Source organism: Propithecus coquereli, unplaced genomic scaffold (assembly GCF_000956105.1).
Source record: "Propithecus coquereli isolate 6110/MARCELLA unplaced genomic scaffold, Pcoq_1.0 Scaffold75, whole genome shotgun sequence".
Classification (NCBI taxonomy): domain Eukaryota; kingdom Metazoa; phylum Chordata; class Mammalia; order Primates; family Indriidae; genus Propithecus; species Propithecus coquereli.
Genome location: NW_012153618.1, coordinates 2,018,103 through 2,136,429, shown reverse-complemented (window position 1 = coordinate 2,136,429; position 118,327 = coordinate 2,018,103). Strand labels below are relative to the sequence as shown.

The following is a 118,327-nucleotide window of genomic DNA, read 5'->3' as shown; positions in this document are numbered from 1 at the left end:
CTTTACTCAAAGTCCAACCATTTCAATGTTAATATCATCCAAAAATACCATCACATAAACATCCAGAATGATGTCTGGTTAAATATCCGGGCACCATGGCCTAGCCAAGTTGACATATGACATTAGCCATCAGTTGAGATGAAGAGTTCTGCAGATGGGTGGTGGTGACGGCTGCTTGGCAGTGTGGGTGCGCTCAACGCCGCTGAACTGTACGCTGAGAACGGTTAAGCTGGTAAATTTTATGTTGTGTGTATTTTACCACGGTTAAAAATAATGTAAGTTTTTCAAAGCATCAGCTCTAGAGTCGGACCACTAGGCTGCTTTTGTCACGTGTGGCTGTGTGACGGGGTGCAAGTGACTGAGGCTCTCTGAGCTTCCCTCACCTCATCAGAAACACTGGAACAAGGACAACGCTGCCTACGTCACAGGGTGGTGGTGGAATAAAGGAAGCGACGCTGGTAAGACCCTCGGTCTGTATGGCCCCAGCACCGAGTAGCTGTTCGATACATTTTAGTTTCTTACTGTTATTACTCCCAGCATCTAACAGTAGCAGACATACAGCAGGCACTCAGTGCGTGTTTGCTGAGCAAGCGAATGAATGAATGCCTCGTTCAAATGACTTGACTGCTCTGCACCTCAGCTTCCTCATCTGTGAAATGGGGATAATAGTGGTTATTGTGAAGATTGGCTGCGTGGGTACATATATGTATCTATATATTTGTAAAGCACTCAGGTTGGGGTCTGGCACAGCAAGTATTAGATTAATATCGGCTACCATTGTTATTAATGATAATAATGGCAAACGCTTTTCCCATTTCCCTGCCCCTCGGTAGTTGACGGGGGGAGATGTATAGTTCAGATATAAGACGAGCTTATGGGTCACTCCTAAGCCCTGAGTGCTGGGTGCTCTGGGAGACTCTGGAGAAGTCCACTGTCTCTGAGCCACAGACCGAGACCCTGGCTGGGAGAGAAGGCTGGTGTCTCATGACACACCTAGACTATCCACATGTGGTTGGATGGGCCCAGTATTGTGTCCTGCGCTGCAGGAGGTAGTGCACAAGGAGTTTGGAGGAGGACAGGGCGTGGGCTGGAGCAGTCAGAGGGGGCTTCTGGGGCAGGAGGGTCAGGGAAGTGCCATGGAAGAAGGAAGAGCTCTGACCGGTGGGTGCCGCAGTGGCAGAGGAGCTGGAGGGAGGCGCTGCAGAAGTGGGTTTTGCCTGCACCGACGCTGAGAAAGATGGCCCTGCTCACCTCTAAGTCAGCATCGCAAATAGCCGGCCTCCTGCAGCGCCAAGCAATCAGTCACACAGTTGAACACGTAATTACACATCTGTCATTGTCTTGCATTGATCTCTTGTTCCTCCACCTCCTCTTTGTCTGTCCCAGTCCTAGCTCTGGTCAAGACTCACCCAGGACCCCCTCCTCCCTCCAGAAATCATCCCTGACTGCTCCAGCCCACGCCCTCCCTTTCTCGGAACTCCTAGAGCACTTACATCCTAAAGAATAGGTTACAATCCTGGGTCGGGTTCTAGGCGTGTCATGAGCCTCCAGCCTTCTCTCCCAGCTAAGGTCACAGTCTGGGGGCAGGGGCCACGGCTTCTACTTCTCCAGAGTCTCCCAGAGCACACAGCACTCAGGGGCCCACGAGTGACCCATAAGCGGAACTATCAACTCCATGAGGTCAAGAGCTTTCATTCCATTCCCCGCAGTGTCTGCACAAGGCTGGGTCGATTTTAAAGCTCAGCCAGTCTTTACTGGTGGGGGATTAAATGCAGGAGCCTCCCTGCCTGCCGGAGTCAGGCGTCAGGCGAGCCTGGGGAACGCAGGACTCCTTTGACTTGAGATGCGCAGGCATCTCCGGCAGGTGCCTCTCCCCGGCAGCTCCTGTCCATCCCCGCAGCCAGAGAGGAAGGCACTGCAGGAGGCTGAGCCACACGGAAGATTCCTGCGTCTTAGCAATCGTGTGACGGGCAGATTTCACGAAAGCCTGAATGCAGTATCACTTACATCTACTTGCTCCACTTTGCTCTGGCTCCACCCTGCCAGAGCCCCTCTCAGTCACTAATTTAGTTCCCTAAGCATGCAAAAGAGGAGCAGTCTAAGCGCCTGAGTCTCTTCCAATACAAAGCGACACACTGCCGGTGTGGTTTATTTAAAACGCACCATACCGGCCCGTTGGACTAAACGAAAAAGGCTGCAGCAACTTGGGACCCGGATGTTAGTTGGTGTTCGTGTCCTAAGGCGCCAGCTGAGCTTCAGAGATAGGCTTACCATCCAGAAAGCCAGTGAGAAACATGCCCTCTCTGCTAACTGCCTACCCCTGCCCTCTGGGCTCCTGACCTCTCCTGCCGGCGGGCAGCACTGTTCTTTGTCTTTCTCCACCGCCCCCAGTGGGTCAGTGGGTCGGTGGTCACCAGAATGGCTGTGGGCTGGTTCCATTTGAGACCCCCCAGGTCTCAGGTATCTAGATCAGTTGGTGGTTAGAAGACTAACAGGTTAGCAGTGGGGGGAGGAGGTAGGAACCCAGGGAAAGGGCTCGGAGGACCATAAAGTGTTACCTGGACACAAGCAAGTCCTTTGCTCTTATGCATAAAGCTCATCTGAGTCTACAGCCACCAAAGATTCTGGAAAATGATAGCAATGCAATAACTGTCCCCCGGCGCACCCTTCTGAGCTGTGGTGGAGGTGGGGTACAGAGAACGGAGGAGTCTAATAAAGACCGAGCCGTGAAGAAAGACTCAGGCATCACGAGGTTGATGTCCGTGGGGTTCGGGTCTCTGTGATGTTTCTTCTATTAACTACCACAATCCAGGGAACTTGTTCAATATTATCATTCTGGTGATAAGTGGATTTACCCCCATCTTCCTCACAAGGGACCTTGGGTCTGTGGGATGGAACAGAGTGTTGTAACCTGTGGGGAGTCACAGGATGTGGAGATCACTCTCTCAGCCACCGGGACCGCGGCGAGACCCTAATATTATCCTGTCGAAATGCACCAGCACATTAAAAGATTGGGAACAGAATTTCTGTTTGGGATGATGAAAAAGTTCTGGAAATAGTGGTGATGGTGACACAACATTGTGAATGTGCTTAATGCCACTGAATTATACACTTCAAAATGGTTAAAATGGTAAATTTCGTGTTATGTATATTTTACCACAATAAGAAAAATTAGGCCATGTGTGGTGGCTCACGCTTGTAATCCTAGCACTCTGGGAGGCCAAGGCAGGAGGATCACTCAAGGTCAGAAGTTCAAGACCAGCCTGAGCAAGACTGAGACCCCATCTCTATTAAAAATAGAAAGAAATTTGCTGGACAACTAAAACTATATAGAAAAAATTAGCTGGGCCTGTTGGTGAGCTGTAGTCCCAGCTACTCGGGAGGCTGAGGCAGGAGGATCGCTTGAGCCCAGGAGTTTGAGGTTGCTGTCAGCTAGGCTGACGCCACGGCACTCTAGCCTGGGCAACAGAGCCAGACTTTGTCTCAAAAAAAAAAAAAAAAAAAAAAAGATTAGGAAGCCCAGGTTCCATGGAGATTAGGAAAGGCGGAGGGGGTCGCTGACCTGGGGGACAGATGAGTGTCAAAAGGACAGAGAACTGGGGAAGAAATGTGTGGGGAGAGGGGGAGGTTGGCGCCTCTCTCTCCCTCTCCCTCAGCCACCCTCAAATCCAAACCCTGGCTACGCAGCAGCGCCACCACATCCACAAAGCCTTCTCTGGCCTCTAGGGTCTTCGGAGCCCACAGAATATGCCACTCAGCACTCACATCCTCTGCTCGGTGGGCGCCAATAGCTCATCTCCGGTCAGACTGCACGTTCCTTACAGACAGACTGCGTGTTCTAAACCTCTCTGCTAGCCACCAGGGCTGGTGCACCAGGGCTGGTTCCGGGCACATACTGGGGGAGGCGCTCTATACACATTAGCTACAGTAAATCTTTCTTTGGAACAAGCTTGGGGGAACGTAAATAAATTTCAGCTAATTTATAAAACATTTCTTTTCTACATATAGAAAGAGTAAATCTGTGCTTTACTTCTCAGAGCATTTTCACTTACAGGGACATGGTTGTAAAGTGTCCCGCCTGGGAAGGTGTGCACACTGATCTCAGCGAGCCCGCTGCTGTTGAGTCTAGAGCTCCTCCTTGGGAGCCGCCTTGAGAAACCCCCGTCTTTCGCTGCAGACACATTGCATTGCTTGAGCAGGCGCCTTCTGAATTGGTTACCACCAGGCTGGATGCTAAATGACTTTTGACTATTTGCAAACAAGCTCAAAAATAAGGACAAAGATATGCCTTGTTGAGAATCTTCAAGAGAATGTGAAATGCTAAAAATGTCTGGCACATGGCAGGCCTCACCGAATATGCTACAGGATCTAAAAGCTGTTCTTACACAAGAGTTCCAGAATGTTTCGAGAAAAGAAAACATTGGTATAACCAACACAAACACTGTTTTCCTGTGTTTGATTTTAAAAGTGTGGGATTACTTTTCTGGCTGGAATCACACCCTCAGTGCCTAAGCCAGGTAGGCAACTTCAGAAGCCGAGACTGGCTCCAAGACAACGGGGCATAGTCAAGGATTCCCATCCCTTAGTCAAAGAGGCGCCAACGTCTGCTCCGCTCCAGCCACCAGCTTCCGACTTTTCCCAAAAGCAGCTGGACTTCTAGATATTTAAAATGCTGCAGGGGGTCTGGAGAGGGCAACCAAAACGGCTCCTGTTTTACGGCCACACCTGCTACATTAACCTGGAATCACCTCCTCATTCTTGGCCACAACACTTAAAAACTCTCCCGCAGTCAAGCCCCCCTGAGCGCACGGTGGAAGAGGCTTCCTGCCCGACGTCCATCCGCACCTGCGTCCATCGTCTGCCCTCTCTGGGACTTGCTTCCGTGATTCCATGTTGCCATCTGAGTTCTGCCCCAACCACCCCGCTGACTGCCTTGCTGCAGGATCCAAAGGACCTGGAAGTCCTCAGCTTCTGTCACCTCTCCAGCCTCAGCTGCCACCTCCCTCCTGAAGTACTGTCTGTCCTTAGCTTTCTTGTCACCTCCTCAGGGTTTCCCTGTCCATTCCCTGCACCCCCACTCTCCAATCTTCACAGACTTCTCTCTGTGGCTTCCCCAAATGCTGGGTTTCCAAAGCGTTCTGTCCCAGGCCCCTCTTTTCTCACTGCGCAGTCACTTCTTTGGGGATACCACCTACTGCCCCATAGCTTCCGAAACACGTATCCATGGTGCTCAGCTCTGTCTCCAGCCCAGCCCTCTCCTGAGCTCTGCCCCCACACAGCCTGCTTCTTACTGGTCACGCACTGGTCAGACCAACTCCACGTGTCCAGGACTGAGCCCCCAGCACAAAGCTGCTCCTCCTGTGTCACCCATCTTGGGGAACGCCACTATCATCTAGTCTGTACTCAGGCAGAAATCGGGCCAACCTCACCCATTCCCCCCACTCCCTCTCCACCCACCCCTCCACTAGTCAACAGGTCCTATTACGTGTCTCTTGAATCCATCACTTCTCCTCTCCTCCGACACTACCATGACACCAGGTCACCACCACCTGTCACCTGGACGGCTGAGGTGCAGGCCTCCAGTCTAACTCCTTCCAGCCAGACATCTTTCCAAAACGCGTGAATGTAAATGTGGCCCTGTCCCCCCTCCCTTGGATACAATCTAAACTCCTTCACAGGTGTGAAAGACCACGTCTCTGGCCTCTCATCTCCTCTCACTGGAAAATGAATGCTGTGCCCTGGGTCCCAACCGGGGCAGAGGACAGGTCACACCCAGGACGGCTCACTCCAAGCCCAGCATGCTTGCCATTACCTTACACCCTTCACTGCCAGCCAGCCCCAGCTCTCACACCTGCCTGGGCTGGGAAGTGCAATGACAGAGACTTCTAGACCAAGCAGCCCTCATCAAGGGAGAACTTGTTGGGAAGTATGATGTGAAAACAACCTTCACCAGCTGTTAACGTGCTACCTCCTTCCAGGCAGGTGGCAGGTGAGGCTGCCATTGCGAATCCCCTTGGGAGAGCTGCAAACAGAGGCAGGAGCACAGATCTCTGGAGCCCATGATGGCATGCCGATGGCATGCCATCTCCAGGGGAATGGCCAAAGGACAACCCGCCCCTGCTGCAGCTCCCGTCTTTGACACCTGGCACGAGAGAAATGCATACTCACATTTCTTCCTTGTCAAATTTCTGAGCTAGAAGCAGGAACTGGGGTAGCAGATTGGCAATTAAGAATATTAAATTTTGAGGCCAGGTGTGGTGACTCACGCCTGTAATCCTAGCACTCTTCGAGGCCCAGGTGGGAGGATTGCTTGGGTTCAGGGGTTCAAGACCAGCCTGAGCAAGAGCAAGACCTGTCTCTACTAAAAACAGAAAAATTATCACAGCATGCCTGTATGTCCAGCTACTCAGGAGGCTGAGGGAGGAGGATTGCTTGAGGTCAGGAGTCTGAGATTGCAGTGAGCTACAATGAAGTCACTGCACTCTAGCCAGGGCAACAGAGCGAGACTCCGTCTCAAAAAATAAAAAAGTATATTACATTTTGATTTGGAGAGTTAATTAACTCTCCAAATCTGCTGGCTAAATTTAACTCACCCAGGACTGAAAGGGAAGCGGGGGCTGTGTGTGTAGATGGAGGTGGGACAATGGCTACGGAGAGGCAGGGGTTCCCTCCCCAACTCATTTAATAGCCCCAGAACCTGCAGAGGTTAACTTTAATGAAACTTTAAGTATACAGATAACCACTCTTTCCCACCCGCTAGAGGTTCCTGGCCCAATCTGTCCTTGGTCACTCGAGGTCCAGGAAATGTCTGCTTTCCGAAGGGGCATCTGGGTGGGAGTCTTCCGAGGACTTCGGCCTAAACTGTCCCCAGCAAGGATTCACTCTGCGCATAGTCTTTGTCCTGTAACGTCAAAGCTGGGAACGCTTTTAGGACTTTTGAGGGAAGGAAAACGGCCGGCAGCAGCCCAGGCCTGGCGGCACGGGTCCCTCGGAACTGTGAGCAACGGGTCCTGGCGAGAGGGCTCAGAAGAAGAGCGCGCGCGGCGCCCCCTCGGCGGGAGTGGGCCAGGCTGGGGCCGAGAGGGCAGCGTCTGCGGCCGCATGGGCGCCTTCGCCGTGGACGCGCTGGTGCCGCACCAGGTGGGTCTTGCGGCTGAAGCTCTTGCCGCACTGCGGGCAGGAGAAGGGGCGGGAGCCAGTGTGGATGGCCTGGTGGCGGACCAGGTTGGTTTTGGAGCTGAAGCTACGGGCGCAGACGGCGCAGGCGTGGGGGCGGCTGCCCGTGTGCACCGCCTGGTGGCGGCCCAGATGAGACTTGCGGCTGAAGCGGCGGCCGCACTGCGCACAGGCGAAAGGCCTGGCGCCGCTGTGGGCGCGGGAGTGGGCGACCAGATTGGGCCGCGAGCCAAAGCGGCGGCCGCACTGAGCGCAGGCGAAGGGCCGTTCGCCCGTGTGCACGCGCCGGTGCCGCGCCAGGTGCTGCCCGTGGGCGAAGCCGCGCCCGCAGTCCGGGCAGAAGAAGGACCGCTCGCCCGAAGGGGTGCGCGGCGGCACCGCTGGCCCCGAGCCTGTCCCGCAGCCCGGCCCTCGGGGCGTGCAGGCCAAGGACTGTGCGGCGGCAGGGTCCACGATGGCGTCCAGTGCACACTCTTCGCACCCAAAGGGACGACCCTCACTGCGGTGCTCACGCTGGTGCGTGGCGAGGTTCTTTTTCCAGCCGAAGCTCAAGCCGCAGTCGGAGCAGGCGAACGGCTTCGGCCCAGGAGGGGACGGGGTGGGGGACGGGGCGGGGGAATGGGGCGAGGCGGGCGCGTCGGGGGAGGGCCGGGCCTGGCCGGCCGCCTCGTGCACCCTTTGGTGCCGCACCAAGTGCTGCTTGTGCGTGAAGGTGCGTGCGCACTGCGCGCACTGGTAGGGCCTCTCGCCCGTGTGGATGCGCTGGTGCCTGATCAAGTGCGTCTTCTTGCGAAAGCGCTTCTCGCACTCGGTGCAGGGGAAGGGCCGCTCGCCAGTGTGGGTCTTCTGGTGCGAGCCCAGATGTATCTTCTGGCTGAAGCGCTTGCCGCACTCTGCGCACGGGTAGGGCCGCTCGCCCGTGTGCGTGCGCAGGTGGCGGGTCAGGTGGGCCTTCTTGCTGAAGCGCTTGTCGCACTCGGAGCATGGGAAAGGCCGCTCTCCGCGGTGGCTGCGCTGGTGCAGCAGCATGTGCGTGCGCTGCGTGAAGCTGCGGCCACAGTCCGGACAGGCACAGGGGCCCTCGCCCCGGTGCAGCCTCTGGTGCAGCCGCAACGTCAGCTGGTCCCGGAAGCGCCGTTCGCACTCCCCGCAGCCATAGGGCTTCTCGGGGATCGGGGCCCACCCGGACAGCGAGAGTCCTCCCAGTGTCCCTGGGGCCCCGGGCTCAAGTTTGTAAGCGGCCAGATGCCCCAGGTCGGGAGCGGGAAAGGGGCTTGGAAGTAAGGATAGATGCTGGGGCCATTCGACCTCCTGTTCTGCCTCCTGATCCTCATCCTCCACTTTCACCTTCCGAATCATCCATTCGTCCCCTGAAAAGTCAAAACAAGAATTGTCTAGTAAGCCCCATGGGCCACAACGTTTATTTGCAATAGGACCGCCACCTCCTGGAGCCCTGTGGTCTGGCATCGGCTCTGTCCACTCTACCCAAAGGTTCCTGGGAATGACCAAATCCGAAACTCTTCTCTAGTCCTCCTCCTGCATTCTCTGCAGCCTGTGGACACCACCCTCTCCTGGGGGCTTCCTCACAGGCTTGCATGTCACTGAGGAGCCCTTCCCTGCCTCCTTGCCATGCAACGCTTCCTCTTGTGCACCCTGAATAGGAGCGTTGCCCAGGCTTCAGTCCTCATGCTTCACTCTGGGTTCACAGCCCTTTGGTGGCTGCCCCAGATCTCCCTCCTTTCCGGAAGCACAGTCACTCATCCCCAGTTGAGCAGCTCCCCTTCGATGTCCTGCACACTGGCTGCTACCCAGAAGGTTCATCACCAAACACCGGACCTTCCCAAACCTACCCTTGGCTAACTTTAACCTTAGGGCCACAGCCTCCTCCTCCCAACTAGACGGCCTTGAAAGCTTGACATCACTGCTCCTCTTGCTGTCTACGTCCCCTCCAGTGGCCAGAGTACCAGGGTGCTGTTTTGTTCCTGCTACTCCCTTCACTCCTGCTGCTGCAGCCCGGATGGAAATCCTCCTTTAGGAAGAGGAGGATGGAGTTTATGGGACTTGGGGAACTAGTGAACACTGCCTCTGGAGAAGCAGGGAGGGCCCTTGTGGGGAGCTTCGGCCCAGGGCAAGCCGGAGGGCGTTCTGCTGGAGCTCTGTCCCTCTCGGGCACTGCAGTGGCCCAGCCGAGAGGAAGAAGCCCAGAGCCCAGACAGGGAGTGTCCACCTTGGGTTCTCCTCTGCCACTAATCAGCAGTATGACCTTGGTTAAGTCATTTAAGCTTTTTGAGCTAAGTTTCGTAGTTTGCTTAAGTGTAAGGTTTGGACTACTTTATAGTTCCTAAACCTTGTGCCACATCATAATCTCCTGGGGAGCTTTCATAAAATGCATATATGGGGGCAGGGCCCATGAATCTATTCTCTTTCTTTAAAGCTCCCACAGTGATTCTTGTTTGAGAACCACTGAACCAAATGATATGAGTTCCTGTCTGGCCCTAAAAGTCTGTAATAGCCTCAGCCTTGATTATATTACACATGGACTGCTACAATCAGCTCTACTCCCAGTTTCTTCTATCAATCCACCAATTTCAAACAACTGTCTGTTTATCATACCGTGATTTTGCTTTCATTTTCATTGTGGCACTCTTCACTTGTCTACTCAAGAACCATCAGTAGCTCCCTATTATTTATAGGATAAAATAAGTTCTAGCTGCATCTAAGTCTCACCTCAACCTGGTCCAACTTTCTTATTCTCCCAGGCATGAACCCTTCGCTTCAGCCAAGCTGCTCCCCTCCAACCATGTCCCCTTTCCTGGTTCGTAAGGTCTTTTCCCAGCCTAGAATATTTTCCTATCCTCCACCCCACCTTTCAGAGCTGAAGTCTACACCTCTCTCGAAATGCAGCACAAATAAACATTTTTGACAAATCCAATGCATACAGATCTCTCAGTATAAACTCCTATAGCACTTACTGTTAACATTTTCACACTTACTTATAGGTTGCCTTTATACTGTTCTTTTAATTGTTTGTTCCAGTTCATACTAATGTCATCTCAACTAGATTTTAGCTTTTGAGGGGGCAGATATTGTATGTTCTATTTCTTGTGTCCAATAACAAATGTGTTTTTATGTGTCTAGTAAAAATGAGGACTGCCACCACTTATTGAGGGCCAACTACAGATGAAGCACTGTACATACACTGTCACAAACCTTCCCAACGACCATGAAGTTACTATTATCCCTGTTTACAGGTGAACAAACCGAAGTTCCTGGAGGCAAGGTAGCCTATCCAAGAGCACTGAGCTAGTAAATGCAGAGCAAGGATTCAAACCAGGTCTGTGTAACGCTAGAGCCCATCCCTTTCCATGACACCTAACACAGCCCATACACAGGAGGCACTAAATAAATTCTTATTGAATAAATGAAGTCACTCCGGCAAGAGGTGATAAGGATGGTGGCAGTGGAAGGAAGTGATGGATGGGTTGTGGAGAGAGAATCAACTGTTTGATCACCGGGTGTGGGGGGATGAGACGCAAACCACAGATTTGGAGCACCTGGATCAGTGGAGGTTTGGGAGGAGGGAGCATGTCTGGGAGACAGCGAAAAGGCTGATCAAAGCCATGGATCTTCATGGCAATTGTAACTGAGGTGATCAACAAGCACATACTTAGACTGGGGGAGATAAGGAGGGGAAGTTAGGACTTCTAGAAGGCGTCTGAGGTGAGGGTGTGTTTGTTTCTCTTTGGTGACCAGCCTTTCTGGTTCCCGCTGCCTACAGATCTGAAATTCTCTTTGGGCACTGAAGCTCTACAGCAGAAAGGTGCTGGTGCCTGAACTCATCTTGCTGGAAGGGCCTGGAGTGGCTGTCTCGGGGGATGACCCACCTCATCAGATAGCAGCTCTGGAGCTTGCTGGGCCCCTGTTCCCTTGGCCTGACCCCATGGTGGGATGAAGCACTGGGAAGACTTACCTGAGCAGGAGCCCACAGGCTCAGCCTTCTGTGGTGTGCACACCTGGCCGCCTCTGCAGGGAGCCTCAGCCTGCTCAGTGTGGGCACCTTCCTCCAGATTGGGGGCCTCATGCCCTGGCAGAGAACAGGATACCTCAAGGACTCCGGAGACATCACAGATGGGCAAAGGTCCCCACTGGTGCTAGGGAGCAGGGGCATTTGAAACCCTAGCGCCAGCCCAGCCCACAGGGTTCCTCCCACATCCTACCTGAATTCAGGGGCTGAATTCCCAGCTGCCCCAGGGCTGCCTCAGGCTCCTTCAAGCAGGGCAGCTGCTAAGGGTGTGCAGGTTGCAAGAGACACAACTGTGAGGAGTTTCTGGAACATGTGTATGTAAGGTAGTGGAAGAAAGGAAGGACCCCTGGCCTGAGGCTTACCCAAAGCTCCTAGGAGCAGGGATGGGGACTTCCCAGCCCCCAGATGGACCCCAGTTCCAAGGCAAATCACTGGAGACGATCGGGATGTCAAAAACCCAAACACGTTCCTGCCTTAGGTGCTCTGTGCCAGCTGTCCCCCTGCCTGAAAACTCCTCCCTGGTATTCACCCAGCTGCCTCCCTCACCTCTTTCAAATCTTGCTCAGATCTTACCTACCAATAAGGCCTAGTCTTAGCACCCTATTTAACCCACTAAGGCATCCGACCCCCACCTGCAGCAATCTCAGCTCCCCTCACCAGGCTCTATCCTCTACCCCAGAGCACTTCTCATCTTTGAACATAGTTTATAAATTTCCTTATTTTTATGTTTATTGTTTGCTGACTCTCTGCACTCACTGGGATTAAGTTTCTTGAAGGTAGGGGTCTTTGTCCGTTTGGTCACTGAGGAATTCCAAATGTCTAAAACAGCACCCGACACAAATACTTGATGGATGGATGTAAGGAAGGCGGGCTCCTCCCCGAGCCCTCTCCACGATCCCCATGTACTTACCTGGGCACGTGCCCAGCACGTTCTCCTCCCTGGAAGAGGCCATCTGCTCCTGGGCATTATGAGATCCTTCCCTGGGCTCACTTTGGGGGACCATCTCTGGCTGTCCCACAGAGAATCCTGTTACAGGCAGAAGGATGGGCCCACGTGAAGCATCCAGTAAAGAACAGGTGATCAGAGGTGGGGGCTCTTCCCCTTCCCAGCCTACCCAAGGAGCTTTTCCCAACCTGCTCAGGAAGGTAGGGTCTCTCGCCAGCAGGGACAAGGGACAGCCCAGGCTCCCCAGCAGCCTGGCCAGGAATCAACCTCAGCCCCTTGGAGTTGAGTCAAGAAGGACAGAAGAAGGAAGAGATAGAATGACGTAAATATCAGTGCTCTGTGAGTGCCTAGGTGTACATACGGTCTAGCACGGCCTCCACCACATCCCAGGCCGTCAAAGACATCCTGAAGAAATGGAAAAAGATGCTGCCCTGTGGGCTCCCCAGGGCCTCTGGGGTCTCAGAGTTGCAGCCTCGAGGGTGGCTCTGCTTACTTAGTTGTAGATGCCCTGAATCTTCCTACCCCTCTCCCCCCAGGTTCCTTCAGTGTGCCAGCTCACCCAGGGAGCTGAGGGCCTCCAAAGTCTCTCTCATGGCAACCCAGAGCAGCTCCTCCTGGGGATCGGCCACGGACCCTAGGGAGAGAAGGGAGCCTTGTTCAGATTCTTCCCAGTTTCCACCAGGGCCCTGGCTTTGCCTACCTGCCCTGCCCTATGGGCTGTCCCCAAGAGCTCCAAAGGTGACATCCCCAGGTATAGATGGGGGAAATGAAGGAAACTGGATTTCAGAAAGCAAAGAGATCTTTGAAGATAGATCCAGAAGAAGGCCTTGAAGCCATTTCTACAACCTCCCGTCAGTTCTGAAATTCAGCCACTGCCCCCTCACCTGGCAGGTCTCAGTGCCAGGGGTGCAGGACTATTGGGTTCTCTGGGGAGAGGGTGGGAGACCAGGGTGGGGAGTGGGAAACTTCTTCTCCTAGGCCCTCCAGCTGTCACTGCATGAGCTGGTGAAATAGGAGCCAGCCCAGGGGCGGGGTGAGTGTCACTTTAGCGCTACTGGTGGGGGAGGTCCTCAGAGAAGGGTCCTCCTTAAAGGTAGGAAATGACTTGCTTCCTCTCCCAAAACCCCTACCTCAAAACCATCCCCTTCCCCCCGGGGGATGCCCCAGACCCCTCCCTTGTGCCCCTCCCTGCTCCTCCTCCCGCGGGCTCCCCGCCCCTCCCCCAGCAGACTCCCCTCCCCCGATCTCCCAGGCAGCCTTCCCTCTGCCCCTCCCCTCCCCGCGCCCGCTGCCTTCCGCCCTCTCTCCCCGCGAATCGGGCTGGCTCCGGGCTCCTCTGCTGCCCCGCCCCTCCGGCTCCTCCCGCTGCCCGCGCCGCACCAGGCAGGGGCAGGGCCATCCTCTCGAGGCCCCTCAGGCCGGCCCTCCCCAGCCACCGCCTCCCTGACCCTCCGCACTGGGCAGTCTCGGCCGCTGCGCTCCCCTCCCCCCTACTCCCCAACCCCCTCCTCGATCTCAGGGCCGCCTCTCCCAGCCCTCCCGGTTCTCCCCCGCTCCATCCCCCTCCCTGGCTGCTCACCCTTTCCCTTCCTTTCCCCCTCCTCTTTTCCTTCCGCCCCAACACCAGCCCTCCTCCTCTGAGCTTTTCTCCCCCACCCTGCTCTCCCCTCCCCACCCCTCCCCCTCCTCTCCCACTGTGATTTCCCCTTCCTTCTCCTTTCCTTCCCGCACCTCGGTTCCCTCCCTCTCCCTCTCCTCCTCCTCAGCCCTCTCCCCCCCCGCCTCCTCCCTCCCTCCCTCCTGCAGCTCTCCTTCCCCTCCGAGGCCCCCGCCTCCCTTCCCCCTCTGCCCCCCCAGCCCGCTCGAGCTTCGCTTCCCTCCCGGTCCCTAGTCCTTCCCAATCCTCGGAACCGCTCTTCCCCTTCTTCCCCCCCTTCTCCCCGAACCCCGTCGCCCCCAGCTCCCTTGTCCTCCGGCCCGGAGCCGGGGATCCCCGCTCGCTTGGACCCTCCCAGCCGCACTGCCCCTTCCCACCCTCTCCTCCCCTCGGAGCACACCTTAGCATCCCGTCTCCTCCCTCAGTGGCCCCTTCCCCATTTCTGCTCCCCTCGGACTTGTTCTCACCCACTCCCAAGTTTTCCCCCAGACCAGGACACCCCCCCCACCCCCGCTCGGCCTCCCGCTTCTGTTAGTCCTCTCGAGCCTCCCAGCTCCCCGACGTCACTCCGTGTCCCGGCCCCCTCCCCTGCTCCCGGGCTCACCTGTCAGCGCCCGTCTCTCCCGCCCCTCCCAAACGGCCCATTCCCTCCCCACCGCCTCCTTTTCCCTTCCCCTCCCCCTCGGTCCCCACACTCCCTCTCCCCTCTCCCGAGACTTCCCACTCCCTCCCCTGGGGACCCTCCCGCCCCTTTCCCACCAGACTCCCACTCGGCCTCCTCCCCAGCCCCCGCCCTTCCCTTCAGATCCCCTATCCCCCTTTCTCCTCCACAGCCCTCCCCCAGCCGTGCCAGGCTCGCCCTCCCCCACCCCTCCCTCCTCCGACACTTGCTCCTCCCCCACCCCCAACGCTCTTCGCGCCCCTGCCCCGGGGCTGTCACCTGCACCTAGCTGGCGGTGACCATGAGTGTCGGCGCGGAGAGGGAAGCGGGCGGAGCCGCCTGCAGCCGGGAGCTCCTCCGCCCTTACCTGGAGGGCCGGCTGGTCTCCCCGCTACTACGGGGACCCCGGCGCCCGGGCGTCCTGTCCGGGCCCGCTGTGCTCACAATGGCGCCCGCTGCCTGCAGCTCGGGTGCGGGCCGCCCGAAAGACTGACAGACTGACAGCCCCGAAACTTCGCGAGGAGGAGAGGAAAAGAAGCCGAGGGAGCAGAAGCGGGAGCGGCGCTCGCGAGGCGGGAGGGACCGAGGAAGCGGGAGGGCTGCCCCGGGGCACGAGGCTGGGGGAAGTAGGGGGCGGGGGTCTCCCACAGTGGGGTCGCCGGGAGGGTGCGAAGCGGGGTTAGGCCGGCAGGTGACGGCCAGGAGGCACAGCGCCCAGAGTAGATGATGGAAAGTGGAAGCTTAGGACGGGGAAAGGGAGAGGGGGGAGGGAAAGGAGGGGTGTTGGGGGAGGGGTGGAGGAGGGAGAGGAGGCTAGGGAGGAAGGGCACTCGGGCTGTGAGGGACTGTGCTCGCAGCCACCGAGGGAGGAGCCGGGGAAAGGTGGAGCGCGGGCAGGGGTGGGGGGAGTGGGGGAAGAGGAGGGGGCGTCCTGGGGAGGAGAGCCAGTGAGTGTGCGCTGCCGTCTTTACGTCGCGAGTGCCGGCCGCGTGTGTGCAGCGCCGCGCTCAGCGGGAGGAGAGTCGGGGGGCCGGTCTGGGAAACTCCAGCCCCGCTCCCGCTCTCCGCCCGGATTCACCCAGACCCACAGCCCCCCAGGCCTGCGTCCCGGGGACTCGGTCCGATGCCCGCCGCTGGAGCCGTTGGAGGAGGGCCAGGGAGAGAGGGCTTGGCCTTTCGACGTAAAAACTGGGGTGGGGGCTCGAGCCAAGAGCCTGGGAGAACGCGGTCGGGACAGGAGGCACCAGGGGCGAGGCTGGGGCGGGGCTGGGCGGAGACTGAGGGCGGGGTCCGGGGGAGGGGTGGGGAGGAGGCTGCGGACAGGAGGGCTCTTGAGGCTGGGTAGTGGGGTTGCGGGGTCGAGGGTGGTTCCCCCTGCTGGGCTGGAAACCTCCAGTTAGCTGGGGAGGGCTGCCCTCAGCCCTCAGTCCGGCTCCTGGGGGGCTGCACTGGCCGTCCTTGGTCCCAGCTGTGACACCGGTGCACCTCCAGTCTGAAAACTCCGCATATCGCGTCCTTCTGGAGCTAAAATCTGGGCTGGTTGTTGCCGGACTCCTCTCCATAATCTTTCTCTAAACTCCCTTGGCTTCTAGCTTGCTCCTCCTGCCCGCTTAGGGGAAAGGATGGCTGTGACTCCTAATGGGTTGGATTGTTTCTTCCCAGTCCAAGTGCTGCCTTGTCAGCTATGGTCAGAACCCAGAGCGGGGCGGGAGTCTGGCAAGGGGGGGGCGAGGACGGCCCCTGGAGGCAGCGCTGCTGTGGGTGGGGGCGTGCCTAGTGTAAAACATGAAGAAGTGTCCCGTGTGAGTGTGACTCCTGAGAGGAGCTGGTCCTAGCCATCTGTGAGTCCCGAAGGACTCACATGGGATCCTCTTTTTGCCCCAAGACCAATTTCGGGACCAAGAGAAGGAACGCATAGCCCAGCTCCGGGTCCTGGCAGCCTCCTTCCTCCCTGCAGGTGGGATGACTCTGCAGGATGCTCAGGGGACATCAGGTTTAGGAGCTGGAAGGGCATGAAATCTGAGGTCCAGGCCACATTCCAGCCTGAGTGTCCTCAGAGTTCTGCTGGTAACCAGGATGTAACCAGGATTCCCCTGCGGAGCCAGCTGCTGCCCCCTCCCAACCGGACTCTCCATCCGGCTCAGCTCTGCCCCAGGGCTGGGGGAGCTCTCTGCAACCAGGCACTCCTTGCAGAGTCTTCCTCTCATTCTTCAGCCCAGGCTCCCTGGTTCTGGACCACGGGGACCCTTGTAGAAGAGACAGGGTGGGCCCAACCAGCCCCACATAATCACCCCCAGTAAGAGGCTGGGCCCCAAGCTGTGCACCTGTCTCCACACACTCAACTCAGCCACGCTGGAAACGTGGCCTCTGCTCGCTCCCGTGCCTGGCGGGAGAGGGGCTGGAGGAGGCAGGAGAAGAACAGGGCTGGGAGACCGCACCCGTCGTCAGCCAAGGAACTCTTAACCTTTTGGTGGGGTCATACTCCCTTGAGAATCTAGTAAAAGTTAAGGAACTGTCCTCAGAAAAATGTGCCCACGTATAATTTCAAAGAATTCACAGAGTCCCTCAGTCCCGTTTCTGCATCCCTGGGAAGTCCCTGAAGTTTTTACTGGTAAGGACACTGAAGCCCAGAAAGGGAGGGTGGCTTGCCTAGAGTCCCAACTTAATTTGTGGTAGTGCCTGAGTGTCGAAATACCAGAGGCTCAAGATGTCCGGCTGTGGTCCCCCGTTACACACACACACACACATACACACACGTACACCCACTAGGAGGGGTGGGAAGAGGACTGTTGCCCAGGAGAGCTGGCCTCCCAGGCGATGGTGTGGGAAGGTCCAATCCAGTTGTGGGCAGCTGGTGCCCCTGGGCATGAGGCTGGGATAAAGCCTCCCCAGCCCCAAGGACTGGCCGCAGGGCTGCAGCAGAGGCAGCGCAGGGCAGAGCAGCGCTCGCCTCCCTGCCCATCAGCCGCAGCATTGCCTCCCCAAGCCTCAGCCTCGGGTTCCTTCACCCAGAGGTGCCCTGGGAGTGGAGAGCACCATGCTGCTTCCCGCCCTCCTCTTTGGCTTGGCATGGGCATTGAGTAATGGGTGAGCAGCCCACCCTGGGACTGATCCCACTGAGGTCCTCCTCCCCCTCCCTCCTAACTTCAGTAATCTCTCCTGGGAGTGGGGTCCCAGGACAGAGCTACTTGGTGACAGAGGGGACGGTGGCAGCAACCGTGGTTCCCCATTGTGCGCAGGCGGTGGTGTGAGCGGACGGAGACCATCCGCGTGGAAGAGGAAGTAGCCCCTCGTCGGGAGGACCTGGTGCCCTGTGCCAGTCTCTACCATTACAGCCGCCTCGGCTGGCGGCTGGACCTGCCCGGGAGTGGCCGCACGGGGCTCACCAGGTCCCCAGCACCCGGGCTCTGTCCCATCTACAAGTGAGTGAGGGTCAGAGCCTGGGCTGTCTGCCGGGCAGGAAAGGAGGGACAGGCTGGACACCCTCAGAGTCGGGGAGGACTCGGAGCAGACCTGGTGGAAGCAGGTGTTGGGAAGTAGGTCCTGGGTGGGCTTGGAGATTAGGGTGGGTGGTGAGTGGGTGCTATGCTGGGCATAGCAGGGGGAGGCCCAGAGCCTGCTCCCTCTGCCCCCCACTCCCTGTCTGCCTTCCCAACATCAGTCTCACTTTGCACGTGGGGAAATTAAGGCCAGGAAGAAGAAGTTACATGATGAATCCCCTCAGAGAGTGATAGACCAGACCAAATGTTCCAGGCCCTTCCCTGTGATAGGAGTGAACTGAGCACTAACGTCTTTCCCCTCCTCCCCCACTTCCACCTGCTCGGTGGGCGCAGACCCCCAGAAACACGGCCTGCCACGTGGAACCGGACGGTGAGGGCATGCTGCCCAGGCTGGGGCGGCACCCACTGCACCGAGGGTGAGCGCCTGAGTGGGTGTGCGGTAGCGGTGCCTTGTGCCAGCCCTGGGCAGGGCAGGGTAGCCCAGACCTCAGTGTGGGGGAGGGAGCAGGCTGCCTGGGGAGGGAACTGGGCCAGGCTGAGGGCTGCAGGCTGCCCCCATGCCCACTGCCTGGGTCTGCCCCATTCTCTCCTCCACCACCACAGCCCTCGACGATGCTAGCCCTGAAGGCCACTGCTTTGCCACATGGCAGTGCCAGCCGTGGGCAGACTCAGTTAACGCTTCGGCAGGAAGCCTGGAAGACTGCTGTGCCCGGCCCTGGGGACGCAGCTGGTGGGACAGCAGCTCCCAGGCCTGCCTCAGCTGCTCCAGCACACACCTGCCAGGTGGGTTGGTAGCCCCCCGCCTGCCAAGTGGTCACAGTCCTGGCCAACACCCCCTCCCCAGGCATTCCCACATAGAGTTCCTGAGCTCTCGGCCTTTCTGCAGGGCCCGTGCCCGCGCCCCAGCCCACCACAGTGACCATGCCCTGTCCTCCTGCCTCCCGCTCTGCCGGGAGCCCTGTGTCCTCACCCTGGCCCTCTGTCCGAGGGTCACAATTGGTGTGTCTCTTGCCTAGTCAGCACCTCCTCTCCAGCCCTCCTGCAGCCTCTGGCAGGGGCTGTGGGCCAACTCTGGAGCCAGCACCAACGTCCCTCTGCCACCTGTGCCACCTGGTCGGGCTTCCACTACCGCACCTTTGATGGACGCCACTACCACTTCCTGGGCCGCTGCACCTACCTGCTGGCGGGCACTGCTGATTCCAGCTGGGCTGTCCACCTCGGGCCTGGGAACCACTGTCCCCAGCCTGGGCACTGTCAGCTGGTGAGGGAGGGAGACAGGGACCGCCACAGGGAGGAGGCTGGACACGGGAGGACAGCCGCTGATGCCCTTTCCACTATGTGTCTCACCCCAAGGTACGGGTGACAATGGGACCCGAGGAGGTGCTGATTCAGGGTGGAAACGTCTCTGTGAAGGGGCAGCTGGTACCTGAAGGGGAGCCGCGGCTGCTCCACGGTGAGGACACTGTGGGAGCAACCAACTGCCCTGGGCCCCTCTGCCCCCTGGGAAATCTGCGCAGCCCCAGGGCGGGGCGTCAAAAGAGCAGCAGGGGAGGTTTGGGACTCAGCCCACTGCCGCCTCCACTCCCCTCCCCTGGTGCTGCTGGGAGGCATTTGCAAATGCAGAGCCAGGAGGACATGGCCTGGTCCCTGACCCTCTGCAACCCACCGCCTCCAAGTATGACCTCGGCCAAGTGCCTCTGCTTAACCTCCCTGAGCCTCAGTTTCCCCACCTGCCTCACGGAGGGTGATGAGGAAGCACTTTGGTGCTAAGCCATGGGAAGCTCTCCTACTGGACCCTTTGTCCCAGCTGGGCTTCCCACATGCGTGTGTGTGCGTGTGTGTGTGCACATGCACGTGTGCTATGTAGTTTTCGCTCTCGAGAAGGCGTCCACAGCCTTCATGAGCGTGTCAGAGAGGGCTGTGATGGAAAACAATCGCTCTGCTTTAAAGCACGTACTTTCGGGACAAAGTGCGGAGCTCTGTAGAATTGAGAATTCCTTCCCTCCTGCACCCCTCCCTGGGCACTTGAAGCCCTGCTGTGGTGGTGGGCATGTGGCTGAGTGACCCCCTTCCCCACCCAGGGCTGAGTCTGCAGTGGCTGGGGGACTGGCTGGTGCTGTCGGGGGGCCTGGGGGTCGTGGTGCGGCTGGACAGGGCTGGTTCCGTCTCCATCTCTGTGGACCATGAGCTCTGGGGACAGACGCAAGGCCTCTGTGGGCTGTACAATGGCCGACCTGAGGGTGAGTAAGGTGTAGCTTGGCTGCTGGTGTAGGAGGGAAGGGGAGACAGGAGCCTCCCGCCCCGGCATCCTTGCCTCTGCCTTCCCCAGATGACTTTGTGGAGCCTGGTGGGGGGCTGGCCATGTTACCTGCCACCTTTGGGAACTCCTGGAGGCTTCCTGACTCGGAGGTGAGGCTGATGCCCGGGGTCCCTCCCTCCCCTGCCTGCCACTCCCAGCTTCTCAGCCCAGCCCCAGCTCCTGCCCCTCCAAGCCCTTGTCCTGGCTCCATCGCCTCCTGCCCCTAGGAGGGAGCCTGGCCCTCTCTCAGACCCTCGGGGGCAGAGGGCAAGGCTGCAGGGGCCCTGAGCAGCACTGGTGAACCAGTTAGTCATCTGGGCCTCAGCTCCTCTGCCTCCCCACGGGGGCTGCCACCTTGCCGCTGTCCACAGCCCCGGGTGTGGGCTGGTGGACATGATTGTGGGGCCTTGACGCAGCTGTGAGTGTGGTGGTCATTCACCTGGTGTCATGGTTCACGTCCCTCACCATGTCCCCACCTGGCCTGACTCTGTTTGTCCCCAGCCTGGGTGTCTGGATGCAGTGGAGGTGGCCCAGGGCTGTGAGGGCCCCCTGGGAAACACAGAGGCGGGCGTGGAACCTGGCCAGCTGCGGGGTGAAGCCCAGGACGTGTGCCATCAACTGCTGGGCAGTCCGTTCCAGCAATGCCATGCCCAGGTATGGGTGGGGATGAAAGTGGTGTCTGGTACCCAAGGGGGCTTAGAGGGGTGCTAGAGAGCTGTCACCAGGTGGTCTTGCCCTGCCACTAGGTTGCCTGGGGCCATGGGTCAACCCATGCCCTCCCTGTGCTCGGCTGTGTCTCTGGGGAACGAGAGGCTGCCCTGCAAGATCTCTGCGGCACTTCCAGACCGCAGTCTGTGTGGTTACAAACCAGGGCGTGATAGAAGCGAGAGGCCGGAGGTGCCGGCGAGGAGAGGCTTTGTTACTGAGGGGCTGTCCTTTCCCGACAGGTTCCCCCTGCTGAGTACCACGAGGCCTGCCTCTTTGCCTACTGCAGGGGGGCCGCGGTGGGCAGTGGGCGAGAGCGGCGGCGGGAGGCCGTGTGTGCCACCTTTGCCAGCTACGCCCAGGCCTGTGCGAGGCGGCGCGTCCACGTCAGCTGGAGGAAGCCCGGCTTCTGCGGTACTGCTTGGGCTCCCACCCTACCAAACTGACTGAGGGTGGCCACCACCCCGGGCGCGTTCCCCGCGGGCTCTTCAGGGTCTGGTGGGAGCCACGACCACTCATGGCCCGCCCCTCTGCCCGCAGAGCGCCCGTGCCCCGGGGGCCAGCTCTACTCCGACTGCGCCTCCCCCTGCCCGCCCAGCTGCCAGGCGGTGGGCCCGGGAGAGGAGGGGTCCTGCGGGGAGGAGTGTGTGAGCGGCTGTGAGTGCCCTCGAGGCCTCTTCTGGGACGGGGCCCTCTGTGTGCCTGCCGCCCGCTGCCCCTGCTACCACCGGCGCCAGCGCTACGCCCCAGGAGACACCGTGCGCCAGCTGTGTAACCTGTGGTGGGTCCTCACTGGGGTTGGCAGCTGTGTGGTGCCTGCCGCTCTCCTCAGCCTGCCTCCCCCCATCTCCAGCCTGCCCAGGGCCTTCCTCACAGTGGCCTGGGATGGCTCCTGGCATGACCGATGGTCCTGCTTGAAGACCTTGCCTGCTGACCACTACCCCTTCCAGTGCGGGAGTGCTGGGGAGGGAAGCCAGAGTGTTGGGGGGTCGTCTCCAGCTCTGTGCCCCATATGCCTACAGCGTATGCCGGGACGGCCACTGGCACTGCACACAGGCCCTGTGCCCGGCTGAGTGTGCGGTGGGTGGGGATGGGCACTACGTCACCTTCGACGGGCGGAGCTTCTCCTTCCGTGGCGGCCGAGGGTGCCGCTACAGCCTGGTGCAGGTGGGCAGAGGACCTGCTCCTGGAGGGGGGGTCTTGCCAGAGCAGAGGCCATCCTAAGGGATGTTGGTGGGGGGGCTACAAGATAACCACTAAATAAGTAAGTGAAACACACAGTCCTCCCAGAAAAGGCTGAGACAACCAACACTGGACGGAGGATGCCTGCGCGGGCCCAAAGCCTCCCCTCTGAGTTCTCACCTCCTCCCTAGAAAGTCCTGCCGTTGTGGCCCTGTAAAACCCATCCTCAGTCCTCTCCCACAGATGGGACAGGCTGGGCTTGTCACAGGCTACTTCATGCAGAGCAGCCCCCTGGGAGATAAGTGGCCTTCCTCCCCGCCCGCCCTTCCCCAGCACAGTTTGGGTGCAGCCACGTTCTTTCCCACACATCTAGGGGCCCTTCCGTGATCCCTCCATCTAACTATTGGAGCGTTCCCGCTCCTCTCATGAGTAGAAATGGGGCGACAAAATCGGGGGAGTGTAGAGTCCTCAGAGAGGCTGAAGGCCTGTCCGTCGGGAGGAAGAGGACAGCTCTCTCCCCCCAACACACACAGCCGAAGATGCACACACACAGGCCACACACCAGCACACAGACACACACATGCACCCATGTTCACACTTACACACAGAGACACAGACAGACGTGCACACGTGGCATACACTCATGCCCGTGCACATAGATTTAGCATGCATGTTTGTATGCACACATACAGATGAACATACATACCTGTGGGGAGGAAGGGGGCATCATCTCACCTCAACATGCAAACGTGCACATGCACACACTCATGCACACACAAACATACACAAACACGTGCCTTCACATGCCCACATACGTGGCCATGCACTCACATGCACACAGGCATCTGCACACGCTAACCCTTGGCAAGGGTTAAGCCCCTTACCTCACAGAGAGGCTGGCAGGCTGGAAGGTGGTGGGCTCAGGTGCTGGGTGGAGCTGCCTTCAGGTGTGTGCTGAGGGTATAGTGCAGAGAAGGTCCCCAGAAAGCTCCGCAGAGAGCCTGAGGTCTGCCCGCCCTGCCACACCCCCACGTGCCCCAGGACTATGTGAAGGGGCGGCTGCTGATCCAGCTGGAGCACGGGGCCTGCGACTCTGGGAGCTGCCTGCACGCCATCTCGGTCTCCCTGGGGGACACCCACGTCCAGCTCAGGGACTCAGGTAGCCTCAGCTCTGCCTCCTGGGGCACCCGGCAGGCTTCCTTTCACCACTGCCCCACACTGCCCGATGGCGCTGGAGCCCCGGGGTAAACTACAAGTAGTTATGAGAGTCCGAAAGGCCTCAAGGCGTGGCCGGACCAGGCAGGCCCTCTTGGGGACTGTCCCTCCAGCTCTCTCCCTGGTCTGCTCCTGGCTCTCTGCCCAGCTCTGTCTGCCCGCTGGCCACAGAGGGAAAGGAACAGGCAAAAATGTGTGCTGAGGGTGGTCCTTGGGCCTGGGTGTGAGGGCCCAGGCGGGAGAGGTGACCTCTGGGGGTCACTCCAATTGTCCCTGGCTGCCCACCCTGACAGGGACTCTCCACCCAAGGTTCTTCCCTTCTTGTGGCCCCACCCCTCCACGTGCTCCCCGCCCCATCAGGCCCCCATTCCAGGAGCTGTGCTGGCCGACGGGCAGGACGTGAGCTTGCCCTGGCACGGCGCTGGGGGCCTCAGAGTCCTCCGAGCCTCCTCTACCTTCCTGCTGCTGCGCTGGCCTGGGGCCCAGGTCCTCTGGGGAGTGTCGGACCCTGCTGCCTACATCACCCTGGACCCCCGTCATGCCCACCAGGTATGCCAGGGTGGCGGTGAGTGGCTGGGCAAGGCCACGGTGGGACTGGATGGGACCGACTCACGTGGACCCCCCCTGCGGCCCAGGTGCAGGGTCTGTGTGGCACCTTCACCTGGAACCAGCAGGACGACTTCTTGACACCGGCTGGGGATGTGGAGACCAGCATTGCTGCCTTCGCCAGCAAGTTCCAGGTGGCAGGCGAGGGAAGGTGCCCCTCTGGGGACAGCGCCCCGCTCTCCCCCTGCAGCACCCACTCCCAGCGCCACATTTTCGCAGAGGCAGCCTGTGCCGTCCTGCATGGCCCAGCCTTCCAGGTAGCCGGGTGGGCTCCTCCCACCCCTGTGAGATGGGCAACACTGCCCTGCCCTCCTCCTGGGCTCTTAGAAGGATCAGGGAGACCAGCCAAACCCAGGGAGGTGGCAGTGGGGACTGAGCGATGGAAACCCCGTGGAGGAGGAGCTGACCCATTTCCTCCTCTCCTCCCAAGGAGTGCCACGGGCTGGTGGACAGGGAGCCATTCCAGCTGCGCTGCTTGGCGGCCGTGTGTGGCTGTGCCCCTGGCAGGGACTGCCTGTGCCCGGTGCTCTCTGCCTATGCACGCCACTGTGCCCAGGAGGGTGCCCCGCCTACTTGGAGGAGCCAGACCCTCTGCCGTGAGGCTCCTCCCCTCCTCTCTTGTCCTCCCCGTTCTAGGAATGGCTGGGGGCAGGGCTGCACCTCTGACTTTGGCAGATTGCTGGGCTTTTCCTCCTGCAGAGGCCCAGGCGGTGCGGGGGGTGCGATTCGGAGGGGGGAGAGCAGAGCTGGCCGTGGCAATGCCCCTGACCTGCATGTGTCTGGTGCCCAGCTGTCCTGTGTCCTGCTGGCCAGGAGTACCAGGAGTGTGCCCCAGCGTGCGGTCGGCACTGTGGGGAGCTGGAGGACTGTGGGGAGCCGGGCAGCTGTGTGGCTGGTTGTACCTGCCCCCCAGGGCTGCTGTGGGACCCCGAGGGCCAGTGTGTGCCCCCCAGCTTGTGCGTCTGCCAGCTCGGAGCCCGTCGCTATGCCCCAGGCAGTGCCACCACGAAGGACTGCAACCGCTGGTGAGGGCGGCGAGAAGAAGAATGTGGGGGTGAAGATGTAGAGCTTGAGAGAGAATGGGTGGGCTGTGTGGCCTTATTGGTCACATGTTGGGGATGACAGCGTGCTGGTAACTTCCCTTCAGTCGCAGAGCACTTGAGGGTCTATAAAGCACTTTCATGTACACTATCTTACTTCAACTTACTTTCTTACAATGACCTAATAAAGTGAGAAGTGGAAGAATTGTTCCTGTTTTGCAGATGAGGAAACTGAGGCTCAGATAGGCTAAACGGCTTGCAGAGTCAGGGCTTGGCTTGTGAATGAGAGTAGAGGCGGCTCGGGTCTGCGCAGGCAGGGCCAGGATCCAGCACGGGGTGGGCGCAGTGCAGTCCCTCTCCTCCTGGGCTGGGAGCAGGTTCTTCAGTATCTCCGTCCCACCCCACAGCCTGGAGAATGGTGCCACCAGAGCTGGGGCAGGAAAGGGTGACAGTGTCTCTCCCAGGCATGTCAGGGTGCTGCAGACAGCCCAGCCCCCTGCGCTGGTGACTGGCTGTTGGGCGCTGAGATGCTCAGGTCTCTGGCATCAGAGCTGGGTCTTCACACTGGGCTCTCACTAGGTCAGACCCGGGGCCTGGAGGCCTGAACCTGGCTCTTCCTCCCTCCCAACCTACTGCAGTGTCTGCCAGGAAAGGGGCCTCTGGAATTGCACAGCCCGCCGCTGTCCCCCACGGCGGGCATTCTGCCCCCGGGGGCTTGTCTATGCCCCTGGTGCCTGCCTCCTCACCTGCGACAGCCCCCAGGCCAACCACTCTTGCCCCTCGGGCAGCGCTGATGGCTGTGTCTGTCCGCCGGGCATGGTGCTGCTGGTGAGTCCAGGAAGGGGCAGCGGCATGACCTCCCCTACGCCAGGGCACTGCCCTGCTCCCCTCACTGTCCATAGCAGCGGGCGGGGTCGTTGGGCAGCCCTCCACGGCGCGCTTTGTCCCTGCCCTCTGCCCAGGATGAGCGCTGTGTGCCTCCTGATCTGTGTCCCTGCCGTCACAGTGGGCAGTGGTACCCACCCAACGCCACCATCCAGGAAGACTGCAACGTCTGGTATGTCCAGCTGCTATGACCTTGTGGGCCCTGGCCCTCCAAATGTCATCCTTCCTTCCACCTGAAGAGGCTGGGGTGGTAGGCGAGGTGGGGCGTCCAGACTGCCTGGGCAATGGGAACCCGCAGGATCCCTCCACGCTGCCGGCCTGTCTGCACTTACCTGGCACCTGGACCAGCTGCGTCCCTGTCCTCAGCGACTCTGTTTCCCCCCATCTCACCCACAGCGTGTGCCAGGGCCGGAAGTGGCACTGCACAGGCCGGAAGTGCAGTGGGTGGTGCCAGGTGTCAGGCGCCCCCCACTACGTGACGTTTGATGGACTGGCCTTCACCTTCCCCGGGGCCTGCGAGTATCTGCTGGTGCGAGAGGCCAGCGGCCGGTTCACCGTCTCTGCCCAGAACCTGCCCTGCGGGGCCAGCGGTCTCACCTGCACCAAGGCGCTGGCCATGCGTCTGGAGAGCACTGTTGTGCACATGCTCAGAGGTGGCTGGGACATTGAAAGGGTGACATTGCCAGGGAGGGGCACACCAGCATGGCATCCCAGCTCCACAGGGTGTCCGGGGCCTGGGGTTCCCGTGCCTGTCCATTGTGGGACAGCTCCTCCATGGCTCGGCTGCCCTCAGTGCCTGGGGCTGGCGCCTTTCCTCTTGTTTGGGAATCATAATTCCAGAAGGCTCCAAGAAATTAAGGCCCAGAGAAATCTAATGACGTGCCCAAGGTCACATAGGTAGAGAGGCAAAGAAAGGATTGGAGGGGAGGCTGGAGAGCCTCTCGGGGGCCTGGGGGGCCCTTCCTCCAGGCTGGGCCTGAATGCCTCTCTTCCTGCACAGGCCGGGCAGTGACAGTGAACGGGGTGAGTGTGACACCACCCAAGGTCTACACAGGTCCCGGACTGAGCCTGCACCGTGCCGGCCTCTTCCTGCTGCTCACGACCCGCCTGGGCCTCACCCTGCTCTGGGACGGAGGTCAGCCCTGCCCTCGGCTTTCTGACCCGTGCCTGGCGCCTCCACACAGGGCTGGACTCCCCCAGACTCTCCTCCCGAGGCCAGACCTTCCCCTGACACCCCCACAGGGCACATTTCCAGTCTGACAGCCAGGCCAGGCCCCCAACTCTGGCTTTACCCGCCTCCTGGCCTCAGCCAGCACACCCCTGCCTCCTGGTTAATGCGAGTGGCCGGAGTTTCCAAATTACATTTTCATAATTATGTTTTTCTTCATTATGAAAGTGATACTTCTGCACCAAAGAAACATTTAAAAAATACCAAGTTTTTGAAACAAGAAATGAAAATAAATCTCCCGACATCCCACAACCCAAACACAAGCAGTTGGCGTGTTAGAAATGTAACCATTACTGAGAAACTGAGGGAAACCAAAACGACACCCACAAGGACTCGGCTCCGCGCTGCCGGCTGCCCTCCGAGCCCAGCCACCGAGGGCTCTGGTGCCAGCAGGTCCTGCAGGCCATCCTGGAGTCTGGCTTCCTGTCCAGAACGTGACCTGCCCCCAGCCTGGCGTTAGCAAAATAGACTCCAACTTCTCCTCCCCCTTACCCCCCAGTGCGGATCTCCTCACTTACCACCCACCATCCCCCCTCAAAAGAGGGTGGTGGTACCTCACAGCGCGTGAGATGGGCCAGTTATTCCCTGCCCTTGGTCTTCTCCGGGCCAGAAGAGGGCCGATGAGCTCATTTGTTCACAATGCTGCCGCCAGGCACGCGGGTCCTGGTGCAGCTGTCCCCCCAGTTCCGAGGTCGTGTGGCTGGGCTGTGTGGAGACTTTGATGGAGATGCCAGTAATGACCTGCGGAGCCGCCAGGCAGTCCTGGAGCCCACGGCTGAGCTGGCCGCCCACTCCTGGCGCCTCAGTCCCCTCTGCCCTGAGCCAGGAGACCTGCCGCACCCCTGCACCGTGAGCAAGGGCAGGAAAGGGGGAAGGGGATGGGGTCCAGAGGCCAGGGCTGGTCCAAGGTGCTGGAGCCGCCCTGTGCCTGCAGGTGAACGCCCACCGGGCTGGCTGGGCCCGGGCCCGCTGCGGGGTGATGCTGCAGCCACTCTTTGCCCCGTGCCACGCGGAGGTGCCCCCGCAGCAGCACTACAAGCGGTGTGTGTACGACGCCTGCGGGTAAGCAGGGGCAGGCCTGGGGCGGGTGGGAGTGGGGGTGCCAGGGGTGGGGAGGGGGTGCCGGGGCTGAACGCTCCCTCCCACAGCTGCGATTCAGGGGGCGACTGTGAGTGCCTCTGCTCAGCCATTGCCACCTATGCAGACGAGTGTGCCCGGCACGGGCACCATGTGCGCTGGCGCAGCCAGGAGCTCTGCCGTGAGTATGCCCCACGCTCAGGCCCTGTGCCCAGTCCTGCCACTTGCAGGATGCTTCTGCTGTACGAAGAGCCAGCCATCTGCTCATTCGAGGGCAACTACGTATTGCAAACTTACTACTGCCAGACACTCTTCTAGGTGAACCAGACAAGCAAGAATGGCCGCCCTGTAGAGCTGACACAGTACAAATGGCCCTGGGGGTGGTCTTGGCAAAGGTCTATGCCTGGCACCCCTCTGCCCTCTGTGGGTGTCACCTGGGCCATCTCGCCTGGTACTGTTGCATTCTGTTGCCCTGGTGCCTTGGTGACCCAATCCTCTCTCCTCTCCCCCAGCCCTGCAGTGCGAAGGGGGACAGGTGTATGAGGCCTGTGGCCCCACATGTCCCCCAACCTGCCATGACCATCGTCCTGAGCCCAGGTGGCACTGCCAGGCTGTGGCCTGCGTGGAGGGCTGCTTCTGCCCCGAGGGGACTCTGCTGCACGGTGTGTGGAGTCAGAAGGGGCAGAGGGGAGGGGGCACTGAGATTGGGAAGGGGCCACAGGTCATGGTGACAGGGCTGGGCCAGCGGCCACTGTGCCCTTTTGCTCTGAGCCCTGGGCTCTGCGACCTCAGGAGGAGCCTGCGTGGAGCCGGCCGCCTGCCCCTGCGAGTGGGAGGGCAGCTTCTTCCCGCCGGGGTCCCTGCTGCAGAAGGACTGCGGGAACTGGTGAGTGGCGGCCAGACCCCAGGAGGGGCCCTTGGGAGGAGCCCTGGGCCAAGCCCGGCCTGGACTGATCCCAGCACACCGTGTGCTCAGCACGTGCCAGGAAAGTCAGTGGCACTGTGGGGGTGACAGTGCCCGCTGCGAGGACCTGGTGCCTGTCTGTGCAGAGGGAGAGGCCCCGTGCCAGGGGAACGGACACTGTGTACCACTCTCGTGGCTTTGTGACAACCAGGACGACTGCGGCGATGGCTCAGACGAGGAGGGTGAGTCTGTGCCTGTTCATGACAGTGATGGGTTAGTCCTGGTACATGTCACTGAGCTTTCTGCAGCTGAGGTGGTTGTCCCCTGGGGTGTCTTCCTTAGCTGCTGCTCCCATTGCCAGGGACTATGGCTTTGGGGAGCGTGGGGCGGATGGGGCATCCCAGTCCTCCTAGGACCCTCCGGCGTCCTGAGCCTGCCTGCTCCCCCATGCCAGGCTGTGCCGCCCCAGGCTGTGGGGAGGGCCAGGTGTCCTGCAGCTCTGGCCACTGCCTGGCGCCAGCCCTGCTCTGCGATGGCAAGGACGACTGCGGAGATGGCTCGGATGAGCAGGGCTGCCCGTGCCCCCAGGGCTCGCTGGCCTGTGCCAACGGGAGCTGCCTGCCCCCGGCCCTGCTCTGCGATGGGCACCCCGACTGTCCACACGCTGCTGACGAGGAGTCCTGCCTGGGTGCGTTGTCCTTGCCCTGGACTCCTGCCCACCAGGCCACCCCTCCCCCAAGGCCCCTATCCTCGTGAGCCCCCTCCTTTGCCAGGTTCCCGCTGTGAAGTTGGCGCCTGTGAGTGTGTGAGTGGGGGCTCCCCAAGCCGTAAGAGTAGGGGGCAGTGCCCTGTGACCAGCTCCTCCTTTCTGGCTGCAGAGCAGGTGAACTGCATCCCTGGGGAGGTGTCCTGCATCGATGGCACCTGCGTGAGAGCCGTCCAGCTGTGTGACGGAGTTTGGGACTGCCCAGACGGAGCTGACGAGGGGCCTGGACACTGCCCCCTGCCCTCTCTGCCCACGCCACCTACTGGCACCTGGCCTGGCCCCTCCACTGGCTCCCTGGACACTGCGCCGGGTGCCCTGGCCAGCGCCAGCCCAGGTGAGTGTCCTGGAGGAAATGGGCGGAGAAAGCTGGTGGGACGTCCAGGGAGAGCGCGGGGAGAGCATCTGAGGGAGGCGTGGGCGGTGCTCAGGGTGGGAAGGGCAGGCATGGGGAGACAAGGGGAGATGCCCGCGTGAATGCCGTGGGGGGTGTTTGAGGGGGATCGAAGAGTCCAGACTTTGTTTCCTGGTGTTCAAGGCCTCCCTCTGAGCTGAGGGGAGTCTTCTGGAAATTCCTGGTGCAAGAGAGAGCTTTTGGAAAACCAATAGGGCAGCAGAATGCAGGAGGGATTGGACTTGGGGAGGGGCAGAAGGTGGGTACAGCCCGGCCCAGGAAAGGACGTGAAGGCCTGGAGCAGACGGGGAGCCGGTGGGGAGATGGCAGGGCAGAGCCGCCTGGAGGCCGCTGAGCCCGCGGGCGCCCTCCGCAGCGCCGCCCTGCGGCCCCTTCGAGTTTGCCTGCGGCAGCGGCGAGTGCACCCCGCGGGGCTGGCGCTGCGACCGGGAGGAGGACTGCGCCGACGGCAGCGACGAGCATGGCTGCGGCGGGCCCTGCGCGCCGTCCCACGCGCCCTGCGCCAGCGGCCCGCACTGCGTGTCCCCTGGGCAGCTGTGCGACGGCGTGCCCCAGTGCCCCGACGGCTCGGACGAGAGCCCCAACGCCTGCGGTGAGAGTCCCGCACCCCCACCCGCGCCCCGCTGGCCAAGCGGGCCAGACCCATCTCCCCGCGCGCCCCGCCGCACTGCCGACCAGCTGGGCGCGCAGCTAGAGTGACTCAGGACCCCGGGCTCAGAGTCTGAGCCACTTTTATGCTCCTGTGATCTTTTCATGAAACTCTTTTGAAAACTTTCTGCCCTCCCGCCCAGGCCCAGGGGAGAGAGGAAATGGGCTGTTGTCTTTGCCCAGAGGTTTCTTTGAGCCAGGCATGGTCCCATGTTGGCCTTGCCTCCTACCGCCTTCCCCTCCACTGCCTGTGGCACCCCTGCCAGCCCCTTTGCAGGGAGGCGGTGGGAGGGGACAGGCGCACAGCAGGACACTCCCTTGGTGGCCATAGGCTCCACCCAGCCACCAGCTTGCCATAGGCTCTCTCTCTGAGGTTTGCTCCCTGGCCTGCCTGCACCCCGAGCCGCTCTGCGGTGGGGTCCCGACTGTCCCCAGAGCAAGGATGAGCCGGACGGTGGTGAAATACTTGTTCCCCTGAGGGAGGCCATCCTGGCGTGGGCCAGGAAGGTGGCTGTCATGCCCTGCTAACTGTGTTTTCTCTCCTCTTCTCCCTCAGAGGAGCTGCCAGCCCCAGGAGGCCCCAACAGGACAGGGGCTCCCTGCCCAGAATACGCCTGCCCTGATGGCGTCTGCATTGGCTTCCAGCTGGTGAGAGCGGGCACGGGTGGAGGAGGCAGCGCCGCTGTGCACCCAGCACTGAGGAGCCCTGATCCCATCCCCTTCACAGGTGTGCAACGGGAAGCCCGACTGCCAAGGGCCGGAGGCGGCCGGGCCCTCCCCAGAAGAGCAGGGCTGTGGGGCCTGGGGCCCCTGGAGCCCGTGGGGGCCGTGCAGCCGCACCTGTGGGCCTGGGGTGCAGGCCCGGAGCCGCCGCTGCTCCCCACCTGGCCTCCGGGTGCTGCAGCACTGCCCGGGCCCCGAGCACCAGTCTCAGGCCTGCTTTAGCGTAGCCTGCCCAGGTGAGGCCTGGGGCTGGGGGGGTGGGGGGGCAGGGCCTGGAGAAAGGAGGCGAGAAGAAGGGCCCTGGGCCTCAGCCCTACCCCGTGGACCCCACCGCCCACCCTGTCCCTCCGCCTCACAGTGGACGGAGAGTGGAGCTCCTGGTCCCCCTGGTCTCCGTGCTCCGAGCCGTGCAGGGGCACCGTGATGCGGCAGAGGCAGTGCCACCCGCCCCAGAACGGGGGCCGCACCTGCGCTGCACTGCCCGGGGGCCCACACAGCACCCGCCAGACCAGTGAGTGGAAGGGAGGGGACCACAGTGGCGGTGGGGGGGCCGCCTGGGGAGGCTTGTTCCTGCTGCAATCCACCGTCCCCAACTTCTGGCCCTCGGTCCCGGCTTTCTGTCAGAGCCCTGCCCTCAGGATGGCTGCCCCAATGCCACCTGCTCCGGGGGGCTGGTGTTCTGGCCCTGTGCCCCCTGCCCTCTGACCTGCGATGACATCTCTGGCCAGGCCATGTGCCCACCTGACCGGCCCTGTAGCAGCCCAGGTAAGGGAACCCAGGGCCCAGGGTCTGGCTCTGGGCTGTGGGTCTGTGGAGGCCGAGCTCCCTGCATGGAAGCCTCACCCTGGGCCTGCCGTAGGCTGCTGGTGCCCAGAAGGGCAGGTGCTTGGCATCGAGGGGAGGTGTGTGTGGCCCCGGCAGTGCCCCTGCCTGGTGGACGGCGCCCGCTACTGGCCTGGGCAGCGCATCAAGGCTGACTGCCAGCTCTGCACCTGCCAAGACGGGCGGCCCCGGCGCTGCCGGCCCGACCCAGACTGCGCTGGTGAGGCCCCACCCTAGTTCCTTCCCTCGGGGTCCCTGGTCTCTTCCCTGGATCACCAGCTGGGCAGCCACCCCCTCCTCCTGGCCCCAGGCCCTGACTCTTGGCCCTCCCTCAGTGGACTGCGGCTGGTCCTCCTGGGCCCCCTGGGCCGAGTGCCTGGGCCCCTGTGGGAGCCAGAGCGTCCAGTGGTCCTTCCGGAGCCCCAACAACCCCCGGCCCTCTGGCCGAGGTCGCCAGTGCCGTGGCATCCACCACAAGGCCCGCAGGTACTCTGCACCCACCCTGGGGCCCTCGCCCGCACCTCCCACTCAGGAGGCTTCCTGCGTGTCCCTTCCCACGATAGGGGGACCGCAAATTAGGAACCCTGCTCATGCCCTTGCCAGCCTAAACCCCAGGACTTGGCCTTCTCCTACTTCAGTTTCATGCCCTCTAGGTCCAGAGGGGGTAGACAGAGCCCACAGATGCAGCCTGACAAATCCGGGGGCGGGAATGGGTCCTCCGATCTGGCCCCTTGCGCCTCTGGAGGTACCTGGGGTGAAGCTCGCCAGGGGAGGTGTCTGCCCGCCTGGCCCCCTTGGCTGCGGTGCCGGCACAGGTCGCTTCCCTGCCCCTCTTCTGGGCCAGGTGCAAGGTGGGGTGTGGTGACCAAACGTCCTAGTTTGCCCAGGACTTTCCTAGTTTTCCAGGGAAACCAGGAGGGCTAGTCACCCTGGGTGAGTCCCCTCCCTTCCCAGGTGCCTGACGGAGCCCTGCGAGGGCTGTGAGCACCAGGGCCGGGTCCGCCGCATCGGCGAGCGCTGGCGCGGGGGCCCCTGCAGGGTGTGCCAGTGTCTGCACAACCGCACCGCACACTGTTCCCCCTACTGCCCGCTGGGCCGCTGCCCCCAGGTGAGAGCCTGGAGGGGGCTGTGAGGAGGCCAGGGCAGGGGAGGCTGATGGGGTGGGTCGGGGGTAGCCAGGTGGCCTGACCTTTGCATCCCCACAGGGTTGGGTCCTGGTGGAGGGAACAGGTGAATCGTGTTGCCGCTGTGTCCTGCCTGGTGAGTGGGCCGGGGGATGGCAGAGGAGCCATGAGGGGAGGAGGATCGGTGGGGATGCTGAGGGGAGCCAGGCGGCTGGATACCCCAGCCTCAGGGTGGTGGGAAGCCGGAGTCCTGGATGCGGGGAAGGCAGGGGCCCTGTGGAGGGCTTGTCTCTACCCTCCCTCTCTGCCTGCCTCCCCTGTCCTTTTGAGGCTCTCCCTCCCCCCCGTCACCCCACGCCTGGTGCCGTCCTTGAGGGCACTCTCCTTTCTGCTGGGCCAGATCTGGTTGCTTTCCTGTCTCCCTTTTTTCCCGAAAAAGTTGGACTTTTTCAAGAGCATCTTTACCTTAAAATGAATTACAGATGAAACAGGAAAATCCAAAGGCTTATAACTGATGCATTTATGGGTCCAGCTTTCTTATTCTAAAATTGCATCCACAAGTTGCTGAGGTTAAGACAGAACCGGCATACACAGTTGTACACGTTGCTCACTGCACAAATTGGCTGATGAGTGGTGTCTACGTGCCAGCCCATAGGGCTGCTTCCATCCGGAGGCAGCCTCTTTGTAATGCCCACAAAGGAGCCCTATTAGTGACAGCATCCCTGGATTAGGAACTGTAGCTACTCGGTCCTGGGCCTAAAGCAGCTTTGGACTGGCGGTTTTATTCTATGTTTTCTAAATAGTCAGCGGAAGTGAAAGCCCCCAGTATACACCAAGGGAAGGAGGAGGGACCTTTCCCAGCTGAGGGAGTGTTCCTGGGGTTCCTGGGAAGTCATGGAGGGAAAGTGTTCGAAGAAGCGGGGAGAGGCCTGAGAGCTGGGCCAGCGACTGTTGTGAGCCTCTCTCAGTCTCGCCCTCCTGACCCGTGTCTCTCCACCCAGGAGAGGACCAGACAGTCCACCCCATGGCCACTCCCGCCCCAGCTCCAGCCCCCAGTTCCCAGGTCGGACCCCCTCTGGTCAGCTACATTCTGCCTCCGCCAGGAGGTGAGGACTGTCACAGTGTGGTGCTGAGGGGGTGCGCTCCGCCCAGGGCTTGCCAGACCCGGGGAAAACAGGACTCGGGGAGCTACCCCTCGCTTTGCACACAGAGAACCATTATCCTGAGGATCTGGGAGTTGTTCCATCTTAAGTTATCTCCCCGGACCAGCCTTCTGTCCCGTTGTCCTATCCCTGGACACCTGCGTGAGCCCTTCCAATCCCCCAGCTCCCCTTGTAGCTCCTGCCACCCTCTGTCCTCCCCCAGTCCAGCCTCTGTCTCTCCTCTGCACACAGACCCCTGCTATTCTCCCCTGGGGCTGGCCCGACTGCCACGGGGGAGCCTGCGAGCCTCGTCCCAGCAGCTGCAACACCCCACCTGGGGTGCCCTCCCGGGGGCCCCCACCGACGTGCCGGGCCCTCAGGGATGGAGCCCTGGAGAGGGTGTTTACACTGAGTGGCAGCCCTACATGCAGCTGGACCTGCTGCGGCCCCAGAACCTCACCGGTCAGTGCAGAGGCTGGGGGAGGGCAGTGGCGGGGGAGGGGAGTAGCTCCTTCGGCTCTGACCTCTGCTGTTGCCCCGGCCCCGCCCCAGGCATCATAGTGCAGGTGACTGGTTCCTCCAACGCTTACGTCTCCAGCTTCTTGCTCCAGCTCAGCAGCGATGGTCTACACTGGCACGACTACCATGATATCCTGCCTGGCATCTTGTCCCTGCCCAAGGTATCACCCTCCCAAGTCCCCTGGGCCAGTGACCCACCTTACCCATTTGTGGGTCCCAGAGTCTTTGTCCCCAAGGGCCTTTCAGCCTCCCTGAGGGACACTGCCTGCATTAGATGCTTGTTGAACACCTGGTAGGTAGCAGGGACTGTGCTCTGAGGAGCAGAGGCTTGGGTGCCACTGTCAGGTGGACACTGGAAGCCATCCAAGTGGCTCAGACTCAGGGCAGGTAGTCGAGCCTTACAGCAGCCTGCAGGGGAGAGGGGTGGGGAGACAGCAAGTTCAGTGAGGGCCTCGGGGAGCCCAGGCCCACGCAGGGCCTTGTGCAAAGCAGCCTGGGCACAGCCCTGCCCTCATGGGGTTTGCGTCACCCCAGGGAGACAAGCCCCAGAAAGCAGCAGGAGTCAGCCCTCACCACGTGTTCACTCTTAACTGCGTAAGGAGCACCCGCTATGTGCCAGGTGCTGGGCCAGGCCCTGGGGACACAGTGGTGAGCATGACCTGGCCCCTGCCCTCAGGGCACCACCAGCCCAGGAGGAGGAGCTTAGGCCAGGACCAGACCCACAGCCTTGTGAGGCCCAGATGGCCACTGCTAGGGGGCATGGGCTCTGGGGGGGGGCAGGGTCCATGCCAAGAGGGTGGGGGGCGAGGGGGTGATGAAGGGCACTCAAAGGTCACGTCGGGGGATCCCGAGCAGGAGGTGGGGCTCCATCAGCAGCACCGTCTGCCGGCAGCTTTTCCCTGAGACCTGGGGTGCCCTGGCCCCCGAGGTATGGACATTTGGCCGGATGGTGCAGGCAAGGTACGTTCGGGTGTGGCCCCGAGATGTCCACCACGGCGAGGGCGGCCGCAGCGTCTTCCTGCGGGTGGAGCTGCTGGGCTGTGAGCCAGGTATGGGCTGGGCCGGGAGTGGGCAAGGCGGGTGAGGGGGCATGACATGTCAGCAGCCCTGAGCTATGTGCCCCCCCACAGTGTCCCCGTCGCTGCCTCCGTGCCCTGGGGCCGGACACCGCTGTGCCAGTGGTGAGTGTGCCCTGAGAGGGGGCCCGTGCGACGGTGCTGCAGACTGCAGGGACGGCTCAGATGAGGAGGGCTGCGTTCCCAGGTGCGGTGGGGCCTCCTGCCCAGCTCTTAGGGGGGCAGCCATGCAGGAGGGCCCCTGCACCGCCTTCATCCCCCTCAGGCACCTATAGACCCTGCGTGCTGAGGAGCTGCCGCTGGGTGCCTTCAGAGCCCTTTCCCGCCTGGGATTCTAGGGTGCTGTGCCTTTTTCATAGCATCTGGGCCCAGGGGTTCTCCAAGTGTAGCTCCTAGACGTGCAGCATCAGCAGCACCTGGACCTCATTTAGAAATGCAGATTCTCGGGCCCTTCCCTGACTTCGGGGTGGGGCATCACTTCTGCCAGCCTCAGCAGGCAGTGTCCTTCCCAAGTGCCCCACCGGCACAAGCCCCCAGGCCCAGCCCAGGGCCCTGCCCGCTGCCTGGACGCAGGGCTCTTGAGCTGGGGGAGCCGCTGGAACTCCTGTGGCTGTTTTTCTTTCCAGAGTCGGTTCCACAGCCCGGACCCCGGTCTTCTCCTCCACCCAGCCCAGGGAGGTGAGTGGGCAGCTGTGGGCCCAGAGGGTGTAGACAGGGAGCCCCCGCTCGTGTGTCTGCATCTCCCCCCGCGCATGTTAGCAGCGTTTTCCCGACGTGTGTGCCCTGCTGCTGCCTCAGTCAGGCCTTCAGCCCAGGAGCCTTCTGGGGGCAGACAGAGGTGGACAAAGCATAGGACAGAGCGCTGGCCTGGAGGAACTTGGGGATGAGAGAGACCCTTGCCCCTGGCAGGGAGGTGATGCTCACGGGGCAGGCGCCAAAGCATCCATACTCAGAGCCAGAAGAGCACTGTGCCCGGGTTCCCAGGGGCTCCCTGGACGAGGCTGGAAGGATGGGGGTTGGGTGTCTATCGCATGGAGGAGAGCGCAGGGCACCTTCCCTCAGGGAACAGCCTGGTCAGGAGCCCAGAGGGTGTGCCCGTGCGTGTGCCCGTGCGTGCTTGTGTTCGGGCAGAGACGGGGGAGTTTGGGGGACAAGAGCCGAAGTGGGTCACCTGGGGGGGCCAGTGAGAGCAGGGTCCCTGAGCTCCTAGAGCAGCGTAGGCAGGCACTTGGGAGTGGTAGCCCACCTCAAGTGCAGAGGAGTCGGCGCCATCCTCGGCTCTGCCCTGGGCTGCGGGGGAGGCAGAGGGAGGGTGGAGTGCAGGGCGGTGGGACTGTGGGTGCCCCAGCTGCACCCTCAGTGGGAATGGGAGGCTGGTGTCTGGGCAGGAGATGCCCTCGGAGCCAGGGCTGCACGGGGCGCTGAGCCCTCTCCCTCCACAGGGTCTGGCGGGGACTGAACACGGGCATCCCGTGCAGGAGCCCCCCACGCCCCCCACAGGTATGTGCACAAGCTCCAGGCCCCGCCCCGAAGCCCCATCCCTGCCTGCCCTTCCAGAGCAAGGGGCAGTTGCATCTCAGAGGTTCCCATCCCCTGACCCCTGACTTCCCCCAAGTGAGAGAGCTGCAGGCTTGGCTCAGGGAGGAGACACTGGTCACCCTGGACACGGCCAGGTCCTGCCCCTGCCCTCCCTCTGGGATTCTAGGGTTCCAGGGCCGTAGGTTGGTGGGGTAGGTGGCTCCAGGCCCACTCCCAGGGCTGAGCCTGTGCCCTACAGTGTGGCTGCCTCCCCGTGGGGGTGGGAAGCCACCTGGCCGCGGGCCTGCGTTCCCTCTGCTCACACTGCCCGTGCAGCGTGCCCCCTTGCGGAAGTGTTGGCTGGCAGCAGATCTCTCTACGTGGACATGGGGGCGGATGGTCACCTAGTTAGCACGCTGTAAACAAGACAAGGAGGGTGCTCCCTGCCCAGTTGTGATCAGCCTCCTGGCGCTACCTGCTCATTCACCTGCACTTCAGCCAGAGGAGAGCTGTCTTCACAGAGGGGCAGCCAGGAAGGAGGGGCGGCATGGGCCATCAGGGCGGTGGCTTTGTCTGGGCTCTCTCCTCCCCTGGGAGATGTCGGGCACACCGCACCACCTGCCTGGGCCTCAGTTTCCCCATCTGTGAGAAAAGGAGGTCTTATAGACAACCTCCACGGCCCCTCCCTGCAAGTCCTGATGGAAGTTCAGAAGCCTGGCCGGACTGTGTTTCTGAGCAAATGAAGCAACTTAGGCTATCCCTCAGGTCCCCGACAGGTAGCCCCATGGGATGAAGTCTAATCTCATTCTAAGTCTGGCTCTACAAAAATGGCTGTTTTTGAAGATGAATCTCTTGCCAGAAAACGAGACTCTTCACACCCTTTTCACTATAGCTGCAGGGAAGCTCAAAAGTATTTTTTTTCTACAGCAGTAATAATGGGCTCGTCCTGAGACTCTGGTAGTGTTTGCTCCTTCTACTAGCTGTGTTTAAATAACCTCAGTCCTTTCTGTTGCTAAATATGTTATTTTACAGTGAATTGGAACTTGGAAGTTGTTATATGTGTCTTCTTGAGAATAGAGTACAAATCTCAGATCAAAACTAAGTCGTCTATTTTCAGTTAAAATCCTTCTTGTGTCCCTTGGACTACCGAATCCCATTTCTTTTTTGATCTGAGACCCTTCAGAAGGTGGCGTGTAGTCTATGGTACCTGCGATTACCCTGCACCGCCCAGAAGCCTGGGATCAGCTCTCGAGGGCCCATGCTGCGTCCTCTCATGGGAAGGGGAGCTGGGCAGGCCTCATCTCTCTTCCTCCTCCACCCACAGAGAGGAGGCCCGTGAGTCCTGCCCCAGCCTCCATCGCTCTTCACCTGAGTTCTCGGGAATCCGTGCAGACAGTGCCCACCACCGCCACACCCCAGACGGAGGCTAGGACCGGGCAGCCAGGGATGGCTGCTGTGACCGTGCTCCTCCCACACCCAGCTAGTCTGCTGACCCCTGCTGGTGAGGCTCCAAACCCTCTGTCCGTGCAGAGCCTGCGTGAGCCCAACAACTTCCCTGTGAGGGGACGGGGTCCTGGGAGGTTGACTGCTTGGTTCAAAGTCACACAGCTCAAGGTGGCGTGCCCAGCATCTCCCAGGGGAGGAGACAGCCAGGACAAACCCACTGCCCAGATGGCCCACGCTGCCCCTCAAGGTCATTTTGGGGAGGACCAGGCCTAGGACCCAAGCCTCCAGACCCAATTCACTCCTTTTCCATTATCCCAAGAGAGGCAGAAAGTGGGGTACACCAGGTGCCAAGAGGGGGACTGCTGGGAGGTGATCATGGAGGGAGGACAGGGCAGGCCAGGTGACTGATCAGCTGGAGCGCTGGTGCCCACAGGCCAGAGTGTCGCCCCGAGGCCCTTCCCACCCGTGCAGTGCAGCCCTGGCCAGGTGCCCTGCGAGGTGCTGGGCTGCGTGGAGCAGGCGCAGCTCTGTGACGGCAGGGAGGACTGCCTGGACGGCTCCGACGAGAGGCGCTGTGGTGAGCTCCTGGAGGGTCTGCTTGTCCCACGGTGGCGGGAGGGTGGCAAGACGTGTGGGGTAGTCCCTGCTCCCATTTCTAGCTCATATGGGAGGGACCTGGGAGAGGCTTGGGACAACAGGGATTGGAGAGAAGCTGACTGGGTGAAAATATGGGGAATGTGTGTGTCTTTGGGGATGGTGAGGAAGGGGAATAGGATAGGTCTTGGGTTACAGCTTGTTTTATGAAACCTGTCTAACCCTTGAGGAGGCTCATCTACCCATTCATCCATCCGCCCACCCACCTATCCATCCATCTGCCCACCCATCCATCCATCCACCCATCCACCCACCTATCCATCCATCCACCCATCCATCCATCCATCCATCTACCATCAACCCATCTATCCACCCATCTGTCCATCCATCCATCCACTCACCCACCCACCCATCTATCCATCCACCCACCCATCCATCCATTCATCCATCAAAAATAGATCACAATGATCAAAACCTAGTCTTCCGATCAGGAGAAGAAAAGTCAAATGTTAAGCAATCACAGGAAGGGCACCCCAGCAAGTATGCATTCAGGAAGAGAGTGCCCAAGGGAATGAACTGCCCTTCTAGATGCCCTGACCTCTCTGTGTACACTCCAAGGGGCTCTGACGTACAGAGAGGCTATGTGAGAGCCTGTGCAGACCAAAGACTCTGTGCTCTCACCAACATGCGGTGGAAGGAAGCCTGCTCTGGGTGCGGCTGCAGGAGGCAGGGGGAGGAAGGGGAGCCCAGGGCCTCCAGTCAGCACCCTGTGTGCGCTCTCGGCCTGGGCTGAAGGGACTCAGGGTGTCGTCCAGCCCATAATCACTATGTGGCTCCTCCTCCCACCCCGTGGGCAGCGAGCCCTGTGCCCTTCACGGTGCCCACCACAGCCCTGCCGGAGTTGCCGGCCTCCAGGGCCCTCTGCTCTCGGAGCCAGCTGAGCTGCGGCAGTGGGGAGTGCCTGCCCGCTGAGCGACACTGCGACCTGCGGCCCGACTGCCAGGACGGCTCAGATGAGGATGGCTGTGGTATGTGCTGGGAGTGGGGGCGGTCCTGAGGACCCCACTCCTGCGTGAGCCCCACCGAGCCCTGGCCCGTCTGTCCTCCTGCAGTGGACTGTGTGCTGGCGGCCTGGTCTGGCTGGAGCAGCTGCAGCCACAGCTGTGGCCTGGGCCTTGCCTTCCAGCGCCGAGAGCTTCTGCGGCCTCCCCTACCTGGGGGCAGCTGCCCCCACGACCGACTGCGCAGCCAGTCCTGCTTCGTGCAGGCCTGTCCAGGTAACCCTGCAGTCCAGCCTCCCCAGGAGAGCTCCTGCGCCCACAGGGAAGGGGGGCCCCACCCCGCCCCAACTGCCTGCTCAGGCGCCTTCAGATGGGAAACCTGGGGTCGGGTGGGCTTCCATCAGAGACCTTTGCCAGGGAAGTGTCCTGCTCTCCTTTGGGGACCCCAGCGTCCAGCCTCGGTCTCTGGGACTCTGAGGGGACAGTGCCTTTCTGAGGTCTCAGCCTCGAACCTCCAAAGGGCCCATCAGGAACACTGCTCCCTGACCTGCCCCTCCTTTCCTGCCCGCGTCTCAGTTTCCTCATGAGCAAACCGGTAACGGTCACTCCAGCCTCAGGAGGCGCCATGAGGATGAAGGGAGAGGCCTGTGCCACTTGCGCCTGGGCCCCATTGCCAAAGGCCTTGTTGCCGTTTTGCTCTGTGAACTCAAGGGAGGGATCCCCCACCGGTCTCTGTGTGTTCCAGAGAGGGGCGCCCCACATCGGGAGCCTCCCCAGCCCCACCTCTGGTTCCCACCATGGCTTTGGTGTTCTTACTCCTACCGCTGCCCCAGGCGCACCCGCTCCAGGGTTCCCGGGGTCTCAGCCCCTGCCCAAGCCTAGAGGGGCGGGCGCCCGGCTCCCCCAGCCCTGCTCTCTGTAACACAGCCTGTGTCTCCCGGACTCCTCCCGGTGGACCCACATTCTTCCCTCCCCTACAGTGGCTGGGGCATGGGCCATGTGGGAGGCCTGGGGACCCTGCAGCGTCTCCTGTGGGGGTGGCCATCAGAGTCGCCGGAGGAGATGTGTGGACCCTCCGCCCAAGAACGGCGGTGCCCCCTGCCCCGGGGCCTCCCAAGAGAGGGCACCCTGCGGCTTGCAGCCCTGCACAGGTGGCACAGGTAGGGAGGGCCAGTCTGGGGGCAGGGGCACCCCGGGAGGGAGCCCATGGGTGTGGGATGGTTGGGGCAGGTCTCAGCCTCCCCGTGCCCATGCCCACTGGTGCCCACCTCCCACCAGACTGCGGGCTGGGCCTTGTGCACGTGAGTGCCGACCTGTGCCAGAAGGGGCTGGTGCCCCCGTGCCCACCCTCCTGCTTGGATCCCGAGGCCCACAGAAGCTGTAGCGGGCGCTGCATGGAGGGTGAGCAGAGCCGCACATGGGGGAGCATGGGCCCCCCCCAGGCCGCCAGTCCCCACCCTCCAGTCGCCCTTGCTGCCTGCCTTGGGGCTGAGTGCTCTCCCCCCAACCCCCCCACCCCTGCCCCAGGATGCCGCTGTCCCCCTGGGCTCCTCCTCCATGACACGCGCTGCCTGCCCCTCTCTGAATGTCCCTGCCTCGTGGGCGAAGAGCTGAAGGAGCCGGGGGTGTCCTTCCTCCTGGACAACTGCAGCCAATGGTGAGGGTGGCTGCGCCGGGGGAGGGCGCCGGCCTGGGCCCCCTGGTCCTGATGGGCTGCTCGCCGCTCCCTGCCCTGCAGCATGTGTGAGAAGGGGGTGCTGCTGTGTGAACCAGGAGGCTGCCCCCTGCCCTGCGGCTGGTCAGCCTGGTCCTCCTGGGCTCCCTGTGACCGCTCCTGTGGCTCTGGAGTGCGGGCCAGGTTCAGGTGTGTGAGGCGGAAGGAAGTGGGAGAAGGAGGGTGGAGGGCGCGAGGCTCAGAACCAGGCCGGCCCTGGATGGAGGGCGGTGGGTGGAGAGAGGACAGGGGACGAAGGGGGCAGAGTGAAGCGCAGGGAGAGAGGAGAGCAGGTGCCCAGGGCTTCTCTCTCCCCAGGTCTCCCTCCAACCCTCCGGCAGCTTCCGGTGGTGCCCCATGTGAAGGCGACAGGCAGGAAGTGCAGGCCTGCCACACGGAGTGTGGGACAGGTACAGCCAGGAGCTCACCTTCCTCCTCCCAATTCCATGTCCTGGGATGGGACCCGAGAGGCAGCCCTTGAACTGGCCCTGGCGGGTGGGGCTTGAGGGGGATAGGCAGAGGCTCCCACCCGGATGGCCCAGGCCCACGAGCAGGCCATGCTGGGTGGAGTGGGCGTCTGCAAAGCCAGGCGAGGGAGGCGAGGCTGGCTGGACTGGGGGAGGCAGGCAGGAGCACATAGAGGCCAGAGGAAGGGGCCAGACTGTTCCCTCTTTGCACGAACTGGGCGCCCCCAGACAGTGCCGGTGCCAGCAGAGGGGTCTGCAGAGCAGGTAGAGCCTCACGGGTGTGCAGGGAGAGCTGGGCAGGGGTGAGGAGGTCGTCCAGGAGGTGATCCAGGGGGTCTGGACAGGCTCTAGCAGCAGGAGGGAAGGAGGAGCTGGTGTAGAGTGGCTGGTAGGACAGTGACAGGCGTCCACGGGGACTCTGAGGTTTCCAGTACAGAAGTAAGAGCTGACCCCGGGGAGATGTGAGCATTGGTCCTGGGGAGGTGCCAGCCAGGCGCAGGAGAGAGCTGTGGGATGTGGCTGGGCCCAGGCTCAGGGAAAGCTCCGCTCCTGGCTCCTGAGCATGAGAAGTGGGCTGGAGAGCGGGGGCCCCAGGGAGCTGAGGGGCAGAAGCAGCACCCTGAGCCCAGAGCAGCACTCCCTGTCCTCATGAGTTGCTCCCTGCCCACTGCCCTCCAGTTTCCCAGACCTGACCCAGGCTCCCAACCCCTCCCAGCCCTGCCAGGGACCCTGTGCAATCGGCCCATCCTGTTTCTCCCCAGAGGCGCTGGGCTGGACGCCCTGGACGTCCTGGTCCTCCTGCTCCCGGAGCTGCCTTGCCCCTGGTGGGGGCCCCGGCTGGCGCAGTCGCTCCCGGCTCTGCCCCAGCCCCGGAGACACATCCTGCCCAGGAGAGGCCACCCAGGAGGAGCCCTGCAGCCCCCCTGTGTGCCCAGGTATGTCCCAGGCAGAGGGGTGGGATGGGGAATAAAGGAAGACCCCTTGAGCTGGTTCTAAACGCCTGGGGGTGGCGAGGGTGGGAGCACACCTGGCCATTGTGCTTAAGCCTCTTCCCACCCCAGCCATCCTCCCAGGAAGCCAGCACACAGTTAACTTAGTGGGCTGCCTGATGCAGTGTTTGGGACACCCTAGAGGTGTGGACGTTGGTGGGAGCTGGAGGCTGCAGTTAAGACCCTGCATGCTACTCAGCCCCGACCCTCCTGCACCCATCCTGAACCCACGCCTTTGCCTGTGTCTGTGACCCTGGGCTCGGTTCTTCCCGACAGAGCCCAGCGTCTGGGGTCTGTGGACTGCCTGGTCCCCCTGCTCGGCCCCCTGTGACGGAGGCATCCAGACCCGTGGGCGCAGCTGCTCTGGCTCGGCTCCCAGGGACCCCGCCTGCCAGGGGCCCCACAGTCAGACCAGGGACTGCAACACGCAGCCTTGCACAGGTACCAGTTCCCACCCCGTTCTCCAGCTGCCCTCCTGCCCAGCTCCTGGGGTCTGGGCCTTTTCCCTACCCTCGCCTTCACGCATCACTGCCCTCTGAGCCAGGACAGGCGATGCCTTGAGCTCAGGGGAACTTTGGGGGACTTCCTGTGTCTCCTCTGGCTCTCAGCCTCTCCCACCTGCTGAGGAGGCTCTTAGCTCTTCCCTTTGATGGCGGCAGGCCTCCCTCCTGGGAGAACAGGCCTCTCCGAGGGAGCCAGGCTGGTCTTCCCTCGGCAGAACTGCCTGGAGCAGAGCCAGCCCTTAGAAGCCCCAGCCCCCTTCCTCACTCTCCCCTGTCCTTTGAGCCCTCCCCCATCCCAGATGACTGGGGTCCTCTTGTTCTGTTCTCAAGAATATTTGCATTAAAGTGGAGCAAAGCCGTAACTCTTCACTGGTGACATCCCAGACACTGGAGCCAGCCTGAGAGGGTGGGTGGGCAGGAGGGGGGCTTCCTCAGGCTCCGTCCTGCCCAACAGGCTGCTGCCCAGTCACCTGCATGCATGTTCCCTTCCACCCTTCCCTTCCCTCCTGCTCCTGCTGAGACCTGCTCCGTCTTCCCCTCCAGCCCAGTGCCCAGGGAACATGGTGTTCCGCTCAGCAGATCAGTGTCGCCAGGAGGGTGGTCCGTGCCCTCGGCTGTGCCTGGCGCAGGACCCTGGGGTGGAGTGCACAGGCTTCTGCGTCCCTGGCTGCACCTGCCCCCCTGGCCTCTTCCTGCACAACGCTAGCTGCCTGCCCCGCAGCCAGTGCCCCTGCCAGCTGCACGGGCAGCTCTACGTGCCAGGAGCGGTGGCTTTCCTGGACTCCTGCAACAACTGGTAGGCCACAGCCTGGGGGCCAGGGGCAGGGAGGGGCTGGGTGGTGGCTCCAGAGGTGGGCAGACACAGGCTCTCTCTCTCTCTTTCTCACACACACACCCTGGGGGGTCATCAAGCCCCCATTGCCCAAGCACATCAGAGCAGCCATGGGTGCCAGACATGGACCCTGGGAATAAATGAATGAGGTCCTGCCTGGCCTTGGGTGGCGTCTGTTGGGGATGCTCATCCCCGTTTGACTTATGGGAAGACTAGGTCTCACGTTGATGCAGCAACTTATGATGGAACTAGAGACTGGAGAGGGGCTTCTCGTCCCTCCTCCCAGCTTCTTCTGCTCCTCTTTCCTGAGCATACCTCCCTACCTGGGATCCACCTGCTTCTGCTCAGAAACCTTGAAGTGCCTGGTACTCAAAGCTGACACCACGATCCGCCAGCAGAGGGCGCGCTAACCCACTGCCCTCTTTTTTTTTTTTTTCATTTCATTTCATTTTCTTCCTTTTTCTTTTCTATCCCCTATCCCCTCCCTCAATTCCCTCCTTCTTCATTTTTTTCCTTCCCATCTGTTTCTCTCTTGCTTTTTATCTCTATTCTTTTTCTGGAGCCTCCAGTATTTAGCAAACAGGTTTTAAAACATGTATTGAAAAGAACTAACAGTGAGGAAAAGCACCCGGTTCTCCCTCCGAGGAGAACTCTTGCTCCTTCTAAATCCCTCCTACCTGGCCCTGTCGCTCCAGGTCATTTCTAAACAGTGTTTAGTAAGTTCACATGGAATAAAAAGTCTGAAAAGGTGACTACTGATGAAGCCAGGGGACAAAAGGACAGCACAGTGCCTAGGGCATGGGGAAGCTCACTGGGGTGGCGTGGGGGCCCTGGGCGAGGCTCCTGGTCCATCATGAACTTCGCATGGGACGTGGGCAACGCGCTTCACTTCCCAGACTCTCGGGTTTCCCTTACGTGGTGGTCGTGGTGGTCCCGTGGCGTCCCCGGGGCGGGCACACAGTGCTACCAGGGCAGGGGCTGACTGTGGCATGACGGGCCGGGCCCCACGGGCTTCTCTCTGCAGCACCTGTATCTCTGGCGAGATGGAGTGTACCTCGGAGCTCTGCCCAGGTACCTGTGCTTGGGGCCCAGGCCGGGCAATGGTGGGTCCTCAGGGACCACGGGGGACTGGGGACCCTCCAGAGAGAAACTCCTGGGAGTGCTGGTGCCCGGGGAAGTTAGGGTGCAGGATGCCTGCTTTCACACATACTGCCCTGCCCCACCCCCACCGTGGCAGTGGCCTGTGGCTGGAGTCCCTGGACCCCATGGAGTCTCTGCAGCCGCAGCTGTAACGTGGGCATTCGGAGGCGCTTCCGGGCAGGCACTGCGCCCCCAGCTGCCTTTGGGGGTGCTGAGTGCCAGGGTCCCAACATGGAGGCTGAATTCTGCAGCCTGCAGCCATGTCGAGGTAAGAGCTGGGATGAGGTCCTGAGACCTCCTTGAAGAACCTTCTAGAGCAAAGCCAAGAATATTCCCATCCCCCCCGACCAGGACCCACTGAGAGGTGCAAAAGACTTCCCTAAGAGATGCCACTGAGAGATGGTCCCCAGAGACCCCTGAGAGTCCATTTCCTAACAGAGACCCCCCTCCCGAGTAGCCACAAATCCTCCCCAGAGGCCAGCCCAGCTCTGGGCTGAATCCCCAAGCCTCCCAAGGCGTGAGGTCCCCTGAGGTGGGAAATGATGCTGCAGGTGAGGTGGCCAGAAGGCCTTAGGGTGCCTGGGTGGGAGGAGGAGGAGGTGTGCTGGGCATGGGAGGCAGGACCTGCAGTGACTGGTGCCACCCCCAGGTCCCAGTGGGGAGTGGGGCCCTTGGTCTCCGTGCTCTGTGCCCTGTGGCGGTGGCTACAGGAACCGCACCCTAGGCAGTGGCCTGCACAGCCCCATGGAGTTCTCCACCTGTGGCCTGGAGCCCTGTGCAGGTGAGGGCTGCCCTGTGGACCCTCCCGTTCTCATCCCCATGAACTCATGGCACTGTCAACCCCCTCCCTGCCACCCCAGCACAGCCCTGTCCCTCAGCCCTCCTGCAGCCCCCACAACAGCCCCGGCCGTGCCCAGAGCTGATGCCTCTCCCAGGTTGGGAGCTCAGGGGAGAGCTGAGAGGGCTGTCAATTTCTGTGTCCCTAGGGCCAGTGCCTGGCATGTGTCCCAGGGGCAAGCTGTGGCTGGACTGTGCCCAGGGCCCTGCTTCCTGTGCAGAGCTCGGCGCCCCAAGAGGGATTAACCAGACCTGCCACCCTGGCTGCTACTGCCCCCCTGGAATGCTCCTGCTGGTGCGTCTGCCTGGCCACTGCTGGGACCTCCTTGGGGCCTAGGGACCCTGGGGTGGCAGGGAAGGGACAGATGGGACCTGGGCAGAGGCAGAGGCAAGGGTGTGGGGCTAGAGGCAGGGAGACCCTGCAGAGCTGAGGAAAAGGCACTGCACTCAGGGGCCATGGCCCAGCTCCAGCAGGAAGAGCAGGTGGCCCTGGGCAAGCTTCAGTCATCTCTCCCTGGATCTCTGTTTTCTCCATCATAAAATGGCAATCAGTCTAGAAGGTCCTATGAGTCATCCCTGCTCAAGGGCTCTGTCCTCTGTGTTATCACTGGTTATTTACTGAGCACCTACTGTATGCTCAGTTTTAGGCTGGGCTACACTGTGGGGAAAAGCAATCTCTCCCCTCCAGAAGCACCCAGTCTGGGAACCAGGATAAGGACGGCACCACCAAAGGGCAGGAAGTGAGCTCTGCACGTGTGAAGTGGGCTGCGCCAGTCCTGGAGGGCTTCCTGGTGGTCCTAGCTTGACCATCAGAGACTGGAGAGTGTGGAGAGCAGGGACGTGGCTGGGACGTGCCGGCTGCGTGGTGGAGTTTGAGCAAAGGGTCACAGAGCCATTGTGCAGCCACGGGGCATGGTTAAGGGACAGGTTCTAGCTGGGTCTGGGTCCCAATCAGGCTCCTCCTAGTAGTAGCTCTACGAGCTTTGACTGAGTAGTCTCATGCCTCAGTTTCTTCCTTTGTGAAATGGGGTAGATTTGTGCTAGTCACGGGAGTCAGTGAGGTGGTGTAGGAACAGCGCTCCCCTAAATTTTAGTACCTTTGACCTTGGATCACGTGCTACGAGATGGTTGTTTCTTTTCAATTTGAATAATTTCTGTCCATACTTCCAACGCGCAGTGTCTTTCTGCATTGTTATTTTGGTGAAAATGTGGGCTTTTTTTACTGTTCCTGTACGAATGGAATTATACAGTTTCCTATGTTCATAGCTGATTTCACGGGCATTTGACAGTTTAGTCTCATGTCCTGCAGTTAGAGGCGGTATTTTTCTCCCATAAATCGGAGGGTCCATGCCCCCACAGCGCCCAAGGCTAGTGGTCTGCGTTTGCCTGCCAGTAGGGAGCGGGGAGAGCTGGGTGTTTGTAGAAGGAGGGTGGGTGGTGTTTGAGGGGAGCCCCAGTTGAGGAATTGGGTGCTGGCTCTGATTGGGGAGGGGGCAGGCCAGGCCAGGCCCACCTGGCAGCCAGGAGATGACAGAGGGTTTTTATTCCAGAACAACGTGTGTGTGCCCGCCCAGGACTGCCCCTGTGCCCACGGGGGGCGCCTCCACGCCCCAGGCAGTGCTGTGCTCCGTCCATGTGAGAACTGGTGAGACACTGTCCCACCCTGCAATGGCCCTGGAACCTCTGGGGACCCAGCCATCTAGCCGTCCCTCCTCGGCAGCGGGGACAATGGCTCCAGTCAGCCACAGAGAGGCGTGCCCCACCCCCGAGGCTGCACCTGTGTACCCTCGGCCCACCTGTGGCAGTTTCCTGCGGTTGCTGCCACAAAGCACCACACATGGGGTGGGTGGGGGGCTTGAACAACAGGCTGAGGGGCTCCCAGTTCTGGAGGCTGGAAGCCCGGGATCAAGGTGTTGGCAGGGCTGGCTCCTTCCGGGCTGTGAGGGAGACTCTGCCTAGGTCTCTGTCTCCCAGTAGTTTGCCGGTGACTTTCGGCCCCCCTTGGCTCGTAGATGGTGTCTTCTCCTGTCTGTCCACGTCACCTTCCCTCTGTGCCTGTCAGCATGTGCCTTTCCTCCTCTACGCATGCGCGTTCCCCTGGGTCAGGGCCCACCCCAGCAAGCTCGCTTTAACTCCATCACCTCTGTGAAGATCCTATCTCCACATAAGGCCCCATGCGCAGGTGCTGGGGCCAGGGCTTGAACCTACGGATCTGGGGGGCACAGTGCAGCCCCCGGACTCCCTGACCCTCCACTGCCCCCCAGCTCCTGCGTCTCTGGGCTCATCACCAACTGCAGCTCCCGGCCGTGTGAGGAGGGTGAGAGGGTCCCCACTCCTGACTCGCACCGGCAGCGGGTCCTGGGCGGAGGCTGGGGGAGGATGGCCCCCGGGGCGGGCAGGGCCGAGTGCTTCCTGGGGCATCACATCTGCTCAGCCTCCCCAGCCCGGGCTTGCTCCCTGCACCCCCATGTCTCCCCCACAGGTCAGCCCGTGTGGTCACCCTGGACCCCCTGGAGCGAATGTTCTGCCTCCTGCGGCCCTGCCCGACGCCACCGGCACCGCTTCTGTGCCAGGCCGCCCAGCGCAGCGCCATCCAGCATGGCTCCGCTGCCCCCACCAGCCACACCCGTGCCTCCCTGCCCAGGCCCCGAGGCTGAGGAGGAGCCGTGCCTCCTGCCAGAGTGTGACCGTGAGTGACCTCCCTTGGAGCCCAGGGTGGCACCCACTGTCCCACCTTGTCCTGTTTATGCCGCTGCCTTGCACCAGCCACCCTGGGCCTGGCCATGCCCCTCCCCACTCCTTCCTCTGCTGTCCCCCCAGGAGCTGGGGGCTGGGGTCCGTGGGGGCCCTGGTCCCGCTGTAGTCGGAGCTGTGGGGGAGGCCTGAGGAGCCGGACCCGAGCCTGTGACCAGCCCCCACCCCAGGGCCTGGGGGATTACTGCGAGGGGCCTCGCGCCCAGGGGGAGGCCTGCCAGGCACCGCCGTGCCCAGGTACTGCTGCGGATGGGGGCGGTCTGGGAGCCGAGGAGGAGAAGCTGGAGGAAGCGTCGCAGGGAGCGAGACACAGGTTTCGGCCCTTCCTCTTCCCCCAGTGACCAACTGCACCGCCATCGAAGGGGCCAAGTATAGCCCCTGTGGCCCTCCCTGTCCTCGCTCTTGTGATGACCTAGTGGTGAGTCCCACCTGACCTCTGACCCGAGAGTTACTTTGCGGGAGGGCAGGGTGTGGCTTTGGGCTCATGCCTCTTTTGCCTAGCACCGGAGGGGACATGTGGGGGTCCTGGGCTTCGGCTCACAGCACACACCAGGCCGGCCCCCTCGGCCCAGAGAGAACCAGCCCACCCAGCGGCCCTTGTCGTCAAAACATCAAACATTCCTCAAATTAAAACTGTTACTACAAAAATAACATAGATGGTAGGAAGGGGGAAATCATCCCGTTATATCCTCTGAAATTCCACGAGCGCCTGGGTGTGCAGACCTTGCCTCTGTGTGGGTATCCACTGAGCATCCCAGGCTCACAGACACACATGACAGGGCCCGGCCCCCATGGAGCCTAGTCCAGGGTGACGAAGACAGACGCACCTCAAAGAACAGACCATGTGACAAGAGCTGGGAAGAATAAAGTGGAGCTTTGAGGCCTGGGCGGGAGCTGTCACAGGGAGGCCTGGGAAGGCGCCCAGCCTCAGAGAGGGAGGAGGAGTGGCGGGGAAAGTCGCTGCAGGTGGTGCCCGGCCCCCAGCCCCCAAGGGCTCCCAGCTCCTTCCCAAACCGCCTCCCTCACCCGGCCAGCGCCAGGGAGGTCTGGGACATGCCTGGTTTGATGTCGTTGGTCCGGGTCACCCACTGAACCCTCGACCCTGAGGATTGGGGCTTCACATTTGGGGAACACTCGGGCCCAGTTCCACTTCCCAGGGGAGCTGAAGAGACCCTCTTGACAGGCTGCTCCCCAGGGAGGGGCCGGCTCAGAACCCCCATGGAAACGCAGAGGCTGGCCCCTCCCTGCCTGCCCTTCCTGAAGCCTCAGGGCGTACACTGTGTCACACAGCAAGCCTCTCCTTTTCCGCCTCTGTCCCCCTCCTCCTCCCTCTTCAGCCTCCTTGTTGGGTCGCGTTCCCTCCAGAGTGGTCTGTGACTCCCTGAGACACCCAGTCCCAGCCCTCAGACCCTTTGTCTGCTGACCGGAGCCCTCTCTTGCTGTCCCCCGAGCACTGCGTGTGGCGCTGCCAGCCCGGCTGCTACTGCCCCCTGGGCCAGGTGCTGAGTGCCGACGGGGCCGTCTGTGTGCACCCGGGTCACTGCAGCTGCCTGGACCTGCTGACCGGACAGAGGCACCGTCCAGGGGCTCAGCTAGCCAGGCCCGATGGCTGCAACCACTGGTGAGGGGGGCTGCGCATGGCAGGAGGGGTGCCAGCTGGAATAGTCCCACCTCGAGTCTGTGCTCCTGAGCTCTCCGGAGTCTCAGCTGATGGTCACATTAGCCCCCCACAGTCCCCAAGAGGGTGCGGGGCAGGTACCATGACCCGTCTGATAGGTGGGAAGACAGCCAGCTCAGTGTGTCTGCTGGAGGTGGGCGAGTGCTGGGGGTGGGGGCAGGAGGGGCAGCAGATGTGGCGTTCGCTCCCCCTGTCTGGCCATGCAGTCGGCAGCAGGGTGCCTGCGATCCCTCCCCAGTAGAACACATCAGCCAGTGACACCCTAGAAAGCCAGCTCAGTGGGACAGAGAGCCCGCTCTGGAGGGGCTGGAGAGCAGGGAGAGGGCACAGACCCTAAATCTTAGAGGGAGGGAACTGGGGAGTGTAGGGGTGAGGGGAGGGGAGAGGCAGCCAGGAGGGTGCAGGGAGTGGGGCACAGGCCAGACCGAGCTGCTGCCTCTTCCTCCCTCCCCATGTCTGCTTCCTCTGCCCAGCACCTGCCTGGAGGGGAGGCTGAACTGCACAGAACTGCCCTGCCCAGGTACTTGCCCAGCTTGGAGGGAGGAGAGAAGTGGCCCCGGTCACAGAGGGCGCCTGGGCCTGGGGGAGGGCTGGGCTGCACCCAGTGCCTGCTGCTCTCCTCGCAGTGCCCGGCGGCTGGTGCCCGTGGTTGGAGTGGACGGCGTGCTCCCAGCCCTGCAGGGGCCAGACGAGGACCCGATCCAGGGCCTGCGCCTGCCCTGCTCCTCAGCACGGGGGTGCCCGGTGCCCTGGGGAGGCTGGGGAGGCAGGGGCGCAGCGTGAGAAGGAGGCCTGCCCCAGCCCCACTGCCTGCCCAGGTGTGATGTCCCCACGAGGCCTGTGCCCCCTGCAAAGGCCCCCGACCTCTGCTCCAACCCCAATAACCTGGGGCCTCCTGGGCCTCCTAAAGTGGATGAGTCTCTCTCCCTGGCACAGTGGACGGAGCCTGGAGCCCCTGGGGACTGTGGTCTCCCTGCGACGCGTGCCTGGGGCAGTCACAACGGAGCCGGGAGTGCAGCCAGCCCCCCACCCCTGAGGGAGGGAGGCCTTGCCCTGGGGGCCACACACAGAGTCGCCCTTGTCAGGACAATTCCACACAATGCACAGGTGAGGGCTTTGGAGAGATCTGGGAGCGCACTTCTGAGTCTGGGGAGATGCTGACTTTGACCTCTGACTCCCCCGACACACACACACATTACTCTCTTCAAAGGGCAGTGCTCCGGTCTCTCACCCATAGACCTGGGCAGGGTGGCAGGTCTGAGCAGGGGGTGGCTGAGGCAGGAGGGCTGGTCACCTGAGTGCTGGGAGTCCCTCAGGGTGGCCCCTCAGCACCCACCTCTCTCCTTCCCTCCTGCATAGACTGCGGGGGTGGCCAGAGCCTGCTCCCCTGCGGGCAGCCCTGCCCCCGCTCCTGCCAGGACCTGTCCCCCGGGAGTGTGTGCCAGCCAGGCCCGACCGGCTGTGAGCCCAGCTGTGGGTGTCCCCCCGGCCAGCTCTCCCAGGACGGGCTCTGTGTGCCCCCGGCCCGCTGCCGCTGCCAGTATCAGCCTGGAGCCAGGGGTCAGTGGCTCCCTCACCCTGCCCACCAGCCCCTAGCACCGCAGCCCACCCTGCCCGGCCCGGCGCAGCTGCCCGTGGGGCCCAACCTGGGCTGCAGGATGGGAAGGGGCAGCTGCCCCTCCAGCTCTCCAGGCTCTAGTGTCTGTTCCTGCATGCCCGGGCGTTCCCTGGTGTCCCCCAGCATCCCCTGACATCCCCGCTGACTCCCGCTGGTCCAGGCTGGAGCTTCCACCTCCCTTGGCAGGACACAGGGCACCATGGGGTGGAAGCTGATAGGGAGAGCAGTAGTGGGGTGGGAGGAGGGGTTCATGGGGCTGCTGAGCCATCTGGAATCCTCACCCTGACTCCTGTACCCCTCAGGGATCCCCGAGAACCAGAGCCGGTTGGCAGGGTCTGGGCTCAGCTCCTGGGAGAACCTGGAACCGGGAGAGGTGGTGACTGGGCCATGTGACAACTGGTAAACCAGAGGGGGTGGGTTTTGTAGCCAGGTGGCAGAGCCTCAGGGGGGTGGGCTGGGCCCTGCCTCTGAAGCCCCCTTCCTTGTCCCCAGCACCTGTGTGGCAGGCATCCTGCAATGCCAGGAGGTGCCCAGCTGTCCCGGCCCTGGGATGTGGAGCTCCTGGGGCCCCTGGGAGGACTGCAGCGTTTCGTGTGGGGGAGGGGAGCAGCTGCGCTCCAGGCGCTGCGCCCGGCCCCCCTGCCCGGGGCCTGCCCGCCAGAGCCGCGTGTGCAACACCCAGGTCTGCAGAGGTGAGCCCGGCCAGCTTGGCCCCAGCACCCCGCTGCCCTTTTGTTCCCACCCCAGCCTTGACCCTGGTTCATAGGTGCCTTCTGGGCTCTCCCTCCCCACCCCTGCCCCGTCCCTCCCCCAGCCAGTGATGCGAAGGCGGCAGCGGAAGCAGCCAGGTCGGGGGGGCCTGTGGGAGCCAGGGCAGGGGCCGGGCACTGCCCCTGGGGCACAGAAAAGGGGGGCTCAGAGGTAGGCGGAGAGGCGGTGGGAGCTGGGCACTGACACGGCTGTTGCCTCAGAGGCAGGCTGCCCGGCCGGCCGCCTGTACCGAGAGTGCCAGCCCGGCGAGGGCTGTCCCTTCTCCTGCGCCCACGTCACACAGCAGGTGGACTGCTTCTCCGATGGCTGCGAGGAGGGCTGCCACTGCCCCGAGGGCACCTTCCAGCACCGCCTGGCCTGTGTCCAGGTCAGAACCCAGCCAGCCAGGAGCCTGGAGCCCTGTCCACCCCTCACCTGTCACCCTGTGGACCCTGTGGCCTCTGGACTGGTCACCCTCCCTCCCATGACCCTAGACAGCACATGGGCTCAAGAGGCTGTCAGGGCCTCTGCTGCCAGCTCCAGGGGCAGGCAGAGTTAGAGCCCTCAGGGGACAGGAGGGTGACGCAGCCTCCCAGGGTCCCTGGCTCCCAGGGAATGGGGACCACCTGCCACCCAGGGACATTGCCTGGGCCGCTGCTCTCCTCCAGCACATCTCGGCTCAGAGCTGCCCACAGGGCTCTGACGCTGCCCCCACCAAGCGTTGCCATGTGTCCTGGCAGCAGAGGGTGGCTTCCTGCCAGGCCCCCACGGCTTCCTCCACCCCATAGCCTCCCCTCCCTCGTCCTCCACCACAGGGACGTGGGTTTTCACGGCCCCTCTTTTCCCTGTCGCACCCCTGTGGGAAAGCACTCCTCACCTTCGCTCTACCTGGCGCAGACTCCTCTGTCTCCCACTGTGGGTCCAGACGACAGGCAGGTGCCAATTCTGCTCTGCCGAGCCTGACGCGCACCCAGGGATTCCTTTCCTAGTCCCAAGGCTGGCATCCCAGTGGCCTCCCCCAGCCAGAGCTCCAGAACGCCATGGCCAGAGGCATGGCAGAGCAGCCACCTGGTCCTGCCTCCTCCACTTAGAGATAATGACAGTGAGCCCCATAGAGAGGAAGGGACACACCAAGGTCCTGCAGACAGTTAGCGGCAGAGGCAGTCCCAAACTCAGACGTCTGGATTCCTGGCTGAGGCTCCTTCCACTTCCTGCCAAGTCCTGTCTTCTAAGGGCCTTCGTTGACACCTGCTTGTGTCCTGCTAAGCGCTCTGCGCAGGGAAGGGGGCTGGCCATCTTGGGTCAAGCCTGTGGCCCGCGCACCTCTCGTGGTGCATTCAGGCGAACAGCCCCATTGCTCCCAGAAATGCTTTCCTGGGGCCAGAGCCCTCCTCCAGGTGCCCACCCCGTCCTCCCCCACCCATCCCCGAGGCTCTCTGGAGATGCGTGCCTGTGCCAGTGTGTCTCTTCTCTGCCCGCCCCGCCAGGAGTGCCCCTGCGCGCTGACAGCCTCGCTGCTGCGGGAGCTGGGAGCCGCCAGCGGCAACCCTGGGGTGCAGCACCCCTTTCTGGGAGACGGGGGTCAGCCCCTTGGGCCTGGAGATGAGCTGGGCTCAGGCCAGACACTTCGTACAGGCTGCAGCAACTGGTGAGGGGGACAAGGGTGGCGGCTGGGCTGGGAAGGGTGGGGGAGACTTTGGGTTGAGGGAGCGGGGACAGCAGGCGGTGTGGGGGGTGCCCTGGTCTGCCGCTGCCCCTCTCCTGGCCTGGGCCAACCTGGCTCCACCTCCTCACCCTTCGGGACCAAGCCCCTTGCCCACACATTTCGCCCGGTCCCTCCTGCCTGCACCTCACCCGACGCCCTGTCCCCAGCTCCTGCGCACATGGGAAGCTGTCCTGCTCCCTGGAGGACTGCTCCAGGGCCCACGGCGGTTTCAGTCCCTGGGGCCCGTGGGGTCCGTGCTCCCGCTCCTGTGGCGGGCTGGGCACCCGCACCCGCAGCCGCCAGTGTGCGTTTCCCATGTCCACTCCCGGTGACCAGGGCTGCCATGGGCCCCACCAGGACCTCGAGTACTGCCCCAGCCCAGACTGCCCTGGTAAGGACAGCAGGAGGGTGGTGGGCAAGTGTCTGGCTGGCCTGGTCGTCTTCCGCCCACCCTTTGTCCTTTCCTGTCTGTCCTTCTCTGTTGCTGTCTCTGGATCTTTTTTCTTTTCACCTTCTAGCTCTAGATTTCTCTTCTGTTCAGGTACACTCAGCCAACATTTCTGGAGCTCTTGCCAAATGCGCCATACTGTGTGCTTGGGGGCGGTGAGGCCCCTGACCTTGGGATCCAGGGGCTCAGACAACCCATTTCAGCATATGGTGAGCCCTGTAGGAAGGCGCATGTGCTGTGGAAAATCAAGGAGGAAGAGAATTCTCCTAGAGGGACAGTCTAGGAGGACTTCCTGGAGGAGGCAGTATCTGAGGGGTTTTGAGGGATGGAGAAGACTTTGTCGAGATTGGAAGAGAAGGAGTGCCAGGTAGCAGGAACGGCTTGAGCAAAGGCCTGGCCCCCGCAAGGAAGTGCTGTGCTTGGGGCCTGGAATGTCCATAGGAGCTCCAGCTGAGGGAAGGCTGGGCCAGACAGGGGTGCCAGCCATCAGCCTGGGCATGGTCCTGGGGCACTGAGGGCTTGGAAACATTTCTGAGCAGGGTTTTCTTTGGCACAGGGGCTGAAGGGTCCACCGTGGAGCCGGTGACAGGCCTTCCAGGTAGCCCCAGAACCCCTGCACATCTCCCCCGGCCTCCCTCTGGGGAAAAGCAAGCCCAGGGCCTCCTCCCCCAACCTGCTTCCTGTGGAGGCCGAGCTCAGGGCTGACTCATCAGCAAGTGCGCCTTCCTCACCCCCACAGGTGGCTGGGGCCCCTGGTCCCCGTGGTCGCCCTGCTCCCGGAGCTGCACAGACCCTGCTCACCCTGCTTGGCGCAGCCGCACCCGCCTCTGCCTGGCCAACTGCACTGCGGGGACCTCCTGGCAGGAGCGCGCCTGCAACCTGCCCTCGTGCACAGGTGCACCTTCCAGCCTCGACCTCTGACCCCAGCTGCCACCCTCAAACGACTCATTCTAACCCCACACCGGTGTCCAATCCCCAGCCCCAACATCTGATACCCCTCAAGCAATTACTGATTTCTGACGCTGACATCTGATCTCAGCATCTGACTCCGGGCACTGGGCCCCCTTTGCTGTCCCAGCAGCTGTGGGAGCCCTGCCAGCTTCCCACAAATCCCTCGGGCCTCACACGTGTGTGTGCTGAGCACTCTCCCAGGTCCGCCCCAAATCCCCTGGCAGCTCTGTGCTGGGATTACTGTCCCCTGTGAGAAAAAGGGGACACTGAGGCCCAGATGCCAGAGCCGCACACCAGTATCAGGTGCAGAGTGGGGGCCTCTGGATGAGGTCACAGCTGCCGGGTGGAGGAGGTCGCACTTGAGCTGGAGCCAGCAGGGAGGCTGGGCGGATCCCACGCGGCTGGGGTGGGTGAGAGGGAATCCTCTTTGTCCGCAGAGGTGCTCCTGTGCCCCGGCCCTGACTGTGGGGCCAGGAACTGTTCCTGGACCTCCTGGGCCCCGTGGGAACCTTGCTCCCGCAGCTGTGGGGTGGGCCAGCAGCGCCGCCTGCGGGCGTACCGCCCCCCTGGGCCTGGCGGGCACTGGTGCCCCGACATCCTTACTGCCTACCAGGAGCGCCGCTTCTGCAACCTGCGTGCTTGCCCAGGTGAGGTGGGCTGGGGAGGACCAGGGCGTGTCCCGGGTCTGGCCCTGCCCCATGGGAGGTCCCTGGCATCAGTGCCCCCTCCCGGGCACCCGTCTGCCAGAGTGTGTCACTTTCATCTCTTGCCCTGGACCCTGGCCCAGGCTCATGGCACATGTGGGGACCCCCTGCCTGAGCCAACGCCTCATGTAGCCATTTTCTGTCCCACACAGTGCCTGGGGGCTGGTCGCGCTGGAGCCCCTGGTCCTGGTGTGACCGGAGCTGTGGGGGGGGCCAGTCCCTGAGGAGCCGCAGATGCTCGAGCCCCCCACCCAAGAACGGGGGTGCCCCCTGTGTCGGGGAGAGGCACCACGTCCGGCTCTGCAATCCCATGCCCTGTGGTATGGCAATGGTGACAGCCACATCTCATCCCTCCTGGGCTGCGAAGCTCTCCCCACCCGGCCTCTAACTTCACACACAAAACCATGCGATGGGGAGGGAGACAGGCTGCCACCTCCTTGGCCAGTTAAGAAAACTGGGCCCCATAGGTGGAGATGGCTGGGCCTCATGTTGGTCAAGGACTCCCTGTGTGTGTTGTCTGTGCCAAGGCCCAGGGGCCCACCCCCTGTCCACCCCACCCCGGGGGGAGCTCCTCTCAGCCCCGCAGTTCCTGAAGAGCCACCAGCCATGTCGAGATTTTCAGGGGACTTGACAGCGTCAGTCAGGCGCGTACCTGGTGCTGTGGGATGCGGACTGGGCCAGGCAGGCCACAGTGAGCCCTGCGCCCCACTCCCCATCTCCCCTGAACTTCAGCGCCTTCTGTAATTGGTCCTCCTGAGCTCACCAACCCCAGGGGCTCGGGTTACCCCACCCTCACCGGACGCGCCCCACCCCTCTGGATGAACAGGAGGGGCTCTGGGGAGAATGTTGGCTTTTGAGAAGCACGGATTCAGTCCAGCTCGGCATTGGTTGGGTACCAAGCTGGGTGCTGAGAAGCCACAGGTAGGTGAGAGGAACTCACTGCTTAGTGTGGCGCAATCCCAGGGTCTCACCAAGGTAAGGGGTCCCACAGGGTACAGGGAGGGTTTCTGAACCCTGGGGCTCAGGGCCCTCCTGACTCTGGGCCTCCCCCTCTGCTCAGAGGCGGGCTGCCCAGCAGGCATGGAGGTGGTCGCCTGTGCCAACCGCTGCCCCCGCCGCTGCTCAGACCTCCAGGAGGGAATCGTGTGTCAGGACCAGGCCTGCCAGCGGGGCTGCCGCTGCTCTGAGGGTAGGTGCTGCCTGGCCCTTCAGGCACATCAGCACAGCTCGGTGGGAAGGCGGGTGGGGCCCGGAGGTGCCAGCGCCAGCCCTGGAGGGCTGTCTCCCCACAGGATCCCTGGAGCAGGACGGTGGCTGCGTGCCGATTGGGCACTGCGAGTGCACAGATGCCCAGGGCCGCAGCTGGGCCCCAGGCAGCCAGCACCAGGACGCCTGCAACAACTGCTCGTGCCAGGCCGGGCAGCTCTCCTGCACGGCTCAGCCCTGCCCACCTCCTGCCCACTGCGCCTGGAGCCGCTGGTCAGCTTGGAGTCCCTGCAGCCACTCGTGTGGTCCCAGAGGGCAGCAGAGCCGCTTCCGGTATGGGGCTGGGCGAGGCTAGATATCCCCTCTGCCTGGCTGGGCCTCCCTCTGACAGAGAGTGCCTGGGTCCTGCCCTCACCAGTCGCTTTGCATCACGCTGTGCCCCAACCCAGCTCCGTCCCTGGTTACCCCGGCCTTTCCTTAGCTGCCCTCCATGCCCACCCTGGGGTTTCCCGGTGGGGTGTTTCATCAGGAGGCAGGGGAGTGATGGAGGCCATCTCTCACCTCCTCTGCTCCGGCCCCGCCCAGGTCCTCCACGTCAGGCTCCTGGGCCCCGGAGTGTCGGGAGGAGCAGTCCCAGAGCCGTCCCTGCCCTCAGCCCCCATGCCCGCCCCTGTGCCTGCAGGGTGCTCACCCCCACGCCCTGGGGGACAGCTGGCTGCAGGGCAAGTGTGGGCAGTGGTAAGTGCAGGCCAGGGAGGGCGGCCGGGACCATCCTGCTGGAGAGTAAGGTCCTGAGTCCGGGCTCCCCCCAGCTCCTGCACCCCAGAGGGCGTGATCTGCAAGGACACCGCTGAGTGCGCAGGTCTGGGAGTCGCAGGTCGCCCCCAACCCTCTTAGCCATGTGTCTTGCCTGCCATCTGCTCTGTCCCATGTTCCCCCCTCTCTCTCCAGCCCACTGCCAGTCCCTGGGCCGTGAAGGTGCCCCCCAGCCCTCTGGCCTTTGCCCCCCCTGCCTCCCCTCGCCTCACCTGTGCCCTCCCACAGAGCCTGGGGCCTGGATGCTGTGGTCCCCCTGGTCCGACTGCCCTGTCTCCTGTGGAGGTGGAAACCGGGTCCGTAGCCGGGCCTGTGTGGCCCCGACTCCTGGCCATGTGGCCCCAGCCTGCCTGGGCCCCAACACCCAGACCCAGCGCTGTGGGCAGCAGCCTTGCTGGCAGCTGCTGGAGGCCTGCTCCTGGGGCCCGTGGGGGCCCTGCTCCCGCAGCTGCGGCCCAGGCCTGGCCTCTCGCCCTGGGTCCTGCCCCTGCCTGCTGGCTGAGGCAGACTCCACCTGCAACGGCACCTTCCCCCACCTGGACACCCGGGCCTGCTACCCAGGGCCCTGCCTGGGTGAGTGTGCACGGGGGGTGAAGCCCCTTCCCCTCTTTTCCTACGTTGGGAAATTCAGGGAATAGTATATATTTTCCCAGCTCCCAGGAGATCCCCCCAAATATACCTATATCTCTCATCTGCGCCCCCTCTAACATTTTGCTCTGTTTCGTGTCCTCCTCCCACCATTTCTTCCTTTGGAGCCCTTGGCGGGTGGGAAGGAATCCAGCCATCTGGGCCTTTCTGGGTCCCTCACGCCCCTCGTCCTGTGCAGGGTCTTGGCAGGGCTGGGCTGAGCGAGGAGGGCAGGCAGTGGGGAGGCCCCAGCTGACGCCCCCCTCCTGTCCCTAGAGGAGTGTGTGTGGAGCAGCTGGAGCAGCTGGACGCGCTGCTCTTGCCAGGTGCTGGTGCAGCAGCGCTACCGACACCAGGGCCCAGTGCCCGGCGGGGCCGGGACAGGCGCCCCCTGCACACGGCTGGACGGCCACTTCCGGCCTTGCCTCACTGGGAACTGCTCTGGTGAGGCGCCAGGAGCACAGAGCCAGGGTGCTGAGCAGGGCAGCAGCCTCCAAGGGTCCCCCCGGGACTCCCTGTTCCTCTCACAGCCAATGTAGTAGCCCCAGGACCTCAGAGCAGTTGCCCGCACCTGCACTGAGCTCTGCCCTGGCACCCAGCCACTCCCCTGACCCCCAGCTACTCCCCTGACCCCCAGCCACTCCCCTGACCCCCAGCTACTCTCTAGTCACACCTACCTCCCTTCCCCCCACCATGATTTTCCCACTGCAGCTGCCGGCCCACGTGTGCCTTTGGCCCTTTAGCTGCCCTCCCAGATGTGTGTCCTGTCCACCTCCTGGTGCAGCCGCCCCCCTCTCTGCCTCTCTGTCTCCCAGCTGCCAGGCTCTGGAACAATGCCAGGCCCCTTGCTCCCACAGCCCCCTCCTCCAGGCAGCTTCCTGGCTTTCCAAGGCCCAACCATCCTGATCCTTCCCTGGCGGCACCCACAGGGGCCGAGTGGGTGCGAGATGGAGGGCACCTGTCTGTCCTGACGTGGGGCAGTGGGGTAGTCTTGTATTCTCTCCTTAAAGGGCCTCGATGAGACCATGTAGTATGTGCTCTGGGCCTCAGGGGTGGGGCGTGTCTCTGGGCCATTCCTCCACCTGCCTGCCTTCCCCCCTAGAGGACAGCTGCACGCCTCCCTTTGAGTTCCAGGCCTGTGGCTCCCCCTGCGCTGGGCTCTGTGCCACACACCTGAGCCGTGAGCTCTGCCAGGACCTGCCGCCCTGCCAGCCTGGCTGCTACTGCCCTGAGGTGAGGGCTAGGAGCTGGGGCGACTCCCAAGAGGAAGGGTCCGCTGTCCACACTCCCACACCCCCTGCTGTGCACGATGCCATGGTGACGCCACCCCCTTCACAGCCCTCGGGGTTCAATGCCTCTTCCCAGCCCAAGTTCACTTGCCCGTCCATCCACTCAGCACCACACACACGCACCTGCTACAGGCCGGCAGGGGCTGGGCGTTGGGCGACAGAGTGATCACCTACCGCCCGCCTGCCTCTCCTTCCACACAGGGGCTGCTGGAGCAGGGCGGGGGCTGCATTCCCCCAGAGCAGTGTAACTGCTGGCACACCTCAGGAGAGGGAGCCAGGGTGACCCTGGCCCCTGGGGACCGCCTGCGGCTGGGCTGTAAGGAGTGGTGAGTGGTGGGGAAGGGGAGACAGAAGCTGGGCCAGGGAATGGGGCAGGGCCCCAGGGATCCAGCTCAGCCTCTGGGCAGAGGGCCCTAAGATGCCAGACCTTGCAGCCCCCTCCTCTGCCCCAAATGGGCCCGGAGCTCAGGTTGCCCCCATTTGACCCCCCAAGCCCTGGGCTGGGTCCTCCCTCCCAGAGCCCACCCTGACTGCCCCCTCCACAGTGAATGCCGGCGCGGGGAGCTGCAGTGCACCAGCCAGGGCTGTCAAGGTAACCCTGACCTGGGGAGACAGTGGTCCCCGCCTGCCTGGACTGGGGGGTTTCTGGGACTCAGAACTTTCAGTGCTAAGACCAGGACAGTCCCAGGCAAACCAGGATGGTGGGTCACCCCTCTCTGCCCCCTCACTACCCCCAGCCCTTCCTGTTTCTGATCCTTCCTGGTCATGACCCTGAGCCCCTCCTGCCTGTCCACTGGGCCTCTGGGTTGGGGGTCTTTGCGAAGGGCACCCACACGCTGTCCTTCTAGGTCTTCTGCCTCTGAGCAGCTGGTCCGAGTGGTCGCCCTGCGGGCCCTGCCTGCCCCCCAGCGCCCTGGCCCCTGCCTCCAGGACTGCCCTAGAGGGGCGCTGGCCCTGGGGCCCAGCCAGCCTCTCCCCCACCTCGGCCCCCCTGCTGGCTTCAGAGCAGCACCGCCACCGCCTCTGCCTGGACCCTGAGACAGGGAGGCCCTGGACCGGGGACCCCCACCTCTGCACTGCGCCCCTCAGCCAGCAGCGCCTCTGCCCGGACCCTGCAGCCTGCCCTGGTAATGAGAAGGGACAGAGCCCACAGGATGGCAGGGGCTGCAGTGTGGGTGGGGCTGCTGCAGGGTTCATTGCACCTGCCAGCCCCTGCTTGCCTCGGGGGCCTATGGGATTTGAAGCTGGGGAGGGGTCCAAGTGCAGCTAGAAAGCGGAGGAAGGGAGCCAAGTGGGCCTCAGGGCAGCCTGAGTGTTCGGAGGGCAGAGCCCATGGCTTGCGGTGGAGGCAGGAGGTGGGGCCTCAGTACTGACTCTATTTTATCTCCCAGACGCGTGCCAGTGGAGTCCTTGGGGGCCCTGGAGCCTCTGCCAGGTGCCCTGCGGTGGGGGGTACCGGCTGCGCTGGAGAGAGGCAGGGGGCCCCCCTGGAGGAGGCTGCCGGGGGCCGTGGGCTCAGACCGAGAGCTGCAACATGGGGTCCTGCCCAGGTAACTCCCGTCCCTGCATCCAGAGGGGACCAGGACTGGAACATCTGGAGATGGCACCTGAGGGGGCTGTGGCCTCTGTCCCAGGGGTGTGCAGTGGAAGGAAGGGGCTGTCCTGGAGGCCCAAGAGCGTCCCCAATATGGACTCCTCCTTCTGGTCCCCAGGGGAGAGCTGTGAGGCCCGGGACACTGTGGCCACCGTTGACTGTGCCAACCAGTGCCCTCGCAGCTGTGCTGACCTCTGGGACCGTGTTCAGTGTCTGCAGGGACCCTGCCGCCCAGGTAGCCAGCTGTCCCCACCACCTGGCCTGGGAGTTCTTGGGAAGCCCCCTGCTCCCAGAGAGTGTGATCTCAGGCAGGGGTGGGAGGAAGGGAGGTTCGGACTGCTGGGTCCCGAACTATAGGGCAGGACAGTGGCTCCTTGGGTCATGTTCATTAACCATCTCCAAGTCCTGTATAGAGTGCAGCTCAGTCAAGACTGTTGTGTCCAGGAGGGTACTCGCAGGTGGCTGTAAGGGTTGCTGGGGGTTGCGGGCACACACTTCCTGTGCAGGGCAGCGGGAGACACTGTGGAGACCAGGCCTTGAACTTGATCTGGTTGCCAGAGATCTTGCCCAAGTGCCGAACTTATTTGTCCTCCTTACCCCCACCCCAGGCTGCCGCTGTCCCCCCGGCCAGCTGGTGCAGGATGGGCGCTGCGTGCCCATCTCCTCTTGCCGCTGTGGCCTCCCCAGTGCCAATGCCTCGTGGGAGCTGGCCCCCATGCAGGCGGTGCTGCTGGACTGCAAAAGCTGGTATGGCTGCCAGAGGTGGACCAGCAGGGTGGGAGCTTCGGGAGGAGGTGGGGGTAGGTCAGGGTCTATGGCACCGCTGGGGAGGGAAGGCTCTGTTCACCCTGCCTCCGGGCTGGAGCTCTTTCTGCATATCCCTGTCCGCAGCACCTGTGTCAATGGGTCCCTGGTGTGCCCACACCGAGAGTGTCCAGTCCTTGGGCCTTGGTCAGCGTGGGGCAGTTGCTCAGCTATCTGTGGTGGGGGCACCATGGAGCGACATCGGAGCTGCAAGGGAGGTCCTGGGGGGGCACCATGCCAGGCCCAGGACACAGAGCAGCAGCAGGAATGTAACCTGCAGCCCTGCCCTGGTGAGCAGCCTGGGTGGCGGGTGCCTGCCTTTCCTCCCTGTCCCAGGCAGGTGGAGGTGGAGGTGCGGGGAGGAGGCGGACCCGAGGCAGCCCCTTCCCCGGGACTGAAGATGCCAGGTCCCTTCCCCCTCACGATTTGTGTGCTCTCCACAGAGTGCCCCCCTGGCCAGGTGCTCAGCGCCTGTCCCACCATGTGTCCGCGCCTCTGCTTGCATCTGCAGCCTGGCGCCGTCTGTGCACGGGAACCCTGCCAGCCTGGCTGCGGCTGCCCTGAAGGGCAGGTGGGTACAGGGAGCAGGCTGGTGGGGAGGGAAGAGACAGTGGTCCAAGTGTCACTGAGCCTGCCCCGTCTCAGCTGCTGCACAATGGCACGTGCGTGCCCCCAGCCGCCTGCCCCTGCACCCCGCACTCTCTGTCCTGGGCCCTCACCCTGAGCCTGGCAGAGCTGGCTGGAGAACTGCCCCCAGGGACGGTGCTCACCCGGAACTGCACCCGCTGGTGAGGGCTGGTGAGGGCCTGCAGGGTGGGGCGTGGGCATGGAGGAAGGGCATGGAAGAGGAGGATGGAGGAGGAGGAGGGAGGAGAGGGCTGCTGAGAGTTGGGGTGGGGGAGGGCTGGGAGGCAGCTGAGCAGTGCTTCTGTCTTCCCAGTGTCTGCCAAAGTGGAGCCTTCAACTGTTCCCTCGAGAACTGTCAGGGTGAGATGTGGCCGTCCATGCCCTGCTGCCCTCCACAGCCAGGGCCGGGCCAGCCCCGAGGAGGGGAGGAGGGCCCTGTACACCCTGGGCAAAGCTGCCTCCATCAGGAAGCCCCTTCCCTGTCTGTCCACACTGACCTCTCTGTAACCTGAGACCCGACGCCCCCCTGCCCCATGCTCCCCGGGCACTCCACACTGTGCCCTGCTCATGGGGGCATCCATCAAGTATGCTGAGTGCTCCCTGAGCCAGGGCTGCGAGTGATGCCAGGAAGTGAAAGGTTCTTTCCCTGCCGAGGAGGAAACTGAGGTCCGGAGGGGTGAGCGGGAGTGAGGAGCCCGGCCTGGCAGTCCCCAGGCTGGTGCTGTGCTGCCTCCATCTGATTAGGACCAAGGACACACATGCCGTGTGCTCAGCTCCGCCATGCTGGGCTCTGTGCATTCAGACTCATGGGGCATGGCCAGCCCTGGGCACTCCCGGCCTGGCTGGTGAGGGCAGACCACCCACCAGACAGGTAGAGCAGGGCACAGTCTCTGGATCTCTGACAAGCAGGTAGCCCCTGCAGGCTGGGGCTTCGCCCAGCTAGTGTTTGGTAGGTTGGGTAAGAGCAAGAGGTGTGGCTGGAGGCTGCTGCCGACAGGGAAGGTGGGATGGATGGTCTTCCCTGGCAGAGTGCCCCCCTGGGGAAATGTGGCAGGAGGCGGCCCCCGGGGAGCTGGGGCCCTGCGAGCAGACGTGCCGGGAGATGAACACCACGGAGACTCGGAGCAACTGCAGTGCCACTCAGGCCTCGGGCTGCGTGTGCCAGCCTGGGCACTTCCGCAGCCAGGCAGGCCCCTGTGTCCCCGCAGACCACTGTGAGTGCTGGCACCTCGGGCGTCCCCACCTGGTGAGACACTGCGCCCGTGTGCTGCCATCCACCCCTTCCTAACTCCAGGCCTCGCTACCTGCTGAATTTGTGCCTGTGGCGGCTTGGCTGTCTCACTAGGGTGGTCTCTGGCCCCCAAGGCCCATCTCCCTCCTGCATCTCTTGTCGCCTGACTCCAGTCTAGGCCCATTGCCCCGGCTAGGCACCCCCAGCCTGGGTTCGGGAATCCGGGACGTTATAGAAAAGCCTACAAATGGGAGAGACCAAGAGGAGGCTCTCCCCTCACTCTCCCTAGCCCGGATCCGAATGGCAGGAGGCCTGTGGGAGCTGCCGCTGCCTCGGTGGGAGGACGGTCTGCAGCCAGCACTGCCCCCTCCTCACCTGTGCTCAGGTACCCCCTGCAGCCCTGCTGCCCTCTCGGGGTGGCTCCGTGGGCTCCTCCGGCCATCGTCTGAGGCTGGGCTCAGGGCCTCTGGGCAGGCAATGCTGGGCTCGGGATGTCCAGGCCATCCTCCTAAGTGGGCCAGGACTCACTCCCTCTGCAGGGCGAGGTGACAGTGCAGGAGCCAGGGAGCTGTTGTCCCACTTGCCACCGGGAGACTCCAGGTATGGAGGGACCCTGGGCACTCCTGCTGAGCCTCTCCCTAGTCTGGACCCTTCTCCCCAACTGCCCCACACCTGGCCTTTTCAGCCCAGCATGTGCCTGCCTGACATGGGTCAGAGGAGTGAAGACTCCAGGCGCTGTATGGTAGCACCTGGCCACCTTCACCCCAATATGCTCCCCTCAGACCCAGGCTCTGCCCCCCAAAGTCCCCCTCAGTCACGGCCTCCTCCTCTGCCCTGCCCCGATTCTGGCCCACAGAGGAGCGGTCAGCCTCCTGCCGGCACCTCACCGAGCTGCGCAACCTCACCAAGGGCCCCTGCTCCCTGGACCAGGTAGAAGTGAGCTACTGCAGCGGGCACTGCCCATCCAGCACCAACGTCATGCCAGAGGTGAGCAAGGGGGCGGCTGCATGGCCCAGGGAAGTCAGGTCGGTCAGCGCCCTGAGGGCCTGACATGGGCCTGGGACCTGGGCAAAGCCCAGAGGACGAGAGACACACATTTGATTCTCATGGAGCTAACAGATGGCCAGAGCCTTTCGCCAAGGTGGTGGTCTGCACCTGTTGGCTGGCCCTGAGGTCTCGCTGGATGTCCCTGCCCCTCCCAGGGAGACCTCCTGCTGTGGCCCCACATGGCTCCCAGAGCATGCCCTGGGCCCACTGTGTCCTGGCAATAAGCCAGGACACCAGCAAAGAGAGGCACAGAGGAGCTAAGTTAGACTCAGATCGGAACCCATCGCACAGTGAGTGAGCGCTCTTGCGGGATGGACTTTCCACAGACAAGGTGCATGGGCGGGTCCCAGAGGCTGACTCAGCCTCGAGCAGGGGGCTGTGCTCTGCGCTCGCTCTCCCTGGACCCAGAAGCCTGCCCTGCTCCTTGCTGGGATCTTCTTAGGGGCTCTGTGCCCACCCTGACTCCGCTCGCCCTGAGCCTGGAGAGCTGGGACCGAGCACCCTCCTCTTCCCTGGGTCTTCTCTCAGCCTCCTGTCCCCAGCCCCGCCTCACTGCCCCTCGACTCTGTGGCCATCCCTCCCGCCTCGGCCCACCTGGATTCACTGGGCCTGGAAGACAAAGACGCCTTCCTACCTGGTCCCCAAAGACGCTGCCCTCAACCCTCAGCCCCACTCGTCAGCTCCCCTGGGCGCTCCCCGCACCTCCTGGGAGAGCTTTCCCAAATCACTTTTGGAACTTTTTAAACATAGAGGCAAGAAGGAGAGTAATTGAGAAATTTTTTTGGGAGGAGGGAAACTGAGTGATAATGGGATAGAAATTGGAGGGAGATTTTTTTTCGCTGAATAACCTTAGTAGTTTTTGAACTTGGTATTGTGTGAATGTACTACCTATCTCACAGTAAAATTATAAATATAATTACACACAAAATTAGATCACATGCTGAGTGGGCCTTCTGTAGAGGTCCTCTGTAATCACAGGGCGAGTGCAGTGTGCTGAGAAGTGAGAACTCACTTTGCACTCGGGATCAGAACTGTGCAGTTAGGGCTTCATGCGTTGCAGTTTCCTATAGAATTAGTCTCTCTAACTAGACTGGGGCGCGTCCTGGGGTGGAAGCTGCCTTTCCCGCTGCAGCCAGGATGCAGTGATGGGCACGTTGAAAGCATTGCTTTAGCCTGCAGAGTGTTGGATGTTCAGACGGGTGGGCGCTAGAGTGAGGGAGGCGGGCTTCTTGTGAAGGGGGCTTGGTGGTGACACTTCCCTCCCAGGCTCGGCCACCTGCTTGCCAAGGAGGGTTGGGATCTGGCCGTCCTCCCTCGTCCCTATCCCCCCTTGGATGGAAAGGCCAAGGGAAACTCCGTTTGGCCCAGTTCCGCCGCTTGCTCTCGCGCAGGAGCCGTACCTTCAGAGCCAGTGCGACTGCTGCAGCTACCGCCTGGACCCCGACAACCCGGTGCGGGTCCTGAGCCTGCGCTGTCCGGGTGGCCGCACGGAGCCGGTGGTGCTACCCGTCATCCACAGCTGCCAGTGCAGCGCCTGCCAGGGTGGGCGCGGGCGGGGCTCCGCGCGGGGCGGGGCGGGGGGCGGGACCGATGGAAGGGTGCGATGCGGCCAGGGTGGCGCGCACTCGGAGAAGCTCTGGGCTTGCTCCCGGCAGCTCTTCCTTCCCGCTTCCGCTGCCCTCCCCGGCCTCTCTTGCCAGCCCGCCTCCCCCTCGCTTGTCCTCTAGGAGGTGATTTCTCAAAGCGCTGACAGACTCTGCTGGAAGTGTCCACTGCTGTCCCTCTTGTGACCGTGGAGCTCAGCGGCACAGACTCTTCCCACGTGCTGACCCACCCGCCCCTGACTGGGGACCCAGCCCCCGGCATTCGCATGTCCCGAATAAAGTGACGTTGCCAGCAAGTCCGTGTGTAGAGCCTCCATCCTGGGGTCCAGCAGGGAAAGGGAGGAAGGGTGGGCCTGAGCCCTGACCTGGACCTGTACAAGGACCTTGTCTCTTGGGGACCTCTGTGCGTCTGCCATGGATTCCCCAGGGCATTCACCACCGCCGGCGAACTTGGACAAGCCACTTCCCATATCTAAGCCTGTTTCCTCATCTGTAGCAGGACTATGTTGAGTAGTCTGGAGACCCCTCGTATTAGACATCTCTAGTGCCCCAGGCTCTATCTTTTGACCAGAGTGATTTCAGCTGCATCTGCGGTGGAGAGACCTGTGGGCTGATGTCTGCTCCTCCCGCCCCTGCTTTTTACAACAGCCTTATTGAGGTATAACTTGCATACAATGAAATCCACCCATTTTAAGTTTACAATTCAATGATTTTTATAGAAAATAAAGTTGCACGAACATCACCATGACCCACTTCTAGAATATTTCCATCATATCATGCCCATTTGCAATCAATCCCTCCCACTTTCAGCCCCAGGCAACCACTAAACTGCTATCTCAACAGATTTGCCTTTTCTGGACATTTCATGTAAATGTCTGGCTTTTTCAATTAGCATGATGATTTTGAGGTTCATCCAGATAGAGGCATGTATCAGTAGCTTGTTCCCTTTTATTGCTAAATAGTCATCTATTGTATGGATATACCACACTTTATCCATTTACCAGTTGACGAACATTCAGATTGTTTCATTTTTTAGTGTATTATGAGTAAAGTTGTAACAAATACTCTTGTACAAGTCTTTGTGTGGACACATGCCTTCATCTCTCTTGGGTATATTGTAGCTAGGAGTGGAATTGCTAGATCATATAGTAAGTTGATGTTTAACTTTTTAAGAAAATGCCAAACTGTTTCCAAAGTGGCTGTACCATTTTACATTCCCACCAGTGGTATGCAACAGTCCGGGTTTCTCCATGTCCTCTCCAACACTTGTTATTATCTGTCTTTTTTCCATAGCCATTCAGTATGTGTGAAGTGGTATCTCATTATGATTTTGATTTGCATTTCCTTAGTAACTAATGATGTTGAGCATTTTTTTGCATATGCTCATTCGCTCATTGTATACCTTCTTCTCGAGCTTCTTTTGCTTTCTGCCTCATGGCTTTTCTGACACAGAGAGAGTCCACTTGGCCTTTACACAAGCCCATCCAGAAGTACAGTGTAGGAATAGGATGTAGTTAATGCCGCTGGGGGCAACCCTCAACTACCAGGATGGGAGCTGCAGATAAATGTGCCAGCCTCCCATTCTGGAGACACTGTCATATGGGCATTCTGTACAAGTCTCAGAAGTGGAATCAAGACCCCACTGCCCACAGCAGTGGTTTCTAAAGTGTACCCTTGTATCAGTTTCTCCTCTTCCCTGCTTTCTTCTAGTCCCACAACCTTGTTCTGGGATCACTCTCAAGTCTCTGTCTCTGGCTCCACTCCCAGGATGGGGTGGGAAGCAGGCTGGATGCCTCTGCTCCAGGTGTAGTGATGCTATGTATGTACTGCCCACTGCTCCCTGGTATTCCTCAGATGCCCTGCAAATGACTGTCTCATCCAGCTAGAGTTACTGGCAAAGGGGAGAGGGACCAAGGGAGAGATGAAAAGGAAAAAGGATATCTAGTTACGATAATAATTGTGGGACACAGAAAGAGGAACTCATGGGTGAGCACTGGGACCTGGAATTGTTTTAGGTGAGGCCGTAGTCTGGGCCCTGTGGTGCCAAGTCAGTGGGACTCCTGAAAGGGGCCACCATGGCACTATTAGCTGAAGAAATAACGAGGTTCATAATTTGGAGAGGAGAGCTTTATTTCTCATAAAGGGTTGCAGCCTGTGTGTGGCCAATCTGGCAGGCTGGAAAGGCGATCCCCTGGCCAGAGGCCAGAAACACGTCCATGGAGGCAGGGACAATGGGAAAAGGAGAGCAGTCATATAACGGAAAATGGTTATTTGGGACCTATACAGAAGTGATAATCAAAATATTTAACCATCAATTTGGCAATATATATTAATAAAATTTTTAAAATTTAATCCATATTTGCTTTGTTTTTTATTTAAAACTTTGAATTGCAACTCAAAACAGACATACACAAAAGTACATAAAACTAAGTATACTATTTAGTGAATAATTGTGAAGCAAACATCTGGGTAACCAACATTTAAGTCTAGAAATAGAACACTTCTCACTCCAGAAGCTTTTCATGTGTCCCTTTCCAACAGCACCTGCTTCCCTCTCTCCTAAAGTTAATTTTATTAAGGCCTTTATAATAACCTGTTCCTTACTTTCTACAATTTTACCTCTATGTACACATACTGGGATAGCCACAAAGGAGCTTTCTGAAGTGCTAGAAGTTGTCTATATCTGATCTGGATGGTGGCTACATGGTACATACATAAAAATACATCGGGTTGTACACTTAAGATTTGTGCACTTTACTGTACATTATTTGTGCTATTATAATATTTTCTTTTTTCTTTTATCACCTTGTCTTTGTCAGGCAAGCACTATTATTATAGATATTACATCTATACATTACAAACTAAACAATATGTTGTGATAATTATTACTTTATATAATTTTATGTCTTTTAAAGAAGATGAGAGAAGAAAAGAGAGCAAGTACATGTTTATATTTGGTCTTTTTCTTAGTCTGCTCATGCTGCTATAACAAAATACCTGAAACTAGGTAATCTATAAATTGTAGAAATTGATCTATCACTGTTTTGAAGGCTAGGAAATCCAAGACCAAAGTGCCAGCAGTTTCTGTGTCTGGTGAGGGCCTGGTCTCTGCTTCCAGGACGGCACCTTGGTGCTGCATGCTCACATGGCAGAAGGGCAAAAGGGCAAAGTGGGTTTCCTTTGTCCTTGCATAAGGGCACTAATTCCTTCATGAGAGTGGAACCCCGATGGCCTAATTGCCTCCTAAAGGCCTCTCTTCTTAATGCTATTGCATTTGGGATTAGGTTTCAACATAGAAACTTTGGAGGGACACATACATTCCAACCATAGCATTCTGCCCTGGTTCCCCCTAAATTCGTATAAGGACATGAATCCCATCATGAGAGCTGCACCTCCATGAACTCATCTAAACCTAATTACCTCCCAAAGAGTCCATCTCCAAATACCACCACATTGGCATACAACATATGAATTGAGAAGGGGGGACACAATTCAGTCCATAGCATCTCCTTTACCTGGCTAACTCCTACCTCTTGTTTTAATTCAGCTCACGTACCACTTCCTCAGGAAATCCTTGACTAGCCACCCCTATATCCTCCCACCATTTCATTCTAAGGTACCAAAGTGTGTTTCAATTAGTGTCTGTGCTTACTTCTTTTGTTGTATTTGTTTCTTTATTTTGTAATTGTCTATTTCTGGTCTGTTTCCCTAATAGGCTATGAGTTCCTTGAAGGCAAGGGCTCTGTCTCATTCAATCGTATACTCCCAGAACCTAGAACAGTGCCTGACCCATGGTAGGCAACCGATGCTTTTTGAATGAATGTAAGAAAAAGCATTGCCCTCTTTGATTAGATAAAACCTGGGACCTTGAAGGTTAACATTGGCCCTACGAATTCGAGGGAGCAGAATCCCATAGCCCCATTAGAGCGCTTTGCCCTAACTGCAGAGTGCAGGAGAACGCCTGGGGACGTTGCCTAGTAACCATCGCCGGACAGACCGGGGCAGCGACGCGGCGTCCAATCAGAACCCCGCATTCTGGGAGCCAATAGCAGCCTGGAAAGCCGCTTACCGAGGCCGGACTACATTTCCCGTCGTGCTCCGCCGCCTCGGGCTAGGCGGCTGCCGTAAAGCTGTTCTTTGGGTACGACGCTAGTCCCAACTCAGCGCATCTCCCGGCTCTGTCAGCGCTACCGGCCCCCGACGTGGTAGAGCGAAGTTCTTGGGCAGCGCTCCGTTCCCGCCAGGGCGCCCTCCCCCTTCGGGAGCCTGGGTCCCCAGTGGCCGCGGCGGCTGGACCTCAGGCCAGGCCGCGGGGGGAGGGGGCGGCCTGGAGGCAGTGGCGGGGTGAGCCGGGCCACTGAAAGCGGGGCCATGGAGCCCAGGGAGTCGGGGAAGGTAGGACTGGAAGGGCCCTGGGGCCGCCCACTCCCCTCCCGTGGATCGCCGATCCGGGCTCTGGCGAGGCGGGGCGGTTCGGGCGGAGGCCCCGCCGATGAGCCAGCGTTGCAGGGAAGGACCCGCCCGCTCGCTCCCTCTTTCTTCACACTTTGGCGGCCGCCTCTGGGAGGGTGGCAAAGAGAGGAGCGAACGCATCCGCTCTGCGTGTCGCGCATCCTCCCGGCTCCCCTCCCTCCCCGGGGCTGGCCAGCGCCTTCTGGCGAGTGGCCGCTCTGTGGATGCCAGATTGGGTAGCTCGCAAAGTGGAATGAGGCGAAAGTGCTTCCCGTTTCCCTTCACCACCTTCGGCGTTGTGAGGAGGCCAGCTTGTTTTAAGGCTTTGAGACTGGATAGGACGCTGGCGGGAGCCACAGGGTAGTAGGAATCGAGAGACGGGGTGGGGCCTTGGCCCTGCCTAGATCCTCCTTCCTAAAAAAGGACTGAAAAGAAAAAGAGGATTATCTACTTCGTGAAGTATCTGAGCATTGCTTAGAAGCATATTTCATAGATTTTGCTTCAGTCTTCAGGTGGGGAGGAAGTGCTTGTGGGTAGAGTTAAGTGGGTTTGACAGGGTTGCTGGAACTCCCAGGCAGTGCCAGCAAAGACCAGTGTGGTTGTAGGCACACTGGCTTGGAGGCAGTGTCAGCGTCTTAGGAATAACATCTTTCTGAGTGTTCTTTGCTGCCAATTCTTGAAGATTGTTTCTTCTTTGGCGCAGAGAGAATTCTCTCAACAAATGTTTTTCAGTGCTTATTGAGTCCCTTCTTTAAAAAAAATGTCAATAAACGTTTGTAATCTGTGATTTGCATGGAGTGAGATGCTGGGTGTACAAGGATAAATAGGAAAGGACCACTTTCCTCCAGAAGCTGTCCTGCAGCTTTCACTTCAATACCTTGCACAAGCCTGGAAGGGTTGTCCCACAGCAAAGGGAGAAAGAATAATGAGGTAATTTTGATGCTGTACTTGTTCCAGGGAAGACTAGGAAAGACTCTGAATTACAAAAGAAGTTATTTGTTGCTCGAGCATCTCTTCCATCCTCCCTTCCCTCCACAAGCTACAGTGGTGCATTTTCCAGACACAGCAACCTACAGAGTACACAGTCCAAGACAGTAAAGCTCGACAGAACCTAAAGAAAGATTAAAGGTGAACTGCGTGCCAGCCTTATGTTAAGTACTATGGGGATACAAAAAAGTAAAGGAAATGGCCCCTTACCCTTTGGTAATATCCCCAGATTAGTTAGATTGAACGTGAATTTGGATGAGGAGGAGCAAAATGTAGGGGGAATGAGGGTTATAAAATATTGGAATTAGTGATTTGAGGTTGATTTCCAAGATACTGTGTTCAGTTGTAGACTTTCTTAGCTTTTAATGGGAGAAGAGAGATACAGTCATGTGCCGCATAACTTCTGTCAATGAGGGATTGCATATATTACTACAACAATGGTGTCACATAAGATTATAACGGAGCTGAAAAATTCCTGTTGCCTAGTGATGTCTTCATGATCCTGACCATGTATAGGCCTAGGCAAATGTATGTGTTTATGTCTTACTTTTAAACGAAGTTTAAAAACAATTTTTTTTAAATAGAAAAAGCTTAATAAGGATGTAAAGAAAAAAATTTTGTACAGCTGTACAATGTGTTTGTGTTTTAAACTAAGTGTTATTACAAGAGTCAAAAAGTTTTAAAAAATTACAAGTTTATAAAGTTATAGCATGTTAAGGTAAATTTACTGTTGAAGAAAGAAAATTATTTTTTTAATAAACTTAGTGTAGCCTCTAGAGTGCTGCCCATTTCCCCTCACCACGGTTGGCGTTGCGAAGAGGCCAGCTTGTTTTCAGGCTTTGAGACTGGAAAGGACGCCAGTGGGAGCCAAAGGGTAGGAATGGAGAGGCACCGTGTGCAGTGTTTGTGGTGTTGGTACAGTCTACGGCAGTGTCTTAGGCCTTGGCACTCACTGACTCACACAGAGCAACTCCCAATCCTGGAAGTTCCGTTCGTGCTAAGCGCCCAATACAAGTGTACCATTTTTTGGTACTGTATTTTTACTCTACCTTTTCTATATGGAGTTGCTTAAATACTTACCATTATGTTACAGTGGTCTACAGTATCCAGTATAGTAACATGCTGTTCAGGTTTGTAGCCTAGAACAATAGGCTATACAACCTCAGTTTGTGTGAGTTTACTCTTTAATGTTCACACAATGACAAAATTGCCTAAAGACGCATTTTTCAGAAGGTATTCCTGTTAAGTGACACATGACTGTACAAACATTTTGGGAGGCAGAGGATAAATTTGATGTCCTTTCAGGTCTAACCACTAACTGAAACCTCTAGGGACTGGAAATTTCACCTTCGATTGGAATCTTGATTGCAAGGTGTCTCAAAAAGGTGCTCACCCTTCCCCAGTATATCTGCTTTCTAACCTAGGAAATGAGGAAGTTACCCAAAATTAAAGTGATTACAGAATGAGCTGGCAGTATAAGATGCATTGTGAACAAGTGATAGTGATGCAGGCCTGGGAATAGCTGTGCTATTCTACCGCTGTGTTCTGAACATCGTTATTTATTTATTTTTTTGGCTCAAAACTGGGAGACTAGGGGTCCTCTTGAGGTAGTGGCTTGGTCTACTACTAGAATCTTCCTTTGGCACTATTTTGTGATCTTTATTAATGAAAGGCAACCTTGGGCCATTGGATTGAGTGTGGGATATCTTGCCTGTCATTAGCAGAATAATGGATAAAAGTCAGACTTTTCCCCATCACACTTTGTCCCATTACGCTCTTTTATTTTCTTCACAGCCCTCATCACTATACAGAATTCTCACATTTATTTACTTATTTACTTGCATATTTGTCGACTTTACTCTCTGTTATATCCCCAGCTAGAACAGTGCAGCAGTTCCTGGCATGTAATAGGTTACATACACCAGGAAAGAATGGCTCATAAAATACCATTGCTACAGGAACTCTTTTGCTGCAAGGCATGGGTGCTTTGAAGAACACTGCAGCTGACACCTAATGTGCCCTCCTAGGAGACTGGGTAGTTGATGTTTCCAATAGGAGTCTATATGTACTTGTTTCTGTATGTACTTACTACCTCAACATTTCTGTTTCCTAGCCCTCTCTGTCTTTCCCGTAGAAGTGATCACGGCCCTCTCATTTTTCTTTGAACACAACTCTATTACTGCACTTAGATCATAGTGGTCTATTACTTCCAGATGGATTTTACTCTCTTTTTTTAATCTCCCTTCATATCTTTAGATCACCATGTACCAAGCACTTAGAAGAAACACTTAAATGATAAATATATATTGAGTGAAAAAATGAATGAAGTGCTTATTGAAATACTTTCAATATAATATGTTGATGGGGAGAAGGTGGTGTTAGTGGAGGGGGTTTAAAATAAGCCAATCAGAATAGGTTTCCTGAGGGCCAGGCTCTGGGGGAATAGAAAGTCTTCCCTGCTCAAGGGAAGGAGAAATGCTTGGGTGATGATTAGGAAATCCCTTCTGAAAGAGATGGAATGCAAATTGGAACTTGATGAGTGGGTAGACTCTGAGTAGGTGCGGGGAGAGGGAATGGGCAGTCAGGAGATCTAAAGACCAGGTGTGTAGAGAGAGGAAAGGTGCAAGATCTGTTTGACTGCAATGCTGCTGATCTGGCAGGAGGAGAGAGTCCAGGTGGGGTGATACATAGAGCTGAGATTAGGAAGATGGGTTGGATTCCAACTGGGGGGACTTCTTTAGCCTGAGGAGTCAGAGCCCTACCCTGTAAAGAGTGAGGACAGCTAAAATAGAACATCTGGAGATAATTCTTTGCATTATACACAGAGAAGGAATTCCTCTTATTCAAGTAGATTTGTGTTTTCTTTACGTTGCAGTCACCTGGAATCAGAAGGCTCTTGCCATAATATTGCTTAGGAGAGGTACCAGGTGTTAGTGTAATCACTCTTGCTGGGAAGACACTTCGTTATGCAGACGTTCAGTCTCAGCTGTACTCCTTACTGTGGAGCTAAAGTGATGGGTCCCTTGGCCTTCGTTATGCCCACCTGTACGTGCTAGGGGAAGGGTGGGTGTGAACAGGGAGCCCTGTTTGTCCTTAGTCACAGTGTTTTAACCTGCCCCGATCTGAACAGGTTGCCCTCTAGTCCTGGTGTACAACTGGCATCCTGCATCTGCCTCTAGCATAATCTCGGGGTTCCCTTCCCCACTTCTCCACATTAGTATCCTTAGGCTCTATCTGTGTAGACCCCTTTCCTGTTTGACTACTTTTGGTGGAGCCCCTCCTCCAATAGGTTTTGGAAATGTTAACATAATCACACTTTGCTTTGGAAGACACTCTAGAGAAAATAGTTTTTTAAAACATACACGTTTGGCCATACAATTTCATTTTTATTTTTAAAACTATACATTCATACATATTCATAGACAAAAGACTAGAAGGTTATACACCAAATGTAACAGTAATTCTTTTTCAATGAGGGGAATGTGGGTGATCTTAAAACATTTTTTTCTGTTTATTTTTATCGTCTAAATTTTCTTTTTTCCCCATACTTTTTCAACCAGTCAAGCAAACAGCACTGATCTATTGTCTAAATTTTCTGCAGTGAACATAAGAAAAATACTCAAATTATTTTTCAAATTTATGATCGCGACTGATAAGAATTATCTATATAGTTTTTCTTAAGAAGGACCTACTACTGAAGTTAAAATAGTTATTTCACCTATTTTATTTTTATCTTTTTTCTTAAAAGATGTGTTGGTATATTTCACCTGTTTTAAATGGTGTGCAGCCGTTTCCCAATATGTTATTTCTCTTTGGGGTGGGAAATTTATGTTTTATTGATAATTTTATTTATTTTTTATTTCTTTGACTAGGTGATAAGTTTTCATGGTATAAAATTTAAAAAGATAAATTTATTTCTGACTATATTTCCTTTTCTGATTATTTCTTTTGTAACTGTTTCATGGCTGCAATATCTTACCTCTCTGATGGTATTTCTTTAAGTTTTCTTCTCTATGCCTATTTCATTAGCACCCTCCCCCGCCAATCTATTTTGCTTTCTATAGTCCCTGTTAGCACCTTTCCTCAAATGTCTGGTAGTCTAGTCTGCTAACATTTAACAGTGGAAGACCAGAAAGCTGGGAGACTGACAGCTGTGAGCACACGGAAGAGGGAGGGCTTATCAACTCAGAGCCTCTGCGTAGGGGAACCTGGAGAGGCATTTCTTGGGAACGGCTTTCCCCCAATTCTTATTATTTCAGCCTATCTGCCTTCACTCTCAAGCCAGAGGTTTCCCTTGTTGCCAGATCCTGAGCCTTTCAAGGATTTAGTGGTGTAAATTGGATTGTTTCTCAGCTTTGCCCACTGCCGGGTGAGGTTTCGATTTCCTCGATCTGCTCAGTTACTACTTTTTCATCTGCTTTTCAGTTTCCACAATTGTATTGCTGGTGTCTACTTGTTGTGCTCCCGATTGTAGTAGGTATTTTATTGGGTAGGGGGTGTCTTCTTTTAAATTCACAGGGAATAAGCAAAATTAAATGGTACTTGTTTAATCTTCCATCTTGATCCAGAACTCTCCAAAACACTTTCTGAACTCCTATACCCAACAGAGCTTCTTCGTAAGCCACATGGGATATAGGTCTCAGCCCCAAAGCTTTGCCTGTCTTGGTCATTGACTTTATCCATAGACACAGTTCTAAATTACCTTCAGCTATTTCTAGAAACCACACATCTTCCTGACTGAAGATTTTCCATTCAAGAGTTTATAAAAGAATGTACCAGAAATTGTTGCTGAGCCTTGGCAGAGAAGTAATAGGTGTGTGGGAGGCATGTGAAGAACATGCAGGGAGAGGCTGTGAAATTCCTGAGTTAGCCTTCTTCAAGGCTCTGGTTGGTTCTAGTGTGTGGCACTTTCTAGAAGAATGAGTCTCAATCTCAGTGACCTCCACCCAGGTGGTGAGAAAGAGGTGGGGTGTGGGGCATGTATGTAAACTGACAGTCCCCTCAATCTGGTATATTCCCAGGGTAGGGCTGCCCTCAGGTGGTTGAGAACGCTGATGTGGAAGATAAATCTGAGCAAAAAGTTGCTACTTCGCTGTCGTTTTTCCTTTTCAGGCTCCTGTGACGTTTGATGACATCACAGTATACTTGCTCCAGGAGGAATGGATGCTGCTGAGTCAACAGCAGAAGGAGATCTGTGGTTCTGACAAGCTGGTGGCACCACTGGGTATGGATTCCTGTCCTTGTCCCCACCACCATCAGTCTAGACCAGCACACCCAACCTTATCCGGGCCAGGACATACTGGAGAATTTTCTGGAATCCTATCATTTTTCTAGGCATCCTTATGCCACTATCTGCTCAATCCCATATTTAACTTAATTGCATGCAAATTCACATGCCACCCTATCTTTTTTCCTTTTAAATTGGTCAAGAGAAGTAGGAAAGTCTGGCACAAGTCTGGCTAGACCTTGAGGTCTGTCTCCTGGGTGCCTCAGGATACCCCAGGGTGCCAGAAGGGAAATGGCCTATAGATTTGTAGACCATAGGACATTGGAGGTAGGAAGTGGTGGTGGAAAGAACTTCAGGTTTGCAGTGTGGAAATCTGGCTTCAATCCCAGCTCTACCACTGGATACGTGAGTGCCCTTGGCCTTTTTAAGCCTTGATTTCCTTCTTGTTAGGGTTGTTTTAGAAATTTAGTGAGATAAAACAGTTAAAACTTTGCATAAATATAGGTATTTTTTATTTTTTCTATTTCCTGAATGTTCTTTTCTCTGCTTCTTTGGGTAGACTTTCTGCACCAAGGACAACGATGGTTGTATTTCAACATGTGTGTGCACACATATGTACTGTTTGCTGATTTCAGTTCGATAACTGTCTACCATGCTTTCCTTATTTCACCTTGATCCCTACCTAAGGCATGGTAGGAGCAACAATCTCAGCTTTTTGTGGGTGGAAGAATTGGAGCTAGTTTGAGTCATCTTCCTGTGCCTGCTAAGGTTTGGAAACCACTGATTCTTCTAAACCAGAAGTTGCAAAGTAGCAGCTCATGGGCCAGATTTGGCTCACAGACTAGAGTTTTGTTTTGCTTTTTTGGCTTCCACTGCTTTTGTTTGGCTTCTTAAAAATATTTAAGTGAGTTGCCAATATTTAACCATTGGGAGTTTTCACATAAATATGGATTTCTGGCTTCTCTTGACAAACGGGGCCATGCAGCAGCCTTCTGGAGTTGAGTAGAGCCTGTCCCCTTTATGCAGGACCAAGTCCTCTAGGTTGTTGCAGCCCCCCAGGTCCAGCCTGGTTTCCTTAGTTATATTTTTGGGCTGTTCCCTCCCACCATTTCGGTTTGTGAGCCTCTCTCTTAACCGTCATTTTCTTACCTTTTTAGCCTTGCTTGTACCCTTGTTCCTTTCACCTAGTCCCCCATTCTTTTAGGAGTCCCATGGATATCCAAGTTTCTAAACCACAGCACTAAACCATCGAGATTCCTGCTTTCTTCCTTGACCTGTTATCTTACCATGCCGAGAGGATGCCACAAACAGATGTCTCCTTAATGTTGGGACGTGGAGCCAGGCCCTCACAGTGCTTTTCTCTGTTCCTGACTCAGGACCAACTGTTGCTAATCCTGAGCTGTTCTATAAGTTTGGGCAAGGACCAGAGCCATGGCTAGGCAATGTCCAGGACCAGAGGAGTCTCCTGGACCATCACCCAGGTGAGTGTGGACCTGCACCAGAGGTGGGTGCTCAGCTGGAGAGGGAGCAGGTGCGAGGACCCCAGTCTCATCCTCTGTCCTCTCTGTTCTCTACCGACACACACAACGAATGCAGCCAGTTGTCACCTCATCGAAATATACACGCCTCTCCCAACATCCTTCTCCAACCTCTTGTCTCCCTTTATTTTATTTCTACCTGAGAGTTATGTTTATTTATATAAGTTCCATTAAAGCATGACGTTGTCTTATTTACCACTGTATTCCCAGAGCCCAGAACAATGCCTGGCACACCACAGTTGCGTAATAAATAATCAGTGAATGAATGAACAGCTGTCTGCTGAGTTCTAGGGATTTATTTTTTCCTTCCTCCTTTAATAAGCCTCTCCTGTTCAGGGGTTGCCTTAGCTAGAGCCAGGCCAGGTGGCATCTTGTCATTACGTAAGATGACTGAATTAACCCCGCCCCAACTAAGGGAGAAGAGGGAAGCGGGGCATGAGATCCCGTATGAATTGAATCACGAAAGTTTGCTCTCCCTGATGATTTCCCTCAGGTGGAACACGAGGAGCTCTAGACTGCTTTGTGACTCTGTGAAGAATCACAGACACTAATTTGTTTTGTTCCATGGTTCCTTGCTTGGCTCTTAATTTTAAGCCTGCTGACTCTTTATTAACAGCTTTGTACTCTTAGGGTATTACAGTGTTGTGTCTACACAATAGACCAGTCTTGGTAGCCTGGCTCACAAAATGTTGAGTTCTTGGCCACTGGGCATCTGCACTTACGTTGGTGCGTAGAAAATGGTTCCAGGAGACTTAGAGTCGTCTGAGCTGCGTTTCATCTTAGGAGTAAGTAAAGAAACTTCTCGTTCAGCTTGAAGAAGAATCCTAATGAGGTCATAAAAATTCTTACCTCTTTGAAGGGTTGTGATATATGGGAGGAATTAGACTTGAGTTTCTCTAGAGGGCTGGATCAGCTTCCAGTACTTTTGAGGTAGAAATGCTCAAAGATGATTACAGCTTAAGGAAAACTATCTAGGGACCAAAACTGTCGGCCCAGGCGTTAGGTAGTTCTCAAAATGCAGATGCCTTTGTGTCAGGCCTACTACTGAAGGGGATTCCTGCTGAGCAAGGAGTTGTGTTGTGCGACTTAAATGACCTTTTTTAACGCTGTGTTCTATTACGTCAATGTTCTTATCCATAACTAAGTTTTGGCCCCTGAAGATGGTGCTGCTATCTCACATTTTCGTAGATGAAATTGCAAAAATCTTCTTCTGGCCATGTGTATCTGTTCTTTGAATAAAAAAAAAAAAAAAAAAGGAGGATTTGCTTAAAGCCCATCCCTTTGACTTTCTTCTGGATTAGGTGAGGCACGGCCTGTGGAGTTGGAGGGACTGGAATCCGAGAATTCAAGTGGAGGCCGTGTCGCTTTTGTCAGAGTGTGCACTTCTCACCTTCCATGTGTGAAATATCTGACAGCCCCATGAGTTGCGGTGGCTCTAACCATAGGATTTTAAAGCAAATTCCATTTGTCTCTTTTCTCTAAAGGAAAAAACCAGATGGGCTACTTGGAAGAAATGGATGTGCAAGTTCCTGCCAGGGAGAGTAGACGATACCTCCCGCCTCAGAAGAAAGCCTGCCTTTCCCACTTCAGTACGGACAGTGGCAACATCGAGGGAGACTGGACAGGAAGAAGCAAGAAACTCCTAAAGCCCCGGTCTATCCAGAAGTCGTGGTTTGCGCAGTTTCCATGGTTGATCATGAACGAGGAACAGACGGCTCTGTTTTGCTTTGCTTGCCGGGAATACCCATCTGTCAGGGACAAACGGTCAAGATTAATAGAAGGTTATACAGGACCATTCAAGGTGGAGACTCTCAAATACCATGCCAAGAGTAAAGCGCACCTGTTCTGTGTCAGTGCCTTGGCAGCAAAGGACCCTGTTTGGGCAGCCCGTTTCCAGAGCATCAGAGACCCACCTGGAGATGGACTGGCCAGCCCAGAGCACCTCTTCACTGCAGATTATCCCATGTTCTACACCCCAGGGCCTCTGGGAGATTTTGGTAGCATGGCTGAGCTCCTGCCAACCTCAAGAGGTGAACTAGAGGACCCTGGGGGGAATGGAAAAATTCCTGCCTTGTATCTAGACTGCGTTTCAAATTTGAGGCAAAAAGAAATCACTGATGACATCAACAACTCTTCAAACATTAATGTTTTATGTAATGATGCTGTTGAATCCTGCAGTAAGGTAATACATTTGTGATTGCTGTATCTTACAGAGAAGGATTATGTACTGAGAATAACATTGCATAACAATGCTGGAAAAGAAGAACAATAGCAATACTCACTGTTATCATTATAATGTTATCATAAGCTAATATGCTTATAATGTACTAGGCATTGTTTTAAGTGCTTTACATGTATTATCTCATTTAATTCAGACAACTCTATTATTATTATCTCCTTTTTGCAAATAACAAAACATAATTACTGCAACAAAGCATTCTAACTTCTGATATAACGGGAACAATAATCTTCATTCAGAATCCAAAACAAACACAGAACTCTGAGAAATAATCTACAGAACTCTAAGAAATAATCTACAGCCACAAAACAATGACAGAACTCTTAATCAGTATTTGTAAAATTTCAGCTTTAACTTTGGAATCATGTAGGACTTTTAAACATTGCAAGTTTTTTCTCACACACGTTGTTCAATGTAATGTTTCTCACGTTGCCGTGAGGCTGAGAGAGCAAGTGTTATTAAACTCATCGTGTTGGGAGAAAACTGAGACCTGAGGAAGTGACATGTCCAGTGTCCAAGAGCTGTTGTGGTAAATGCTGGACTCTGCCAGCGCCCTTGACTGCCAGCCCGGTGCTGTCCCTCCACTGCCCATAGCACTGCCAGACCTGGGTGACTCTTGTGCTCACCTTAGGTTTATTTTGTAATTATCAAATTCATTGGAAAGTTGGCCTCTGAGGAAACTTTAATTGGAATTTGTGAGTAACTAGAACCCTCCCCATTTCTTACCTATGGCATACAAGTGGGATTTTACTGTAAGTCATTTTTAATACCCCCTCCAGGGGTCCGGTGGGGATGGCTCAGATGTTCCTCATAGCTAACGTCGTAAGGAATCTGGCTCAAGTTAGTAAGCTTAAGTTTTTCCAGAATGCAGGAAAACAGTGAAGCTCATTTCTCTTCATGTTCATGTTCCTGATATTTTTTAGTATTAGAAAGTAATAAATAGGTCTAACCTTTTATAATTGGAATTCCTTTAGCAGTGAGGCATGTGTAAACCTATTCACTGACTATAAGCATTTTTAGTTCTTTTTGACCACTTCTTCCTTCCCATCCCACTGGGAAATCTTAGCAGGTGCTCCTGGAGGCAGACGGTCACCTGTGTGGTCATGGATGAGCAGAAGGCACTGCTCTTAGGACTCTAAAGACAAGGTGCAGTCACAGGCTCTACTGAGATGCCTGTTTTTTCCATAGGTTTTTATTTCCTCCTGGGAGATCTTAGGCTCCGACTGAGGCTCATTTGGTTTTTGCCTACTAATTCTCAGCCTCATGAATTTGATTCTGTGACATTCATTGGATAAACTAATTCCTCAGAGCGCGTCTGGGCTGCTTGGTGAGCTTCCCAGGAGGAGTAGGTCTTAAGAAGACCCCTGGAAGTGTCACGCAGGCATCAGACTGAGGCGTGCCAAGTGACTGCTGCTCTTTGTTGCAGGACCTTTCTGAAGAGGGGCTGTTGGAGGAGGTCCCTGTGGTGTTAGAGGAGCTGCCGGCGGTATTTGAGGATGTGGCGGTGTATTTCACCCGGGAGGAGTGGGGCATGCTAGACAAGCGGCAGAAGGAGCTGTACAGAGACGTGATGCGCCTGAATTACGAGCTCTTGGCATCCCTGGGTAAAGACTCCTGGAGACTTTTATTCGCCATCATCATTTGACTTGGGAAACCCACAGGGCAGCTGTGGCTGGTGGTCGTCGTCCCGCTGCTGCCCTCTCCCTGTACACAGGCAGGGAAGGTGGTATCTTCTGTCCCTCAGAACCCTCCCTGCTTCAGGTTCTTGTATCACCTCTTCATCCATCCACTTGTCCATACATCCGTCCATCCTCCACCAAATATTTATTGAGTACCTACTCTGTACCAGCTAAACACAAATGAGCCAAGGTCTCTGCTTTCAGGGGGCTAGCAGATTTGTGGGAGAGGCAGACATTTTAATAAGAAGCTATGAAATAATGCAGTCTCCCATAACAGAGCTTCTGGAAGAGTACGCTGGGGGTACCGAAGAGGAGGGTATGGCAGGAGGGAGCAGAAAGGCTTTCTAGCATAGGAAAGACTTTAACTGAGTTTGAAACCAGAGGAGGAAGGGCATCAAGACATGGCAGAGACAGGGGACAATGTGAACACAGCTGTGGAGGCTAAAGGGCTCCGAGTGGATCCGCCCTTCTGTCTGTGCTGCTCAGGGCTAAGGGGCCTTCATCCTGCCCAGGTGCCTGCAAGGGGTGGCAGCCATCAATGTAGGGGTCACTGGGTTTGGACTTAGGAGGACCATGAGGGCAGTAGTGGTTACTACTGTTTCAGATAGTGTTCTCATCTCCTGCGTCTGTTTCTTTTTCTTGCCTTTGCCTCTTCCTGGAAAATACCCAAAGTTCTTATGTATTAATAGCATTAAGCTGGAAAGACAACTTTTCATCTTATAAAGCTTTTATTTATTTCTTCACTAACATACATTATAACAGAAACCTTGCAGAACAGGCTGCTGCACGTAACTTAGGAGTTCCAGGAGCAACCTGTGTCATAACTTCTGCAGAACAAGAAGTAAGAATATTTATGATTTAATTGATGTCATATCCCCATCTTTACACTGCCCTTTTGGGTGCAGCTAAGATCTGGATTATCTTCTAAACATTCTTGACCTATATAGGCGTTTTCATCATTGTTCATAATTTTTAAACACCTCCCCAAACATTCAGAAATGACTTAATTATTTTGTAGCGCCAGAGGTTTTGTAATCATGCCCTAGGTCCAGAGTGTCCCTTCAAAGAGCATCACTGTTCCTACTGTGCTGAAAAGCAGCGAGAATGAGGGGAAAATTCATTTGTAAAAAATGCACACCTACTTAGAAAATGTTGGGTTTTCCTTTAAAGTAACCAGCAGTAGCGACACATGCGCTCTGGAGCCCCGCAGACAGCTGAGAAAGTAGCTGCAGTCAGTGTTGACCTCGTGCTTCTCCTGCAGTGTGCTTGTTCCCTCGGGTTTCGTGTTTTGGCAGAGCATAATCTAAGCATTTTGTCATTTTTCTTTTTAATTTAAATAAGTAAGGAAGTAGGGAAGTCTTAGCTAACTAGGTACAGTTCAGTCTTGGTTAAGTCTTATTTGAATGCATAAAAAATATAATCAGAGGAGGGGGACTAATTTTGCTTGCCGGTCAGAGGCAGGAATCAGGAAGGCTTTATAGGGGGTGGGCGTGGCCTCTTCAGTTGACCAGGTGTTTAAAACGGGTACAGGAGTCTAGAAAATGAATTATGTGTGTGTGATTCCTTTTAGTGACTATCCTTTAACTGTCCCCCAATTTAAACAATTTTTCATGTTTGAGATACAAAAGCATTTTAAAGAGCCTGGAGACTGTAACCATGGCCCAGCATAAATGATCTGTATGCTTAAAAGTGACCTTTTAAAAGGCATCAAGCCAATAATTGGAGTATAAAATAGCGTTGAAACACAGTGGAGAATCTCCAGTTATGATTTTTACTTTGGCTGGTTTTTTATTTTATCTCCCACACTCCCCTCCCGCTTGACAAATGCTTTAAGAGTTGAAAACTAAATATTTTGCATTATCTTTTAATTATATTTTACAAGTAGAACTTCTCCTTCGAGTGAGCTCTATTTATTTATTTATTTATTTATTTATTTATTTTTTGAGACAGAGTCTCACTTTGTTGCCCTGGCTAGAGTGAGTGCCGTGGCGTTAGCCTAGCTCACAGCAACCTCAAACTCCTGGGCTCAAGCAATCCTACTGCCTCAGCCTCCCAAGTAGCTGGGACTACAGACATGTGCCACCATGCCCGGCTAATTTTTTCTATATATTTTTAGCTGTCCAATTAATTTCTTTCTATTTTTGGTAGAGATGGGGTCTCGCTCTTGCCCAGGCTGGTCTCGAACTCCTTGAGCTCAAACAATCCGCCCGCCTCAGCCTCCCAGAGTGCTAGGATTACAGGCGTGAGCAACCGCGCCTGGCCAAGTGAGCTCAATTTTTGAAAAAGAAAACCTCAGTCATAATTTTTGTGGTCAAGAAAAGCCCTTTTCAAAAATCTTTCAACTATTTCTCAATGTTTTTTTGTGTTTTATCTTGAAACACTATGATCGCGTTGTACTGGGTGTTATAGGAATCCTCTATGTTTTTCCTGTGGTAGCTTTTTTATTCTTATGTCTAGAAATAATCAGTGGCTTTTGCCGTTGTTGGCGGAATCCAGTTCCTTGTGGTTGTAGAGCCGAGGTCCCTGTTTCCTGCTGGCTGTCAACCAGGGAGCGGCTCGGCCCCTAGAAGCTGCTCTCAGGTCATTTCCGCGGCGTCTCCTCCACCCTCAGGCAGCAGCAGTGTGGAATCATCTTGTGCTTTGAAGCTCTGACCTCGCAGTCCGCTGCCAGCCTGACAACACTCTCCACTTCTAAAGGGCTCCTGTGAATAGGTCAGGTCCACTGGCTGAGGTCCCTTTGCCATGCAACTGAACGTGATGACAGGGGCCACCTCTCATCGTCAGCCTTTCTGACACATCCTGGGTGGGAGCAGCGTGGTGGGTAGGTGCGTAGAGAGGTGCAAGAGAGGTTTTGCCTGGCATGTGATCTGATACCAGCTACCTGGAACCGTGATAGTTTAACACTGACTCTGCGGGTGTGTTTGTGGGTTCTGCAGACCCCTCGGCCACCAGGACCTCTCACTTGCAGTTGCCTTGACTTGGGTAAATGTCTTCTCTGGCAGTCTGTCCTATACAGGCTCCCTCATGGGAGCATCACACCAATAGATGGCGGTCCTGGGCACAGTCCCTTTAAGATGACTCCAGGCCTCTTCTCCTTCCCTGCACGGCCCTGTCTGGACCAGGGAAAGCACTCACAGATCTTTGCCCTGACAAACCCTGGGAACGCAGGCCATGCCCAGCACGGCTTCTCAGGTGCCATCAGTCAGCGTCTGCCACGTTTAGTCTTTTCCAGGCCTGGATTCAGCTCTAGGGATAGGTCAGGTTAGGGAAAGAGAGCATCCTACCCTCCCCTGGTTGCGGAGAGGGACTCACAATACACTTGGCAGCTCTTTCCAGAAACATCCCTGATACCCAACTTCATGACCTCTTCCGTTTCAGCTTTGACTTCCTCTCAGTGGGTGAGGGCTGGGCTCATGGCAGCAGTTTTTCAGCCGTCCTCGTTCCAAGTTGCGCTTTGGTGGTCTAGCTTTGGAATGTGAGATGGTTGGCTCCTACTTTTTTGTGCTAAAACAGGCAGACGGAATCACACTTTAATATCCCGTTGCATATGTTTATTGCTATTCCTGATTTATTGATTTTAGATACTATCTATTGATTCCCACTGTGGAAGATGGAGATTTGGCCCTCTTACATCACCTGGGCCCCTTCTCTTCCCTCCATCCTCTCAGAGCAGGTATATCACACTTTCTTGGTTAAATCAATGTAAATTATTTGCCTAGTTATGATTGTGCATTATTTACTGCTAAGCAAGTATATTATGATGATGTTTCCTTCATTGCAGGGCTTCTTTTCCCTGGAATTGGAATTTTTTCTTTTTTCTTTTGCTAATTTTCTATACTCTCACCAGTTCTTTCCAAACTCTGCAGAGGAATTATAAAACTCCCCTGAGGAGTCTTTTACACATGGCCAAATATCCTGTGATCGCTCAGTTTCATTCTTTTCCTGAAGACATCCCTCGCTGGGCCTTCCCTTCCTCTGCTCTGTGTAACCGGGTCTCTCTTTAGGCTGGCTGCACACCTGTGGCTTTAGTCTTGCCCCCATTTCCTGGGTCGGTCTCTTCTTCTTTCATGCTTTATATCTTCATTTTGTTGGAGCACATCTTTTAATAGTTTCCTAAGAGGGTGCAGGGGGGGACTCTTTTTTAGACTCTGTATATCTGAAAACATAACCTCACGATTGATAACTTGGTCGGATAGAATTCTAGGTTGGAAATAATTTTCCTCAGCATTTCGAAAGCATTGCTTTTTTAGGTTTTCTGGTGCCATTGAGAAGTCTAATGCCTTTTAATGCCTGAATCTTTGAACATGACTTTTTTTCCCACTACAAAAGCGTTTTTTTTTTGTTTTTGTTTTTTGTTTTGTTTTATTTTGAGACAGGGTCTCACTCTGTTGCCCTGGCTAGAGTGCAGTGGTGTCATCAAAGCTCACTTCAGCCTCAAACTCCTGGGCTCAAGTGATCCTCCTGCCTCAGCCTCCTAAGTACCTGGGACTAGAGGCGCATGCCACCACACCTGACTAATTTTTCTATTTTTTGTAGAGATAGGGTCTCACTCTTGCTCAGGGAAGCCACTCCAAAAGCTTTTAAAATTGATTCCAGTGTTCTCAAATTTTTAATGATATCCCTTGATGTGGGCGTTTTTTAATCTTTTGTTCTGGATATCTGGTGCTTCCCTTCCATGTGGAAACTCGTATTTTTCAGTTTGGGGAAATGTTCTTGTATTATTTCTTCTATGGTCTCTTCCTATGTATTTTCTCTTTTCTTTCTTCCATAAATTCCTATTAGTTAGATATTGGACTTCCTGGATTGAGCCCCTAGTTTTCTGTGTGTTTGTTTGCTTCTTTCTTTCTCTCTTATTTTCTGCTTCTATCTTCTACACAAGTAGTATCGTGTACTACTTTCTTGGAGATTTCCTCAATTTTATTTTGCAACAATGCTGTTTATTTATTTTTCATTCTACTGGGTTTTTTAAGTTTCTTAGCACTCTTATTGCTCTTTTCTTGGGTGGCTGTCATGATTTTTCTCTCTGGTAATATTAATTCTCATTGTTTTGAAGTTTTGTTTCGCTCCCTGCAATATTCTAGTTCCTCTAATCCTCTTTCCCACTTATTTTGGTCTCCTGTTTCATGCTAGAGGCTTTTCTTAAATAATTCTCTCTAGGTTCATTCCTCTGTAACATTAAAGCCTTAAAAAAACAATTGGAAGCTTTGTGCATGTCTGGGACACACCAAGGCATCAGTTTCATTTTTGGGTGATCAGCAGCAAATCTGTTGTCTCACTGAGGAACCTGCAAAAGTCAGTATCCACAGGTCTCTGAGGGGAGAGGGAGGGGCAACTCCATTGCCCCAAAGAATACTCTCCCCGTCTCCTGCTTGGAGGGTATAACAAGCCCAGCCAGCATGCTTGGAACTGAGTGCTGCACCCCTCAGTCCGTAGGTGCCACACTCTCCTTCACCTTCCACTATACCCAGCATGCGGGCTCTGCAGCCTTCCTGGTTAGTGTTTTTGTAGCCTCAGTCTCTGTTCTCCTCCCGGGTGAGGTGGTGGTGTTTCCTGGTTTCCTGGAATAGGCAAGAGGAGCTGGGCTCCAGCAGGTCTTCGTGCAGACTCTGAGCTCCCTGCTCCCCCCGATTCCTCACCTACCACAGGCTCCCACAGCTGCTACCGCCGTTTCTGAATCTTTCTGGGATTCTGTGGTACAAACCATCTTGCTTCTCCATGTTCCCCCGACAGGCATTTGGTGTTCAGCTCTGTTAGTTCTTCTCTTTTACCTCCTTCCTTCTTCCAAAAACGTATTAGCATTTCTAGTCCAATGTTTCTGTTGTGCTCGTGCTTCTTTTTATTATTATTATTCCTTTGCTCTCATTTTAGAGATGTTTTAAGAAGGATATATGTTCAATCTACCACACTTGAGCAATTTACTTATTTATATTTTTATTAGTAACAAGTATACAGATACACACATATACATATGTGTATAGTCAATATAAATATGTTCAAGGGATCCAAAAGATGAGTGGTGAAAAATGATCTCCCTTTGACTTTGTCCTTCACTTCCTTCCCAGAGGCACTGACAGGTTGCTTGCGTGTCCTTCCAAAGAAAGTTTACACACACATTCACATAGACACATACAAAGCATGTAAGTAGATAGTAGTGGGTTGTATCTTAAATAAAGGAAGCAATTTCTTCGCATACCCCTGGACGATATCCAAAGACACAAGTCTGTGTTTTCATTGGAGTTCAGGTTCCATGGCAGGTGGTAGATACTTTCAAGAGGCGTTGCAAGTGCCCCGTCAGGTAACCCGTGTGGTTGGCTGCCTGCTGTGGGTGTGTGCAGGGGGCCAGCTGTGGGTGGCACGTTCCGCTTCCCATGTGGCTGTCTTTTTCATCCCTGCCTTCTCTCTCCTTATGTTTTATCCCCCGTGCTTCTTCCTATTTCCGCCCTTCCCTACCCCTGGATGCATCTTGCAAGCTTGCGGCCCCCATGGCTGGCCCCCGAGCTGAGGAAGCTGTCCATCCTGGCTGAGGGGCTCACCTTCTCCTGGCCTCCTCTTTGGCACTCTGCTCATGTGTGCTCTCGGCCTGCCCCTGGCTGACTAGCCTTGATCAAGGACAGAACCCAGAGGCATCCCTGTATATTTCAGGGGCCAGGTCTAGTCTGAGGCGGGCTACTTGACTTGATGGTGTATAGCAGTGATATCAGCAAGACTCTTCATTCCTGCAACAGGGCCTGCGGCTGCCAAACCAGACTTGATCTCCAAACTGGAACGGAGAGCTGCGCCCTGGATCAAGGACCCGAACGGGCCAAAGTGGGGGAAGGGTGGTCCTCCAGGTGAGTCTAGGCCTACTGAGTTCTGAGGGCACGTGCAGGGCCCCCGGTAGCTATGGCAACTCATACAACATTACTTCAGCTGTGCTCATCCCATACCTGTTGTGTATCTGGTGTCACATGATCCCAGGGTAGCAGTGGGGACAGAGAGTGGGAGAAGAAACCCGTAAGAATTAGTAGCAACTGCTGGGGAGCCAGCCTGACTTTCACTGATAATGGGGAGGGATTTAAATAGGAGCCACTAATGATCTCTGGAAAGGTGGATCCTAGTCATCTTTGCTTTGCGTAAGGGGTACTTAATGAATTTGGGGTTATCTTAGCTGAGAGAAGACTGCAGAGTTCTGGGCAGCGGAACCAAGCACAATTTCATTTTCTCCAAAGGGAAAAAGAAGATGGTGGCTGTTGGAGAGGTAGACACACAGGCCTCGGCTGTAGACTCTGCACTGCTTCCAGCTCCTTCTTTGGAGATGTGTACCTCCTACTGCGGCTCCAGCATCTGTGAAGTAGAAGTAGACGGGCCTAGGAAAATCAAGAGGACTTACAGACCCCGTTCGATTCAGAGGTCGTGGTTTGGGCAGTTCCCATGGTTAGTAATTGACCCAAAAGAGACGAAGCTCTTCTGCTCAGCTTGCAAAGAAAGACCTAATCTCCATGACAAATCATCTCGTTTAGTCAGAGGTTACACTGGGCCTTTTAAAGTGGAGACTTTAAAATACCATGAAGTCAGCAAAGCACACAGGCTCTGTGTCAACACTGTTGAAATCAAAGAAGACAATCCCCAGACCGCCCTGGTCCCAGAGATCTCCAGCGACCTCATGGCGAACATGGAGCACTTTTTCAATGCCGCCTATTCCATCGCTTACCACTCAAGGCCCCTGAATGACTTTGAGAAAATCCTGCAGCTCCTCCAAAGCACTGGGACCGTGATTTTAGGCAAGTACCGAAACCGCACCGCATGCACTCAGTTCATCAAGTACATCTCCGAGACTCTGAAGAAGCAGATCCTTGACGATGTCCGGAACTCCCCCTGTGTGAGCGTCTTGTTGGACAGCTCCACTGACGCCTCTGACCAAGCCTGCGTGGGGATTTATGTCCGCTACTTGAAGCAGTTGGAGGTGAAGGAGTCATACATCACCCTGGCCCCACTCTACAGCGAGACAGCGGACGGGTACTTTGAGACCATTGTTTCTGCCCTGGATGAGCTAGACATCCCTTTCCGGAAGCCTGGCTGGGTGGTGGGCCTGGGAACAGATGGCTCAGCCATGCTGAGCTGCAGAGGAGGCCTTGTGGACAAGTTCCAGGAGGTTATCCCCCAGCTGCTGCCGGTCCACTGTGTGGCCCACCGGCTGCACCTGGCCGTGGTGGACGCATGTGGAAACATCGATCTGGTGAGGAAGTGCGACCGGCACATCCGTACCGTCTTCAAGTTTTATCAATCCTCAAACAAGAGGCTGAACGAGCTGCAGGAAGGTGCAGCTCCACTGGAGCAGGAAATCACCCGCCTGAAGGACTTGAACGCTGTCAGGTGGGTGGCCAGTAAGAGGCGCACACTAAACGCACTCCTCGTGAGCTGGCCGGCCCTCACTCGGCACCTCCAGAGCGTGGCAGAGGCTGGGGGCCAGGTTGGGCACAGGGCCAAGGGCCTGCTGAAGCTGATGAAGGCCTTCCACTTCATCAAGTTCTGCCACTTCCTTTTAGACTTCCTGAGCATCTACAGGCCCTTGTCTGAGGTGTGCCAGAAGGAGATCGTGCTGGTTACAGAGGTGAATGCCACGCTGGGCCGAGCCTACGTAGCACTGAAGACCCTGTGTCACCAGGCAGGGCCCAAAGAGGAAGAGTTCAATGCCAGCTTCAAGGATGGGCAGCTCCATGGCATCTCCTTGGACAGACTGGAGCTGGCAGAACAGCGGTTCCAGGCAGACAGGGAGAGAACAGTCCTGACCGGGATTGAGTACCTCCAGCAGAGGTTTGACGCAGACCGTCCCCCACAGCTCAAGAACATGGAGGTGTTTGACACCATGGCCTGGCCAAGTGGGCTTGAACTTGCCACTTTTGGGAATGATGATATTCTCACCCTTGCCAGGTATTTCGAGCTCGCTCTCCCTGGAGGATACAGTGAAGAAGCTCTGCTGGAGGAGTGGCTGGGCCTGAAAACCAATGCCCAGAACCTGCCGTTCTCCATGCTGTGTAAAAATGCCTTGGCCCAGCACTACCGCTTCCCCTTGTTGAGCAAGCTCATGGCCGTGGTAGTCTGTGTGCCCATCTCCACGTCCTGCTGCGAGCGGGGGTTTAAGGCCATGAACCGCATCAGGACCGATGAGAGGACCAAGCTCTCCAATGAGGTGCTCAACATGCTCATGATGACAGCTGTGAATGGCGTGGCAGTCACAGAGTACGACCCCCAGCCCGCCATCCAGCACTGGTACCTGACCTCCTCAGGCCGACGTTTCAGCCACGTCTACGCCTGTGCCCAGGTGCCAGCCCGCTCCCATGAGAGTAAGTACACATGGCAGAGTTCCTGGATGTGGGAAAACAAAGCAAGACAATCTTGTCTTCCCAGTCCCGTGCTGAGCCAGAGATCTCATCAAGTCAGCCAGCAAGATAGGCTTGGTCTGCAGTGCTTGTGGAGGTCCTGTAGTGTGCCCAGCCGTTTGTTCAGCCAGTGCGACCTCGATACCTGCCCTCCAGGAGCCTGTGACCCAGCTAGAGAGAAAAGACACACACACTCCAGGCAGTAGGGCATACTACGGAGAGTGCAGACTTCTGGAGCTTGTCTGCCCAGGTTCAACGCTGGCTCTGCCCCTAACTCACAGCGTGGCCTTGGGCAAGTCAGTCTCTGTGCTTTGGTTTTTCATCTGTCAGTGAGTGAATATACCTAACGCACTCGGAACGATATCTGGCAAGTATAGCAAATGGCATTAGTTAAACACTAAGACCACCACTGGCAATAACTAGGAGGCTGGCCAGGCTGGGGCAGCGTCATCATGTTCTAAGTGGGGCAGTGTGGACTCTGGGCCATGCAGGAATTTTCCAGAGAAAAGAGGTCAGCCCGGGTCAGCGTGGCTGTGGAGGAGGTAGCCGTGCAGGAGGGCCGGGCGTTCAGGCCGGAGTCGCAGAGCAGGGCAGAGCAGAAACAGCCTGGCTGGGTGGGAGGGCTTGGGTCAGGGACTCACTTGAGTTGAAGTTATATCAGAAGGGAGGGCAAGTTGCTGAAAGCCAGAAACAAATTTTCTCTCTTTGAGTAGTCACTGAAAACCAAAGAAAACACACGAGGCACTGGGGTTCTCCGGGCCATCCTTGTTCACTTGACAGGGGCAGAGCAGTGGTTTCTCTCTTTGGCGTCTTCTTCTGGCTGGTCTCCTTCCTGCTGCTTCCACGCCCATTTCTTTCCTCCAGTCCTGCAGTCGTCAGCAGTGGGGCTGGGTCTCAGGGCTGACAGAGGCTTCGTAGGAAGCAGCGTGGCGCTGCAGCCACAGTTAGGCTGGTGGGGTGAGGAAAAGAGACAGGGAGCGCCAAGAGGGAGGGTGCGATGACTCTATCACCTGTGCCCTTGTTAAGTGCGTTGTTCCCGGCGTCCAGCCCTGTAGGAAGAGGAAGATGACGGCAGCCACGCCCTCGTGCAGGGTGTTCTCTCCATAGGGACAGTGGGACTTCTACAAACACTTTATATGATAACGCCCCCCTTCCCAGGCAGGGGCTCTCAGCCTTGACACTGTTGATCCCGGGGCTGGGTATTTCTTGGTCAGGGTCCTCCCGGGCATCGTAGGAACTTTAGCAGCATCCCTGGCCTCTACCCATTAGACACCTGCTGGATGCCAGTAGTCCCTCCCCCTTTGTGACAATCAAAAACATCTCCAGACATGGCCCCCAGGGCAGACATATGGCTCCTGGAGGGGAGCAAAATCTCCCCGGTTGAGATCTGCTGTCCTAGGGTAAAAGAACAGCAGAGTAGGAGCACGTAGGGGCTTGAAGAGCAATCCCAGCCCATCTTCAGTCTGTTCTGCCACGTTGTCTTCACTGAGCAGCCCTTGGGGCGAAGCTGGACGTGGAAAGGGCCATCACGGAAGGGGCCATCGTGTGCTCGGTCTAATTGCCATTCTCCTTCCTCCCTCACAGGTGCGGGGCTCAGGAAGGAGGAGCTGGGCGCCCCCTGTGTGGAGGGGTCTGGGACCCAGGAGCCACCCATGCTACCCTCCAGGGAGGCGGTGGAGGTTTGGAAGGACTGCATCCCAGAGCCTTCCGGGAGACTCCTGCAGCCCAGCACCAGCCGGGGGGCCGCCGGCATGTCCTGAGGGAGAGGGATCCTTGCCTTGGAGATGCCCCTGTGGTCATGGGGCCAGCCGTCTGCAGATGCTAGGCTGCCCTAGAGTCTTCCTTTCATGGGGACGCTCTCTAAGCACCAAAAGTGGGCAGTGACAAGGTAGTCCGAGGTCACATCCCAGAGAGGCAAGGGAGGAGCACAGCCCATTTCCCAAGGCCCCTCCAAGCACAGCAATGCCTCACAGCACGTAAATGTGCTAAAAGGTTCTTATCTCAAGTTCATTTTTAAGGTGCTCCAGGAAATAATCCCATCATGAAAGATTTCACCCCCGTTCTGGTGGCGAGAGGACTTTTCTGAAGTGGGAGAGACTGTTGAGGTAGGGGCTTAAAGCGGCACCCAGCCCTCTGGACAGCCCTGGGGAGCATTCCAGGGAGGCTGCCCACAGCCTTAGTGGCAAGGGGGAAAGGCCACTTTGTTAGGGGTAGAGGGCAGCCCCGTTCTAGGGACAGCTGGCCTGGCTGCAAGAGCTCCTAGGAGTCTTGTTCTGGGGCCTCTCACCCTGGCTCCTGTAGCCCAGGTGGGGATCTTGCATCAGAGAATTCCTCCATCTCCTCCCAGGGCTTCCTTTAGGACAAAACAAACACAAAGCCTTTGCTAGAGCACTCGGGAGAGCTTCAGTTCCCCCAGCTCCTGGACGGGGCAGCCAGTGCCCTCCGTGTGGAGCCAGGTGCTTCCCGCGCTGGAGCACGGTCCGACCCGTGATCCTCAGGAGTGGACGGGCCCACGTTGGAGTTGGGAGGCTCGGGTTGCAGCCCCAGTTCTGCAGCAGGCAGTGGGTTGACTGTGATTAATCCCTTCCTCTTTTCTGTGCCTCAGTTTCCCTCTCCATGGAGTGGCAGCAGAGAATCCAAGTGCCTGCTGACTCCCCGTCTGCCATAGGATTAGTGAATGAGAGAGCCTCGAGCTCTTTGAAAGAAAGACCTCCGGCCTGCACAGTGTGGACTTAGCTGCCTTCAGCCCCTGTCCTCCTCCTTAGTGGGACAGGTACGAATTTGCCTCCAAAGCCCTTATTGTGGTAAGAGGCGCTCTCCAGATGTACCATGTGCGTGACAGTCTAGTCCACTCTTCTCCAGGTGGCGCCGGGGCCTCTGCATTGGAATCGTTAGTGCTCCACGCAGGTGTGCGGAATCAGATCCCGGCACCAGGCTCAGTGACTGGGGGTTTCCAACAAGCTCCCCCAGGAGCCGTGGGCACACTCTAGCCTAAGAACCAGTGCCCTAGGCACTGAAGGGCGTCTGGAACTACTGCGTTCCCAGTCCCTGTCACCCCCTCTTCCTGTTCAGCCTAAAGTGAAGCACTTTTCCTTCCAGGGGTCGCTCAGAAGCTGCTTCCTGGGATGGGGACGATTGTGTCTAGGTTCCTCCACCCTTAACCACGGGTGGGAAATGAGTTATATGAGCAGGAAGGGCTTCTCTGCCCCTGCCTCACGCTTGTTTTAAATAGGCAGCAAGGAGGCATCCCAACCTACCTGGCTGCTGGTCTCCAGGCGGGTCCCTGCCCTGCGCTGCAAGCCCGTGTGATCAGGCCCCTTAACCAGCAGTCTTCCCCTTCCCATTCCCAGAAGGTGCTGGAAGCCCCTGGGACGCTGGCATCCAAGCACATCCCCATTATTGCAGATGCCCTGGTTCCCGACATCCCCTTCCCATCCCCCCACCCTTCGTACTTAGCCTTAGCGCCATTGCCCGCCTGTTTTTCTCAGCTCTAGTCAGGAATTCCTTTCTCACTCCCTGCCTTTCAAGGGTGGAAATGTCCCCCAGCCTAAAGGGTCTGGGGGTCGCAAGGGCACCACTTCCTGTGGAGCTGGAGCTCTGGGAGGTGTTACTGTCTGCATGGCCTCAAACTCGGGAATTTGCCCCAGGTCAGGTGCCGGGGGCGTGGATGGGTGGAATGGGATAGAGAAAGGCCTTTTAAAGGGGGCCTATAGCCTCCTCCTCGCAGAGGGATTCCAAATTGAGGTGATGTTCCAGCAAGCACCCTTCCCTTGGTGTGGCCTCTTCGTCCTTCGAGAACCCCTTGGAGCAGGAGGCCAGTGCTGTGGGCGACCCTGTCGCTCCCTGTAGGAGCAGTTCTGGAGCTGAGGTAGGAGCCAGGGACGTGCCCTCCTGTCTCCACGTCAGTGCGCTCTGAGGACCCACCCCATGCCTTCCTCAGGTTGTGGAAAAGTGGGTCCCCTTGGAGCAGGGTGACTGAAAATGCTATTTATTATAGGTATTTGCACTACCCAGTTTCTTGAGGGGCATGGGCCTGCTCCAGTTCCCCTTTGTCCGCTAAAGGCAAAGAAGGAAGACAACTGACGTTTTTGTTCAGGACCCCAGGGTGGAAACATGGTGAGCGCCTTTACCAGAGCCCCGCTGCCCAGGCTGGCCTCTGCTTTGTTTAGACAGAGGCTGGCTGTGTTTTAAACCCTTGCTGGGGAGGTTTCCTGTTTTTGCCCCACAAGAAGACAAGTCGCAAGGCACTGGGAGTAGAAGGAGCAAGCGCCCTCCCCTGGCCAGAGTCCTGGCTATTGTGCCCCCTGCCCTGCGCCTGTAGTCTTGCTGGCATCTCCATGTGCATGTCCTGGCATCGCTCCCGCCCTTTCTCCGATGACTGATGCCCACTGGGTCTGACATTCCAAGTAACCAGCATATAACTGATAGTTTGATTCCAATAGCCATAGAGACTCTGGGTGGGAGTGCGGGATCTCAGCCGCCTGTCCTGGCCAGGTACCCTAGAGAACGTGACCACGCTCCAGACCTTTGCTTCTTTCTTCTGCAAAGGGGGACTTCCTAGGGTGCTAAGTACTGATCAGGACAATGTGGTGGGGGCCAGTTCCCTCATGTAGGTGTCTGCTTAGCCAAGAACACTAAGGGTGACTGGCCCAGGGACATCCTTCCTCCTCTGGTTTTGAAGATATACAAACGAGGTTTAAAAAACCATGTTTGATTCCAACCTTTTGCTATCTGAATAAAGCTGAGTTTATTTCAACAAATGTGTCTGTCCTGTATATCCCTAAGCAAGACCCAGGAGATTGGAGCTGATCAAAGCTAACTAGATCTCCCCTTTTTCAAGAGGAGATAAGGCCAAGAACAGGGATGGGCAGAGGAAGTATGCGTGTTTCACCTTTGTTTCTGTCTTTTGGTGTCTTTCCTCTGTGATCCTTAAAAGTGAGCTAAATTTGTTTTGCCAGTGAGAGTTAGGAGAAGGTAAGAGCGTTTGGTGAGAATTGTAATTAACTACTTGGCTGCCTTCCTTTTTTTTGTTTTTTTGAAACAGGGTCTTGCTCTGTTGCCCAGGCTGGAGTGCAGTGGCAGGATGACGGCTTTCTGCAACCTCGAACTCCTGGGCTCAAGCAATCCTCCTGCCTCAGCCTCCTGAATAGCTGGGACTATAGGTACGTGCCACCACGCTCAGCTAATTTTTAGAATTTTCTGTAGAGACAGGGGTCTCTCTATGTTGCCCAGGCTGGTCTCAAACTCCTGGCCTCAAGCAATCCTCCTGCCTCGGCCTGCCAAAGTGCTGGGATTACAGGCGTGAGCCACTACACCTGGCCCTTACTTTTATTTAGCACTTCACAGTTTAAAAAATGTCTTCACTTAACATTATCTCATTTGGTTTACTGGGGATAAAAAAGCCAGACTTTCAGGGAAAAAACATATATTTCCACCTGTCACTCCACAGAGCTCCTTAAGGCCCAGCTCTTAGGATCCCTTCTGGAGCCAGGTCAGTGAGCCCAGTGCCTCCACATCCTTGGGGCAGCCTCGCTCTGACAGGCCCACAGCAAATTGGCAGAGACTCGCAGTACAACTGGATCTCTTTGGTTGAGGAGACTCAGTCTTATTTGAGTGTGTGTTTTCTTAAAGAGACATGGAAACAGCGCACTGAATCAGGGGCATAGGTAGCATTGCTTTAGGTTTAGGACTCAGAAGTCAGTACAATCAGAACTCCCTGAACTGGCTTCCATCCAGCAAAGACCTGCCCCTGACCTGCAGTGGGGGTGGAGGCAGAGTCTCCTCGACCCCCTTCCTGGGGTTGCCTTGCAGCAGATGGATTTCACTGCAGGACACATGATGCCGGCAGCCTCCACTCTCAGGTTGGGTGCTGCTTTTTCCTAGCAGGGTAGACATTCAGGGAGGCAGCTCCTGGTGTAGCCTCTTCCATCACTCTGGTTGGAGATGAAAGGAGAGAAGTAGGCCGGGTGCGGGGGGTCACACCTCTCATCCTAGCACTCTGGGAGGCCGAGGCGGGAAGATTGCTTGAGCTCAGGAGTTCAAGACCAGCCCGAGCAAGAGCGAGACCCCGTCTCTACTAAAAATAGAAAGAAATTGGCCAAACGACTAAAAATAGAAAAAATTAGCCAGGCATGGTGGCATGTGCCTGTAGTCCCAGCTACTCGGGAAGCTGAGGCAGTAGGATCGCTTGAACCCAGGAGTTTGAGGTTGCTGTGAGCTAGGCTGACACCACGGTACTCTAGCCTGGGCAACAGAGTGAGACTCTGTCTCAAAAAAAAAAAGGAGAGAAGTAAGCTGAAGCCCTGGAAGGTGTTGTACCCCTGCCTTTCTTTTTCCTAAGAGTGCTCGTGACATCCAAGGTGCAGTTACCAGGCACTTCTGAGTGGGCTGGCCCGTCGAGCTGCCTCAGCCCCCATTGCTCAGGACACTTAGAGAGGGCCTCGTCTGTGGGTCTTCTCTTGGGTCAGTATGATCCTTGCATCCTGGAAGCCTTTCCTGCACCAGCCACACTGGTGGGCTTCTCATGTGGCCGGGCCCCTGCTCTGATGGCTCTTCAGATGCCGCCTCCGACTGCAGTGCTTGCCATGCTCAGCACCTGTATGGCCTCTGCTCACCTGTGCACCCATGGGTTTTGAGCCTTTTGCTACAGTCAGGATGGTGCCGGGGTTCCTCTGTGGCTGTCTGGCTAAAGCCTCTGGCATTCACTACAATGGAAGGGCTCTGCAGTGTTGTGGCTCTCCCAGGAGGGCATGAAGATCTGTGGGGGGTGGAAGTGCTGGCTACACTCCAGGCAGTAAAGGGCCTCTGGGCAGTGTGAGTTTGCAAGTGTTTCTCCTGGTTCTGGGTCATGAATAACCTTTTTGGCATCCAGGAGAGACTGTCTCTGCTTTTGCTGTGCACACCTGAAAGAACAGCCCCTCCTACATCCCCAGGGAGGTCTTCCCAGGCTGTCTGAGGTCCCCTTGGGCAGAAAGCCTTTGAGTTCTGGTTCTTTCACCGATGAACCATGTGGACTTAGGCAAGTTATTAACACTTCACTTCTCTGGGCCTGTTTTATCCCCTGTAAAGTGAATGGATTACTTGACATAGCCTCTAAGATCCCTTTCAGCTAAAAAAAAAGTTCAGTGAAATAAATATGTGGTACTGTGGAACTATATTTTGGGGAGCCGTTTCATCATGTAAACAGTTTGCCCCTGGAAATGGAGCACCAGCCCAGAGACGCCCACGTGATCAGGTCACGGTCCAAGGAACAGCCGGAGCTTGTGGGCCCAGATGAGGCTTCAGTGGTTGGAGTAGGAGCCAGTTCATGGCTTTGATTCCCTTATGGACCTCGGACTATTACAAAGGTGCCAAATAGATGACAGTAGCAATCAAATGCAAATTAGGACAGAAACGAAACATCGGACCATTAAAGGAAAGAGAGTAGAAGCTACAGGCACCTAAAATGAGTTGGCTGTTTAGACTGAACACTGCCTTGGTTCTAGCCAAAGCTGCAGCAAAGAAGGAGATCTATTTCACTATACAGTTGTCATTTTATACAGAGAATGTTTTTTTCTTAACAATATCTTGGGAGTAGATCTTTTTTGAGCTTACAGAGAGATGAACTGTAATGAGTTTTTGAAAGACTGTGTGGACCATCCTGTTTTACAGTAGCCCATGGATGCTGAGCACACCCTTATCCGGAGCCACTGTTCTCAACAGTGCACACTCGATGAAATCCTAACCATCGTTTACAATCCAGCTAAAATCTCACCTCCTCTAGGTAGCTTTCCCTGATTTCTCCATCCTCTCAATTCTCATAATGGGTGTTGACTATTCTGATCACAGGGTTCTTAGGCTAGTCTGGCCAGCGTTATGGTTTTACCAGAATGTATCACTCCTCACCTAACTTAACAACTCCTAGAAGGCTAGGGTGGTATTTTATACCTGACATCTTTGTGTATCTCCCTCCTTCAACTTGCATGAATATTGCAAGGATGGGTAAAGAAGTCTCAACTAGAGAGCAGAGAAAGGCTGATATGACCAGTTCCTGCTTTGGGAAAACGGCTATGAGCACACATGGCTGGCAGGGGTCGGTGCAAGGACAGGCACATTTTCCTTTGGCATCACGTGAGGATTGCACCAAGTCCCAAGTCACGAAACCACTGAAGCCAGGAATATATGCGGCAGGCTGCTTGGGGCAGCACCTGCTGCTAGAGGTGCCTCTTGGAGCCACTGATCCCTACAGAAGAAGGGATCTCTACAGAAAATAGAAATTATCAATCTCCACGGAAGAAGGGAAATGTGAGATCAAAGCCCAAGGGGCCAGCACGGGGGCTCACGCCTGTAATCCCAGCATTTTGGGAGGCTGAGGTGGGAGGATCACTTGAAGCCAGGGGTTCAAGACCAGCCATTGGCAACCTGGCAAAACCCTCGTCTCTACGAAAAGTTTTTTTTTAAAAATTAGGTGGGCGTGTTGGTGCATGCCTGTAGTCCCAGCTACTCAGGAGGCTGAAGCAGGAGGGTCGCTTGAGCCCAGGAGTTGAAGCTGCAGAAAGCCGTCATCCTGCCACTGCACTCCAGCCTGGGCAACAGAGTGAGACCAACTTTTTTTTTTTTTTTTTTTTTTTAAAGCCCAAGGAGGAAACCAGGCTCTGAGGTCTCTTCCAGCCCTGATGGAAGTAACTATCCCGCTTTATTACACTAGGTGCTTTCTACGTGCTTATTTCACTTAATCCTGCAGCAACCTTGTAAGCATTGCCGTCTGCATTTTATATAGATATATAAAAGAGTCTCACTCTCTTGCCTGGGCTAGAGTGCCGTGGCATCAGCCTAGCTCACAGCAACCTCAAACTCCTGGGCTCAAGCGATCCTCCTGCCTCAGCCTCCCGAGTAGCTGGGACTACAGGCATGCACCACCATGCCTGGCTAATTTTTTCCATATATTTTTAGTTGGCCAGCTAATTTCTTTCTATTTTTTTAGTAGAGACAGGGTCTCGCTCTTGCTCAGGCTGGTCTTGAACTCCTGAGCTCAAGGATCCACCGGCCTCGGCCTCCCAGAGTGCTAGGATTACAGGCGTGAGCCAGCGCGCCCCGCCTGCATTTCATATTTCAGCAAACTGCAGCTATTTATTCAAGGAGTCAGGGATCTAATCCCAAAGCCCCTGTGGATGTGCTATAGATTGATGCCTGGGGTAGGGGGCGGACCTTCCCAGGCCCCTGAGAGACAGTGCGGCAGCCCGTTCAGGAGACGCGCGTGCGCGGATCGCCCGGGGCGAGCGCATCGGCGTCGCGCGTCCTGTTGCGCATGCTCGGATCCCACTGCCCGACCGGGGATCAGCGCACCTGCGTGTCTGCAGCACGGCCCCGCATCGCACCCGGGCATCCCGCGCCGGGCCATGACAGCGCACTCCTTCGCCCTCCCGGTCATCATCTTCACCACGTTCTGGGGCCTCATCGGCATCGCCGGGCCCTGGTTCGTGCCGAAGGGACCCAACCGCGGGTAAGGAAAGTGCGCAGGCCCTGCCGACCCCTCCCCGGCCCCCTGGCCGGGCTCGCCCCTCCGCCCTGGGGCGGCGGCTTCCTGCCCTGCAGCGAGCGCCCGCACCCGGGACGCCAGGCGCCGCGATGCCTGCTCGGAGGTCTCTGCACCTGGGCGGCGTTTAGCCAGGGAACAGGCAGGAGGTTGGGGTGAAAGCGCAAATACAGAGGTGAAGAGTAAAGTGACATTGGAGATGGTTAAGTGTCACCCGTCCCGCAGCCAGTAAAGGGCACAGACGGGCACTGATGCGGTCTCTCCACTCCTTGCTAGCTGTGTGATTGGAGCAAATGTCAAGCCTCAGTTTCTTCTTCTGTAAAATGGGGATGATGACGACCCTGCCTTAGAAGGCAGCTGTGAGGACTACTCGAGGTAGTGCATTTAAAACACTTACCAATGCATGGCGCTTTCTATGTATTGAGTAATTTTAGCTGGTATTGTTTTTGGAAGGTTCTCTAGCAGATGTCTGCATGTTCACCAGCTTCTGCTGCATGTTGTCTTTAGTTGTAAAGACTCTCTTCCCTTGACTACAAGTTCCTCAAGGTCGGAGAGTGTCTTATTCTCCGCGGTCTACCCAGTGCCCAGCCAGGACTGGCCCAAGCTGCTTAGTAATGTTGAAAGAGGGATCAAGTGCTATTTTCTCCAGCACCAACTTGAAGTGCTTTAGATGAGAGGTCATAGGCCCTGGTTTGGAGTAGGTTTGGCTTTGCCTGGAGGCTGCTTGAACATATGGGTGTTGCATTGTTCTTTAAAGATATGCAGGGCTAAGGATCCCACAGCTTCACTTTGTAAACCGTTTTAGTGTCTCACCTCTCCTGCAAATCTTGGTGAGTTCTTTCTTCAGTCTAACTGAAATCTCTCCTGCTGCATTTGAAGCTTCTGTCTCCAGTCTTCTTTGAGCGGACACAAAGTAGCTAGTCCCTTGTTTCTTTATAACAACTTGCTCAGCCTGAGAAATAGCATATAGTCTCCTTGCTTCTTTTTTTTTTTTTTCACAGAAGCTTTTTATTTCAAAGATTTTTAAGGGAAATGTATAGCCACTTAGAAAAATCTGGAAGAAAAATATTTTTAGCACTTTTATTTTCTATAGAAGATGAAAGTGAGCAAGAAAATGGTTGAGTAGTTTCCCTGGGGAATAATAGCAGATCAATAAGTGGTAAATCCAAGCAGCTTAATTTCTGATTTACTTCTTTAGTATCTACAAATCCTAGTTCTTTCAAGATGGGAGGAATTTGCATGTGAAATTTAGGGGAAAAGTTATTTGGACTAAATCCCTTAGGTGAATGTAACACGGTTTCCTTCTGCAAAAGATACTTAACTGTGAAGAAATGCCCCACCACATCTGCCCAGGAATGGACTGATGGACATAGCTCTTGGGAGAAATTGAAAGCATTATTAGCTTTTCTGTAAGCATTAGTGTGTTTTTCTAGTTCTTTTAGAGTTGAACATTCAGAATTAATAGGCAAATATCTTAAAACTCATGGCTGTATTATAAAAGGTTCTCTCAGGGTCAGCCTAACCCGTGGGAGGAGTGGGCCCTAAACAAGTTATTCCAATTCAGCGGCCGAGAAATGCCTTTGGATTTCCTCCAAATAGCTTCTTTATCTATTCACTGTTTGAAATTCCACATTAGAGATTCTCTCTCTCTTTTTTAAACGTTAGATTTTTTTTTTTATTTCAGCATATTATGGGGGTACAGATGTTTAGGTTACGTATGTTGCCCTTGCCCCCCGCCCAAGTCCGAGTTTCAAATATGTCCATCTTTTGGGTGGTGCGCATTGCACTCTTTGTGTATGCAAATACTCGTCCCCTCCTCCCTCCCCCCTGCCCAACATCCAATAGATGTTATTCTTATATGTGCATTTATGTGTTGATCAGTTGATACCAATTTGATGGTGAGTACATGTGGTGCTTGTCTTTCCATTCTTGGGATACCTCACTTAGTAGACTGCGTTCCAGCTCTGTCCAGGAGTATACAAGAGGTGCTATATCACCATTGTTTCTTAAAGCTGAATAGTACTCCATGGTATACATACACCACATTTTATTAATCCACTCATGTATTGATGGACACTTGGGTTGTTTCCACATCTTTGCAATTGTGAATTGTGCTGCTATAAACATTCGGGTGCAGGTGTCTTTCTTATACAGTATCATTTGGTCTTTTGGGTGGATGCCCAGTAATGGGATTAGTCTCCTTGCTTCATGCCCTGTCTTCTGGTCTGTTGTTTTCCTTCGCCTTGCCTGATGAAGTTTGAATTCCACAGACCACTCCCTGGTGGGTTGCCAAAAATGCAGCTCTGTGCAGTGCCCTTCCCCAGCATGTCTGCATTAAGATGGAGAAATACTGGGTGATGGAGAAGGGAGATGAAGGGAAGAATTTGTAACGTAACTTGGATGTGGTCAAGGTTGGCCTCTCCATAAGGTGACACTTTAAGTTTTTGTTTTCCATCTTGCTGTTCTTACCCTGAGTAGACCTCAGCCTCCCGTGTCCAGGTGGCATCGGGAAGGCCAGTGGGAAAAGAGCTGACACCAGGAGCCCTTTCTCTGGCCCTGGCAGGGCCTTCTGAGGGTGCTGGTTCCACCCGTCCCGACCCGTGTCCTCCTCTGTTGCAGAGTGATCATCACCATGCTGGTGGCCACCGCCGTCTGCTGTTACCTCTTGTAAGTACCGCTCTCCCCGGCTCAAAAGCAGCCAGTTCCTTTCTCCTCCCTTCTTCCTTCTTACCGTAGCCTGCTCTACCCTCTGTCCTGGTAGTGAACACCTCTTGAAAGGCTGAATGTATAAAACACAGGAGTGGAGGCAGCGTGGAATGGTAAAGAAAGCAGAGCCCAGAAGTCAGGAACTCCAGGCTCTGCTTCTGGCTGTGCTGCGTACGTGTTACCTGTGTCACACCCATGGGCTGCAGTGTTCTCACCTGTGCAAGGAATGAGTTGGGCCAGCTCAGTGTCGTCTGTACTTGCCTGGACATCAGAGTTACTTGAAGAGGTTGTTCAAACTCAGCTTTTGGGCTGCACCCTACACCCACTAAATCACAATTCTGAAAGTATGCACGTGGGAATTGGTACTTTTAATGATGCCCCCAGGTGACTGGAATAGGGAGCACAGTAGTCTTCAAACTCTGGAAAGGTACCAGGGAACATAGAAGAACATTCCAAGGGATTCAAGTACTTGGACAGTGTGAGGGAATCAATTTCCAGGTCCTCAATGACCATATAGTCCCTTTCTAAAACTGCCATTCACGATAGCCCTTCCCTTTTTACCAAAAAAAAAGAAAAAAAAGCCCCACACCCCTCCCCCAATCCATCCCAATCCTGTTGGGTTACATGGCTCATGTTTAGATCATCCTGGCTGCCAACAAAGGGGTGAGTTCAAGTTCTAGTTTCGGGGAGGCCTCTCTCATGGTTAATCAAGCCACATTGGTCTGTTGTTGGGTGTTCAGAATCCAGAACAATCAAAACAGGACAAGTAAAGTGATGAGATGCTGATTCTTTAAAAGGTGACAGATTCCGCTGGGTGCAGGGGCTCATGCCTGTAGTCCCAGCAATGCAGGAGGATCGTTTGAGCCCAGGAGTTCAAATCTAGCCTGGACAACATAGCTAGACCCCATCTCTTAAAAAAAAAAAGTGACAGATTCTTTTAAAGGCAACTGGAATATTTCCCAGGATTGCCACATTTTTCAAAGTATAAAGGGTGAAACCACCTTTTTTTTCTTTTGAAATAGGGTCTCACTCTGTCATCCCAGCTAGAGGGACTTGGCTGCCTTACTTTTTTTTTTTTTTTTAAAGACAGGGTCTCACTCTGTCACCCAGCCTGGAGTGCAGTGGCATGATCATAGCTCACTGCAACCTCAAACTCTTGTCCTCAAGCCATCCTCCTGCCTCAGCCTCCTGAGTAGCTGGGACTACAGGCAGCTGCTATCACCCTGGCTAATTATTTTTTGTAGAGATGGGCCTCACCACGGTGCCCGGGGTGGTCTTGATCTCCTAGCCTCAAGCAAAGTGCTGGGATTACAGGTGTGAGTCATCACACCTGGCCTACTTTGTATAATATTTACTATTTCCTACTTCCTACTAACAAAAAATAAATCTTGTTAAAAATAATAAGTAGATGGTAACTTAAATACATGGGGATGGGTGGTTTTTCAGAATTCTCTCTGGAAAAAACATCTCTAAGGCCCATTCTCTAAAGCTGTTTCTCAGTCCTTCAAGTCTTGACAGAATGTCCTCATCTGCCCCAGGTAGGGCCTCGAAGGCGCTTGGATCTGATGGCTTAGAGAGCAGGACGTGGAGGATGGGGGCTGGGAAGGTGGGGGAGGCAGGGCCTGTACAAGATGTGGGATAATTACAAATACAGAATCAACACATGGGAGACGGAAAACAGGCTGCAGATTGGATGCACACAGGCAGAAAGGCAGGGCCACTTGAAGAAAATGTCATGCCTAGAAATTGTATTTACAAAACACGAACTCGGAGATAATGCTGATGTAAAGCAGGTAAGGATTCCTGATGGTCTGGTCACATGAGGTGCCCCAAGTCAGACACTTTCAGTCTTCAGGGACCTACTCCTATGGCAAATGAGGTTGGAAGGTTTGTCATGGATGACAGGGCCAGACAGCCACCCAGACGTCCAGCAGCTGGATCCAGGTACCAGTCAGGTCCCCGGGAAGCTGCTTGAAGGACTGGGGTGGGCAGGAGGCCCCTGCTCCTCAGCTCCTCCCAACCTGGGCTAGTGCCTTCCCCTGGCTCCTAGAAGGAGGTGATTCTGAGGTGCTTCCCGTCAGGCCCTGTTCCACCCCGGAGCGTGGTGACTCGGGAGCCTGGACTGGAGACGTCTAAAGGGATGGGGGGAGCCACTCTTCTTCCCTAATCTCGGGGTCAAACCCCAGCTCAGGGATCTTACAAATATTCTGAAAATCAGATCAAACCAGAACCAAAACCCGCGAGCGCCAGACTGAGCCCTCGTGCCTTCTGGAGTGTAGGTGCTTCCACATGACCCTTCTTCACTCCCAGGAGCGTGAGCCCTGCCATCTGCTGGGTCGGTCGCATCCACCCTGGGAGAGAAGAAGAGAATGTGACCCAGGCCTCCCCCTGGGCCTAGGGCAGGGTCCCTTCTGTGCCTGGGCTCACCCTCTCTTTGCTGTCCCTGGCAGCTGGCTCATTGCCATCCTGGCTCAGCTGAACCCCCTGTTTGGGCCCCAGCTGAAGAACGAAACCATCTGGTACGTGCGCTTCCTGTGGGAATGACCCGCCGCCGCCTCTGGCCCCAGGTACTGGGAGGGCGGGGGTGGGGGCCTGGGCCCTTGTGGGTGGGAGGAAGGGAGAGGCAGGGCCATGGTTAGAGGTCTTGTTTGGATTCAGGTGTTTGTTTATTTAGCAAAAATAAAAGCAGAGGTCTGAGCACTGACTCCCTTCCTGCCTAGCACTGTGCTGGCCACCAGGGATGAGAAGGGGACCACGGCCCCACCTCGTCCTCACGGTGCTTCTCCCAAGGCACGTCTGGGCATGGCCTCGTGTGGGATTGCTAGGCCACAGAGGGGGTGGTGGGTAACGCAGTATCTGTTCTGAGTGGACAGAGGGAGGTGAGGGTAAGCTGAGTGACCAGGGCAGGGCATGGACAAGGAGGCTCTCAGGGACGGGGTGGTGGGGACGGCGTCTCCACAGCAAGGCAGTAACCCTTTAATGTGATGTGCCTTTCAGGTGCTCCAGCTCTCTGGATGGCCCTGGCCCGACTGTCCCTGATGGCCCCTCCATCCCTCCCTCCCCCTACAGCTGTGTCCGGGTCCTCCTCCCCCCAGCCCTCTCCTGCTGGCTCCCTGGACCCGCACCTCCAGGGCCTGCCTGTTCTAGAAAGTACCACCTTCACAGCCAGTCCCGGCCCTCAGGGAAGCCCTGAGTGCAGAGTCGGGCTAGGGCCAGGGATATCTTCTTGAATTTCCACTGCTCTGGCGTTTTCCCTTCCTCCTAAGTAGATCCTGGCTAAGGACCTGATGCAGGTGAGATCTTTCTTTTACAAATGGGTCAGAAGCCAGGACTCAGGCCAGCCCAAGGGAGGACACGTGTCCTTGTAGAGAAGGGGCATCCAGCCCAGGGTGCTCCGAGCCAGGCGGGGAGTCGGGTGCCCGGGGCCACCAGCTCTGCCACCACCCTGTTGTGAGAAGGAGAAGCTCTGTCCTGTCACGTCCAAGGCCTTTTCGAGCTCTGGCATGGAATGGGATTATTCTTTAATTTTGCGACACATCTAGATGTGAAATTTCTGAAAATACTGAAGGAAAAGAGAAACATTCACATTTAAAAAAGCAACATCATTATTTGGGTCAAGATTGAAACCTCGATGTTTAGCATCCTTTGTAGTTAGTTATAAAGTCACTTAAATTGACTTGCTGGGAAAGTTGTGTCCCAGAATACTCTGTTCACCTTCCCTCCCTGCCCCAACCTGGGCCTCCCCCTGTAGATAGTGCGCCTCCCTCCCAGCCTGAGCATCTGAGCACAGTGGCGGCCCCAGGAGGCCTGGGTTCTGCCCCGTTGGGCTGGGGTAGGGCAGAGTTCAGTTCTGGAACCTCACAGCAGTGTCTGAGTGCTGGAGCTGGGGTGAGGGGAGGCGCGGTGTGACTGGCACCGTGTGCTCAGGCCTCTGTCCCGAGCGCGCCTGGTTCTGTGCCGGGGACGGTGGGGCAGAGAATGGTGCCGCCCGGCAAGGCTGGGCAGCAGGACAGACCCTCGGGACCCCCCACCTTGCCCTCAGTCCTCCAGGAGAGAGAGCTCAGACATCAGACACTTGCCGAGCTCCCAGCATAGTCGGGTCAGAGCTCACCCACCTTGTCTGGCCCCCAGCTGGTGGCCTGTCCTCACTGCCTCTCAGGGAAGAGAAGCCAGCCTCGCTTATTTGTCGACTCCTTATTTGGCCTGCCTTCCCACTCAGTGGGCAGTGTGTTGGCACAGCAGTAGAATGCCACGTGTCCTGCCAGATGTCTTGGTTCTGGGCCTGCCGCTCAGGGCTCAGGCTGGGCCCCACGACCCCCTTCACTTGCTTCCCCTCCCGACCTTGGGGCCTTCGCGGGAGTGAGGCTGTCGCGTGTGACTTGTACTGAGCACCTGACTCGTGTCTAATAAATGACGGTGGTGGAGAGCGCACCGTGTGGTGGAAAACCCTGGCCTCTGCCGGTGTGCTGGCTGCCCCCGCCCAGACCCGATTCCCACTTCTTCCGTGGGGGGATTTGGGGAGCAGGAAGGGTGCTGGCAGCTGCCGCTCTTGGAGCTGCAGTTCTGGGACACAGACACTGAGTACTACATTTCCCTGAGATCTGGAGGACGGTACAGGCCCTGCTGACTACCCGGACTCAGCCCAGACCCAGGCCCGGCGGAGGGAGGAGGAAGACGGAGGCCTGTTCAAGTGGAGCTCTGACCACTCCCGTCTGGGCCCCACGTGGCCGCACGCAGGCTCCGGGCTGTGCAGCAGAGCAGGCCCCGGCGTGTCCTCATCATCGGAGGGCCGGATCTGCCTGCTCAGCGTCCTGCGTGGGGTGGTTGGGAGTGGGCAGTGGGAATCCCGGGGGGAACCGGGCACCCCAAGAACGGGACCCACCCGGTGAGGACTGTGTTCCTGTCAGAGGCGGGAACCTGCAGGGTGAGCAGGATTTGTCAGAGATAAACAAAGCTGGATAATAGTTAAATTGCAAAAAACAGATTCTATTCAGTAACTACTGAGAGTAGGGGGAAGAGCTGAGCTCCACTCAGGTGCGTGTGGAGGGGACTGGAGTTGGGGGTCGGGGAGGGGGAAATCGGGGGCCCAGGTTCCATCAGGGAAGTGAAAAATCGCGAAGGGCTGGTCAGTGTTGATGTGAGCAGGCCAGCGGTGTCGCTGGCTGGCAGGGATGGAAGTTGGGGTTCTTTTCCCCCACAGACTGGGAGACAGAGACCTCATCCTTCTGATGATGACTTTTCAAAGGACTGGCCCTTGGGTTCTTGAGAAACACACTCCTGAGTTGTAGGAGAGGGAGACAAAGGGTTCAAAATTCTAAGCCTTTTCTAGTAAATGCTCTAAGAAATGGGGGGAGGCGGTCAGAGGCTTATTGTCCGGTGTTGGCGAGAACAGTAAATTTTTTTGACAGCCTTGAACTTTTTCAGACGGGAACTCAAAGGGGGGCCATGTGGTCCCAGGGATGCAGCCCTGGGCTGCCAGAAGCCATGCTGGGGTTGGTCCAGTCTCTTGGTGCAGGGGTTTGGACGTCGTTATGTACTGAGACTTCTTTTATGTTCCCAGTTTCAAGCAAGACCCCCTTCCCCCAATGTAGGTGACACACCAGTAAATGTCAGCCTCTGATACAGGGGCTCAGAGAACCTACACAAAGCAAAAGATTTCTACAAATGGGCAGTGTCTGGGAGTAGGGTACCCTGAACCTTACCAAGTGGCAGAGTGGGAAGTGGCCTTGGAGACCACCCTGGGACAGAACGCAAAGGCCACTGAGAGAAGCAAGGGTAGCCAAGGCAGCTGCACACACAGTGTGGCCGACAGAGGGCAGAGTCTGCATGCAGGATGGAAGCCTCCAGAGAGCCCATGTCCAATTTAAGCAACACCAATGGGAATGTGCGGTGCCAAGTTAGAGATGGTAGCCTTAGGGCGATAGCTTTGAGCAAGGAGGAGCGATAATTCTCCTGACAAAATAATTGCCTGGATGAAATGTCCTTCAAGGGCCGGAGCGGTGGCTCACGCCTGTAATCCTAGCTCTCTGGGAGGCCGAGGAGGGCGGATTGTTTGAGCTCAAGAGTTCGAAACCAGCCTGAGCAAGAGTGAGACCCCGTCTCTACTAAAAATAGAAAGAAATTAATCGGACAACTAAAAATATATAGAAAAAATTAGCCGGGCATGGTGGCGGCAGCCTGTAGTCCCAGCTACTCGGGAGGCTGAGGCAGAAGGATCACTTGAGCCCAGGAGTTTGAGGTTGCTGTGAGCTAGGCTGATGCCACGGCACTCACTCTAGCCGGGGCAAAAGAGTGAGACTCTGTCTCAAAAAAAAAAAAAAAAAGAAATGGGATCATTGATAATTCTGGAAATGTGAGGAGCCCAATAATCTCCTTACCTGTGGGCCTGAAGTGATATCTTTGAGCAAGTTTCTAAACCTTGGGGTTTCCGGGAATGAAATCAGTTGGCAGCCACCAGTTTTGCTTGACTTGTAACACCAGAAAAGTGAGGGCAGATGACCAAAGTCCTGTGTGAATTCGGGCCACACTCCGGGTTTACAAAGGTAAAAGAGAATTTCTCACTGGGGAAATATTGGTTAAAGGGTACAAAATTTCAGTTAGACAAGAGGAACAAGTCCATAGATCTAGTATATAACATGCTTAGTTAATGACAATGTGAATGTATACTTGAAGGGAATGAGAGTAGATTTTAAGTGTTCTCACCACAAAAAATGAAAAATGTGTCAGGTAATACATATGTTAATTAGCTGGATTTAGCCATTCCACCCTGTGTACATATTTTAAAACACCTCGTGTATACCATAAATATATACGATTTTTATTTGTCAATTTAAAAAATAAATTAACTTTTAAAGAAAGAATCCCTCAAAACAAAACAACCCTTAGAATACTGGGACCAAAGCCAGGGCTGCTATCACAGCGTATCCGGATGGAGCCAGGTTGGCCTTGGGGCAAGCTTTCCCGCGGGGCCTACGCAGGCAGGCCGACACAGGTCTGGAGGCCAGGGCTTCCGAATCCCGCTGCAGACTCAGTCTGCAGTGCCGTTTGTTGTGTGTAACAACAACCTGGAATGCTTCAAAATGCAGGTTCCAGGTCCCAAACCACACCCTACCAGATTAGAATCTCACAGATGGGACTGGAGACTTCCCATCTGAAACCAGCTCCCAAGGGTTCCTGTGCGGAGGCCCTCTAGGACAGGGTTTGCCAGCCTTGGCACTGCTGACAGGGTGAGATGAATCTCTAGTTTTTTCGGGGGGTGGGGAGTGGGGGAGCACACTGCCCTGCGTTTAGCAGCAGTCCTGCCCTCTCCCCAGATACTCGCAGAACCCCTCTGCTCTTTGCTGGCACAGCCATAAACATCTCCACCATTTCGAAGTGTTCCCTGGGGCCCCACCTTTGGGAACCAGTACTCTAGCGCCTCGGCCCCGCAGGCGATTTCCGAACTTAGTTGTCAGTGCAGAGCCCCCGCGAGAGGAGGCTGACAGGCGCCGAGGGCAGCTGGGGTCCTGAGCGCCCCGCGAGCCTTTCCTCCGCCTTCCCAGCAGGACCTGGAGGGGCCGACCCGGAGACCGTGCCTAGCAGGTTTCTGGGATTGTGGGGTATCCGGGCGGGCACTGGTCCCAGCACGGGGCAGTCAGCCAGCGGGCCGGTGTTCTCCAGAGGCCGGCACTGCCCCGAGCCCAGCAGAACCGGAGCTCACCTGGAGTGGGTCTGCCTGAAGGGGGTGGTAGATCTGGTTGGGATATTCTCAGATAACCCTCAGGACCCCACCTGGGCTCCCTGACTGCAGGATTAAGGGCCACTATGGCAGCCAGAGTCTTCCTCCCTGCTGAAAGGTCAGCGTTCGTCCCCTGACAAAGGCCTGGGACATATGGGGGAGTGACTGTTCTACCTTCTCATTCTGCGTCTCACATGGCAGGAGCCTGGGACTCTGAATTACTGCGGATTCTGCAACCTCAGTCGGCTTTGATGCCTGCGGCAACGGCAATGGCCCTGCCCCTGAGCCGCAGCAATCAATTCAGCAAACACATTCTTGCTTTTTCCCCTCTAGCCAGCCTCCCAGGAGCAGTTCATCTTCACTTGGCAGCTCAGCTCAGCTTTGAGGTTGAGAGTGCAGAGTCTAGAACTGCACTGCCAGGGCTCAGATTCCAGCTCCACTGATTATTGGCGGAGTGAAAGTTACTTAATCTTTCTGAGCTTCAGCTTTATTGCTGCACTGGTATAGTAGCCGTAGTGACTGCCTCGCAGGGGGTGTGCATGTGAACGGAGCTAGTGGGTGGAAGTACCTGGCTGATCACTAAATGCTAGCTATTAATGGCATTATCTTTACACATTAACTCGGTAATTCCATGCCGCACATTATTCTGCCAGGATCTCAGCTCCTTCCCCTTGTCTGTTTCCACTGTGGTCATGGTCCCGCAGGCTGATGTGCCTTGTGGAGCAGGGAGTGGCAGCACCTGCTGCTTTGATGTGTGACACAGAACCTGGGGAAGCAGTGCCTGGGCCTGTCTCTGTATCTTTATTTTTGTGCTTCATGTCAAACGTCTTCAATTTATAAATGTAGTGTCCACTCAATAAAAACACAAATGCTTTTGGGGGTAGAGGGGAGGAAACAGGTACTAGGATTGGTATGCTGATCCTGCAGGTCTCAGGGGAAAATAAACATGTGAGACATAACCAGGATGTTCCTGAAAAAGCAGAGTATTGGGAGGGACACTGGCACTCCCAGATATTAAAAAGTATGATAAAAGTTGCAACTTGCAAGGCTACAGAAATTAAAGCAATGGTGCAGACACATGAATAGACAGATAAATCAATGGAAGAAAATAAAAGTTCAAAAATAAATTTATAATCAGGAGTTAAGAATATGGGAGAAAATATTTGCAATGCATGTATCTGTCAAAGGACTTGTATCCTCACCACGTAAAGAACTCATAGATCAACAATAAGACAAACCAAAGTTTTAAGATTGGGCAAATGTGAACTCATCCTTCACAAAAGAAGAAATACAAATGGCCAATAAGCACACAAAACCATAGTGAACATCATTAGTCACCTGGGAAGTGCAAATTAAAACCACAATGAGATACCACCCATTTTGGATGTTTAATGGCTAAAATGAGAAAGACTGATGAAACAAAGTGTTGGCAAAGATTTGGAGCAACTGGAAGATTGCTGGTAGGAATATAAAATGGCACAAACATTTTGGAAAACAGTTTGGAAGTTTCTTAAAAAGTTAAACATAATTTACCGTATAACCCAGCATACCCACTCCTATCTTATTTACATAAAACAGATGAAAACAGACTTACACATATATGTTCATAGCAGCTTTATTTATAATACCCCAAAATTGGAAACAACCCAAATTATAAATAGGGTAAATGGGTAAATAAATTGTGTTGTATTTACATACAACACAATTCTACTCAGCAATAAAAAAGAATGAGTTACTGATTCACACATCAACATGGATGAACTCATAAACATTGTGCTAAGCAAAAGAAATCAGACGTACAAGAGAACACACTTGTCTTAGTCCATTTGGGCTGCTGTAACAAAATACTATGGACTGGATGGCTTATAAACAACAGAAATTTATTTCTCACAGTTCTGGAGGCTGGGAAGTCCAAGATCAAGGCACCAGCAGATTCCATGTGTGGTGGGGGCCTGTTTCCTTGTTCGTAGTCAGTGCCTTCTCATTGTGTCCTCACATGGTAGAAGGGGTGAGCTAGCCCTCTGGGGTCTCTTTTTATAAGGGCACTAATCCCATTCGTGAGGGCTCAACCCTCATGACCTAATCACCTCCCAAAGGCCCCATCACCTCAGGGATTGGGATCTCGACGTGTGAATGGGGGCTGGGGCAGACAAACATTCCAACCATAGCAATACTGTATACTTCCATCTATAGGAAGCACTAGAAAATGCACATCTGGTCTGGTGCTGGGGTGGGAGGTTAACTGGGAAAACGCAAAAGGGACCTATCACTTTTCGTGGGAGGGGTGATAGAAATGTCCTATACTTGATTGTGGTGGTGGTTTATGCAGGTGAATAAATTTTGTCAAAACTCATTGAAATGTACACTTAAAGTTGGGGCACTTATTGGATCTAGATTATGCCTTTCAAAAACCCAGAAATATATTCCTGCAGGGATAGACAACTTGGATAGAATAGAAAGCCATTAGAACAGACCGTAGAGCCTGGACAGAAGCAGATCCCTCTGTGTACGGGACTGAAGGAGGGGGCGGAAGAGATCGGTGAGGACATACATGGTGGACTCTCTAAATGGAAAAAGGTGAGACTAATTCCCTGCCTCAAACCATGCACAAAAATAAAATTCGGGGGAACTGGAAGATTGCCAAACCCCAAAAAGCCAAATGTCAAAATGTTTAAAGTAAAACATAAAAGAATGACTTTGTGACATCAGAAAAAGGGAGAATTTTCTAAATAAGTCTGGGAGAAGATGGCTGTACGTGATACTTACAAAAGATTAGTATCCAGATTATATAAACAACCCTGACACAGATTAATGAGAAAAGAAAAAGACAACTGAAAAATTGACAGATATATTTCCAGCAATTCACAAGAAGGAAAGCTTATGTGGCCATTCAGCAGGCCGGGCATGGTGGCGCACGCCTGTAATCCTAGCACTCTGGGAGGCTGAGACATGAGGATTGCTTGAGCTCAGGAGTTTGAGACCAGCCTGAGCAAGGGCAAGACCACCTCTCTAATTAAAAAAAGAAAGAAAGAAAGAAAAATATACTTGGCTTCATTAATAATCAAGGAAATGCACATTAAAGCCACAATGAGATATCATTTCACACTTATCAGACAGCAAAAATCTGTCTGGAAAAACAATTTAGCAACACTCAGCCAAGGTGAAACTTTCAGACCCTAAGACTCAGCAGCTTCACTTCCAGGTGTCTATCCTAGAAAACACTGAGACATATACAAAGATATTTGTAATAGCAAAGAAAGTGAAAACAACCTAATTGCTCCTTTGGACTTGCCTAGAGCCTGGAAAGCTACAAACTACATTTCCCAGACTTCTTTGCAGGTAGTTTTTGCAAGGGACTCAGGGATTATGAAGGAGATGCACCTGTGTAGGAGCTGGAGGCAGAAACGTGCAACCTGAGGCAGAAGCCAAGCATGGCGGTCTGCTGGCCAGTGTGGTAGCGGAGCCTGGTCTCTAGCCCCCGGGTGGCCGGAGCTAAGCTGTGGTTGGGGGGCGGTGGCAGCTCGCTCATGAACCACTTTGGCTCTGTGTGTCTCTAGGGTCAGTGCAGCGGCAGCGTCTCCCTGACTACAGCAGAATCTGTGGGGATCCGGGATCATCTCCTGTATCTGGCCAGTTTTGTGAAGTAGTTCTCGGACTTCGTCCTGGATTTACCCTAGAAGCTCTTCCTCTAGCCCCGCTAAGGATTCTTGAGCTATTGAATACACCTTAGAAAGTGTATTTTTCCTTAAACTAACTCGAGTTAAGCCTATTGTTTGCACCAACCAAACCTGGTTTACAGAAGAGGATGATATGCCTCAACCTAAGGCTATTGATTGGGTCAGAAGAAATGCGGAAGGAATTGGGGGACGGGGGCCGCTTTGGCTATGTAATATTTTACTTCTTTCAAAAAGGCAGGAAAATATCTGAAGCAAATATGGCAAACATATTACTCTTTGAGGTGTTTTTTGTAGGTACCTGAAAAGTTATTTTTTTGTGTGCTTTTCTAGATGTTTAAAATATTTTATTATTTAAAAATAATGTTGGCTGGGCACGGTGGCTCGCGCCTGTAATCCTAGCA

The 118,327-nt window shown here is 56.4% G+C and overlaps 4 protein-coding genes across 4 annotated transcripts; 3 read left to right on the top strand and 1 right to left on the bottom strand.

Moving 5' to 3' along the window:
- Nucleotides 1-6,706: 6,706 nt before the first annotated feature.
- On the bottom strand, nucleotides 6,707-14,944 carry ZNF467 (zinc finger protein 467). Its single transcript, XM_012662085.1, has 5 exons — nucleotides 14,832-14,944; nucleotides 12,706-12,780; nucleotides 12,111-12,227; nucleotides 11,147-11,260; nucleotides 6,707-8,546 (listed from the first exon to the last, which is right to left on the bottom strand). The coding sequence occupies exons 2-5, from the start codon at nucleotides 12,737-12,739 to the stop codon at nucleotides 7,024-7,026; spliced, it is 1,788 nt and encodes a 595-aa protein (XP_012517539.1). The 5' UTR covers nucleotides 12,740-12,780; nucleotides 14,832-14,944; the 3' UTR covers nucleotides 6,707-7,023.
- A 2,557-nt stretch (nucleotides 14,945-17,501) lies between these two features.
- Nucleotides 17,502-69,115, top strand: SSPO (SCO-spondin). The gene is made up of 103 exons (XM_012662076.1): nucleotides 17,502-17,551; nucleotides 17,704-17,886; nucleotides 18,298-18,380; nucleotides 18,568-18,751; nucleotides 18,985-19,225; nucleotides 19,318-19,417; nucleotides 20,046-20,204; nucleotides 20,294-20,373; nucleotides 20,765-20,917; nucleotides 21,211-21,382; nucleotides 21,509-21,749; nucleotides 21,991-22,135; nucleotides 23,192-23,309; nucleotides 23,739-23,914; nucleotides 24,001-24,228; nucleotides 24,402-24,567; nucleotides 24,762-24,996; nucleotides 25,650-25,839; nucleotides 25,974-26,068; nucleotides 26,293-26,549; nucleotides 26,897-27,031; nucleotides 27,777-27,973; nucleotides 28,059-28,186; nucleotides 28,273-28,382; nucleotides 28,714-28,863; nucleotides 28,994-29,087; nucleotides 29,178-29,347; nucleotides 29,560-29,795; nucleotides 29,986-30,205; nucleotides 30,639-30,875; nucleotides 31,488-31,579; nucleotides 31,659-31,890; nucleotides 32,013-32,165; nucleotides 32,279-32,419; nucleotides 32,514-32,696; nucleotides 32,812-32,962; nucleotides 33,431-33,584; nucleotides 33,682-33,736; nucleotides 34,602-34,706; nucleotides 34,995-35,204; nucleotides 35,295-35,422; nucleotides 36,154-36,310; nucleotides 36,392-36,524; nucleotides 36,964-37,015; nucleotides 37,780-37,837; nucleotides 39,180-39,356; nucleotides 39,735-39,878; nucleotides 40,711-40,923; nucleotides 41,008-41,172; nucleotides 41,877-42,056; nucleotides 42,175-42,297; nucleotides 42,424-42,553; nucleotides 42,635-42,760; nucleotides 42,929-43,020; nucleotides 43,839-44,012; nucleotides 44,343-44,507; nucleotides 45,113-45,365; nucleotides 46,426-46,472; nucleotides 46,639-46,809; nucleotides 47,191-47,322; nucleotides 47,528-47,673; nucleotides 48,929-49,023; nucleotides 49,643-49,695; nucleotides 49,861-50,067; nucleotides 50,199-50,369; nucleotides 50,471-50,550; nucleotides 51,584-51,753; nucleotides 52,284-52,330; nucleotides 52,437-52,628; nucleotides 52,747-52,917; nucleotides 53,170-53,370; nucleotides 53,731-53,827; nucleotides 53,921-54,120; nucleotides 54,400-54,566; nucleotides 55,666-55,826; nucleotides 56,051-56,274; nucleotides 56,888-56,929; nucleotides 57,071-57,226; nucleotides 57,720-57,929; nucleotides 58,139-58,306; nucleotides 59,047-59,175; nucleotides 59,279-59,525; nucleotides 59,778-59,930; nucleotides 60,005-60,054; nucleotides 60,237-60,581; nucleotides 60,912-61,079; nucleotides 61,738-61,868; nucleotides 62,126-62,250; nucleotides 62,470-62,516; nucleotides 62,773-63,051; nucleotides 63,316-63,474; nucleotides 63,637-63,753; nucleotides 64,127-64,265; nucleotides 64,410-64,612; nucleotides 64,766-64,893; nucleotides 64,968-65,110; nucleotides 65,263-65,309; nucleotides 65,978-66,195; nucleotides 66,470-66,565; nucleotides 66,720-66,780; nucleotides 67,037-67,167; nucleotides 68,619-68,769; nucleotides 68,955-69,115. The coding sequence occupies exons 1-103, from the start codon at nucleotides 17,502-17,504 to the stop codon at nucleotides 68,975-68,977; spliced, it is 15,477 nt and encodes a 5,158-aa protein (XP_012517530.1). The 3' UTR covers nucleotides 68,978-69,115.
- Nucleotides 69,116-73,033: 3,918 nt separating this feature from the next.
- On the top strand, nucleotides 73,034-96,671 carry ZNF862 (zinc finger protein 862). Its single transcript, XM_012662066.1, has 8 exons — nucleotides 73,034-73,226; nucleotides 79,383-79,494; nucleotides 80,874-80,978; nucleotides 82,520-83,217; nucleotides 84,701-84,878; nucleotides 91,679-91,783; nucleotides 92,162-94,276; nucleotides 95,897-96,671. Exons 1-8 carry the CDS (start codon nucleotides 73,203-73,205, stop codon nucleotides 96,070-96,072), a joined length of 3,513 nt encoding a protein of 1,170 aa, XP_012517520.1. The 5' UTR covers nucleotides 73,034-73,202; the 3' UTR covers nucleotides 96,073-96,671.
- A 6,844-nt stretch (nucleotides 96,672-103,515) lies between these two features.
- On the top strand, nucleotides 103,516-110,944 carry ATP6V0E2 (ATPase, H+ transporting V0 subunit e2). The gene is made up of 4 exons (XM_012662134.1): nucleotides 103,516-103,793; nucleotides 106,446-106,493; nucleotides 108,983-109,099; nucleotides 109,530-110,944. Exons 1-3 carry the CDS (start codon nucleotides 103,690-103,692, stop codon nucleotides 109,074-109,076), a joined length of 246 nt encoding a protein of 81 aa, XP_012517588.1. The 5' UTR covers nucleotides 103,516-103,689; the 3' UTR covers nucleotides 109,077-109,099; nucleotides 109,530-110,944.
- The last annotated feature ends 7,383 nt before the right edge of the window (nucleotides 110,945-118,327 follow it).

What these genes read in the sequence shown, in the direction of transcription:
- ATP6V0E2 (XM_012662134.1), top strand. Translation starts at nt 103,690, where the DNA reads ATGACAGCGCACTCCTTCGCCCTCCCGGTCATCATCTTCACCACGTTC. An exon ending in CCGAAGGGACCCAACCGCGG is followed by an intron (nt 103,794 to 106,445) that starts GTAAGGAAAGTG and finishes CCTCTGTTGCAG; the next exon opens with AGTGATCATCACCATGCTGG. An exon ending in GCCGTCTGCTGTTACCTCTT is followed by an intron (nt 106,494 to 108,982) that starts GTAAGTACCGCT and finishes TGTCCCTGGCAG; the next exon opens with CTGGCTCATTGCCATCCTGG.
- ZNF862 (XM_012662066.1), top strand. Translation starts at nt 73,203, where the DNA reads ATGGAGCCCAGGGAGTCGGGGAAG. An exon ending in CAAGCTGGTGGCACCACTGG is followed by an intron (nt 79,495 to 80,873) that starts GTATGGATTCCT and finishes TTCCTGACTCAG; the next exon opens with GACCAACTGTTGCTAATCCT. An exon ending in GCCAGCCCGCTCCCATGAGA is followed by an intron (nt 94,277 to 95,896) that starts GTAAGTACACAT and finishes CCTCCCTCACAG; the next exon opens with GTGCGGGGCTCAGGAAGGAG.
- SSPO (XM_012662076.1), top strand. Translation starts at nt 17,502, where the DNA reads ATGCTGCTTCCCGCCCTCCTCTTTGGCTTGGCATGGGCATTGAGTAAT. An exon ending in CGGCACCCACTGCACCGAGG is followed by an intron (nt 18,381 to 18,567) that starts GTGAGCGCCTGA and finishes CCACCACCACAG; the next exon opens with CCCTCGACGATGCTAGCCCT. An exon ending in CTACCCAGGGCCCTGCCTGG is followed by an intron (nt 60,582 to 60,911) that starts GTGAGTGTGCAC and finishes TCCTGTCCCTAG; the next exon opens with AGGAGTGTGTGTGGAGCAGC.
- ZNF467 (XM_012662085.1), bottom strand. Translation starts at nt 12,739, where the DNA reads ATGAGAGAGACTTTGGAGGCCCTCAGCTCCCTGG. An exon ending in CGTGCTGGGCACGTGCCCAG is followed by an intron (nt 11,261 to 12,110) that starts GTAAGTACATGG and finishes GTTCTCTGCCAG; the next exon opens with GGCATGAGGCCCCCAATCTG. An exon ending in GCCTGTGGGCTCCTGCTCAG is followed by an intron (nt 8,547 to 11,146) that starts GTAAGTCTTCCC and finishes TTGACTTTTCAG; the next exon opens with GGGACGAATGGATGATTCGG.